The 139,634-nt window shown below is 50.4% G+C and overlaps 19 protein-coding genes across 19 annotated transcripts; 10 read left to right on the plus strand and 9 right to left on the minus strand.

The window, feature by feature from the left end:
• Window positions 1-20,096: 20,096 nt before the first annotated feature.
• Window positions 20,097-20,506, minus strand: LOC128469054 (histone H2A type 2-B-like). Its single transcript, XM_053450849.1, has one exon. It carries the CDS (start codon window positions 20,498-20,500, stop codon window positions 20,108-20,110), a length of 393 nt encoding a protein of 130 aa, XP_053306824.1. The 5' UTR covers window positions 20,501-20,506; the 3' UTR covers window positions 20,097-20,107.
• A 157-nt stretch (window positions 20,507-20,663) lies between these two features.
• Window positions 20,664-21,267, plus strand: LOC128468986 (histone H2B 1.1). The gene has a single exon (XM_053450790.1). It carries the CDS (start codon window positions 20,853-20,855, stop codon window positions 21,231-21,233), a length of 381 nt encoding a protein of 126 aa, XP_053306765.1. The 5' UTR covers window positions 20,664-20,852; the 3' UTR covers window positions 21,234-21,267.
• Window positions 21,268-22,756: 1,489 nt separating this feature from the next.
• Window positions 22,757-23,517, plus strand: LOC128468866 (histone H1B-like). Its single transcript, XM_053450686.1, has one exon. The coding sequence runs from the start codon at window positions 22,800-22,802 to the stop codon at window positions 23,436-23,438; it is 639 nt and encodes a 212-aa protein (XP_053306661.1). The 5' UTR covers window positions 22,757-22,799; the 3' UTR covers window positions 23,439-23,517.
• A 353-nt stretch (window positions 23,518-23,870) lies between these two features.
• On the minus strand, window positions 23,871-24,339 carry LOC128468879 (histone H3). Its single transcript, XM_053450697.1, has one exon. It carries the CDS (start codon window positions 24,330-24,332, stop codon window positions 23,922-23,924), a length of 411 nt encoding a protein of 136 aa, XP_053306672.1. The 5' UTR covers window positions 24,333-24,339; the 3' UTR covers window positions 23,871-23,921.
• A 642-nt stretch (window positions 24,340-24,981) lies between these two features.
• LOC128469030 (histone H4) lies at window positions 24,982-25,321 on the plus strand. The gene has a single exon (XM_053450828.1). The coding sequence runs from the start codon at window positions 25,010-25,012 to the stop codon at window positions 25,319-25,321; it is 312 nt and encodes a 103-aa protein (XP_053306803.1). The 5' UTR covers window positions 24,982-25,009.
• Window positions 25,322-26,018: 697 nt separating this feature from the next.
• On the minus strand, window positions 26,019-26,524 carry LOC128468955 (histone H2B 1.1-like). The gene has a single exon (XM_053450763.1). The coding sequence runs from the start codon at window positions 26,448-26,450 to the stop codon at window positions 26,070-26,072; it is 381 nt and encodes a 126-aa protein (XP_053306738.1). The 5' UTR covers window positions 26,451-26,524; the 3' UTR covers window positions 26,019-26,069.
• A 268-nt stretch (window positions 26,525-26,792) lies between these two features.
• On the plus strand, window positions 26,793-27,208 carry LOC128468912 (histone H2A type 2-B-like). The gene has a single exon (XM_053450727.1). The coding sequence runs from the start codon at window positions 26,803-26,805 to the stop codon at window positions 27,193-27,195; it is 393 nt and encodes a 130-aa protein (XP_053306702.1). The 5' UTR covers window positions 26,793-26,802; the 3' UTR covers window positions 27,196-27,208.
• Window positions 27,209-49,075: 21,867 nt separating this feature from the next.
• On the minus strand, window positions 49,076-49,553 carry LOC128468902 (histone H3). The gene has a single exon (XM_053450718.1). It carries the CDS (start codon window positions 49,551-49,553, stop codon window positions 49,143-49,145), a length of 411 nt encoding a protein of 136 aa, XP_053306693.1. The 3' UTR covers window positions 49,076-49,142.
• Window positions 49,554-50,215: 662 nt separating this feature from the next.
• Window positions 50,216-50,562, plus strand: LOC128469026 (histone H4). The gene has a single exon (XM_053450825.1). It carries the CDS (start codon window positions 50,242-50,244, stop codon window positions 50,551-50,553), a length of 312 nt encoding a protein of 103 aa, XP_053306800.1. The 5' UTR covers window positions 50,216-50,241; the 3' UTR covers window positions 50,554-50,562.
• An 840-nt stretch (window positions 50,563-51,402) lies between these two features.
• On the minus strand, window positions 51,403-51,919 carry LOC128468985 (histone H2B 1.1-like). The gene has a single exon (XM_053450789.1). It carries the CDS (start codon window positions 51,832-51,834, stop codon window positions 51,454-51,456), a length of 381 nt encoding a protein of 126 aa, XP_053306764.1. The 5' UTR covers window positions 51,835-51,919; the 3' UTR covers window positions 51,403-51,453.
• Window positions 51,920-52,170: 251 nt separating this feature from the next.
• LOC128468937 (histone H2A type 2-B-like) lies at window positions 52,171-52,591 on the plus strand. Its single transcript, XM_053450748.1, has one exon. The coding sequence runs from the start codon at window positions 52,187-52,189 to the stop codon at window positions 52,577-52,579; it is 393 nt and encodes a 130-aa protein (XP_053306723.1). The 5' UTR covers window positions 52,171-52,186; the 3' UTR covers window positions 52,580-52,591.
• A 24,538-nt stretch (window positions 52,592-77,129) lies between these two features.
• LOC128468857 (histone H1B-like) lies at window positions 77,130-77,855 on the plus strand. Its single transcript, XM_053450678.1, has one exon. The coding sequence runs from the start codon at window positions 77,163-77,165 to the stop codon at window positions 77,853-77,855; it is 693 nt and encodes a 230-aa protein (XP_053306653.1). The 5' UTR covers window positions 77,130-77,162.
• A 425-nt stretch (window positions 77,856-78,280) lies between these two features.
• LOC128468891 (histone H3) lies at window positions 78,281-78,763 on the minus strand. The gene has a single exon (XM_053450707.1). The coding sequence runs from the start codon at window positions 78,757-78,759 to the stop codon at window positions 78,349-78,351; it is 411 nt and encodes a 136-aa protein (XP_053306682.1). The 5' UTR covers window positions 78,760-78,763; the 3' UTR covers window positions 78,281-78,348.
• Window positions 78,764-79,416: 653 nt separating this feature from the next.
• LOC128469012 (histone H4) lies at window positions 79,417-79,761 on the plus strand. The gene has a single exon (XM_053450813.1). The coding sequence runs from the start codon at window positions 79,441-79,443 to the stop codon at window positions 79,750-79,752; it is 312 nt and encodes a 103-aa protein (XP_053306788.1). The 5' UTR covers window positions 79,417-79,440; the 3' UTR covers window positions 79,753-79,761.
• A 736-nt stretch (window positions 79,762-80,497) lies between these two features.
• Window positions 80,498-80,927, minus strand: LOC128468994 (histone H2B 1.1-like). Its single transcript, XM_053450797.1, has one exon. It carries the CDS (start codon window positions 80,876-80,878, stop codon window positions 80,498-80,500), a length of 381 nt encoding a protein of 126 aa, XP_053306772.1. The 5' UTR covers window positions 80,879-80,927.
• A 307-nt stretch (window positions 80,928-81,234) lies between these two features.
• On the plus strand, window positions 81,235-81,683 carry LOC128468920 (histone H2A type 2-B-like). Its single transcript, XM_053450734.1, has one exon. The coding sequence runs from the start codon at window positions 81,235-81,237 to the stop codon at window positions 81,625-81,627; it is 393 nt and encodes a 130-aa protein (XP_053306709.1). The 3' UTR covers window positions 81,628-81,683.
• Window positions 81,684-136,701: 55,018 nt separating this feature from the next.
• On the minus strand, window positions 136,702-137,114 carry LOC128468917 (histone H2A type 2-B-like). Its single transcript, XM_053450731.1, has one exon. It carries the CDS (start codon window positions 137,092-137,094, stop codon window positions 136,702-136,704), a length of 393 nt encoding a protein of 130 aa, XP_053306706.1. The 5' UTR covers window positions 137,095-137,114.
• Window positions 137,115-137,246: 132 nt separating this feature from the next.
• On the plus strand, window positions 137,247-137,827 carry LOC128468991 (histone H2B 1.1-like). Its single transcript, XM_053450794.1, has one exon. The coding sequence runs from the start codon at window positions 137,447-137,449 to the stop codon at window positions 137,825-137,827; it is 381 nt and encodes a 126-aa protein (XP_053306769.1). The 5' UTR covers window positions 137,247-137,446.
• Window positions 137,828-138,838: 1,011 nt separating this feature from the next.
• Window positions 138,839-139,187, minus strand: LOC128469014 (histone H4). The gene has a single exon (XM_053450814.1). It carries the CDS (start codon window positions 139,157-139,159, stop codon window positions 138,848-138,850), a length of 312 nt encoding a protein of 103 aa, XP_053306789.1. The 5' UTR covers window positions 139,160-139,187; the 3' UTR covers window positions 138,839-138,847.
• Between the last annotated feature and the right edge of the window lie 447 nt (window positions 139,188-139,634).

Here is a 139,634-nt window from a genome sequence, read left to right on the forward strand (position 1 = left end):
CTACAACCGACGCTTACCCCATGCCCCGAGTAGACGAACTCTTGGACCGCATTGCTAGGGGAAATTTTCTCACTACCCTAGACCTGTGTAAGGGTTACTGGCAGATCCCCCTGGCCCCAGAAGCCATTCCGAAGTCGGCCTTCATCACCCCTTTCGGTTTATACCAGTTTAAGGTTATGCCGTTTGGGATGAAGAGCGCCCCAGCGACTTTCCAACGGATGATTGACCGGCTGCTCGATGGCCTCCAGGACTTTGCGTGTGCATACCTGGACGACATCGCGATATATAGCGACAACTGGGACGAACACCTCGTTCACCTGGGAGTTGTATTAGATCGCATCAGGTCTGCGGGTCTCACCTTGAAACCAGACAAGTGTACGATAGGGGTTTCCGAGGTATCTTATCTAGGCCACCGGGTGGGCAGCGGGCGACAACGACCTGAACCTGCGAAGATAGAGGCAGTGGCTAACTGGCCCACCCCTACAACCAAGACACAGGTCTTAGCCTTTTTGGGTACAGCGGGTTACTACCGACGGTTCGTCCCCAACTACAGCGCCATTGCCAAACCCCTGACGGACCTAACCAAAAAAAAGTTACCCCGACAGGTCCTGTGGTCTCCAGAGTGCGAAGCCGCCTTCCAGCAGTTAAAGAGTGCCTTGACCTCCGCCCCAGTACTAGCCGAGCCTGACCCGTCCAAGCGTTTTTCTGTCCACACAGATGCCTCCACATTCGGGCTGGGAGCAGTTCTAAGCCAAGTAGGAACTGACGGCAGTGAGCACCCCGTAGCCTACATCAGCCGAAAGCTGCTACCCAGGGAAGTCGGGTACGCCGCCGTGGAAAAAGAGTGCCTAGCGCTGGTGTGGGCTCTAAAGAAACTCCAACCCTACCTGTACGGGCAATCTTTTACAGTGCTTACCGACCACAATCCCCTCATTTGGCTGAACCGTGTCTCCGGGGACAATGGACGCCTGCTGCGATGAAGCCTAGCCCTACAACCCTACAACTTCACGGTTCAGTATCGTCCAGGCAAACAAAACGGGAACGCTGATGGACTCTCACGGCAAACCGATCTCGTGCCCACCTAACTTCCCCGGACAGCCACACTCCAAAGACTGGGGAGCAGAGACAACCTAATGCCCACCTATCTTTCCCGGACAGCCCCAAGCCGACCCGTTAGGGGTCTAGTCGGGTCTGCCGGACTATGGGGGGGAGATGTGACGGCCCCGGGTTAATCGGTGCCGTCTGTGATAGTTCTTGTTTGTGATACCTGCATTTCCCAGTATATGTTGTGATTATGGTGTGTGCTTTTGTTCCCCTTGTTTGCTACCCTGTCCAGGTGCCACATGTCCTGCCCCCTCCCTCCTTACACAGACTACAGTAGAGACCCCCTACTGGGCTGAGTGCTAATACTCAGTCATATGCAAAGGAGGGCAGGATGTAATTCCCTTGTGTCTATTGGACGCAATTCCCTTGTGTCTATTGGACGCAATTCCCTTGTGTGTCGATTGGACGTAACTCAATCCTTTGTACTGTTTAAATACCCCTGTGTTCCCAAATAAAGGGAGTTCCTGTTTTCACCTCAACATGAGTGTTGCCTGATGCTTGGGGTGGGCTGATATGATCCTGTATTGTCCTTTTCAGGACAATAACCACGCTGTGTAGCTAAGCTTCGGCTAGCCACAGTGCCAAGGTAGCTCCGGTGCAGCGAAGCCCCCCTTCTATCTACCACGCTGGTTCTGCCTGGCGCTGAAGGGGCTAATTGTTGGTGTCCCGGCAGGAGGAAGCAACGTTAGGCGGGAGTACCCAGTGGGGGTACAGGTCGGTCCCGTCACACCAAATGAACCCCCAAATCCTGCCTTTATCCCCTCAGGTAGTCTGCCACCACTCACGATTTTGATACCGGATTTGTGAGAAATCCGAACTAGAACATTTATCTCTCTATGTATATAACAACCCACCATGTATTTGCCCGAATATAGGCCGCACTCCCCCCCCCACTTTAAGTCTTTAAAGTGGGGGTGCGGCCTATATTCGGGGTCTAGCGCCCGACACCCGGGACATGCGTCCCTTTATGATACAGATCCCCCGCAGCGGTGCAGGGGACTGCATCCTACTCTCTGATGCGCTCAGACAGCCTCCCCTGCCGGAGGTTGTTTATGCTCACGTCGCCGCAGCCGGTGAACATCTGCGTGATGTACTTTAACAATCTTCCTTTCCGGTACTTCCCACGGCGGAGGGGGTAGAGTGGCAGCAAATCTCGGGAAGGGGGGGATAGAGTGGCAGCATATCTCGGGGGTGGCAGAATTTTTTCCTTTAAAAAAGCACCTAATTTTTAGGGTGCGACCTATATTCGGGTGCGGCCTATATTCACGCCAATACGGTATATATCCTCTAGAACTTAATAACAATACGGTAACGTGTTATCCTCTCTTAGGGTTTGTGGATATCTATAGTAGAGCCAGAGCCGGCTTAGGTGTTCTGGCGCCCTGTGCGGACTACTCCACTGACCCCCCCAACCCCCAAAAAGAAAGGAAAAAAAATCTTGTCACGAATCTCCCCTTTCTCACTATCTATCCCCTCTCCCCCTTTATCACTGTCTACCACCTCTGCCCCATCACACTATCAACCACCTCTGCCCCTTCTCACTATCTACCACCTCTGCCCCTTCTCACGGCCTCCCCCCCGCCCCATCTCACTGCCTTCCCCTCCCCCCCATCTCACTACTTCTCATTATCCTTACTTACCTTGTTGAGTCCTGCGGTGGGAGCGGGAGGCGTCCATCTGCCGCGGTGCATGTTCACAGCTGAGCGCTGGAATATGACATCATATTTTGGTGCTCAGCATGAAACGCCGGCACCGGACGGAGTCACGGAGAGTGAGGGGCACCGAGCGGTTGCTGAAAACTTCACAAGCGACGCTCGGCGCCCCTGCCCAGGACTAAAATTAAAACATTGGGGGTTTTTTTTGTTGTTAAATATGTTAAATAAAGTTAAAAAGTGTATTTAACATGTAGGATGTTAAATAAAGTTAAAAAAAAAAAAAAAAACTAAAAAAACAATGGTTTAATTTAAGTCCCGGCCACACAGGTCGCACACCCCTAAGGCTGGCCCTGACTAGAGCCCAAAGACAGACTTGGATTATGAATATTTTAATAACAAAAAGACAAAGATTACACAGTGCCACAATTACAAAAAAACAAGAAGTACAAAAGAAAACCAAAATGGCAAACAGTTCTTAAAACGATGGGACTTAAACACAGAACCCTCACTCACGAGTTTCTTCAATAAGCCGGCCTGTGGGAACTCCTTAAATCCAGACGTTTTTTTATGATGTTGCTTTGAGGTCGGTGCATTGCCCCTAAATCAGATTCTGTTTCAAGAAAACATCCCTCTGACCACATGGCCAATTATATGACACCTTTTCCAAGAATTGGTTCCCATCTTTGATGTGCCAATAAATTATGGTGGGGTAAAGGTGATGGAAAACCCCTCCACTTAAGATAGGAATGGAATTCCTACAACTAAGGATCCTTATCGGTTAGGCCATGAATCACCACAGGGGTCCTGGGAAGATGACACCTCTTGCCAGATCAGATATGGAGGGCATGTACAAAGAAACTGATTTAGATGAACATTGCTAACACAAAAGAATTAACCACCTCTGCTGGATTATCCTTCCATGTATCCACTACATTATATGAGTTAATCATGACAACTACACTTCCGTATACTACAGTGCTGACGAGGCTGTATTTCCTGTTAATCCAAGTCTTGTATGTCCGGTGACTATGGGCAGAGGGAAGCAACGTCTGGCAGGTGTACCTAACCTGTTTATAAGCCCGTGTGTTTCCCAAATAAAGAGTCCCCATTTTGCCTCACTACGAGTCTCGTCTTGCTATTTAGTTAAGCCTTGGTGCTGCCCTTATCAGGGCCTCCGAGCCCCGCAATGGCCGTACCACATTAAACTGGTGTTTTCGGGGGTGATCCTGAAGGAGCCGCGGCGATCCCCGGGTGCCGATAGCTTGGGGTCCTGAGTACCGTATTTGCTCGATTATAAGACGACCCCGATTATAAGACGACCCCCCAAAATCAAAATATTAATTTAGGAAAAAAACAAAAAGCCTGAATATAAGACTACCCTATAGGGAAAAAGTTTTACCAGTAAATATTAATTAATGTAAATTATTTTCATGTTTAATAAAAGCTATGATTGAGAAAAATATATTTTTTAAATTTCCTTTTATTTGCCAACCTGCCCCCCCAGTTATGCCACTCTGCCCCCAGAAATGCTTTATACCCCCCTATTTGCCACTCTGCCCCATGATATGCCTTATACCCCTGTATGCCACTCTGGCATATAGGGGGTTAAAAGGCATGAGTGGCATATAGGGGGGTATAAAGCATTTCTGGAGGTATATAGGCATATCATGGGGCTGAGTGCCACTCAGCCCCATGATATGCCTTTTAACCCAGCATGTACTGGCTGCCTTGGCTTGATAGGAGTGTGATTGCTGTTAGCAGTTTGATATATATATATATATCAAACTGCTAACAGCAATCACACTCCTATCAAGCCAAGGCAGCCAGTACATGCTGGAACCTGGGGATGATAGCAGTGGGATTACAGCCTCCATATGCCATGCTACAACCCCCACCCCCCTTACACATCCATGCTATCACACACACACTCACACTCATTCACAAACATTTAAATACTCATTCATTCCCTTAATCACACACACTTCACACATACTCAAAAACCCTCCCCCACCCCCTCACCTGAACTGCAGATCTCCCACTCGCAGACTTCTGCAGGGGACCGGCTGTAGCAACTTCTCTGGCCCCGCCCTCAGAGGAGGGAGGGGGAGATAGAGCTCTGTGAGGACGCTGCAAGCTTCCTGCCCTGCTTCTAACAGAAGAGACGCTGCTCGCGACCGGTAAGCAGCATGGCGCCAGCATTTTTTTGGGGTCTGATTAGAAGACGACCCCGATTATAAGACGAGGGGTATTTTTCAGAGCATTTGCTCTGGAAAAAACCTCGTCTTATAATCGAGCAAATACGGTATATCCTGTCCAAAAGGTTAGGCGATCGGTCGAAGGGACCCCGAGCGGCAGCAGTTCAAAGTTTCCCCGTGACGGACCGTGAGATACCCCACGGGTGGTGGGTGCACGGACCAGGGGTGGTTCGGGGAAGAGGCCTCCTATAGATTACCGGCTGCTGGGGCTGCTAGGAGAGCAGAGATCAGCCGGCGTCGTAACCGAGGTTGGTAACTTGTTTCTGGCTCTTCATCAAGGTATCAGCTGCATCTTTAGAGAGACCTTGTGACGGATCGTCCTGTGCCCCAGACTGGACACATCCGCCAGCCAGCTCCTTCCCTCTCCCAGTCAGCGGACACGCTGTGGCTGTCCGAAGAAAGCAGTCACAGACCAGCACTTCCCTCAATCATGAGACAGGACTTCATGCTTTGAGGTTAAAACAGAACTCTCCTTTTATTACACACAGAATTTATATACAATCTCAATTCAATGAGCACCGAACCCAACCCCCAATCCCATCAGCCATATCCCATCACAAATCCCATCAGCCACATCCCATCACAAATCCCATCAGTTTCCAGGGGATGTATCGGGTGAGGAGATTAAGAGATACAATGGGTTTCCCCCACCTGTGTTATCCCCCCTGTAGTGCGGGTGCCGCCTGGGCAGACAGGGCTGTGCTGGCTGATTAAGAGCCCCAGCCGGATTACAGGATTGTCTCTGAAGGTTGGAGCTGCAGCTAAATTCAAACAGGTTACAAACAAATATAATAATAATAACAGTGAAGATGAGACATGGTTCTTCACAGACCTGCCTGAATTAAAGTCTCCCTTTCAGGAGCCAAACTGAAAGACTGAAACAGGCGGGATTTGGGTGGAGGACAGGCCCCTGCTGGAGCAGGTCTGGTTTGATCTCCAACCTTAGAGGGCTCTCTGTGGACAGACGAATCAACTCCGGGTACCAAATCCTTTTGGGCCAGTCGGGAGCTATCAGAATCACCCGACATATGTCCCAGGCGTTGAGAGGAAGAGGGGGCAAGATATCACCCAGGTCGAAGGCCCAAACCTGAGAAAAGGCATCCAGAGCTAAGGGATGGCCTGCTGCTGACAGAGAATAAAACAGAGGGAGTTTCTTGTTGGCTGTAGTAGCCATGAGGTCAATCTCTGGAACTCCCCAGATCTTCGTGATCTGATGAAACGTTGCATAGCTCAGGCTCCACTCTCCTTGAAGAACAGAAATTCTGCTTAGGAAATCTGCAGTGACGTTCTCCTTTCCATGGATGAAGACGACCGAAAGGTGAGAAAGATGAAATTTGGCCCACTTCCCGATCTTCTGACGAAGACTTCCTAACTGAAGACTTCTCGTGCCACCTTGTTTGTTCAGGAAAGCCACTACCGTGCGATTGTCCGACAGAATTCTTACCGCTTTCCCTCGTAGCCTGGACTGCCATGAGAGGAGAGCTTTCCAAACTACCCGAAGTTCCAGCATATTGATTTGAAGATGGCGCTCGTGGTTGGACCAAAAACCTTGACGGAATTCTTTGTCCATCGTAGCTCCAGAACCGGATAAACTGGCGTCCGTGGAAACGACTGTCCAAGAGGGCTCGGTCCAGACCAGACCTGAACCCAGCCTTTTCACCTGAAGCCACCATCTGAGGGAAGAACGGACGCTGGGAGGAAGAGAGACCTTCCTTGAAAGTGCCGGAACGGATCGATTCCATGACTTCAGGATGAGACATTGTAGAGGACGGATATGCAGAAGCGCCTATGCCACGGCAGGCCTTGTAGAAACCATCAGTCCAAGAAGTCACATGAGAAGCCGTAGACTGGAAAGACATCTGGAAAGAATCAAGCTGGTAAGGCTGATAATGTTCTGAATTTTGTTCTCCGGCAGAAAAATCTTTTGACACGTAGTGTCCAGGATAAACCCCAGGAAGGGAATTATTCTGTTGGGAAGCAGGTGGGATTTTCGAAAATTGACAATCCATCCCAAATCCTGAAGCATGGAAACAGTCCTGTGAATCTGTTGAGACTCAGCTGATAGAAGCCAGTCGTCTAGGTATGGGACTACCTTGATTATTTCCTGAGGAAAGCCACGATCCCTTATAGTAGTTTCGTAAAAATTCTCGGTGCTGAAGCGAGACCGAAAGGAAGGGTCTGGAACTGGAAATGACGAATCCCTGATGTAGACGGAATGGCCACCCGAAGGAACCTCTGAGAATCTTGCTTGTTGGGAACATGAAGATAGGCGTCTTGAAGATCGAAAGTAGCCAGGAAAAGAAGATCCACGGTGGATTTGAGAGATTCCATCCTGAACTTCCTGGAACTCACTAATTGATTTAGAAACTTGAGGTCTATGATAAGCCTGAAGTCTCCTGATGGTTTGGGAACCACGAAGATGTGGGAATAAACACCTCTTCCTCTTTGGGCAGCAGGCACTGGGATAAGTACTCGTTTCTTGACAAAATCCTGCACCAGATCCAAAAGCGCCTTTCTCCTGGAAGGATCCGCGGGAGGTGTAGACATCATAAAACGCTCTGGGGGAGTGCTGACAAGCTCCAGACCGTACCCTCTGGAAATGATCCCCAGGGTCCAAAGGTCTGGACAAACAAGAGCCCAAAGGTGGAAAAAAAATTCTCAGCCTGCCCCCTACCGCACAACTCCTGGCGTCAAGGTCTCTTAGCGGCTCCATCTTCATGTTTAGATGTGAAGGGTCTGCCCCTACCACGAAACCGAGCCTGGGGTCGGAATCTTGACCTCTGGAGGACCTGAACGAACAATTTGGACGAAAACGAGGTAAGGGTTTACGTTTAGGCAAGAAGTACTTATCCCCAGTAGCCTTTTCCAATAAAGTTTCCAGCTCTTTCCCAAACAGATCTTTGCCAGAAAAAGGAATCCCGCACAAATGTTGCTTGGAAGCGGAGTCTGCTGACCAGGCTTTGAGCCATAGAGCCCTTCTAGACACAACCGACAATGCAGAGGCCCTAGCAGCCATGCGTACGGATTCCATAGCTGAGTCACATAAAAAAATCAGCAGCGCTCTTCACATCTGAGATGCCACGGAGGATATCCTCTTCTCCTGCACCGCTTAGGATATCATCTTCAGTTTGTTGAAGCCATAAGCGCATAGCCCTAGCTACTGAGGCTGCTGCAATGCCTGGTTTAAAGATAGCTGCTGAGGCTTCAAAAGATCTCTTAGCTGCCCCTTCTGCCTTCCTATCCATGGGATCCGAAAAATGAGAGGAATCTTCTAAAGGTATAGCAGATCTTCCGGTGGCTCTGGCCACTGGAGCATCAACTTTGGGAGTTGAACAGAGCTCAGAGAAATCGTCTGGAAAAGGAAAGAGTCTGGACACCCTTTTACAGGTAAGGTAAGGTTACTGACCAGAGGGCCGGAACCCAGGCCGAGGTAATCTACAGATCTAGGCTGAGGTAAAGAATCCATAACAGAGGTTTTAATCTGCTGAAAAGTGGACTGAAGCTCAGCCTTCATCCATTCCTTGAATTCTGAAATGGACTCCTCTCTGGCTTTGAGGCAGGATGAGCAAAATTTCCTAGAGGCGTCAGACATTGTAGCCTTGCGGTTTTTACAGGCAAAATGTTTCGTCTTGGATGCAGCCTTCCTAGGAGCTGGTGACTCTTCAGGGAAGTCTGGCTTATCTAGCGACATCCTAATAATAAAGGATAGGAGACGGTTAAAACAAAAAGAAAAAACAAACGCAGACAAATTCCCATAGACTCATAACCTACTTGGTTTAAGAGGCAGAAAACACCAGAACAGAAAATCTCAGGAAGCTAGTACTCTTCATCAGAAGAAAACTGCAAACTAAAAGCAGTACAAGCTAATAAAAAACCTTACCAAACCGAGGGAAAAAGTTCCAGAAAACCGCCAAAAAGCCTTCTCGGACCTGAGAGCTGCTTACAGATCTGCCCCCTTCCTGATCTCAGATGCCTCCTGGCAGACTGAGATGAAACCGGAAGCACGCCACCGCAAAGATCAGACCCTTCCTGGCTGAAATCGTCGGCAGACTGAAGCAGAGTCCCGATGTTCTGCTTACAGCTAGCCCGCCCAAGGGCTGCTAAAGGTAAGTAGGCTAGAGTCCTTCAGAGGACCCTGCGTGAAGGAGCCTTTCCCTGCTCCGGTAAACAGGTTCCTACCGAGGACCGGACCGGAGAGGGTTAAAACGGGCAAAAAACCCTTGCCCACTACCCAAAGCGGGACTGCAGCGCTGGACAGGAGAGCTCTCCCACAAGCTCTGAAAACAACAAACGGGGGATGTACCTACCCGGATAGGGCAGGAAAGAACTGTGGGTAAAGGGTTCTGGGGGTTTAAATCTTTCCTACCTTATTCGGATAGGCGGCGCTATCTCCTATGCTACCGGGAGTAACAAGGGAAATATATCCTCACTGTCGTGGACTATGCCACCCGTTACCCCCTAGATTTGCTTAGAGAGCACTGGCAGGGACCAAAGGGCCGACCATAGTAGAGTACGTGTTGGCCTTCTGGTATAGATTGAAGGACCACACGGACATGGTCCGGGAAAACCTTCAAGTGGCGCAAGGTTGGCAGAAACGGTGGTACGAGCGGACCGCCCCGGAGCCGCTCCTTTGAAGTAGGGCAGAAGGTCCTAGCGCTTAAACCATCCCGTCAGGATAAGCTGCAGGCGGTGTGGCAGGGACCGTATCGGGTGGTGAAGCAACTGTGCAACACCACCTACATGGTAGCTAAATGTGCAGACGGAAGGATCCAGCGAACCTTCCGTGTGAACATGTTGAAAGCCTACCAGGAGCGTCCCGAGGAAGTAGCAGTTATTTGCGCCCCGGCGATAGATGACCCTGAGGGATTACGCTGCTAGAATTGCCCAGGTAGCGTCAGGGACGAGGGAACTTGGCGCGATACAGTTAGCGGCGCAGTTAGGGAAATCCCAGAAGGCCCAAGTTCGCCAGCTGTTAGACCAGAGAGTCGGCTTACTCTCTGCCCTCCCGGGATGCACCACCGCGTGGAGACTCCAGGGCAGACCCCGTTACGCCAAGCTGCGTACCGAGTTCCTGAGTCTGTCCGAGAAGGCATGTTAAGGGAGTTTAGGGAGATGCTCGATCTGGGAGTGATTGAGCCGTCCGAGAGCCCCTTGGCTTTTCCGGTAGTCCTAGTGCCTAAGAGAGACTACCGCAGGCTCAATGACCGGACTGTGACTGACACGTACCCCATGTCCCGAGTAGATGATTTGTTACACTGCATCTCTCGTGGTAAGTTCCTATCCACCCTCGACCTATGCAAGGGGTACTGGCAGATTCCTCTTGTGACGGGCCTCGGGTACCCCGGCTGGGTACACCCGTCAATTCTTAGCTGCTTACTCCCGGAACCACAAGGGTTAACCACTTCCAGCTGTAGCCTATACTAGCAGGGAAGGGAGTAGGAATGCGGCTTGGATTCTTGGGTGAAGGAGCACCGTAGCTCGCCGAAGCGTAGCTGAATCCGGTGCTGTAAATGTCCTGAGAAGGACAGTGAGTGATCCAGCAAGCCCCTGAAGCATTAGACAAGACTAATGTCCAGGGAAGTGACACACTTTATTGGGAAACACACAGGCTTATATACAGGTTAGGTGATAAAAAGGTCATAAATCAGGACACATCTTCCCGCCCTGCCCAGACAGTCCGGCGCCGTGCTTAGGCTACCGAGCCCCGCAATGTCCGTATACATTTGTTCATCGTTCTCGGGGTGATCCCGATGGCGCAGCGGCGATCTTAGGGGTGCCGAGGGGGCGGTCGGGGACCAGGAAGATCTGGTCCAAAAAGCGACGTGATCGGTCAACGGGGTCCCGAGCGAAACAACAGTTTCCCCGGGACGGACCGCGAGATAGCCGGCACGCGTTCGGCAGCCGCGCCGGCCGTTTTCCGCTCCTCCGGAAGTCCCGGCGACCAGGCATCCAGGGGAGGCTTTTCCCCACGAATTGGTCTTGCTCCGTACCCCACCCCGGTAGGTTAATAGCAAGGTAAATGGTGCGGTAGGTGAGGGCTGATGGCGTCCGGGATACGAGGGCTTAACGTATGGGGGCAGGGCATGTGGGACATGGACAGGGGCAGCACGGGAGGGAGAACAAAGGCACAGAAGACAGACACACAGATAGATATACATAACTATCACAACAATGATATTAAACTGCATTTTTCAACCTAGGTTTGTGACACCTCTGGCGGCGGAGGCAATTCCGAAGTCGGCCTTCTTCACCCCATTCGGACTATACCAATTTAGGATTATGCCTTTTGGGATGAAGAACGCTCCGGCGACGTTCCAGAGGATGGTAGATCGACTCCTCGATGGCCTCCAGGCAGGCCCGGACTGGGACAAAAAATAGGCCCGGGCAGCCCATATTTATTTATTTATTTATTGTTAAAGCCCACCCGTACCATCTTTGCATTTAATCATTCACACAAATCATTAACACATTCATTAATGCAATCTCATACGCATTCACACTACCCCCTCTCTTCATCTTATCTGCCCCTTCTCACTATGTTCCCCCTTTTTACTATGTAACTCCCTTCCCACTTCTCAATATGTACCGCCTCTATCTATCCCCTCTCCCCCTTTCTCACTATCTAACCCCCCTCTGCCCCTTTTCACTGCACCCCCCTCCCTCACCCTACTTACCTTGTTGCCGGAGCAAGCAGCAACTGCGACCGCGCCTGTGGCAGGGCAGGATTGACTTAGGGGCTGATGGAGCTGCAGCTCCAGGCCCCCACCTTAAAAAAGGTCCAGTCAGGACTGGACTGACTGGTCCTATATGGCCGCATTAACGCAGAGCCCCTTAAGCCCGCCGCAACTACCCCCTCCTAACTATCTACCCTCTCCCTCTTTGAAGTTCACTTACCTTTCAGGAGTCCTGTGGTGGGGGTGCAAGGCCTCTGCCTCTGTATGGAACAGTATAGAGTGATGGGAGTTATGATGTACTTTTAGAGCATAATTAGATCATGAAAAAGACATTGGAAATGGTACAGCATAACACCCATCACTCTCACACATTTACCAATCCACACACATACCAATCCACACATATACACCAATCCACACACATATACCAATCCACACATATACTAATCCACACATATACCAATCCACACGTATATACACCAATCCACACGTACACCAATCCACACATACACCAATCCACACATACACCAATCCACACATATATACTGTGACGGATCGTCCTGTGCCCCAGACTGGACACATCCGCCCGTCAGCTCCTTCCCTCTACCAGTCAGCGGACACGCTGTGGCTGTCCGAAGAAAGCAGTCACAGACCAGCACTTCCCTCAATCATGAGACAGAACTTCATGCTTTGAGGTTAAAACAGAACTCCCTTTATTACAAACACACAGAACTTATATACAATCTCCATTCACTGTGCACCAAACCCAACCCCCAATCCTATCAGCCACATCCCATCACAAATCCCATCAGCCACATCCCATCACAAATCCCATCGGTATACAGTGGATGTATCAGGTGAGGGGATTAAGGGATACAATGGGTTCCCCCACCTGTGTTATCCCCCCCTGTAGTGCGGGTGCCGTCTGGGCAGATAGGGCTGTGCTGGCTTATTAAGAGCCCCAGCCGGATTATAGGATCGTCTCTTTGAAGGCTGGAGCTGCAGCCACATTCAAACCGGGTACACATAAATATAATAATAATAACAGTGAAGATCAGACAGGGTTCGTCACATTACTCCCCTCTTGTGCAAACGTCCGGCAGACACAGCCAGATCCCTAACGGATCGGCTTGGGGATGACCGGGCCTCTACTGTCTCTAGTCCTGCGGGGTAGGGAGAGTGGGCGTGCGGCCTCTGGGGCACCCTGGCAGCCCCATGTCAGTCACCCAGGCTCCTAGGCCTGGCCCGTAGTCAAAGGGTAAGAGGCCAGCCCAGAAGCCTCTCCAATGGGCAGCCCTCTTTAGTCTCCTCTGCAGGCATGGGAGACCTTTCTCTAGGGCTTCCTTTCCCCTCTGGGCCCTCAGCCCAGACTCGGCTCCCTCCCAACCTGATGGAACCCTCCCATGGTTACCCTGACTACGGGCTAAGTCCGCTCCACATTCCCCCACCCAAACAACAAGAGCCCACTCCAAAGCAGCAGCAGTTTCACTTACCCTTACCTGGCTCTCCGAGCTAGGGCTCGTTTTGCCCACTGGACCATGCCGCTGGGGAGGAGTGCCGGTTGCCCTTCCTCCCATAATTGGTGACGGCCGCTGGGGAGGGTCGCCGCCTGCGCCCCCTCCCGGATGCTCGTGTTGGGGAGAGCCAGATAATGGGGGTGTAAGCAGTGCAGGGCAGAGGTCAGCGACTCTCTGCCCGGTTGCCAGTGCTTCTGCTGGTGCAGGGAATGGTGCTGGGCAGAGAACAGCGTCACTCTGCCCTGTGGCTAGCTCTTCCGCTGGTGGTTCCCTGCTAGCAGGTGGGGACCCTTCGCTGTGGGGCGGGCAGAGACCAGCAGCACTCTGCCCTGTTGCCGGCGTTTCAGTCAGCGCGAGGATTGCTGGTGCAGGACAGATGTCAGCGACTCTCTCTCCGGGTGTCAGCACTGCTGGTTGGTCCTCGTTAGCCGGCAGGAACACTGTGCTGGGGGATGAGCAGAGGCCAGCAGCACTCTGCCCCGTGGCCGGCTCTTCTGTCGGTCTGGCATTTTGCGGTGCTGGGCAGAGGATCGCGTCGCCCTGCCCTGGTGGGTCCCTGCTAGCAGGCAGGGACCTTTCCTTTTCGTGAGGGCAGAGGCCAGCGGCACTCTGCCCCGGTGCCGGCGCTTCAGCCGGAGTAGGAGGGGCGCATGGTGCTGGGCAGAGAACAGCGTCCCTCTGCCCTGTTGCCGGCGTTTCAGCCAGCGCGAGGATTGCTGGTGCAGGACAGAGGTCAGCGACTCTCTCTCCGGGTGCCAGCACTTCTGGTTGGTCCTCGTTAGCCGGCGGGAACACTGTGCTGGGGGATGAGCAGAGGCCAGCAGCACTCTGCCCCGTGGCCGGCTCTTCTGCCAGTCTGGCATTTTGCAGTGCTGGGCAGAGGATCGCGTCGCACTGCCCTGGTGGGTCCCTGCTAGCAGGCAGGGACCTTTCACTGTGGGGCGGGCAGAGGCCAGCGGCACTCTGCCCCGGTGCCGGCGCTTCAGCCGGAGTAGGAGGGGCGCATGGTGCTGGGCAGAGAACAGCGTCTCTCTGCCCTGTTGTTGGCGCTTCTGCCGCCTCTAGTGGGAACCCATAGACCGCTGCCTCAAATTCCGGCGACTGCATGCGGTCCATAATCACCCGGAAGACTTCCTCCCAAAAGTGATTGCCCACTTTCACCTCTTCGGGCTCTGGCTGCAATACCAGGGGCAGAGTGGCTGAACCTTCAAGTCCGGAGGCTTGCCAATTATAGTGAGCGGCCTCCGGAGCTCGCTCTGTGACATCTGTCGGCTCACACTGCAGGGCGTAGCTCCCCTCGAACAGCGCCAAGTATTCTGCCTCGAGGCACCATTCTCTGTCTACTAGTCTCTCAAGGTCTTGGCTGAGTTCACTTGTTGCAGTGGGCGGCAGGGCTCTCCGGCGCTTGTCACTAATGTCCCACCATCGGTCCATGTTGCCATTGCCAAAGACACCCCTTTCCTCGAATGCCTCCCACAACAGGCCAGGCCCGCCAACATCCATCCCTTCCGGAGAATGGGGCTTTCTGGATTTTCGCTGCGGGCCTCGGGCTTCCCAGTATATGGCTCGGTACTCCTCTTCGAGCCCAATCTCCTGTCGGACCAGCCTCTCTAGCTCTGCAACCTCACCTGGAGATGCAGGTCCCCCGAACAAGTAGAGCCTCCCATTCACCTGGTCCCTGATTCGTTGTTCTAGGGTGGGCAGATGTGTACCTTGGTGGGCGCTCCACTTTTCTAGGGCCGCTCTCCATCTCACGAGCCGGGCTCCGGTCCGTCTCTCAAACTCCCATACTGGAGTCTCCGATTCGAGGGTCTCAACTCCCCTCCAAGTCACCCCGCATCCCGGTGACTGTTCAATCCACTCCATCTGTGGATCCGTTTGGCTCTTCCTCGCCAGGGTATAACTTATAACTGGCTCTCCGAAGAAAGCAGTCACAGACCAGCACTTCCCTCAATCATGAGACAGAACTTCATGCTTTGAGGTTAAAACAGAACTCCCTTTATTACAAACACAGAACTTATATACAATCTCCATTCACTGTGCACCAAACCCAACCCCCAATCCTATCAGCCACATCCCATCACAAATCCCATCAGTATACAGGGGATGTATCAGGTGAGGGGATTAAGGGATACAATGGGTTTCCCCCACCTGTGTTATCCCCCCTGTAGTGCGGGTGCCGTCTGGGCAGATAGGGCTGTGCTGGCTGATTAAGAGCCCCAGCCGGATTATAGGATCGTCTCTTTGAAGGCCGGAGCTGCAGCCACATTCAAACCGGGTACACATAAATATAATAATAATAATAACAGTGAGGATCAGACAGGGTTCGTCACATATACCAATCCACACATATATACCAATCCACACATATACACCAATCCACACATATACACCAATCCACACATACACCAATCCACACACATACACACCAATCCACACATGGGCGTAGGAACCCCTAAAAATCTGGGGGGGATAGCATTTTTACTGGTAGGGTATACCTGACCATTTCACCAACAGGGATTTTTATGACATTGCATTATAAATACATAGACATTAATATGTAGTTGGTCCCTCTTTGCAGCTATATCAGCTTCAACTCTTCTGGGAACGATTTCCACAAGATTTTGGAGAGTTTCTGTGGGGAATTTTTGCAACCATGCCTTTATGGACCTTGTTTTGTACACTGGGGCGCAGTCATGATAGAATAGAAAAGGACCGTCCCCAAAACTGTTCCCACAAAGTTAGAAGCATAGTGTTGTCCAAAATGTCTTGGTTTATCACCTTCAGCTCATAAAACGTTCTACTGGATGAATGGGAGAAAATTCCCACAGAAACTCACAAAAAAAGACAAATCTTACAACCACAGATGGACCCCACTGGACACGGCCACAGAGACTACTATGATGTATTGAAGGAACCATCTAAGACTCCTAACACGTCATACACACAGGATCATATCCACACACTTAAACACTTGAATAACATGCACACGCATGCACACACTTACGTACACAAACACAATGGGTTAAACGTGTGTTACAGGGAATCATAATCTTCCCTTTAAATACGACATGCCTGCTCATACACACATATGCACTGCTCTTACGCATGCCTGCCCACAAAAACACACGTATACGCTGCAATTGCCTGCACATACACACTTGCCAGTACTCACACATATGCACTACCCTTATACACGCCTGCCCAAACATACGTAAACTGCTCACACACACACACACGCCTCCCCATAAATATACACTGCCCTTGCGCATACTTACAAAGACGTATACACTATAAGACAAATACACTCCTTATATACACACATATACACTGCCTATACACACGTACACATATACACTGCCCATACAGACGTACACATATACACTGCCTATACACACGTACACATATACATATACACTGCCCATACACACACATATACACTGCCCATACAGACGTACACATATACACTGCCCATACAGACGCACACATATACACTGCCCATACAGACGTACACATACATGCACATATACACAGCTGCTCCATACACAAACACATATGCCTGCCCAAGTACCCATACACATGCCTCACCATATGTATATGCACACACAAATCTACCATCAGACCCCCCACCTTCGTTCTCCACATCAGACCCCCCCAAACCTTTGTTCTCCACATCAGAACCCCCCTCCACAACCTTTGTTCTCCACATCAGACCCCCCTTCACAACCTTTGTTCTCCATATCAGACCCCCCTCCACATCAACCCCCACCTTCGTTCTCCACATCAGACCCCCCCACCCACCTACCTTCGTTTTCCACATCTCTTACCTTTCTCTTCCTCCTTTCTGAATTCTCTTCCAACTTTCCATTTTGCCGGCCGCTCACAGTCTGTGCAGTGCGGCTGCGCACAGCTGTTTATGCTGAGCGCCGGGGCTGGATATAATCATCATATCCCGTCGCCCCGGCGCTCAGTTACAGACAGCACGCTGGTGAGTGTGACCTTAATGAAGCTGCAGCCTGCAGGACTGGTTGGGGAGATCACGGATTTCCCTAACCAGTCCTGCAGGCTGCAGCTGCCGATCGGTTGAACCCGGCTTAAAATCGCTCAGGGGGACCGGAGGTCTGTTAAAGACCTCCGATACCGCTCCCTTGCGAGCCTGCTCCTCCAGCGGCGGACATTACTGTCCGTCTCTGGAGGGGTGCCGGGTGCCGCAAGTTGGCACCCCCTGATGAGCGGCACCCGGTGCGGACCGCCCCCCCTGGAGTGTGGCGCCCTGCTCTAAGAGGCCGGGAAGCCCCCACCAGGGCCGGCCTTAGGGGTCTGCGGCCGCACAGGGTTTAAATTAAAACATCGGGGGTTTTTTTTCAACTTTATTTAACATCCTCCATGTTAAATAAAGTTAAAAAAACTTTATTTAACATGGAGGATGTTAAATAAAGTTAATAAAAAAACCCCGATGTTTTAATTTAAACCCTGTGCGGCCGCAGACCCGTAAGGCCGGCCTTGGTGGGGACTTCCCGGCCCCTTAGAGTGGCGGACCCGGTCGCACTTGCGGCGGGCTTAAGGGGCAGGTGCCCCTTATGCCCCGCGTTAATGCGGCCGTAGGTAGGGTAGGGGCCTGGAGCTGCAGCTCCATCAGCCCCTAAGTCAATGCGGCCCTGCCGTGGCCCGGCCCACCGGGCATTTGCCCGGTGTGCCCGATGGCCAGTCCGGGCCTGCCTCCAGGACTATGCTTGCGCGTTGTCTCGGCAATCGGAGTTCGCCATCTAACCAAAGAAACAGCCCTAAGCCGACCCCGTTGGGGTCTAGCCGGGTCTGTCACTGGAAACAAAGGGGGGAGTAATGTGATGGTTCCTAGAGTCACCCTACCCCTCAGATAATGTTATTCAGTGACATGAAACTCTTTAATGTGTTATTAATAAAAATGTATATTATTGCCTTATTTTGTAAAAGTTTGCACACGGCACACTAAGGTCTGAGAGATAATCTAATAAAGATAATGTGTGCTCTTTATCTCCCAGACTTAGTGGTGCCGGTGTCCTGTTGTATTGCTCCTCCCCCCCTCGTGGTGTCCCTACCTATAAAAGGCGACACCTGTCCCATAATAAACAGTTATTCCTTTTGTTGTACCTAAAGACTAGTCTTGCCTGGTTATTTGGGTACCGGATAGCGATATCCCTTTACTTTGCTTGGGGATATTGCCTACAGATTGAGGGGAATTATTGTCCTGAAGGGAGAAGTCGCTCTTGATGGAGAGGGAGAACCTGAGGTCCCTGGTCGGTCCGTCACTCCGACACTAGCGGAGCAGGGCTCACGAGCTGGTCCGGTGACCCTAGCTTCACGGCACCGCAGCCCGCCGAGGCGTAGCTGAGTACAGTGCCGTAAATGTCCTGAAAAGGACAATTAGTGATCCAGCGGGTCCCTGAAGCATTAGACGAAACGAATGTTCCAGGGAAGTAACAGACTTTATTGGGGAAACACACAGGCTTATATACAGGTTAGGTGATAAAAAGGTCATAAATCAGGCACACATCTTCCCTCCCTGTCCAGACGGTCCGACGCCACGCTTAGGCAACCGAGCCCCGCAATATCCGTAGGGACCCCAGGCGGCAGCAAATCGAAGTTTCCCCGGGACAGCCGGCGTTTGTACGATAGCCGCACCGCCTGATCGCCACCTCTCTAGCGGCTCCAGTGACAAGGGATCCCCAGTCTCTGCGAGGGTGTCTGGGCTACGAGAGCCGAAGTCCATGGGTAGAGCAGGTGATACATGGATGAGGTAGGACGGGAAGGGGAGCCAAGTGGCAGTAGGTTGAAGCTTCCCCCGAGATGGACCGCGAGAGCCGGCATGGGTCCGATAGCCGCGCCGGGGCAGTTATGGTTAATGGGGGTCTTTAGGGTTAATTTAGGGGCAGTAATGGTTAATGGGGTGTTTAGGGTTAATTTAATGCTGAGGACTGAGGGTTAATTTAACAAAGTTAACTAAAGGTGCAGTTAGAGGTAAAGCAATCTAAAAGCAATCTTAAGGTGGGTAATCTAAGAGGAATCTAAATCCTGGGGGCAGTGAAGATTATTAATGTATTTATTTATAAAAGTGTGGTGTCAGTGATATTCTCTGAATGGTTCGAATCTCTGAACGATTCTCTGCCTTCAGTGACATCGCTAGAGTAGGCAGGCAGGAGGGTTCATTGACGCTAATGAAAGGGGCGGGGCCAAACGTTAGTTTGACTGCAGGGAGGGACTGGGGAAACAGTAACTCCTATGAGTCACACTGAGTGATCCGAAGATTCGGATCATGAATCGGATCATTTCAATGACCGACTCGAAATGATCCGATTCACTTTACTGATCCGAACTTCGCATCACTACTTTGGGGTATATGAAGGGTTAATCCCTTCTTAGCAATTAAGCTTTCAGAGGCAAGGGAGATGTCTACAGTGGAGCTACTCACGGGTCTCTCTCAGAATGATTATCAAATTCATTAATGCGCTCCCCAGACCATTGCCAGCTACACGATCATCACACAGCTGAGGGATTCCCGGCTTCTGCCACATTAATTTGCGGTAAACCACAATTTCCTATGCAATGCTGCCACCGTGTGGTAGCACTTAACCACCCACCTTTCTTGAGAACCATATTTATCCGTGTAAGTGCTGGCAGCTTTGCCTCGAATTTTAGCCCTGAAACGGGGTATGGTGTATAATGTAGTTTGTATGAATGGTGTTTAGCCACCGTGAAGCTCAGCAACTAAACATCGGGCTGAAAAACTGTAGCGGAAAGCAGTTGCCTTTAGGGAAGCTTGCAGCAAGTTTATAGCAGGACAGATATAGCTTGTTCCAGAGATTATGGGTGGCTCTGAAAAGAGCCTTTGGTGGTGTTGGCCAATTGCCCTGCGGTTACCGCACTCACTTGCTCTTGGCAGGCTTGTGGCTCTCGGTCTTCTTGGGCAAGAGCACCGCCTGGATGTTGGGTAGAACACCTCCCTGAGCAATGGTGACCCCTCCGAGCAGTTTATTGAGCTCCTCGTCGTTACGAACGGCAAGTTGCAGGTGGCGAGGAATGATACGGGTCTTTTTGTTGTCGCGTGCAGCGTTACCAGCCAACTCCAATATCTCAGCAGTCAGATACTCCAACACCGCTGCCAGATACACGGGTGCGCCGGCCCCTACTCTCTCGGCATAATTACCCTTGCGAAGAAGCCTATGCACACGGCCGACAGGGAACTGCAGACCAGCTCGGGAAGAACGTGTCTTCGCCTTAGCACGAACTTTTCCGCCTTGTTTTCCTCTGCCAGACATGACTTCTCTCGACAAACCACCAACCTTATAACCGACTAAGAAGCACGTTAAAATGAAACGCCGCACACTTACCCAGCTATTTGTAGCTTCCCCCCGTGACGCTATTCGTCACTGATTGGTTCCTTTTCAAAACATCCAATCGGGTGGACATAATCTGAGACACCAATCGGTGTAGGCACTGCGGTTCATGGGCGGCCGCATCTGCACACGTGACAACCTCATCGAATCGGACGCGAGACAGCAGAACGGCCTTATTTGCATGCGGTGCCTATAAAGGGAAGGGCCCAGCGCAGTTACGCTTCAGTGTTCATCACTTTCTCCTGCCTTGCGTGTTGAAAGGAAAACAAACGCGATGCCTGATCCAGCGAAATCTGCGCCTGCTCCGAAGAAAGGCTCTAAGAAAGCTGTTACGAAGACCCAGAAAAAAGACGGGAAAAAGCGCAGGAAGAGCAGAAAGGAAAGCTACGCGATCTATGTCTACAAGGTACTAAAGCAGGTGCATCCAGACACTGGCATTTCTTCCAAGGCCATGGGCATCATGAACTCGTTTGTCAACGATATCTTTGAGCGCATTGCCGGGGAAGCTTCACGCCTAGCCCATTACAACAAGCGCTCCACTATCACTTCCCGGGAGATTCAGACTGCTGTACGCCTCCTCCTTCCTGGAGAGCTGGCCAAGCACGCTGTGTCAGAGGGCACCAAGGCTGTTACCAAGTACACCAGCGCCAAGTAAAGTTCTTTGTTCTCTCTCTTTAAACAAAGGCTCTTTTGAGAGCCACCCACACGGTCTGTCTCAGAGCTATGTGAATGATCTAGCCCTTTTGTCGGACTGCTAGCTCTCCAGGTTAGCTGGGGTATTGTGCCCATCGACCACACTGCCTGGGAAGAGAAGCCCAAGGTGAAGGGGCTCCTGTGATGGCAACGACCTGTATCCCGACTGGGTATTCCAGCTAATCGCTGATTTCTCCTGCTGGGACCCAAGGGATTAACCCCTTCACCGCCAGACAGAACTAGCCTTGCAGAGAGAAGGGGCTGCTTTACCACTGCGGCTAGCCGAAGCTGAGCTACACAGTGGGTCTATTGTCCTGAAAAGGAAAATGCGTGATCCTAGCAGAGGACACAGCTCTTCAGAAACCTCGGTGGCGCTGTAGTATACGGAAGTATAGCAATGCAGCGCTCTACCACCCTGAAAAGGACAGCGCCGAGTCTTACCCCACTAAGACATGACTCGGTAGTGCGGACATGTGGCACACGGACAGGATAAGACATGAGGGGACGAAAAAGGCATAATAAAAATCACACACATACTGAGACATACAGAATAAGAGAACTACACCACAGACGGAATCTAATAACCCTGGGCCGGCCCCCCTTCAAGCCAGCCATGGACCAGCCTTTCTAGTTCTATACACTCGCACTCATGTTAAAGAAATAGTATATACATCATTAATACACAGTGGTGCATGCACACAAACACATTCTCACGCTTAACCCTTTCCTCACTAACGTATGCTCACGCGCTAATACACACAAACACACTCTCGCACATAAAACGTCCTGATAAGACAAAACCTAATCTTAATAATTACTTTTATTATTTTGAATAATAAATAAATAATATAATACGTTAATAATAAATAACCCCTAAGTAAACTCTTGTCAGCTACGAGTCCTAAGACAATCATCAGACCGGCAGGCAGCCAGGCACTAGCAGTAGAAATACAATTTATTTTAAATTATTTAATTGATTATTATTAGTTAAAAATATCCATCATTTTTAATGTTATTCTTTAATGTATAAATATTAGGCTATTCTTAAATAATAATAAATGATTGGGTTATATAAATTTATAGATTAAGTTTAAGGGTAAATTAATCTTTAATAGGTGATACCGTATTAAAGAATTTATTTTATTATCTGTATTCATTATTTTATTTATTTATTATTTCACACCTCTTGGGTGCTGTTCCCTGGCATTTTTTCTTTTCTTTCTTTTTTTTTGGGGGGGGGGCTGCACGGTGTAGGACATCCAACTGCTTTGGAGTTGGGATCTTACCGCAAACGGTAAATATATTTTCCTTTCAAACCCCCCTTCAGGGGGAATGTAAATCCAGCGATGCCCCGGCGATCGGCAGCATGGGGAGGTTTCAGAAACGGCGTCCAATCATAGGCTCGCAGGCTACTGCTCATGAACCAATGAATGTGCGGCAGCTCGTCTATAAAAGCCAAACTTCTGGCGGTTTAACCCTGTGTTTATGTGCGATTACAACTGTTGTGTGGTGTGATCCAGGCATTGAGATGGCCGAGACAGCTCCTTCCCCTGCGCCTCCGCCGGCAGAAACCTCTTCCAAGAAGAAACAGCCGAAAAAGCCGGCAGCTGCAAAAAGCCGTCCTGTGAAGTCCGGTCCCAGTGTCTCCGAGCTGATTGTGAAAGCGGTCTCTGCGTCCAAGGAGCGCAGCGGAGTGTCTCTCGCAGCTCTTAAAAAAGCACTCGCTGCTGGCGGCTACGACGTAGAAAAGAATAACAGCCGCCTGAAGCTCGCTCTCAAGGGTCTGGTGTCTAAAGAGACCCTGATCCAGCTGAAAGGAAGCGGTGCCTCTGGCTCTTTCAAGCTGAACAAGAAGCAGCTGGGGAGCAGAGAGAAGACATCAAAGAAGAAGGAAACCCCGGTAAAGCCTAAAAAAGTAGCCCCTAAGAAGGTTGTGAAGTCGCCCAAGAAAGCCCCTGCAGGAGTGAAGAAAAGCCCGAAAAAGATCAAGAAACCGTCGGCCGCTGCCAAGAGTCCCAAGAAGCCTAAGGTTGTTAAAGCGAAGAAAGCTGGCAAGAGCCCAGCTAAGAAGGCCACAAAGCCCAAGGCAGTCAAAAGCTCCGCAAAGCCCAAGGCAGCCAAAAGCCCCGCTAAGCCCAAGGCTAAAAAGGCAGCCCCCAAAAAGTGAGAAGGGGTTTTGCAGCGCCTCTGGTGTGTGCCTTCCCACTTAATCCTTCACACAAAAGGTTCTTTTCAGAACCATCATATCCTCCGAAAAAAGAAAAAGCGTTTAATCACCGGCCGCGGCTATGTGGGCCACCCGCTGTAAGCCTAGCCCCATTCTTGTGTGTTGTGCATGGATTCACATATTCGGCCAGCGCTCTCGCTCAGAGCCCTGTCCGTAACATAATAGAGATAAGGGGCGGGCTTAAAGATTGTGCTTTGCCGTTACTCGTTATGCCCAGCCGGGGACTCGGCTGCTTAACGGCTCGCTCGGTAGTGGGATAACGGTGTGAGATGTTTCAAGCTTGGCCGCGAAGAACAGGGTTAATTTCATGCATGCGAAGGGAAACACAAAACACAAGCTCGTTTGAGTGACAATGTGGTGGCTCTTAAAAGAGCCTTTGTGAGAGGTGAGGGGGAAAATCGCGTTCGCCAACACCACGTTTATTTAAGCACGTTCTCCTCTGATCCTGCGAGCCAGCTGAATGTCTTTTGGCATGATAGTAACCCGCTTAGCGTGAATAGCGCACAAATTGGTGTCTTCGAAAAGCCCCACGAGGTAAGCCTCGCTGGCTTCCTGGAGAGCCATAACAGCAGAACTCTGGAAACGTAGATCGGTCTTGAAGTCTTGAGCAATCTCACGGACCAGCCGCTGGAAAGGCAGCTTTCGGATAAGCAACTCCGTGGACTTCTGGTAACGGCGGATTTCCCTAAGAGCTACGGTGCCCGGGCGGTAGCGATGTGGCTTCTTCACGCCGCCGGTAGCTGGAGCGCTTTTCCTCGCAGCTTTGGTCGCCAGCTGCTTCCGAGGAGCTTTTCCTCCGGTGGACTTACGGGCTGTCTGCTTGGTGCGAGCCATGCTGGTGCGTGCCGATCTGATCCAACAACGAATTCAACGTAATTGTAACGATTCTGTGGCCAACTCAAGCCCTTTATAGAGTAACGGTGAATGTGATTGGATACGCTTGATCACGCCCCTCTTTTTCATAGGCTAGGACGATGGTTTGAAAAAGCCAGCCTTTGATCAAGAGACTTCGGTGTGGAGAGTTATCTTTTTTATTTTTTTAAATTAAACGCTCGAATCGGTCATTTATTCGTTAGCTGCGGTTCTTTTTTTATTTAGTTCTTCTCCTCTCTTTTGGTCAGCCTCCTACCTAGTGAACCTGTGTACTGGCTGACCGTTAACAACGATACGGCGAAAGCTAAAAGCCCGCCTTTATCTTGGTCTCCGTTTAGCGTTTATTTACAGCGAAATGCTGCCACCTAGTGGTAAATGAGGGATCGTCGAAAGCGATCACGTGGCGGTGAGGGAGGCAAAAGCATTAAGGTTTTTGATATTCCTAAATAGCCAATCGGTGGCTGAGGCACGTTTGGAAGCTTCTCCAGCCAACCAACGATAAGCATATATTCAAAAAGCAACACCCCCTTGAGGCAGCATGGTGCGGTTCCCCATCAGGTCCGTCCAGTACGCATAAAAGGAAGCGGGCTGGCCGAAAACGAGTATTGTGCTGTGGAGCTCGCGGAGTAAACGTTATCATGTCTGGCCGTGGCAAAGGAGGTAAGGGACTCGGGAAAGGTGGCGCAAAGCGGCACAGGAAGGTGCTTCGGGATAATATTCAGGGGATCACCAAGCCTGCTATCCGCCGTTTGGCTCGCAGAGGAGGTGTGAAGCGTATCTCTGGGCTGATCTACGAGGAGACCCGTGGTGTGCTCAAAGTGTTTTTGGAGAATGTGATTCGTGACGCAGTCACTTATACTGAGCATGCCAAGAGGAAAACCGTTACCGCTATGGACGTGGTGTATGCCTTGAAACGCCAAGGCCGTACTCTGTACGGTTTCGGAGGATAAGCTTGTTCACTCGTCACCCGGAAACATCCAACGGCTCTTTTCAGAGCCACCCACACACTCTCTTAGGCTATGATCATGTTGTCCCAGAGTCTGCCCGCGCTTTTCTATGCACACCTTGAAATAACTAGCTTAACAGTGGATGTGTCTGGCTATAGCTTGAGCTACTGGCAGAACATGGGGTGAGATCGGCAGCTGGTGTCCTCCAAAGGCTGGCCTCGCTTGAATGGGGGCTGACACGTCCCAGGGTTAATAGGCGCCGTCTGTGGTAGTTATCTGAATTCTGTATGTCCCAGTATGTGTGTGATTGTTATTATGACTTTGTCGTCCCCTCATGTCTCATCCTGTTTTCAGGACAATAGACCCACGATGTAGCTCAGCTTGGGCTAGCCGCAGTGGTAAAGCAGCCCCTTCTCTCTGCAACGCTGGTTCTTTTTGACGGCGAAGGAGTTAATCTCTTGGGTCCCAGCAGGAGAAATCAGCCATTAGTTGGAATACCCAATCAGAGTACAGATCGTTGCCATTACAGGAGCCCCTTCACCTTGGGCTTCTCGTGCCAGGCAGTCTGGTCGACGGGCACAACACCCCAGCTGATCTGGAGGAGTGAGGAGCACATTTCAATGCTCACAAATGCTCTTCCCAGAGGTAGCAGTCCAACAAAAGGGGCTACATAATTCACATAGCTCTGAGACAGAACGTGTGGGTGGCTCTCAAAAGAGCCTTTGTTTAAAGAGAGAGAACAAAGAGAACTTTACTTGGCGCTGGTGTACTTGGTAACAGCCTTGGTGCCCTCTGACACAGCGTGCTTGGCCAGCTCTCCAGGAAGGAGGAGGCGTACAGCAGTCTGAATCTCCCGGGAAGTGATAGTGGAGCGCTTGTTGTAATGGGCTAGGCGTGAAGCTTCCCCGGCAATGCGCTCAAAGATATCGTTGACAAACGAGTTCATGATGCCCATGGCCTTGGACGAAATGCCAGTGTCGGGATGCACCTGCTTCAGTACCTTGTAGACATAAATCGCGTAGCTTTCCTTTCTGCTCTTCTTGCGCTTCTTCCCGTCTTTTTTCTGAGTCTTCGTAACAGCTTTCTTAGAGCCTTTCTTCGGAGCAGGCGCAGATTTCGCTGGATCAGGCATCGCGTCTGCTTTCCTTTCAACACGCAAGGCAGAAGAACGTGATGAACACTGAAGCGTAACTGCGCTGGGCCCTTCCCTTTATAGGCACCGCATGCAAATAAGGCCGTTCTGCTGTCTCGCGTCCGATTCGATGAGGTTGTCACGTGTGCAGATGCGGCCGCCCATGAACCGCAGTGCCTACACCGATTGGTGTCTCAGACTATGTCCACCCGATTGGATGTTTTGAAAAGAAACCAATCAGTGACGAATAGCGTCACGGGGGGAAGCTACAAATAGCTGGGTAAGTGTGCTGCGATTCTTTGTAACGTATTATTTCGTCAGTAGTCTGCGTGAGTGTTTGCCGAGCGATAGCATGTCTGGCAGAGGAAAACAAGGTGGAAAGGTTCGTGCTAAGGCGAAGACACGTTCTTCCCGAGCTGGTCTGCAGTTCCCTGTCGGCCGTGTGCATAGGCTTCTTCGCAAGGGTAATTATGCCGAGAGAGTAGGAGCCGGCGCACCCGTGTATCTGGCAGCGGTGTTGGAGTATCTGACTGCTGAGATATTGGAGTTGGCTGGTAACGCTGCACGCGACAACAAAAAGACCCGTATCATTCCTCGCCACCTGCAACTTGCCGTTCGTAACGACGAGGAGCTCAATAAGCTGCTCGGAGGGGTCACCATTGCTCAGGGAGGTGTTCTACCCAACATCCAGGCGGTGCTCTTGCCCAAGAAGACAGAGAGCCACAAGCCTGCCAAGAGCAAGTGAGTGCGGTAATCGGTAACGGCAGGGCAATTAACCAACACCACCAAAGGCTCTTTTCAGAGCCACCCATAATCTCTGGAACAAGCTATATCTGTCTTGCTATAAATCTGACTTCTTTATAGGCAACTGCTTTCCACTGCAGTTTTTCAGCCCGATGTTTAGTTGCTGAGCTTAACGGTGGCTAAACACTATTCATACAAACTACATCATACACCCTAAAGCCCCCCTCCCCCTCCGTCCGTTTCAGGGTTACAATTCGAGGCAAAGCTTAAATCTTTTAAATGGATGAATATGGTTCTCAAGAAAGGTGGGTGGTTAAGTGCTACCACACGGTGGCAGCATTGCATAAGAAATTGTGGTTTACCGCAAATTAATGTGGCAGAAGCCGGGGAATCCCTCAGCTGTGTGATGATCGTGTAGCTGGCAATGGTCTGGGGAGCGTATTAATGAATTTGATAATCATTCTGAGAGAGAGCCGTGAGTAGCTCCACTGTAGACATCTCCCTTGCCTCTGAAAGCTTAATTGCTAAGAAGGAATTAACCCTTCATATACCCCAAAGCAATGATGCGAAGTTCGGATCAGTAAAGTAAATCGGATCATTTCGAGTCGGTCATTGAAATGATCCGATTCATGATCCGAATCTTTTGCCCAGTCCCTCCCTGCAGTCAAACTAACGATTGGCCCCGCCCCTTTCATTAGTGTCAATGAACCCTCCTGCCTGCCTACTCTAGCGATGTCACTGAAGGCAGAGAATCGTTCAGAGATTCAAACCATTCAGAGAATATCACTGACACCACACTTTTATAAATAAATACATTAATAATCTTCACTGCCCCCAGGATTTAGATTCCCCTTAGATTGTCCACCTTTAGATTGCTTTACCTCTAACTGCACCTTTAGTTAACTTTATTAAATTAACCCTCAGTCATGGGCGTAGGAACCCCTAAAAATCTGGGGGGGATAGCAGTTTTACTGGTAGGGTATATTCTTGTTCAGTAAACTGGGAATTGTTCATGGCAAATTTTATATAAATGTATGTGTGTGTGTATGTACAATTTCCGCACAAAAAAGTATCATGTTCAGTTTTCACAGAGAAGCTCTTTATTAAACAAACAGGTCAAAGAAAATTAACCAAAAGTTTGGCCTATATTTCAGTTATTTCACTTAGAACAACTGGTAATAATACTTTAAGTAATGCACGATTGCCAACATTGTAACAAAAGATCCTACAGAAATACAATGATGCAATTAACCCTTTCCGCATTTGTGGTCTGGGAGCAGACAACACTTAAATACTCTTATAGAAATATTTTATTAACTGCAGGCAGAGTAAGACCCTACAACCAACGCACTGTAGTGGTTATGGTGCAAAGTAGCTGTTTTGCACACTGGGGCGCAGTCATGATCCCCAAAACTGTTCCCACAAAGTTAGAAGCATAGTGTTGTCCAAAATGTCTTGGTTTATCACCTTCAGCTCATAAAACGTTCTACTGGATGAATGGGAGAAAATTCCCACCGAAACTCACAAAAAAAGACAAATCTTACAACCACAGATGGACCCCACTGGACACGGCCACAGAGACTACTATGATGTATTGAAGGAACCATCTAAGACTCCTAACATGTCATACACACAGGATCATATCCACACACTTAAACACTTGAATAACATGCACACGCATGCACACACTTACGTACACACACAATGGGTTAAACATGTGTTACAGGGAATCATAATCTTCCCTTTAAGAACGACATGCCTGCTCATACACACATATGCACTGCTCTTACGCATGCCTGCCCACAAAAACACACGTATACGCTGCAATTGCCTGCACATACACACTTGCCAGTACTCACACATATGCACTACCCTTCTACACGCCTGCCCAAACATACATAATCTGCTCACACACACACACACACGCCTCCCCATAAATATACACTGCCCTTGCACATACTTACAAAGACGTATACACTATAAGACAAATACACTCCTTATATACACACATATACACTGCCCATACAGACGTACACATATACACTGCCCATCCAGATACACACATATACACTGCCTATACACACGTACACATATACACTGCCCATACACACATACACATATACACTGCCCATACACACATACACATATACACTGCCCATACAGACGTACACATATACACTGCCTATACACACGTACACACATATACACTCCCTATACACACATACACATATACACTGCCCATACAGACGTACACATATACACTGCCCATACAGACATACACATATACACTGCCCATACACACGTACACATATACACTGCCCATACAGACATATGCACATACACGCACATATACACAGCTGCCCTATACACATATGCCTGCCCAAGTGCCCATACACATGCCTTACCATATGTATATGCACACACAAATCTACCATCAGACCCCCCCCACCTTCGTTCTCCACATCAGACCCCCCCCACCTTCGTTCTCCACATCAGACCCCCTCCCACCCACCTTCATTCTCCACATCAGATCCCCCTAACCCACCCACCTTTGTGTTCCACATCAGACCCCCCCACAACCTTCGTTCTCTACATCAGACCCCCCCCCACAACCTTTGTTCTCCACATCAGACCCCCCAATAATCAACCACCCACCCACCTTGGTTCTCCACAAATCTTACCTTTTCTTCCTTCTTCCTCCTTTCTGCTTTCTCTTCCTCCGTCCTGCTTCCTGCTTTCTGCTTCCTCCTTTCTGATTTCTGTTCTAACTTTCCTTCTGTTTGCCGCTCGCAGTCTGTGCAGCTGGTGAGTGTGACCTGAATACAGCTGTAAGACTGGTTGGGGAGATCACGGATTTCCCTAACCAGTCCTGCAGGCTGCAGCTGCCGATCGGGCAGCTGTGAGCACCCTCACAGCTGCACCAGAGTGCACTCACCCTGGGGGGGATTTCTATATTATCGGTCCCCCCCGCATGATTTCCTGGGGGGGATCCGTCCCCCCCGGTTCCTACGCCCGTGTCCTCAGTCCTCAGCATTAAATTAACCCTAAACACCCCATTAACCATTACTGCCCCTAAATTAACCCTAAAGACCCTCATTAACCATAACTGCCCCAGGGCGGCTATCGGACCCACGCCGGCTGTCCCGCGGTCCATCCCGGGGGAAGCTTCAACCTACTGCCGCTTGGCTCCCCTTCCCGTCCTACCTCATCCATGTATCACCTGCCCTACCCATGGACTTCGGCTCTCGTAGCCCAGACACCCCCGCAGAGACTGGGGATCCCTTGTCACTGGAGCCGCTAGAGAGGTGGCGATCAGGCGGTGCGGCTATCGTACAAACGCCGGCTGTCCCGGGGAAACTTCGATTTGCTGCCGCTCGGGGTCCCTACGGATATTGCGGGGCTCGGTTGCCTAAGCGTGGCGCCGGACCGTCTGGGCAGGGAGGGAAGATGTGTGCCTGATTTATGACCTTTTTATCACCTAACCTGTATATAAGCCTGTGTGTTTCCCCAATAAAGTCTGTTACTTCCCTGGAACATTCGTTTCGTCTAATGCTTCAGGGACCCGCTGGATCACTAATTGTCATTTTCAGGACATTTACGGCACTGTACTCAGCTATGCCTCGGCGGGCTACGGTGCCGTGAAGCTAGGGTCACCGGACCAGCTCGTGAGCCCTGCTCCGCTAGTGTCGGTGTGACGGACCGACCAGGGACCTCAGGTTCTCCCTCTCCACCAAGAGCGACTTCTCCCTTCAGGACAATAATTCCCCGCAATCTGTAGGCAATATCCCCAAGCAAAGTAAAGGGATATCGCTATCCGGTACCCAAATAACCAGGCAAGACTAGTCTTTAGGTACAACAAAAGGAATAACTGTTTATTATGGGACAGGTGTCGCCTTTTATAGGTAGGGACACCACGAGGGGGGGGGGGAGCAATACAACAGGACACCGGCACCACTAAGTCTGGGAGATAAAGAGCACACATTATCTTTATTAGATTATCTCTCAGACCTTAGTGTGCCGTGTGCAAACTTTTACAAAATAAGGCATTAATATACATTTTTATTGATAACACATTAAAGAGTTTCATGTCACTGGATAACATTAACTGAGGGGTAGGGTGACTCTTGGAACCATCACATTACTCCCCCCTTTGTTTCCAGTGACAGACCCGGCTAGACCCCAACGGGTCGGCTTAGGGCTGTTTCTTTGGTTAGGTGGCTAACTCCGATTGCAACGTGCAAGCATATTCCTGGAGGCCATCGACGAGTCGATCTACCATCCTTTGGAACGTCGCCGGAGCGTTCTTCATCCCAAACTGCATTACCCTAAATTGGTATAGTCCCAATGGGGTGATGAAGGCCGATCTCTCTTACCACGAGAGATGCGGTGTAACAAATCATCTACACGGGGCATGGGGTACGTGTCAGTCACAGTCCGGTCATTGAGCCTGCGGTAGACTACACAGAACCGTGTCGTCCCATCTCTCTTAGCCACTAGGACTACCAGAAAACCCAAGGGGCTCTCGGACGGCTCAATCACTCTCAGATCGAGCATCTCCCTAATCTCCATTAACATCCCTTCTCGTACAGACTCAGGAACTCAGTGCGCCGCTTGGCATAACGGGGTCTGCCCTGGAGTCTCCACGCGGTGGTGCATCCGGGGAGGGCAGAGAGTAAGCCGCCTCTCTGGTCTAACAGCTGGCGAACTTGGGCCTTCTGGGATTCCCCTAACTGCACTGCTAACTATATCGCGCCAAGTTCCCTCGTCCCTGACGCTACCTGGGGCAACGGTAATCCCTCAGGGTCATCTATCGCCGGGGTGCAAATAACTGCTACTTCCTCGGGACGCTCCTGGTAGGCTTTCAACATGTTCACACGGAAGGTTCGCTGGATCCTTCCGTCTGCACATTTAGCTACCATGTAGGTGGTGTTGCACAGTTGCTTCACCACCCGATACGATCCCTGCCACACCACCTGCAGCTTATCCTGACGGGATGGTTTAAGCGCTAGGACCTTCTGCCCTACTTCAAAGGCGCGGCTCCGGGGCGGTCCGGTCGTACCACCGTTTCTGCCAACCTTGCGCCACTTGAAGGTTTTCCCAGACCATGTCCGTGTGGTCCTTCAATCTATCCCAGAAGGCCAACACGTACTCTACTATGGTCGGCCCTTCGGTCCCTGCCAGTGCTCTCTAAGCAAATCTAGGGGGTAACGGGTGGCATAGTCCACGACAGTGAGGATATATTTCCCTTGTTACTCCCGGTAGCATAGGAGATAGCGCCGCCTATCCGAATAGGGCAGGGAAGATTTAAACCCCCAGAACCTCCCCTTTACCCACAGTTCTTTCCTGCCCTATCCGGGTAGGTACATCCCCCATTTGTTGTTTTCATAGCTCGTGGCAGAGCTCTCCTGTCCAGCGCTGCAGTCCTGCTTTGGGTAGCGGGCAAGCGTTTTTCGGCCGTTTTAGCCCTCTCCGATCCGGTCCTCGGTAGGAACCTGTTTACCTGAGCAGGAAAAGGCTCCTTCACTCAGGACTCTAGCCTACTTACGTTTAGCAGCCCTTGGGCGGGCTAACTAGAAGCAGAACGCCGGGACGTTGATTCAGTCTGCCGACGATTTCAGCCAAGAAGCGTCTGATCTTTGCGGTGGCGTGCTTCCAGTTTCATCTCAGTCTGCCAGGAGGCATCTGAGGTCAGGAAGGGGGCAGATCTGTAAGCAGCTCTCAGGTCAGAGAAGGTTTTTTGGCGGTTTTCTGGACCTTTTTCCCTCGGTTTGGTAAGGTTTTTTATTAGCTTGTACTGCTTTTAGTTTGCAGTTTTCTTCTGATGAAGAGTCCTGGCTTCTTGAGATTTTCTGTTCTGGTATTTTCTGCCTCTTAACCCAAGTAGGTTATGAGTCTATGGGAATTTGTCTGCGTTTGCTTTTTCTTTTTGTTTTAACCATCTCCTATCCTTTATTATTAGGATGTCACTAGATAAGCCAGACCTCCCTGAAGAATCACCAAGCTCCTAGGAAGGCTGCATCCAAGACGAAACATTTTGCCTGTAAAAACTGCAAGGCAACAATGTCTGACGCCTCTAGGAAATTTTGCTCATCCTGCCTCAAAGCCAGAGAGGAGTCCATTTCAGAATTCAAGGAATGGATGAAGGCTGAGCTTCAGTCCACTTTTCAGCAGATTAAAACCTCTGTTATGGATTCTTTACCTCAGCCTAGATCTGTGGGCCCCGACCCTCGGCCTGGGTTCCGGCCCTGTGGTCAGGATCCTTACACTTTAGATACTGAAAAGGAATGGCAGATGTAAGATCCCGAATCCCTAGAGGATGGGGAAATATAGGAAGAATCTGTTAGGATCCACTCTCTGCTGCCTGAAACCTGGCTGTATCATACAGGTGGTTGTTCCATCTGCTTCCTCTAGTGGCCACCCTCCTCCCTCTGGAGTGCTCTGGAGCTCATTAACCGGTACAGCTGCGCCTCATTGACTGAGTATAGCCCTGTCTTTGTAAGACCTGTCCTGCCCTTCCGTCAGGGCCTTGGCATTAACGTTGAAGGACTGCTTTGCCCTGAGCCTGAACCCGTGCCTGTGCCCGTTTGTGCCTGTGCCTGTGCCCGTGCCTGAGCCGGTACTCGTGCATGATCCACTACCTGAGCTTAAGCCTGTACCCGTGCACGAACCTGTACACGTGTCTGGCCCGGTACTACTCCGTTCCCGTCCGCCCTGCTAGTGGGCCTCCGTTCTCGTCCGCCCCCTGCCAGTGGGCCTCCGTTCTCGTCCGCCCCCTGCCAGTGGGCCTCCGTTCTCGTCCGCCCCCTGCCAGTGGGCCTCCGTTCTCGTCCGCCCCCTGCCAGTGGGCCTCCGTTCTCGTCCGCCCCCTGCCAGTGGGCCTCGCCTGTGCCTGAACCTGTGCCTGAACCTGAGCCTGTATCTGTACCTACCTGTACCTGCCTCAGCTCCCGAGCCTGTACCTGCCTCAGCTCCCGTTTCTCTGCCTCAACTCCCGAGCCTGTACCTGCCTCAGCTCCTGTCTCTCTGCCTTTCCAGTCCTGCTATTCTGTCTGTACCTATCGGTCACCATGCATAAAGGGGTACAGACAGAGTTCCCCGTATCCCCTGCACATGGACTCCTACCAGACCTGCTCGCCCGGGTCCTGACACAATGCCAAGGCCATGCCAAGGAGTCCGCGGGGATAACCGCAGTTCTGGAAGTACTGGCGGGGAGTGTCTTCTCCAGATCTGTAATTCTGTACGGACTGTGTTGGAATGTGATGGCACCAAACCGAAGCCAAAGACTGTGACCGCAAGTAAGAAAGCTCCAAAGAAGAGCTTCAAGCGTGAACCACTCACCAAGGAGGAAAAACAGAAAAGACGAGAGGACAACCTATGCTATTATTGTGGAGAGGCTGGTCATAGGATAACATATTGTCCGTGGAAACCTGTTAAGCCACCTGCAACCCACACTGACAATCCTCGTGCCCAGGAACCTGTATATGACACCAGCAACCTGTCACAGCTGGAGCACACCCCGTCTCCTCAGCCCGGTGAACCAGAGACTTCTTATGTCACAGCACCAGAGGAACCCACGACATCTGAAGCCATGTCAGAGGATCTCCAGGCCATGTCGGGCGACCCTGATCTGGTCAGGCATGGATTACGCTTCATCTGAGGCTGATATGGCTTACACACCCGAGATTAAAAACACGGCTGTTTTTGCGGTTGGGACTACCACTCCCATCAATCACAGGAGTAAGAACAGTAAACCCAAAACTGCAAGACACCCCCTTGGGGCTCCCGATGACGTCATGGCGTCCGATGGGATGATCGTGCACAGGAGAAACCTCAAGCGGTACGAGCAACTGCTGCACGATCAGAGGACCTTTGCACCTTTCCCCATTCCTGCCTCCATCCAGTCCTGTCCTGGTAATAGTCCACACTTGTCAGAGGGACTATGGGTACAGGGGGAATTCCTAGCCCCTGACGAATTCAGAATTCAGTGCCTGAGCCGGTACTCGTGCATGATCCACTACCTGAGCTTAAGCCTGTACCTGTGCACGAACCGGTACACGTGCCTGGCCCGGTACTACTCCGTTCCCGTCCGCCCTGCCAGTGGGCCTCCGTTCTCGTCCGCCCTGCCAGTGGGCCTCCGTTCTCCTCCGCCCTGCCAGTGGGCCTCGCCTGTGCCTGAACCTGAGCCTGTATCTGTACCTACCTGTACCTGCCTCAGCTCCCGAGCCTGTACCTGCCTCAGCTCCCGTCTCACTGCCTCAGCTCCCGTTTCTCTGCCTCAACTCCCGAGCCTGTACCTGCCTTAGCTCCTGTCTCTCTGCCTTTCCAGTCCTGCTATTCTGTCTGTACCTATCTCTCGGTCACCATGCATAAAGGGGTACAGACAGAGTTCCCCGTATCCCCTGCACATGGACTCCTACCAGACCTGCTCGCCCGGGTCCTGACAGAATCCTTCTTCTTTCCAGCAGAAGAAGTAAACAAGCTGGTTACTAGACTTGCGCATTCGTCTTCGGGCGAACATGAAACGAGCACGAAGAGGCCGTTTTTTTGTTCGTTCCGAAGACACGCCGAAGAGAATACAGTGCCGGCAAAACGTAGGAGAAGACGAAGACTCACAACATCTTCGATTCTTCGTGATCGTCTTCGTTTTTGCCGCGCAGCCGCTAAAATATCAAACAGGAGTGAGCTGATCTCGTCTGTCCAATCAGCTCACTCTTGTGATGTCACGCTAAGGGTCTCGTCCAATGCCTGTGCTGCTGTTTTTTGAATTCTGAAGGCACCTTTATAAGACCAGAGCTTGCCTGAGAGATCCATTCATTTTTCGCTGTGACTGCTTTGGCAACATTGCTGTGCTGCATCCGAGCGTTACAGAGAGATTGTTCTGTTCTGTGTGAGACTGGTAAGCCTTAGCCTGCCATTTCTCACAGTGTACTTCATCCTCACTTCAGTGCTACTTAATATAATTAATAATAATAATTTGATTTAATTTTTTTTTGTTTAATTTGTCATCAACTGTAGTGTAAGTGCTGTTGAGTTGACAGTGCACCCAGTGCACAGTACAGCACAGTGCAGTAGTGCATAGTTTTACTTTTTAAGCAGTAGCACTGAAGAGAACTTCCTCTAATTTTTTTGTCTTTAATTCGTTTTTCCTTTTTTTTTTTTTTTATTTATTTATTTATTTTTTTTATACTTTTTTAAACACTACACTACACTACACACACAACACAAAATTTGAAATGGATCCTCCTTTTGGGACTAAGGAGGGACAAGCTCCATCTACCAGCACCACCAGCACCACCACCAGTTCTAAGATGCAGCCTTTGCGTCAGTCTAGTCGGCCAAGTAGGCCAAGCTCTCGCTTATCATTTGGGGAAGCATTGCTTGAAGGATCATCAAGTAAAGGAAAGGCACCAAAAGCAGGCAGTAGTAGTGCGGCTAGGCCCACAAGCTCTATGGTTTTTTACGGAAAGCCTAAAGCACCAGAAGCACGTTCAAAGTTAAAGGGTAGCACAAGTAGTACCAGCCCAGTGACTAAAAAGAAGTGCCTTTTGCCCCAAGCAGCATCTTCCCCATCCACAAGCAGCATGCAAGGTACCAAGCAGAGCCAAATTAGCAGCAAGACTCAGAGGGGTCCCAAACCAAAGCGATCTCATTCCTTTGTAGGGAAAACCACCCCCACCCCCACCTCTACCACCACTAGTGCTGCGCCTACTGTTCCCACTGGTACCGCCACACCATGTCCTCCTAGTACCTCTAGCAAGCCACCAAGTCCTTACAAAATTTTTGTAAAGACAGTTAGAGAGAGGGCTTCACATAGTGGAACTCCACCTAGCGAGGTAGCAGAGGAGCCTGAGACTGAGAGGCAAAGTGCAGAGTCTATTCTTCCTGCTCGCACTACTACTAGTCACGAGTCTCACGACGATATCAGTCTTAGCTCCAGCCTAGCAGGAATTCCATTCGATCTGGCTAATGAAGAACTAGACTATGAGCCAGAGGAAGTAGAGGAGATGAGTGGTCAGGAATCCGATTCCTCAGGGAGCAGTGTCCAAATGACTAGTGCACAATTTTCCCCTGAGCCTCCACCTTCTCTGCTACGATCATCACCACCACCAGCAGCAGCAGCAGCAGCAAAACCTAGCAAATCTAAAGCTAAAGCAATTATGGCCAGTACTGTTACCACCAGTCCCACCACCACTGGTTCTGCCTCTGTTCATCCACCCCGAGCAGTAGGAGCAGCACCCAAGGCACACTCCAAGGCTATGCGCGCCCCAATTTGGGAGCACTTTGAAAATGTTGAAGAAGGGCGCTATGGAAAGTGCAAACATTGTGGGAAGCTAATAAGCAGAGGGAAAGTGTCTGGCCATTTTACCAGTGCTAGCATGAAGCATCACCTCAGCACTCAACACAACGCTGTGCTATTGGGGAAAGATGCAGAAGCAAAACTTAGTGCAGGAAGCATAGCTGGTGGCCGTGGAAAAACCCCAACAGCTTCTTCTTCTGAGCCAATAGCAGCAGCAGCAGCAGCAGCTAGTGCTGGCAGCCAGAGACCAAGGCAGGTTGGAGCACTGCATGTCCAGCCCACCCTGGAACATTTTGTGGCATTCCAATCCAAAAGGTCAATGCCCAAACAGCAGGCCAATAAAGTAACGCGACTGATTGGTCAGTTCATTGCTGTTGGAGGGGCATCCTTCTCTATGATCGAAGGGAAGCCTTTCAAACAATTGATGGCGGCTGTGGCTCCACAATATACAGTTCCGTCACGTTCCACTTTCAGCAGGAACATTGTCCCCTCATTGTATCGGTCCTGTGTTGCAGCAGTGAAAGAGGAGCTTTCCAAGGCTGCTGGTCAGTCTGTTCATTTCACTACAGATTTGTGGAGTGCACCTAGTGGGCAGCATGCCTTTCTTTCTTTGACAGCACACTGGTGGCAGCCCGGTGTGTCTAAGGAAGCTGCTGCAGCAGGCTACCGATCTTTCCTTCTCCATGCAGAAGTGATGGATGAAAAGCACACTTCCCAAAATATTCTGCATGCAATGAGGAAAATGTTTGGGTGGGAGCAGAGGTGGGCACCAATGTTGAAGTTGGTTTTGTGGTAACTGACGGAGGTGCCAATATGGTGAAAGCGCTGCGAGATGGTCATATTGTTGGTGTGCGCTGTGCAGCCCACATCATCCATCTTGTAGTGAAGGCAGCAATGTCAGAAGGAACTAATGTGGCAGCAGTAGTTCTGTCCCGCTGCAGAAAGATCGCTGGGCACTTTCACCATAGTGTTAAGGCTAGCCAACTTTTGAGGGAAGAGCAAGAGAGGTCAGGTCTTCCCGTACACTGCCTACGTCAGGATGTCAGTACACGGTGGAACTCCACGTTAGACATGCTGGAGAGGATTTTGGAGCAGCAGAGGGCAATCCATAATCTTGCCTCAGAGCACAATATTGGGATTACCTCTCCATTGAATAGGGAGGATTGGACAGTGATCGCCCAGCTAGTGGCAGTCCTTAAACCATTCAGGGATGCCACCGAAAATTTAAGCTCAAACACTGCCAGTCTGGCCCAGGTAATCCCAGTGTTCTCCCATCTAGGCAGCAAGATGGATGTGTTCCTTGGAAACCGTGAGGCTGTTCAAGGTGGCACTCTACATCCTGACGTAGCAGCCATAGTCAGGAAGCTGAAGGATCTGCTAAAAGTACACCTTCGCAAACGAATGGAAGAGAGTCCCGAAATGATGTTTGCGTGCCTTTGCGATCCAAGAATTAAGGGAAAGCTAGCTTTGAAATTTAATGTTCTCAGTAGCTACCGGGAGCAATTGGTCAACAAGGTGCGTGACTGGCAGCGTAAAATGGGAATGCTGTCCGAGGAGGGAGAGGTGCAGGAGGAGGAAGAGATGATGTGGTCTGCTACTCCTAGCAGCAGCATCAGCAGCAGTGCCACAAGCAGCACAATACAGCTGAGTGGAGCAGCTGCGTTTTGGGAAGAGGCACTTGGGAGTATAGTTGGACCATCTGACAGAGCTAGCAGCAGAAAGGAGAGTAGTGCTGCTGAAATGGTCAAACTTTACCTCTGTGAAGTTCCTTCTGCGCCTAATGTTGATCCTCTTAGCTACTGGGATGAAAAGAAGAGTGTGTGGCCTGCACTCTCATGGGTTGCGCAGCAGCTACTATCATGTCCGCCAACCACTGTTCAAAGTGAGCGCGTTTTCTATGACTGGAAACATACTGAGTCCACAGCGCTCACGCATGGCACCTCATCTGATGGAGCAGATTGCCTTCCTTAAATTCAATCTGCCCAAGTTGGGTTACCCAGCTCTTAGCTTGGAAAGTTAATTTTTTTCTCTGTAATGTTTAAGGTAGTTTCTCCCCCTGGTTGCACGTGTTTGTGGTGTGGCAACGTCTGCTACCTCCGCCGGTGTAGCCAATTTACGCTAGGGTCTAGTGTCTGAGTTCTGGAAGTCCGCTCCCAAACGCCATGGACTGACAGACTTTCATGCTTTGCCCTGGGGTGAAACAGGTGAGCGGGTCGTCAATTGCCCACTCATTCACCTTTTTCCTTTTCCAACGCTGCTGCTGGTGGTGGTGCCAGCATCTTTTGCCAGATCGCTTCCTTGCTGAAATCATTCCTCAAATGTCCCTAATGGAGAGGGTAGTTTCTCCCCCTGGTTGCACTTGCTGCGGTGTGGCAATGCCTGCTACCTCCGCCGGTGTAGCCAATTTACGCTAGGGCCTTGTGTCTGAGTTCTGGAAGTCTGCTCCCAAACGCCAAGGACTGACAGTCTTTGGATGCTTTGCCCTGGGGTGAAACAGGTGAGCGGGTCGCCAATTGCCCACTCATTCGCCTTTCCCAATGCTGCTGCTGGTGGTGGTGCCAGCGTCTCTTCTCTGCCAGTTCGCTTCCTGGCTAGTGTCATGCCTCAAATGTCCCTTATGGTAAGGGCAGTTTCTCCCCCATGGTTGCACTTGCTGCGGTGTGGCAACGCCTGCTACCTCCGCCAATGTAGCCAGCTTACGCTAGGGCCTTGTGTCTGAGCTCTGGAAGTCTGCTGCCAAACGTCTAAGACTGACAGTGTTTGGGTGCTTTGCCCTGGGGTGAAACAGGTGAGTGGGTCGCCAATTGCCCACTCATTCGCCTTTCCCATTTTTCAATGCTGCTGCTGGTGGTGGTGGTGCCAGCATCTCTTCTGTGCCAGTTCGCTTCCTGGCTAGAGTCATGCCCAAAATGTCCCTAGTGGTAAGGGGAGTTTCTCCCCCCTGGCTGCGTCTATTTGCGGTGTGGCAACGCCTGCTACCTCCGCCGGTGTAGCCAATTTACGCTAGGGCCTAGTGTCTGAGTTCTGGAAGTCCGCTCCCAAACGACTTGGACTGACAGACTTTCATGCTTTGCCCTGGGGTGAAACAGGTGAGCGGGTCGTCAATTGCCCACTCATTCACCTTTTTCCGTTTCCAACGCTGCTGCTGGTGGTGGTGCCAGTATCTTTTGCCAGTTCGCTTCCTGGCTGAAATCATGCCTCAAATGTCCCTAATGGAGCGGGTAGTTTCTCCCCCTGGTTGCACTTGCTGCGGTGTGGCAATGCCTGCTACCTCCGCCGGTGTAGCCAATTTACGCTAGGGCCTAGTGTCTGAGCTCTGGAAGTCCGCTCCCAAACGCCAAGGACTGACAGTGTTTGGGTGGTTTGCCCTGGGGTGAAACAGGTGAGCGGGTCGCCAATTGCCCTCTCATTCGCCTTTCCAATTTTTCAATGCTGCTGGTGGTGGTGGTGGTGGTGCCAGCATCTCTTCTCTGCCAGTTCGCTTCCTGGCTAGAGTCATGCCTCAAATGTCCCTAATGGTAAGGGCAGTTTCTCCCCCCTGGCTGCCTCTGTCTGCGGTGTGGCAACGCCTGCTACCTCCGCCGGAGTGGCCAGCTTACGCTAGGGCCTTGTGTCTGAGCTCTGGAAGTCCGCTGCCAAACGTCTAAGACTGACAGTGTTTGGGTGCTTTGCCCTGGGGTGAAACAGGTGAGTGGGTCGCCAATTGCCCACTCATTCGCCTTTTCCATTTCCTTTTCCATTTCCATTTCATTATTTTCCTTCTGATACACAACCAACCAACCAAACATAACACACACAATAACACAAATAACACAGTGACATAACACATAACACACATAACACATATAACACAGTGACAACACACATAACACACATAACACACACACGTACAATGCACAAATCACAAGGACCTTTCCTCTTGTTATTTGTCCTGGCCTTCATTTCTACACTCACTAGCATTAACGCTATAACTCACACTTCATACTATAACATTTTTCCATCCACATACCTGCCAACAGACCCAACTTTTTCAGGGACAGTCCTGCTTTTGTCCAGTCCTGTCCCATCTAATTTAGCTAAACTAGGTATGCAAATACACGTTGGTAGTTATAGCTCGGTAGGTAGCACTAGTATAAACATTAAATAAATATAATAAAGTACTAAATAATAAATCTAACTTTAAAATACATTTAAAGAAACCCCTATTTTTTTTTTAAAACCCATTAAAATTAAAATTAAATTATTATTTAGACATAATACATCTTTAACCAAAGCAGTGCACTGCTACTAATCTTAAACATAACCGTACATTAACCCTAAGCTATTTTTTAGTTCTTGTCCAACATTTTTCCATCCGCATACCTGCCAACACACCCAAGATTTTGGTGGACAGTCCTGCTTTTTTCCAGTCCTGTCCAGTAAAAGTTGGGTTGTTGCAAAGTATGCCATTATAAATAGGTAGCAAATGTTAGGCATGTATTACAAGTGGTCCAAAATCAATTTAAAAATGTAAAATAATCCCTATTCTTTTATTAAACATCTATGGATGTGTGATTGTGTATGATAAACGGAGGCCAAGTTCCTTGGAGCATTTGTCTCTAGGTCATTTTGTGTACAGTACACCTCGGTACGGGTGTGCAACTCTATTGGTCGTTTCGGCAGGGGGCTGGCCTGCCATCAACGAATGAAGTGCGTTCTGCAATTCACTCGTTGATGCCAGACCAGCCCCCTGCCGAAACGACCAATAGAGTTGCACACACGTTCCTTCACGGCAGCTGCTGCTGCTCCGATGTGTTGTTAACCCCGTATTAACCCCTGCTAGGCAACCGGGAAGGAAACGAAGATTAAACGAGCACGAAGAATGTCCGCGAATATTCGCCCGAAGAGAAGACAGGAACGGGCGAATATTCGCGGAATACGAAGGTTTTTTTCCCCCTGAAGACGAGCACGAAGACGAACACGAAGAGCCCCCTGGTGCCCAAGTCTACATTTTACCACCGCTCCCATCCTCATTCAACCCAAGGTGGCTGAACCTTTCCATTTGGAGGTGGATGCTTCGGATCTAGCGGTAGGAGCAGTCCTGTCCCAGAGACATGGGGAGAAACAAAGATTGCATCCGGTGGCTTACTACTCGCGTAAACTCACTCCAGCTGAGATGAACTATAGCGTGGGGGACAGAGAATTACTGGCCATAAAACAGGCTCTGGACACCTGGCGTCATCTGCTGGAAGGGATTCAACATCCAGTAACGGTATATACCGACCACCGGAATCTTGAATATCTTCGCTCCGCACGGCGACTCTGTCCTAGACAAGCTCGGTGGGCTCTCTTCTTCACAAGATTCAATCTACATATCACGTACCGCCCTGGGTCTAGCAATACCAAAGCAGATGCATTGTCTCGGTTACCTCCTGTATCGAGTTGTCCAGAGACCCAACCGGACACTATTCTTCCCTCCAGCCTCTTCCTTACCCTTCAACCATCTCTTATGGACTTTATTCGCTCTTTACCCCGCAGAGCCATAGTCCCAAGAACAAACCCCCCTATTCGTCGTACCCAAAACCTATTATACTACCGTGATAAGATATTCGTTCTGACTCCGGCTCGTTTAAAAGTTCTACAAACCTGCCATGATTCTCTCCGGACATGGGGGCATTAAGAAGACCACAGACCTTGTTCGTCGCCAATTCTGGTGGCCTTTGCTGGATCAAGATGTGACCTCGTTTGTCCGTTCATGTACCACCTGCGCTCGTACCAAGACCTTACGCAGAAGGCCAATGGGCCATCTCCGCCCATTACCCACTCCTTCGGTTCCCTGGTCTGAAATCTCTATGGACTTTATTGTAGATTTACCACCCTCAAAGAAACACGACACAATCATGGTGGTGATTGATAGACCTTGTTCCTGGATACTGTGTTCCGGCTTCATGGATTACCACACACCATCACTTCAGACCGTGGAGTACAATTCACGTCTCGTTTCTGGAAGGTGTTCTGACGCAATCTACACATTCGTCCCACCTTGTCCACAGCGTTTCATCCACAAACCAACGGTCAGACTGAACGTCTAAATCAAATATTAGAACATTATCTAAGATGTTACACCACGCACCTTCAGAATGATTGGCTCCAGTTCCTCCCTTCCGCAGAATTTACCTACAACAATCAAAAACAACGATCTATAAAGATGTCACCATTCTATGCGAACTATGGGTACCACCCCATTATGATTCCAGGTCTGCCAACCGCACCCACGATTTCCGGAATTTCAGATCGAGTCACCACTTTAACAAGGCAATTTCGAGTCCTGAAGCAAAATTTAATCAAAGCCCGTAAAGCCTACAAATTATATGCGGATCGCCATCGTTCCAGTCCCCCTACTTACCACTGCGGCGATAAAGTCTGGCTATCCACAAGTCATTTGCGCTTGCAGATCCCCTCCAAGAAACTGGGACCTAAGTTCATTGGCCCATACAGCATCACAAAGATCATCAACCCAGTGACAGTGCAGCTGAAACTCCCCTCTACCTGTCGGGTCCATCCAGTATTCCATGTGTCACTGATCAAACCTTGGGTAGCCAATCCTTTTCCTAACCGGATACCTCCTCCTCCGGCTTCAGTTGTCATCGATGGAGTTGAAGAATACGTGGTACAAAGAATTGTCGATTCCAGGATCCATCGAGGACATCTCGAATACCTGATACAATGGAAGGGGTATAGCCCGGAAGAGAATACCTGGGAACCTGCGAGTCAGGTCCACGCTCCGATGTGTGTTCAAAGATTTCACAAATTACATCCCCTCAAGCCAGGTCATCCACGCACCCGGAGGTTGCGTCTCGCGGGGGAATCCTGTAAGGCACCTACCTTAAGTGGCTCCCGGACGTCCTCTTCTCCCTCCCGGCTGAAACGCCGGCACCGTTCGCTGGAGTATGAAGCAGCCGCTCGCACGTGCGGCCGCTTCATGCATATTTATGAGGCTTACCGCCAACTGGATTCCGCTGCGCCGCTATGGCGACGCAGGACGCGATCACGTCCCAGACGTCGGGGAACGCCCCCCCGGGCTATTTAAACTTCTCTCTCAGTGTGTCCAGTGCTCAGTTATACTGATCCCTTCTGTATATCGTGAGCTCCTCCAGTGTGTATATTTACTTCTCTCGTTATCCCGGTATCCGACCCTGGTCTGCTAAACGGCTCTCGTGTTATCTCTGGCTTCCTGACTCTGGCTCTCCCTGCAACGTTGTGTACCTCTGGCATCCTGACCCTGGCTATCCATACCGACTACGTGTACCTCTGGCTTCCTGACCCTGGCTATCTAAACGGTTCCTGTGTATCTCTGACGTCCCGACCCTGGTCTGCTAAATGGCTTCTCTCTGACCACTCGTGCTTACAGTTCACTGCCAAGTGCCCTGTTAACCTCACCAGGCCCCTTGTGTGTGTTCTGTTTCTGAGCAAGTGTGTTCCAGTCCTGCATTTCGGATTCCTCCTGGTAAGACGAACCTCACACCCAGCCATCGGGACCATATCGAGGAAGGCCCCGGCGCAAAGTGGTTCAAGGTGTTGGTCAGGAAGAAGACTGGGGAATTTTACACGAGGCTGACATCGTACAAGCCATTGCGGGGGTCAACCGCCATCATCACTGCCAGCCTGTGTTACTCAATGGAAAAGCGGCCAGGGGGCTCCGTGATTCCGGAGCCACCTTAACCATGGTGGATCCCCAGAGGGTACCAGTACCCGGTAACAACTGGAAAATTTGTGGCAGTTGTGACGGATCGTCCTGTGCCCCAGACTGGACACATCCGCCCGTCAGCCCCTTCCCTCTCCCAGTAAGCGGACACGCTGTGGCTGTCCGAAGAAAGCAGTCACAGACCAGCACTTCCCTCAATCATGAGACAGAACTTCATGCTTTGAGGTTAAAACAGAACTCTCTTTATTACAAACACACAGAACTTATATACAATCTCCATTCACTGTGCACCAAACCCAACCCCCAATCCTATCAGCCACATCCCATCACAAATCCCATCAGCCACATCCCCTCACAAATCCCATCGGTATACAGGGGATGTATCAGGTGAGGGGATTAAGGGATACAATGGGTTCCCCCACCTGTGTTATCCCCCCTGTAGTGCGGGTGCCGTCTGGGCAGACAGGGCTGTGCTGGCTGATTAAGAGCCCCAGCCAGATTATAGGATCGTCTCTTTGAAGGCTGGAGCTGCAGCCACATTCAAACCGGGTACACATAAATATAATAATAATAATAATAACAGTGAAGATCAGACAGGGTTCGTCACAGCAGTACAAGTCGCAGGGGGCAAAGTATATCGAATCCCCACGGCTCAGGTGCATCTGGACTCATGACTGGGCTTCCAGAGGAAATTCTACTGGGCAACGACTTAGGCCATCTCACCTCCACATTTGGCCCCTCCAAGCCTGCGGAAGCACACCCTGTAACCACCCGGCTACAAGCCCAACAAACCAAGCCACCTCCCTCCGAAGAGACCCAGGTAAGACCCACTGACCTTGACTCTGGCCCCGACCTCCTCACCTGGGACTCCCCGACAGACTCCAGTAAGGAAGTACAACAGGACGACACCCTAGCAGTGTACCGACAGAAGGCTCTCAGTAAGCCTGGGGGGATGGACGACTACTGGTTCCATTGGGAAGGGGACAGACCATTGGGGGGAAACAGACTGGTAAAGCGCCCAGGCCGCAGCTAGTGATACCCCAGAAATATAGGGCAGACATACTACGCATCGGACATGTCATTCCCTTGGCCGGACATTTAGGACAGAGAAAAACGAGGTATAGAATCACCCAGAACTTTTTTTGGCCTGGTATCTCCGGAGACATTAGGGACTACTGGCGGACTTGCGAGATCTGCCAGCGGGTAGGCAAGAGAGGGGATCATCTGAAAGCTAAATTAAGACCCCTGCCCATAGTGCAAGAACCCTTCAGCCGGGTTGCAGTCGATCTTATTGGCCCGTTAGCTAAGCCAAGCCCCGCGGGGAAGAAATATATACTTACCGTGGTGGACTATGCCACCCGGTACCCTGAGGCTGTAGCATTAAGCAACATCCAAGCCAAAACCATAGCGGAGGCGCTGTTGCAAATATTCTCCCGGGTGGGGTTTCCCCAGGAGCTGCTGTCCGATCAAGGGACACAGTTCACCGCAGAGGTAACCCAACAGCTCTGGAAGTTGTGCGGCATTAAACCCCTTTATTGCTCCGCAAACCAATGGGTTATGCGAGAGATTTAATGGCACTCTGAAGCAGATGCTTCGGACCTTTGCCTGCAGAGCACAAGAACTGGGAGCGCCACCTGCCCCATCTCTTGTTTGCCTACCGGGAAGTCCCACAGGAATCCACAGGGTTCTCCCCCTTTGAGCTGTTATACGGCCGGAGGGTTCGAGGCCCCTTAGACCTCCTACGGGAACACTGGGAAGGCACGGTACCAACATTGGGGCTCCGAGATAGGCTCCAGAGATACACGACCCCAGTGAAGGACAATCTCCAGAGAGCTCAGGGCAGACAGAAGAGGTGGTATGACAGGACGGCTAGGGATCGCACCTTCCAGATAGGGCAAAAAGTATTGGCTCTCCGTCCGGTCAAGCAAAACAAACTGCAGGCAGCCTGGCAGGGTGAAGGAAGCAACGTTCGGCGGGCGTACCCAGCCTGGGTACAGGTCGGTCCCGTCACATTGCTGGTAGCGGTGGGATGCTTCCTCAGTACCGAGACAGCCCAACCACTACCGGGACTAACAGGCTTGGGGAGGGAGACGTCCCCGGCACGGAAAGAGTGCGTTGTCCCAGCCTAAGGGAGCACAAGTCAGCGGAGGTAGTCGGTCGGACTAGCCAGATCCGTGACACATATGCATCTACTTTTTCATTTCCTACTTCTTTACAAATCTTGCTTATTCCTAATCTTTCTTCTTTTTGCCTTATGGTTCTTTTTTGTTTCAAATTTGTACCGTATTGGCTCGGATATAGGCCGCCCCCGTATATAGGCCGCACCCTAAAAGTTTGGTGCTTTTTTAAAGAAAAAGTTTTTTTTCTTTAAAAAAGCACCAAAAAAAACTGCCACTGTCCTCCCCCCCCGAGATATGCTGCCACTGTCCTCCCTCCCCGAGATACGCTGCCGCTGTCCTCCCTCCCCGCGATACGCTACCACTGTCCTCCCCCCCGAGATACGCTGCCGCTGTCCTCCCTCCCCGAGATATGCTGCCGCTGTCCTCCCTCCCCGCGATCCGCTGCCGCTGTCCTCCCTCCCCGCGATACGCTGCCGCTGTCCTCCCTCCCCGCGATCCGCTGCCGCTGTCCTCCCTCCCCGCGATACGCTGCCGCTGTCCTCCCTCCCCGCGATCCGCTGCGCTCCCTCCCTGCGATCCGCTGCCCTCCCTCCCCGCGATCCGCTGCCCTCCCTCCCCGCGATCCGCTGCCCTCCCTCCCCGAGATCCGCTGCCCTCCCTCCCCGAGATCCGCTGCCGCTGTCCTCCTCTGCCCCCCCTCCTCGACTTACCGGAGCAGACTCCCGGGTGTCTTCAGGGCCGGCGAGGGACATCTACGCAATACGCGTATGCAACTTCCGGTACCGTTACCGGAAGTTGCATTTGCGTATTGCGTAAATGTCTCCCGCCGGCCCCGCAAGACACCCGGGAGTCTGCTCCGGTAAGTCGGGGGTGGGCAGAGGTAAAACGCTTAGATAACCTCCCGTGCCGGCACCCCCCCCCCCCGTGGGAAGTGCTGGCAGGGGAGGCTGTCTGAGCGTATCGGGGAGAAGGATGCAGGTCCCCTGCACCGCTGCGGGGGATCTGTATCTTAACCCCGCTGCCTGCCCGGCGCCCGGGACTGCATGTCCCGGGCGTCGGGCGCTAGACCCCGAATATAGGCCGCACCCCCACTTTAAAAACTTAAAGTGGGGAAAAAAAGTGCGGCCTATATTCGAGCCAATACGGTATGTTCTTCTTTATGATTCTCTTTTTCCTTTTGATTCTTTTTCCTTGCTCCTTCCTATTCTTTCTTTTTTCCCCTTATGATTCAATCAACCAACCCAACAAAACACACAAACACACACACAAACAATTCACAAGGATCTTTCCTGTTATTTTCCCTTTCTAGTTCTATACACTCAAGGCTAAAAAGGCAGCCCCCAAAAAGCGAGAAGGGGGGAGGGGTGGTTTTTGGAGCGCCTCTGGTGTGTGCCTTCCCACTTAATTCTTCACACAAAAGGTTCTTTTCAGAACCATCATATCCTCCGAAAAAGAGAAAATAGGCGTTGAATCACCCGGCCCCGGCTATGTGGGCCACCCGCTGAAAGCCTAACCCCATACTTGTGTGTTATGCATGGATTCACATATTCGGCCAGCGCTCTCGCTCGCAGCTCTGTCGGTAACAAAATAGAGATAAGGGGCGGTCTTAAAGATTGTGCTTTGCCATTACTCGTTATGCCCAGCCGGGGACTCGGCCGCTCAACGGCTCGCTCGGTAGTGGGATAACGGTGTAGAGATTTCAAGCTTGGGCGCGAGCAACAGGGTTAATTTCGTGCATGGGAAGGGAGACACAAAACACAAGCTCGTTTGAGTGACAACGTGGTGGCTCTTAAAAGAGCCTTTGTGAGGGGTGAGGGGGAAACAGCGTTTGCCCACACCACGTTTACTTAAGCACGTTCTCCTCTGATTCTACGAGCCAGCTGAATGTCTTTTGGCATGATAGTAACCCGCTTAGCGTGAATAGCGCACAAATTGGTGTCTTCGAAAAGCCCCACGAGGTAAGCCTCGCTGGCTTCCTGGAGGGCCATAACAGCAGAACTTTGGAAACGTAGATCGGTCTTGAAATCTTGAGCAATCTCACGGACCAGCCGCTGGAAAGGCAGCTTTCGGATAAGCAACTCTGTAGACTTCTGGTAACGGCGGATTTCCCTTAGCGCTACGGTGCCCGGGCGGTAGCGATGTGGCTTCTTCACGCCACCGGTAGCTGGAGCGCTTTTCCTCGCAGCTTTGGTAGCCAGCTGCTTCCGAGGAGCTTTTCCTCCGGTGGACTTACGGGCTGTCTGCTTGGTGCGAGCCATGCTGCTGTATGCCGATCTGATTGACCGACGGATACAAAAGAACTGTAACGATTCTGTGGCCAACTCAACCCCTTTATAGAGTAGCGGTAAATGTGATTGGATACGCTTAATCACGCCCCTCTTTTTCATAGGCTAGGACGATGGTTTGAAAAAGCCAGCCTTTGATCAAGAGACTTCGGTGTGGAGCGTTATCTTTTTATTTATTTATTTTAATTAAATGCTCGAATCGTTCATTTATTCGTTAGCTGCGGTTCTTTTTTTATTTATTTCTTCTCCTCTCTTTTGGTCAGCCTCCTACCTAGTGAACCTGTGTACTGGCTGACCGTTAACAGCGATACGGCGAAAGCTAAAAGCCCGCCTTTATCTTGGTCTCCGTTTGGCGTTTATTTACAGCGATATGCTGCCACCTAGTGGTAAATGAGGGATCGTCGAAAGCGATCACGTGGCGGTGAGGGAGGCAAAAGCATTAAGGTTTCCCGCGGGCGGGCTTTTGATATTCCTAAATCGGTGTCTGAGGCACGCTTGGAAGCTTCTCCAGCCAACCAACGAGAAGCATATATTAAAAAAGCAACGCCCCCTTGAGGTTGAAAGGTGCAGTTCCCCATCAGGTCCGTCCAGTACGCATAAAAGAAAGCGGGCCGGCCGTTGGCGAGTATTGTGCTGGGGAACTCGTGGAGTAAGTGTGAGCATGTCTGGCCGTGGCAAAGGAGGTAAGGGGCTCGGGAAAGGTGGCGCAAAGAGGCACAGGAAGGTGCTTCGGGATAACATCCAGGGTATCACCAAGCCTGCTATCCGCCGTTTGGCTCGCCGAGGAGGTGTAAAGCGTATCTCTGGGCTCATCTATGAGGAGACCCGTGGTGTGCTCAAAGTGTTTTTGGAGAATGTGATTCGTGACGCAGTCACTTATACTGAGCATGCCAAGAGGAAAACCGTTACCGCTATGGACGTGGTGTATGCCTTGAAACGCCAAGGCCGTACTCTGTACGGTTTCGGAGGTTAAGCTTGTTGACTCGTGACCTTAAAACACCCAACGGCTCTTTTCAGAGCCACCCACACACTCTCTTAGGCTATGATCATGTTTTCCCCGTGTCTGCCCGCGTTTTTCTATGCATGCCTTGAAATAACCAGCTTAACATTGTCTGGGTCTGGCTATAGATTGAGCTACTGGCAGGATCGGAGTGCTGAGAGTTGGGCCCGTTTGCAGAACATGTGCTGGGATCAGCAGCTGGTGTCCTCCAAAGGCTGGTCCACGGCTGGCTTGAAGGGGGGCCGGCCCAGGGTTAGTAAGTTCCGTCTGTGGTGTAGTTCTCTTATTCTGTATGTCTCAGTATGTGTGTGATTTTTATTATGCCTTTTTCGTCCCCTCATGTCTTATCCTGTCCGTGTGCCACATGTCCGCACTACCGAGTCATGTCTTAGTGGGTTAAGACTCGGCGCTGTCCTTTTCAGGGCGGTAGAGCGCTGTATTGCTATACTTCCGTATACTACAGCGCCACCGGGGTTTCTGAAGAGCTGTGTCCTCTGCTAGGATCACGGATTGTCCTTTTCAGGACAATAGCCCCACTGTGTAGCTCAGCTTCGGCTAGCCGCAGTGGTAAAGCAGCCCCTTCTCTCTGCAAAGCTAGTTCTGTCTGGCGGTGAAGGGGTCCCTTTGGTCCCAGCAGAAGAAACCAGCGATTAGCTGGAATACCCAGTCGGGGTACAGGTCGTTCCCATCACAGGAGCCCCTTCACCTTGGGCTTCTCTTCCCAGGCAGTCTGGTCGATGGGCACGATACCCCAGCTAACCTGGAGCGCTAACAGTCCGACAAAAGGGCTAGATCATTCACATAGCTCTGAGACAGACCATGTGGGTGGCTCTCAAAAGAGCCTTTGTTTAAAGAGAGAGAACAAAGAGAACTTTACTTGGCGCTGGTGTACTTGGTAACAGCCTTGGTGCCCTCTGACACAGCGTGCTTGGCCAGTTCTCCAGGAAGGAGAAGGCGTACAGCAGTCTGAATCTCCCGAGAAGTGATAGTGGAGCGCTTGTTGTAATGGGCTAGGCGTGAAGCTTCCCCGGCAATGCGCTCAAAGATATCACTGACAAACGAGTTCATGATGCCCATGGCCTTGGAGGAAATGCCAGTGTCTGGATGCACCTGCTTCAGTACCTTATAGACATAAATCGCGTAGCTTTCCTTTCTGCTCTTCCTGCGCTTCTTCCCGTCTTTTTTCTGAGTCTTCGTAACAGCTTTCTTAGAGCCTTTCTTCGGCGCAGGCGCAGATTTCGCTGGATCAGGCATCGCGTCTGCTTTCTTTTCAACACGCAACGCAGGAGAAGGTGATGAACACTGAAGCGTTGCTGCGCTAGGCCCTTCCCTTTATAGGAACCGCATGCAAATAAGGCCGTTCTGCTGTCTCGCGTCCGATTCGATGAGGTTGTCACGTGTGCAGATGCGGCCGCCCATGAACCGCAGTGCCTACACCGATTGGTGTCTCAGACTATGTCCACCCGATTGGATGTTTTGAAAAGGAACCAATCAGTGACGAATAGCGTCACGGGGGGAAGCTACAAATAGCTGGGTAAGTGTGCGGTGTTTCATTTTAACTTGCTTCTTAGTCGGTTAACAGGTTGGTGGTTTGTCGAGAGCTATCATGTCTGGCAGAGGAAAACAAGGTGGAAAAGTTCGTGCTAAGGCGAAGACACGTTCTTCCCGAGCTGGTCTGCAGTTTCCTGTCGGCCGTGTGCATAGGCTTCTTCGCAAGGGTAATTATGCCGAGAGAGTAGGAGCAGGCGCACCCGTGTATCTGGCAGCGGTGTTGGAGTATCTGACTGCTGAGATATTGGAGTTGGCTGGTAATGCTGCACGCGACAACAAAAAGACCCGTATCATTCCACGCCACCTGCAACTCGCCGTTCGTAACGACGAGGAGCTCAATAAGCTGCTCGGAGGGGTCACCATTGCTCAGGGAGGTGTTCTACCCAACATCCAGGCGGTGCTCTTGCCCAAGAAGACAGAGAGCCACAAGCCTGCCAAGAGCAAGTGAGTGCGGTAATCGGTAACCTCAGGGCAACTAGCCAACACCATCAAAGGCTCTTTTCAGAGCCACTCATAATCTCTGGAACAAGCTATATCTGTCTTGCTATAAACTTGCTGCAAACTTCCCTAAAGGCAACTGCTTTCCGCTACAGTTTCTCAGCCCGATGTTTAGTTGCTGAGCTTCACGGTGGCTAAACACCATTCATACAAACTACATTATACACCATACCCCGTTTCAGGGCTAAAATTCGAGGCAAAGCTGCCAGCACTTACACGGATAAATATGGTTCTCAAGAAAGGTGGGTGGGCAAGCGCTACCACACGGTGGCAGCATTGCATAGGAAATTGTGGTTTACCGCAAATTAATGTGGCAGACGCCGGGGAGTCCCTCAGCTGTGTGATGAACGTGTAGCTGGCAATGGTCTGGGGAGCGTATTAATGAATTTGATAATCATTCTGAGAGAGAGCCGTGAGTAGCTCCACTGTAGACATCTCCCTTGCCTCTGAAAGCTTCATTGCTAAGAAGGGATTAACCCTTCCTATACCCCAAAGTAGTGATGCAAAGTTCGGATCAGTAAAGTGAATCGGATCATTTCGAGTCGGTCATTGAAATGATCCGATTCATGATCCGAATCTTCGGATCACTCAGTGTGACTCATAGAAGTTACTGTTTCCCCAGTCCCTCCCTGCAGTCAAACTAACGATTGGCCCCGCCCCTTTCATTAGCGTCAATGAACCCTCCTGCCTGCCTGCCTACTCTAGCAATGTCACTGAAGGCAGAGAATCGTTCAGAGATTCGAACCATTCAGAGAATATCACTGACACCACACTTTTATAAATAAATACATTAATAATCTTCGCTGCCCCCAGGATTTAGATTCCTCTTAGATTACCCACTTTAAGATTGCTTTTAGATTGCTTTACCTCTAACTGCACCTTTAGTTAACTTTATAAAATTAACCCTCAGTCCTCAGCATTAAACACCCCATTAACCATTACTGCCCCTAAATTAACCCTAAAGACCCCATTAACCATAACTGCCCTGGCGCGGCTATCGGACCCACGCTCTCGCGGTCCATCCCGGGGGAAGCTTCAACCTACTGCCGCTTGGCTCCCCTTCCCGTCCTACCTCATCCATGTATCACCTGCTCTACCCATGGACTTCGGCTCTTGTAGCCCAGACACCCTCGCAGAGACTGGGGATCCCTTGTCACTGGAGAGATGGCAATCAGGCGGTGCGGCTATCGTACAAACGCTGGCTGTCCCGGGGAAACTTCGATTTGCTGCCGCCTGTTGTCCCTACGGATATTGCGGGGCTCGGTTGCCTAAGCGTGGCGCCGGACCGTCTGGGTAGGGAGGGAAGATGTGTGCCTGATTTATGACCTTTTTATCACCTAACCTGTACAAAAGCCTGTGTGTTTCCCCAATAAAGTCTGTTACTCTCCTGGAACGTTAGTTTCGTCTAATGCTTCAGGGACCCGCTGGATCATTTTCAGGACATTTACGGCACTGTACTCAGCTACGCCTCGGCGGGCTGCGGTGCCGTGAAGCTAGGGTCACTGGACCAGCTCGTGAGCCCTGCTCCGCTAGTGTCGGTGTGACGGACCGACCAGGGACCTCAGGTTCTCCCTCTCCGCCAAGAGCGACTTCTCCCTTCAGGACAATAATTCCCCGCAATCTGTAGGCAATATCCCCAAGCAAAGTAAAGGGATATCACTATCCAGTACCCAAATAACCAGGCAAGACTAGTCTTTAGGTACAACAAAAGGAATAACTGTTTATTATGGGACAGGTGTCGCCTTTTATAGGTAGGGACACCACGAGGGGAGGAGGAGCAATACAACAGGACACCGGCACCACTAAGTCTGGGAGATAAAGAGCACACATTATCTTTATTAGATTATCTCTCAGACCTTAGTGTGCCGTGTGCAAACTTTTACAAAATAAGGTAATAATATACATTTTTATTAATAACACATTAAAGAGTTTCATGTCACTGGATAACATTAACTGAGGGGTAGGGTGACTCTAGGAACCATCACATTACTCCCCCCTTTGTTTCCAGTGACAGACCCGGCTAGACCACAACGGGGTCGGCTTAGGGCTGTTTCTTTGGTTAGGTGGCGAACTCCAATTGCCGAGACAACGCGCAAGCATAGTCCTGGAGGCAGGCCCGGACTGGCCATCGGGCACACCGGGCAAATGCCCGGTGGGCCGGGCCACGGCAGGGCCGCATTGACTTAGGGGCTGATGGAGCTGCAGCTCCAGGCCCCTACCCTACCTACGGCCGCATTAACGCGGTGCATAAGGGGCACCTGCCCCTTAAGCCCGCCGCAAGTGCGACCGGGTCCGCCACTCTAAGGGGCCGGGAAGTCCCCACCAAGGCCGGCCTTACGGGTCTGCGGCCGCACAGGGTTTAAATTAAAACATCGGGGTTTTTTTATTAACTTTATTTAACATCCTCCATGTTAAATAAAGTTTTTTAACTTTATTTAACATGGAGGATGTTAAATAAAGTTGAAAAAAAAACCCTGATGTTTTAATTTAAACCCTGTGCGGCCGCAGACCCCTAAGGCCGGCCCTGGTGGGGGCTTCCCGGCCTCTTAGAGCAGGGCGCCACACTCCAGGGGGGGCGGTCCGCACCGGGTGCCGCTCATCAGGGGGTGCCAACTTGCGGCACCCGGCACTCCTCCAGAGACGGACAGTAATGTCCACCGCTGGAGGAGCAGGCTCGCAAGGGAGCGGTATCGGAGGTCTTTAACAGACCTCCGGTCCCCCTGAGCGATTTTAAGCCGGGTTCAACCGATCGGCAGCTGCAGCCTGCAGGACTGGTTAGGGAAATCCGTGATCTCCCCAACCAGTCCTGCAGGCTGCAGCTTCATTAAGGTCACACTCACCAGCGTGCTGTCTGTAACTGAGCGCCGGGGCGACGGGATATGACGTTTATATCCAGCCCCGGCGCTCAGCATAAACAGCTGTGCGCAGCCGCACTGCACAGACTGTGAGCGGCCGGCAAAATGGAAAGTTGGAAGAGAATTCAGAAAGGAGGAAGAGAAAGGTAAGAGATGTGGAAAACGAAGGTAGGTGGGTGGGTATGATGTGGAAAACGAAGGTAGGGGTTGATGTGGAGGGGGGTCTGATGTGGAGAACAAAGGTTGTGGAGGGGGGTTCTGATGTGGAGAACAAAGGTTTGGGGGGGTCTGATGTGGAGAACGAAGGTGGGGGGTCTGATGGTAGATTTGTGTGTGCATATACATATGGTGAGGCATGTGTATGGGTACTTGGGCAGGCATATGTGTTTGTGTATGGAGCAGCTGTGTATATGTGCATGTATGTGTACGTCTGTATGGGCAGTGTATATGTGTATGTCTGTATGGGCAGTGTATATGTGTGTGTATAGGCAGTGTATATGTGTACGTCTGTATGGGCAGTGTATATGTGTACGTGTGTATGGGCAGTGTATATGTGTATGTGTGTATGGGCAGTGTATATGTGTATGTGTGTATGGGCAGTGTATATGTGTGTGTATGGGCAGTGTATATGTGTGTGTATAGGCAGTGTATATGTGTACGTCTGTATGGGCAGTGTATACGTGTACGTCTGTATGGGCAGTGTATATGTGTGTATATAAGGAGTGTATTTGTCTTATAGTGTATACGTCTGTGTAAGTATGCGCAAGGGCAGTGTATATTTATGGGGAGGCGTGTGTGTGTGTGTGTGTGTGTGTGAGCAGTTTATGTATGTTTGGGCAGGCGTGTATAAGGGTAGTGCATATGTGTGAGTACTGGCAAGTGTGTATCTGCAGGCAATTGCAGCGTATACGTGTGTTTTTGTGGGCAGGCACGCGTAAGAGCAGTGCATATGTGTGTATGAGCAGGCATGTCGTACTTAAAGGGAAGATTATGATTCCCTGTAACACATGTTTAACCCATTGTGTGTGTGTACGTAAGTGTGTGCATGCGTGTGCATGTTATTCAAGTGTTTAAGTGTGTGGATATGTTCTTGTGTGTATGACGTGTTAGGAGTCTTAGATGGTTCCTTCAATACATCATAGTAGTCTCTGTGGCCGTGTCCAGTGGGGTCCATCTGTGGTTGTAAGATTTGTCTTTTTTTGTGAGTTTCTGTGGGAATTTTCTCCCATTCACCCAGTAGAACGTTTTATGAGCTGAAGGTGATAAACCAAGACATTTTGGACAACACTATGCTTCTAACTTTGTGGGAACAGTTTTGGGGACGGTCCTTTTCTATTCTATCATGACTGCGCCCCAGTGTACAAAACAAGGTCCATAAAGGCATGGTTGCAAAAATTCCCCACAGAAACTCTCCAAAATCTTGTGGAAATCGTTCCCAGAAGAGTGGAAGCCGTTATAGCTGCAAAGAGGGACCAACTACATATTAATGTCTATGTATTTATAATGCAATGTCATAAAAATCCCTGTTGGTGAAATGGTCAGGTATACCCTACCAGTAAAAATGCTATCCCCCCCAGATTTTTAGGGGTTCCTACGCCCATGTGTGGATTGGTGTGTATGTGTGGATTGGTGTATGTGTGTGGATTGGTATATATGTGTGGATTGGTATATATGTGTGGATTGGTGTATGTGTGGATTGGTGTATGTGTGGATTGGTATACGTGTGGATTGGTATATGTGTGGATTGGTGTATATGTGTGGATTGGTGTATATGTGTGGATTGGTGTATATGTGTGGATTGGTGTATATGTGAGGATTGGTGTATATGTGTGGATTGGTGTATATGTGTGGATTGGTGTATATGTGTGGATTGGTGTATATGTGTGGATTAGTATATGTGTGGATTGGTATATATGTGAGGATTGGTGTATATGTGTGGATTGGTGTATATGTGTGGATTGGTGTATGTGTGTGGATTGGTGTATGTGTGTGGATTGGTGTATGTGTGAGGATTGGTGTATATGTGTGGATTGGTGTATATGTGTGGATTGGTGTATGTGTGTGGATTGGTGTATGTGTGTGGATTGGTATATATGTGTGGATTGGTGTATGTGTGTGGATTGGTATGTGTGTGGATTGGTATACGTGTGGATTGGTATATACGTGTGGATTGGTATACGTGTGGATTGGTATACGTGTGGATTGGTATACGTGTGGATTGGTAAGTGCGTGAGAGTGATGGGTGTTATGCTGTACCATTTCCAATGTCTTTTTCATGATCTAATTATGCTCTAAAAGTACATCATAACTCCCATCACTCTATACTGTTCCATACAGAGGCAGAGGCCTTGCACCCCCACCACAGGACTCCTGAAAGGTAAGTGAACTTCAAAGAGGGAGAGGGTAGATAGTTAGGAGGGGGTAGTTGCGGCGGGCTTAAGGGGCTCTGCGTTAATGCGGCCATATAGGACCAGTCAGTCCAGTCCTGACTGGACCTATTTTAAGGTGGGGGCCTGGAGCTGCAGCTCCATCAGCCCCTAAGTCAATCCTGCCCTGCCACAGGCGCGGTCGCAGTTGCTGCTTGCTCCGGCAACAAGGTAAGTAGGGTGAGGGAGGGGGGTGCAGTGAAAAGGGGCAGAGGGGGGTTAGATAGTGAGAAAGGGGGAGAGGGGATAGATAGAGGCGGTACATATTGAGAAGTGGGAAGGGGGTTACATAGTAAAAAGGGGGAACATAGTGAGAAGGGGCAGATAAGATGAAGAGAGGGGGTAGTGTGAATGCGTATGAGATTGCATTAATGAATGTGTTAATGATTTGTGTGAATGATTAAATGCAAAGATGGTACGGGTGGGCTTTAACAATAAATAAATAAATAAATATGGGCTGCTCAGGCTTAAATGCCCGGGCCTATTTTTTGTCCCAGTCCGGGCCTGCCTGGAGGCCATTGAGGAGTCGATCTACCATCCTCTGGAACGTCGCCGGAGCGTTCTTCATCCCAAAAGGCATAATCCTAAATTGGTATAGTCCGAATGGGGTGAAGAAGGCCGACTTCGGAATTGCCTCCGCCGCCAGAGGTGTCACAAACCTGGGTTGAAAAATGCAGTTTAATATCATTGTTGTGATAGTTATGTATATCTATCTGTGTGTCTGTCTTCTGTGCCTTTGTTCTCCCTCCCGTGCTGCCCCTGTCCATGTCCCACATTCCCTGCCCCCATACGTTAACCCCTCGTATCCCGGACGCCATCAGCCCTCACCTACCGCACTATTTACCTTGCTATTAACCTACCGGGGTGGGGTACGGAGCAAGACCAATTCGTGGGGAAAGCCTCCCCTGGATGCCTGGTCGCCGGGACTTCCGGAGGAGTGGAAAACGGCCGGCGCGGCTGCCGAACGCGTGCCGGCTATCTCGCGGTCGGTCCCGGGGAAACTGTTGTTTCGCTCGGGACCCCGTTGACCGATCACGTCGCTTTTTGGACCAGATCTTCCTGGTCCCCGACCGCCCCCTCGGCACCCCTAAGATCGCCGCTGCGCCATCATGATCACCCCGAGAACGATGAACAAATGTATACGGACATTGCGGGGCTCGGTAGCCTAAGCACGGCGCCGGACTGTCTGGGCAGGGCGGGAAGATGTGTCCTGATTTATGACCTTTTTATCACCTAACCTGTATATAAGCCTGTGTGTTTCCCAATAAAGTGTGTCACTTCCCTGGACATTAGTCTTGTCTAATGCTTCAGGGGCTTGCTGGATCACTCACTGTCCTTCTCAGGACAGTTACAGCACCGGATCCGGCTACGCTTCGGCGAGCTACGGTGCTCCTTCACCCAAGAATCCAAGCCGCATTCCTACTCCCTTCCCTGCTAGTATAGGCTACAGCTGGAAGTGGTTAACCCTTGTGGTTCCGGGAGGAAGCAACTAAGAATTGAAGGGTGTACCCAGCCGGGGTACCCGAGGCCCGTCACAAGAGGAATCTGCCAGTACCCCTTGCATAGGTCGAGGGTGGATAGGAACTTACCACGAGAGATGCGGTGTAACAAATCATCTACTCGGGACATGGGGTACGTGTCAGTCACAGTCCGGTCATTGAGCCTGCGGTAGTCTCTCTTAGGCACTAGGACTACCGGAAAAGCCAAGGGGCTCTCGGACGGCTCAATCACTCCCAGATCGAGCATCTCCCTAAACTCCCTTAACATGCCTTCTCGGACAGACTCAGGAACTCGGTACGCCGCTTGGCGTAACGGGGTCTGCCCTGGAGTCTCCACGCGGTGGTGCATCCCGGGAGGGCAGAGAGTAAGCCGACTCTCTGGTCTAACAGCTGGCGAACTTGGGCCTTCTGGGATTTCCCTAACTGCGCCGCTAACTGTATCGCGCCAAGTTCCCTCGTCCCTGACACTACCTGGGCAATTCTAGCAGCGTAATCCCTCAGGGTCATCTATCGCCGGGGCACAAATAACTGCTACTTCCTCGGGACGCTCCTGGTAGGCTTTCAACATGTTCACACGGAAGGTTCGCTGGATCCTTCCGTCTGCACATTTAGCTACCATGTAGGTGGTGTTGCACAGTTGCTTCACCACCCGATACGGTCCCTGCCACACCGCCTGCAGCTTATCCTGACGGGATGGTTTAAGCGCTAGGACCTTTTGCCCTACTTCAAAGGAGCGGCTCCGGGGCGGTCCGCTCGTACCACCGTTTCTGCCAACCTTGCGCCACTTGAAGGTTTTCCCGGACCATGTCCGTGTGGTCCTTCAATCTATACCAGAAGGCCAACACGTACTCTACTATGGTCGGCCCTTTGGTCCCTGCCAGTGCTCTCTAAGCAAATCTAGGGGGTAACGGGTGGCATAGTCCACGACAGTGAGGATATATTTCCCTTGTTACTCCCGGTAGCATAGGAGATAGCGCCGCCTATCCGAATAGGGTAGGAAAGATTTAAACCCCCAGAACCCTTTACCCACAGTTCTTTCCTGCCCTATCCGGGTAGGTACATCCCCCGTTTGTTGTTTTCAGAGCTTGTGGGAGAGCTCTCCTGTCCAGCGCTGCAGTCCCGCTTTGGGTAGTGGGCAAGGGTTTTTTGCCCGTTTTAACCCTCTCCGGTCCGGTCCTCGGTAGGAACCTGTTTACCGGAGCAGGGAAAGGCTCCTTCACGCAGGGTCCTCTGAAGGACTCTAGCCTACTTACCTTTAGCAGCCCTTGGGCGGGCTAGCTGTAAGCAGAACATCGGGACTCTGCTTCAGTCTGCCGACGATTTCAGCCAGGAAGCGTCTGATCTTTGCGGTGGCGTGCTTCCGGTTTCATCTCAGTCTGCCAGGAGGCATCTGAGATCAGGAAGGGGGCAGATCTGTAAGCAGCTCTCAGGTCCGAGAAGGCTTTTTGGCGGTTTTCTGGACCTTTTTCCCTCGGTTTGGTAAGGTTTTTTATTAGCTTGTACTGCTTTTAGTTTGCAGTTTTCTTCTGATGAAGAGTCCTGGCTTCCTGAGATTTTCTGTTCTGGTGTTTTCTGCCTCTTAAACCAAGTAGGTTATGAGTCTATGGGAATTTGTCTGCGTTTGTTTTTTCTTTTTGTTTAACCGTCTCCTATCCTTTATTATTAGGATGTCGCTAGATAAGCCAGACTTCCCTGAAGAGTCACCAGCTCCTAGGAAGGCTGCATCCAAGACAAAACATTTTGCCTGTAAAAACCGCAAGGCTACAATGTCTGACGCCTCTAGGAAATTTTGCTCATCCTGCCTCAAAGCCAGAGAGGAGTCCATTTCAGAATTCAAGGAATGGATGAAGGCTGAGCTTCAGTCCACTTTTCAGCAGATTAAAACCTCTGTTATGGATTCTTTACCTCAGCCTAGATCTGTGGGCCCCGACCCTCGGCCTGGGTTCCGGCCCTCTGGTCAGTAACCTTACCTTACCTGTAAAAGGGTGTCCAGACTCTTTCCTTTTCTAGACGATTTCTCTGAGCTCTGTTCAACTCCCAAAGTTGATGCTCCAGTGGCCAGAGCCACCGGAAGATCTGCTATACCTTTAGAAGATTCCTCTCATTTTTCGGATCCCATGGATAGGAAGGCAGAAGGGGCAGCTAAGAGATCTTTTGAAGCCTCAGCAGCTATCTTTAAGCCGGGCATTGCAGCAGCCTCAGTAGCTAGGGCTATGCGCTTATGGCTTCAACAAATTGAAGATGATATCCTAAGCGGTGCAGGAGAAGAGGATATCCTCCGTGGCATCTCAGATGTGAAGAGCGCTGCTGATTTTTTTATGTGACTCAGCTATGGAATCCGTACGCATGGCTGCTAGGGCCTCTGCATTGTCGGTTGTGTCTAGAAGGGCTCTATGGCTCAAAGCCTGGTCAGCAGACTCCGCTTCCAAGCAACATTTGTGCGGGATTCCTTTTTCTGGCAAAGATCTGTTTGGGAAAGAGCTGGAAACTTTATTGGAAAAGGCTACTGGGGATAAGTACTTCTTGCCTAAACGTAAACCCTTACCTCGTTTTCGTCCAAATTGTTCGTTCAGGTCCTCCAGAGGTCAAGATTCCGACCCCAGGCTCGGTTTCGTGGTAGGGGCAGACCCTTCACATCTAAACATGAAGATGGAGCCGCTAAGAGACCTTGACGCCAGGAGTTGTGCGGTAGGGGGCAGGCTGAGAATTTTTTTTCCACCTTTGGGCTCTTGTTTGTCCAGACCTTTGGACCCTGGGGATCATTTCCAGAGGGTACGGTCTGGAGCTTGTCAGCACTCCCCCAGAGCGTTTTATGATGTCTACACCTCCCGCGGATCCTTCCAGGAGAAAGGCGCTTTTGGATCTGGTGCAGGATTTTGTCAAGAAACAAGTACTTATCCCAGTGCCTGCTGCCCAAAGAGGAAGAGGTGTTTATTCCCACATCTTCGTGGTTCCCAAACCATCAGGAGACTTCAGGCTTATCATAGACCTCAAGTTTCTAAATCAATTAGTGAGTTCCAGGAAGTTCAGGATGGAATCTATCAAATCCACCGTGGATCTTCTTTTCCTGGCTACTTTCGATCTTCAAGACGCCTATCTTCATGTTCCCAACAAGCAAGATTCTCAGAGGTTCCTTCGGGTGGCCATTCCGTCTACATCAGGGATTCGTCATTTCCAGTTCCAGACCCTTCCTTTCGGTCTCGCTTCAGCACCGAGAATTTTTACGAAACTACTATCAGGGATCGTGGCTTTCCTCAGGAAATAATCAAGGTAGTCCCATACCTAGACGACTGGCTTCTATCAGCTGAGTCTCAACAGATTCACAGGACTGTTTCCATGCTTCAGGATTTGGGATGGATTGTCAATTTTCGAAAATCCCACCTGCTTCCCAACAGAATAATTCCCTTCCTGGGGTTTATCCTGGACACTACGTGTCAAAAGATTTTTCTGCCGGAGAACAAAATTCAGAACATTATCAGCCTTACCAGCTTGATTCTTTCCAGATGTCTTTCCAGTCTACGGCTTCTCATGTGACTTCTTGGACTGATGGTTTCTACAAGGCCTGCCGTGGCATAGGCGCTTCTGCATATCCGTCCTCTACAATGTCTCATCCTGAAGTCATGGAATCGATCCTGTGACGGCCCCGGGTTAATCGGTGCCGTCTGTGATAGTTCTTGTTTGTGATACCTGCATTTCCCAGTATATGTTGTAATTATGGTGTGTGCTTTTGTTCCCCTTGTTTGTTACCCTGTCCAGGTGCCACATGCCCTGCCCCCTCCCTCCTTACACAGACTACAGTAGAGACCCCCTACTGGGCTGAGTGCTAATACTCAGTCATATGCAAAGGAGGGCAGGATGTAATTCCCTTGTGTCTATTGGACGCAATTCCCTTGTGCCTATTGGACGCAATTCCCTTGTGTGTCTATTGGACGTAACTCAATCCTTTGTACTGTTTAAATACCCCTGTGTTCCCAAATAAAGAGAGTTCCTGTTTTCACCTCAACATGAGTGTTGCCTGATGCTTGGGGTGGGCTGATATGATCCTGTATTGTCCTTTTCAGGACAATAACCACGCTGTGTAGCTAAGCTTCGGCTAGCCACAGTGCCAAGGTAGCTCCGGTGCAGCGAAGCCCCCCCTTCTATCTACAACGCTGGTTCTGCCTGGCGCTGAAGGGGCTAATTGTTGGTGTCCCGGCAGGAGGAAGCAACGTTAGGCGGGAGTACCCAGTCGGGGTACAGGTCGGTCCCGTCACATTGGTGGCAGCGGTGGGATGCTTCCTCAGAACCGGGAGATCCAAACCACCACCGGGACTACACTCCAGTGAATGGAGCATCGTTACGAGGGCTTGAAGAGGCAGACGCTGAAAGACTTATTGGAAGCCCGTGGGCAGACGGCCAGCAACAAGTCAAAGGCTACCTTGATCGCGGAGCTAATGGAGGGAGACCGGAACAGCCTCGCCTCATCGGAGGGCACTGAAACTTCAGAGCTCCAGCGAGAAATCCGGTGGCGTATCAGCCTCCTGGGATCAGAACCGCCACAGGCGCTCATCGCCCAGATAGTCAGCGAGGCCACCCAGCTTCGCATCACAGAGCTCCAGAGAGATAAAGAACGGGCGCCCACGACAGATCGGAGTGGCCCCTCGAACAAAGCTAAACTACCCTACGACGCCATTCCCCGATTTCAAGATGGCGTAGATGAGATAGATAGATACCTTCAGATCTTTGAGCGACAATGCGATTTGCAGGGCGTGGAAGCGGCAGACTGGGTGAGTCGGCTGTCGGGACGAGCCTTGGAGGCTTATGAGGCCACCCCAGATGCGGACAGTACCAATTACTATCGGGTAAAGGAACGCTTACTAGCTCGATATGGTATCACCCCCGAGGCCCACAGGCTGAAATTTCGGAGCCTCCGACGCGCAGATGGGCAGCCCTTCACCGAGTGGGTGCATCGCATGACGGGGGCAGCCGAAGGGTGGATCCACGGGTGCCAAGCCTCCTCCGTCACAGATGTCCTCCAGCTGATCATACTGGAGCAATTCTATGACTTGACCCCCCCTGCAGTAAGAGACTGGGTACGTGACCGACGACCCCACACAGTAGACCAGGCCGCAGTTCTAGCTGACCAGTATATTGACTCCCGGAGGTCTACCCCACTGGAGCACCGATCAGGGGCCCGCTATGTACCACCCCCACTTCGGCCACCTCAGGCTCACCGCACCGCACCTCGACCCCCGGCACAACAGCGGCCCACTACCTTCCGGGACAGTCGACCTTCGGGTGTCCGGTGCTTCGGATGCAATCGAGTCGGGCACATGCATAGGGAATGCCCCGCTAACCACGCTGCTAGACCGGGAGGGCGCCCACCAGCTGGGCCCATCCGGGCAGCTGCTAATTGCCTGGAGGCTCCATCATCCTCCCCACACCACGACTGGGTCGAAGAGGATTTCGGGGTACTATACGAGGCCGACCCGGTGCAGGCCGCCGCCTCGGACAATCGACATCATCACCGACAAGTCGTATGGCTTAACGGTCGCCCTGCTCAAGGATTACGGGACAGTGGGGCTACCATTACCTTGGTACAGCCACAGATGGTCGCCGCGACCGTGCAGACCAGCCACTCGGTCGCTGTACGGGTGGCGGGAGGAAAGGTGCTCCGAATCCCAACCGCCCGGGTGCATTTGGATTGGGGAGCTGGCGCTCGCGAAGTAGTAGTAGGTGTCATGAAGAACCTACCCGCGGAAGTTCTACTGGGCAACGATCTGGGTCACCTAACTACCGCGTTTCACCCGGATGACACAGCCGAGCAGTGTGGAGCCATCACTCGCCAGCAGGCACGGAAGGCGGACCACGCCCTCGAGGACGAGACCCGGGTGAGTACTGCTAACCCTGACATCCCTCCCGACTATTCCCCGACGGCCCCTACTTTGCCCTGGGCCTCCCCCGCTGACTTTGCCCAGGAGACCTTACATGACCCGACCTTACAGGGCTATAGGGACCGGGCAGGGGCGGGTGGGGACAAGGAAGACAGAATTGAATGGAGCCAGGGGCTATTATACCGACTTACGGATGGGCAGGGAGAGACCCATGTGCCCAAACGCCAGCTGGTCGTGCCGCAAAAGTATCGGCAAGAGATCATGCGTATTGGACACGACATTCCCCTGGCAGGCCATTTGGGGAGGCGACGGACCCATCACCGAGTCACCCGGTCCTTTTTCTGGCCAGGGCTGTCCAAGGATATCCAGCAGTACTGTAGCACCTGCGACACCTGCCAGCGAATAGGGAAGGGGCGTGGCCAGACGAAAGCCACATTACGCCCGCTACCCATCATAGATGAACCCTTCAGCCGGATAGCGGTGGATATAGTAGGGCCCCTACCCCGGCCTAGCCCTTCGGGGAAAAGGTACATACTGACCGTGGTAGATTATGCTACCCGGTATCCCGAGGCCGTCCCCCTGTCCAATATACATGCGGAGACTGTAGCCGATGCCCTACTTCGGGTCTTTGCCAGGGTAGGCTTTCCACAGGAGATAGTTTCCGACCAGGGGACCCAATTTACCGCGGAGATTACCCAGCAGCTGTGGAGGTTGTGCGGGATTAAGCCTGTGTATAGCGCCCCTTACCACCCCCAGACGAACGGGTTATGCGAGAGGTTCAATGGAACACTGAAGCAACTGCTTCGGACGTTCGCTACCTCTCACCGGGACTGGGAAAAGTACCTACCACACCTCCTGTTCGCGTACCGGGAGGTGCCCCAAGAGTCCACCGGGTATTCTCCTTTCGAGTTGGTGTACGGGAGGCAGGTACGGGGCCCCTTAGAGTTGATCCGGAGCCATTGGGACGGGGGAGTAACCACCGAGGGGACCCCGGTTATACAGTATGTCTTAAAGTTCCGGGAGCGGCTGAAGGCACTCGCCGGAATGGTTCGGGAGAACCTTCAAGCCGCGCAGGGGCGGCAAAAACGGTGGTACGATCGCACCGCCCGAGACCGCACTCTGCAAGTTGGGCAAAAAGTTCTTGTCCTCAAGCCGGCTAAGTCCGATAAATTACAAGCTGCCTGGCAGGGTCCCTACCAGGTAGTGAAACAACTGTGTGACACTACCTACCTGGTAACCAAATGCTCCGATCGGAGGATTCAACGAGCCTTCCATGTAAACATGCTTAAGGCTTACCAGGAACGGCCCGACGAGGTGGCCGCTATCTGTGCCCCTGCCGCAGAGGATTCAGAGGATCTTCCGCTACCAGAGTTACCCCAACGGGGCGCAGGGCAAGCGGGCATAGAGGCTATCCGAATTGCGGATCAATTAGGGGCGACCCAGCGGGAACAGGCCCGGCATGTACTGTCTAAGCGCCATCAAATGTTCTCCACTGCCCCTGGGTACACTACTGTAGCAGTGCACCAGGTGGAGACCCCGGGGCAGCCTCCCATGCGGCAAGCAGCTTACCGGGTACCCGAGACTGTACGGGAAGGTATGCGGTCCGAAATACGAGAAATGTTAGATCTAGGAGTTATTGAGCCCTCCAGCAGCCCTTGGGCTTCCCCGGTAGTGCTAGTGCCGAAGCGGGACGGCACGACCCGCTTCTGTGTGGACTACCGTAAGTTAAACGACCGGACTACAACCGACGCTTACCCCATGCCCCGAGTAGACGAACTCTTGGACCGCATTGCTAGGGGAAATTTTCTCACTACCCTAGACCTGTGTAAGGGTTACTGGCAGATCCCCCTGGCCCCAGAAGCCATTCCGAAGTCGGCCTTCATCACCCCTTTCGGTTTATACCAGTTTAAGGTTATGCCGTTTGGGATGAAGAACGCCCCAGCGACTTTCCAACGGATGATTGACCGGCTGCTCGATGGCCTCCAGGACTTTGCGTGTGCATACCTGGACGACATCGCGATATATAGCGACAACTGGGACGAACACCTCGTTCACCTGGGAGTTGTATTAGATCGCATCAGGTCTGCGGGTCTCACCTTGAAACCAGACAAGTGTACGATAGGGGTTTCCGAGGTATCTTATCTAGGCCACCGGGTGGGCAGCGGGCGACAACGACCTGAACCTGCGAAGATAGAGGCAGTGGCTAACTGGCCCACCCCTACAACCAAGACACAGGTCTTAGCCTTTTTGGGTACAGCGGGTTACTACCGACGGTTCGTCCCCAACTACAGCGCCATTGCCAAACCCCTGACGGACCTAACCAAAAAAAAGTTACCCCGACAGGTCCTGTGGTCTCCAGAGTGCGAAGCCGCCTTCCAGCAGTTAAAGAGTGCCTTGACCTCCGCCCCAGTACTAGCCGCGCCTGACCCGTCCAAGCGTTTTTCTGTCCACACAGATGCCTCCACATTCGGGCTGGGAGCAGTTCTAAGCCAAGTAGGAACTGACGGCAGTGAGCACCCCGTAGCCTACATCAGCCGAAAGCTGCTACCCAGGGAAGTCGGGTACGCCGCCGTTGAAAAAGAGTGCCTAGCGCTGGTGTGGGCTCTAAAGAAACTCCAACCCTACCTGTACGGGCAATCTTTTACAGTGCTTACCGACCACAATCCCCTCATTTGGCTGAACCGTGTCTCCGGGGACAATGGACGCCTGCTGCGATGGAGCCTAGCCCTACAACCCTACAACTTCACGGTTCAGTATCGTCCAGGCAAACAAAACGGGAACGCTGATGGACTCTCACGGCAAACCGATCTCGTGCCCACCTAACTTCCCCGGACAGCCACACTCCAAAGACTGGGAGCAGAGACGACCTAATGCCCACCTATCTTTCCCGGACAGCCCCAAGCCAACCCGTTAAGGGTCTAGCCGGGTCTGCCGGACTATGGGTCGGGGGGGGAGATGTGACGGCCCCGGGTTAATCGGTGCCGTCTGTGATAGTTCTTGTTTGTGATACCTGCATTTCCCAGTATATGTTGTAATTATGGTGTGTGCTTTTGTTCCCCTTGTTTGCTACCCTGTCCAGGTGCCACATGCCCTGCCCCCTCCCTCCTTACACAGACTACAGTAGAGACCCCCTACTGGGCTGAGTGCTAATACTCAGTCATATGCAAAGGAGGGCAGGATGTAATTCCCTTGTGTCTATTGGACGCAATTCCCTTGTGCCTATTGGACGCAATTCCCTTGTGTGTCTATTGGACGTAACTCAATCCTTTGTACTGTTTAAATACCCCTGTGTTCCCAAATAAAGAGAGTTCCTGTTTTCACCTCAACATGAGTGTTGCCTGATGCTTGGGGTGGGCTGATATGATCCTGTATTGTCCTTTTCAGGACAATAACCACGCTGTGTAGCTAAGCTTCGGCTAGCCACAGTGCCAAGGTAGCTCCGGTGCAGCGAAGCCCCCCCTTCTATCTACAACGCTGGTTCTGCCTGGCGCTGAAGGGGCTAATTGTTGGTGTCCCGGCAGGAGGAAGCAACGTTAGGCGGGAGTACCCAGTCGGGGTACAGGTCGGTCCCGTCACAGATCCGTTCCGGCACTTTCAAGGAAGGTCTCTCTTCCTCCCAGCGTCCGTTCTTCCCTCAGATGGTGGCTTCAGGTGAAAAGGCTGGGTTCAGGTCTGGTCTGGACCGAGCCCTCTTGGACAGTCGTTTCCACGGACGCCAGTTTATCCGGTTCTGGAGCTACGATGGACAAAGAATTCCGTCAAGGTTTTTGGTCCAACCACGAGCGCCATCTTCAAATCAATATGCTGGAACTTCGGGTAGTTTGGAAAGCTCTCCTCTCATGGCAGTCCAGGCTACGAGGGAAAGCGGTAAGAATTCTGTCGGACAATCGCACGGTAGTGGCTTTCCTGAACAAACAAGGTGGCACGAGAAGTCTTCAGTTAGGAAGTCTTCGTCAGAAGATCGGGAAGTGGGCCAAATTTCATCTTTCTCACCTTTCGGTCGTCTTCATCCATGGAAAGGAGAACGTCACTGCAGATTTCCTAAGCAGAATTTCTGTTCTTCAAGGAGAGTGGAGCCTGAGCTATGCAACGTTTCATCAGATCACGAAGATCTGGGGAGTTCCAGAGATTGACCTCATGGCTATTACAGCCAACAAGAAACTCCCTCTGTTTTATTCTCTGTCAGCAGCAGGCCATCCCTTAGCTCTGGATGCCTTTTCTCAGGTTTGGGCCTTCGACCTGGGTGATATCTTGCCCCCTCTTCCTCTCATCGCCTGGGACATATGTCGGGTGATTCTGATAGCTCCCGACTGGCCCAAAAGGATTTGGTACCCGGAGTTGATTCGTCTGTCCATAGAGAGCCCTCTAAGGTTGGAGATCAAACCAGACCTGCTCCAGCAGGGGGCTGTCCTCCACCCAAATCCCGCCTGTTTCAGTCTTTCAGTTTGGCTCCTGAAAGGGAGACTTTAATTCAGGCAGGTCTGTGAAGAACCATGTCTCATCTTCACTGTTATTATTATTATATTTGTTTGTAACCTGTTTGAATGTAGCTGCAGCTCCAACCTTCAGAGACAATCCTGTAATCCGGCTGGGGCTCTTAATCAGCCAGCACAGCCCTGTCTGCCCAGGCGGCACCCGCACTACAGGGGGGATAACACAGGTGGGGGAAACCCATTGTATCTCTTAATCTCCTCACCCGATACATCCCCTGGAAACTGATGGGATTTGTGATGGGATGTGGCTGATGGGATTTGTGATGGGATGTGGCTGATGGGATTGGGGGTTGGGTTCGGTGCTCATTGAATTGAGATTGTATATAAATTCTGTGTGTAATAAAAGGAGAGTTCTGTTTTAACCTCAAAGCATGAAGTCCTGTCTCATGATTGAGGGAAGTGCTGGTCTGTGACTGCTTTCTTCGGACAGCCACAGCGTGTCCGCTGACTGGGAGAGGGAAGGAGCTGGCTGGCGGATGTGTCCAGTCTGGGGCACAGGACGATCCGTCACAAGGTCTCTCTAAAGATGCAGCTGATACCTTGATGAAGAGCCAGAAACAAGTTACCAACCTCGGTTACGACGCCGGCTGATCTCTGCTCTCCTAGCAGCCCCAGCAGCCGGTAATCTATAGGAGGCCTCTTCCCCGAACCACCCCTGGTCCGTGCACCCACCACCCGTGGGGTATCTCACGGTCCGTCACGGGGAAACTTTGAACTGCTGCCGCTCGGGGTCCCTTCGACCGATCGCCTAACCTTTTGGACAGGATATACTCAGGACCCCAAGCTATCGGCACCCGGGGATCGCCGCCGCTCCTTCAGGATCACCCCCGAAAACACCGGTTTAATGTGGTACGGCCATTGCGGGGCTCGGAGGCCCTGATAAGGGCAGCACCGAGGCTTAACTAAATAGCAAGACGAGACTCGTAGTGAGGCAAAATGGGGACTCTTTATTTGGGAAACACACGGGCTTATAAACAGGTTAGGTACACCTGCCAGACGTTGCTTCCCTCTGCCCATAGTCACCGGACATACAAGACTTGGATTAACAGGAAATACAGCCTCGTCAGCACTGTAGTATACGGAAGTGTAGTTGTCATGATTAACTCATATAATGTAGTGGATACATGGAAGGATAATCCAGCAGAGGTGGTTAATTCTTTTGTGTTAGCAATGTTCATCTAAATCAGTTTCTTTGTACATGCCCTTCATATCTGATCTGGCAAGAGGTGTCATCTTCCCAGGACCCCTGTGGTGATTCATGGCCTAACAGATAAGGATCCTTAGTTGTAGGAATTCCATTCCTATCTTAAGTGGAGGGGTTTTCCATCACCTTTACCCCACCATAATTTATTGGCACATCAAAGATGGGAACCAATTCTTGGAAAAGGTGTCATATAATTGGCCATGTGGTCAAAGGGATGTTTTCTTGAAACAGAATCTGATTTAGGGGCAATGCAGCGACCTCAAAGCAGAACTTCACGACATACTCTAATCGGAACAACATCATAAAAAAAACGTCTGGACTTAAGGAGTACCCACAGGCCGGCTTATTGAAGAAACTCGTGAGTGAGGGTTCTGTGTTTAAGGCCCATCGTTTTAAGAACTGTTTGCCATTTTGGTTTTCTTTTGTACTTCTTGTTTTTTTGTAATTGTGGCACTGTGTAATCTTTGTCTTTTTGTTATTAAAATATTCATAATCCAAGTCTGTCTTTGGGCTCTAGTCAGGGCCGGCCTTAGGGGTGTGCGACCTGTGTGGCCGGGACTTAAATTAAACCATTGTTTTTTTAGTTTGTTTGTTTTTTTTTTTAACTTTATTTAACATCCTCCATGTTAAATACACTTTTTAACTTTATTTAACATATTTAACAACAAAAAAAAACCCCAATGTTTTAATTTAAGTCCTGGGCAGGGGCGCCGAGCGACTCTTGTGAAGTTTTCAGCAACCGCTCGGTGCCCCTCACTCTCCGTGACTCCGTCCGGTGCCGGCGTTTCATGCTGAGCACCAAAATATGATGTCATATTCCAGCGCTCAGCTGTGAACATGCACCGCGGCAGATGGACGCCTCCCGCTCCCACCGCAGGACTCAACAAGGTAAGTAAGGATAATGAGAAGTAGTGAGATGGGGGGAGGGGAAGGCAGTGAGATGGGGCGGGGGGGAGGCCGTGAGAAGGGGCAGAGGTGGTAGATAGTGAGAAGGGGCAGAGGTGGTAGATAGTGATAAAGGGGGAGAGGGGATAGATAGTGAGAAAGGGGAGATTCGTGACAAGATTTTTTTTCCTTTCTTTTTGGGGGTTGGGGGGGGTCAGTGGAGTAGTCCGCACAGGGCGCCAGAACACCTAAGCCGGCTCTGGCTCTACTATAGATATCCACAAACCCTAAGAGAGGATAACACGTTACCGTATTGTTATTAAGTTCTAGAGGATATATACCGTATTGGCGTGAATATAGGCCGCACCCGAATATAGGTCGCACCCTAAAAATTAGGTGCTTTTTTAAAGGAAAAAATTCTGCCACCCCCGAGATATGCTGCCACTCTATCCCCCCCTTCCCGAGATTTGCTGCCACTCTACCCCCTCCGCCGTGGGAAGTACCAGAAAGGAAGATTGTTAAAGTACATCACGCAGATGTTCACCGGCTGCGGCGACGTGAGCATAAACAACCTCCGGCAGGGGAGGCTGTCTGAGCGCATCAGAGAGTAGGATGCAGGTCCCCTGCACCGCTGCGGGGGATCTGTATCATAAAGGGACGCATGTCCCGGGTGTCGGGCGCTAGACCCCGAATATAGGCCGCACCCCCACTTTAAAGACTTAAAGTGGGGGGGGGAGTGCGGCCTATATTCGGGCAAATACATGGTGGGTTGTTATATACATAGAGAGATAAATGTTCTAGTTCGGATTTCTCACAAATCCGGTATCAAAATCGTGAGTGGTGGCAGACTACCTGAGGGGATAAAGGCAGGATTTGGGGGTTCATTTGGTATAACTGATGCCTTGTTAAGTGGTGAAGATAGTAAATACAGAGGCCTGGTGCTATTAACCACTTCATGCCCAGGGCCGGCCTTTGGGGTGTGCGACTGCACAGGGCGCCACACTCCAGGGGGCGCCACACTCCAGGGGGCGCCGCTGCGGGGTCCGCCGCCGCCGCGGAGTCCTCCTCCGCCGCCGCGGGGTCCTCCTCCGCCGCCGCCGCGGGGTCCGCTGCCGCCCCCTCTGCACCTAAATGAAAACGTTGTTTTTTTTTGTTCTATGTTAAATTAAGTTTTTTCTTACTTTATTTAACATGGAGGATGTTAAATAAAGTAAAAAAAAACAACAACAAAAAAAACCAACAATGTTTTCATTTATGTCCCGGGCAGGGGCGCCAAGCAGTTGCTCGGGAAGTTCTCAGCAACGGCTCGACGCCCCTTACTCTCCGTCACGGTGCCGGCATCTCATGTTGAGCGCCGGACTATTCCGGCGCTCAACATGAAATGCCGGCAGGACTCCTCAAGGTAAGTTAGGATAAGGAGAAGTAGGGAGAGGGGGGGTAGCTTGAAGGAAGGGGCAGGGGGGTTAGTTTGAAGGGGCGGGGGGGTAGTTTGAATGGGCAAGGGGGGTAGTTTGAAGGGGCAGAGGGGGGTAGTTTATGAAGAGGCAGAGGGGGGTAGTTTGAAGGGGCAGAGGGGGGTAGTTTGAAGGGGCAGAGGGGGGGTAGTTTGAAGGGGCAGAGGGGGGGTAGTTTGAAGGGGCAGAGGGGGGTAGTTTGAAGGGGCAGAGGGGGGTAGTTTGAAGGGATGGGGGGGTAGTTTGAAGGGGCAGAGGGGGTAGTTTGAAGGGGCAGAGGGGGGTAGTTTGAAGGCACAGGGGGGGTAGTTTGAAGGGGCAGAGGGGGGGTAGTGAGGGGGGGCGCCAGAGGAGTAGTTTGCACAGGGCGCCGGAACACCTAAGGCCGGCTCTGTTCATGCCCACACCCTCCACACCGTCACAGCTTGGCAAGTAGTCCTGACCGTGACAAATGTGGTGTCAGTGGTGGGATAACTAAAAGATTTTCCATCTTTTTCTGTACCAGATTTCAGTGTTGCCCGATTTGCTAGTTAATCCAGGCACTAAAAAGAAATTGTTTCTCAATTTCCAAAGGCTGAACTCAGTGCATACTTAGTATATTTACACCTCAACAGTGTGATGGAGTGCTACCCACAGATTATGGACCCTGCCTTCCTGCCCTGGCGAGTGGGACTGTTGTCCTCGTCTGGGGGGTTAAAAGGCCACATTTGAGAGGTGTGCATTTTTCAAATTGGAAATGTGACGTGTGGTCACTGCCCCCCGTGTTATCTGGGACATTGTTGAACCCGGCCAATTCAATTTACCCATCGAATCATATGTTTAAAAAAAAAACACTAGACAACCCATGGACATTTAACATGCTAGCATTTTAACTCTTTCCACGCAAGAATTGTCTGACACCGGCCAAACCATTGTTTTCCCTGGAAATGTTGGCCAGTAATATATAGTGGAGGTGGGGACCCCATTGTATTATTAATCACTTTAATGGCCCTATTGCCCCTGGGAGTCCAAATTACCCAGATTAAGGGGGCGGTTCTGTAGCCGTTGTAATCCAATACCTGACTGTTTATGTTAATGTTTGCTTTGCTGGCTATATCTAGCCATGTGTGTAAAAAATAAAGTGTTCTTCATTTTTATATACCCTACACTGCTAGTGACTGGGGAATCTGGGAAGGGCGTGTTGTCCAAGGCTAAGGGAGCACAAGTCAGCGGAGGTAGTCGGTCGTACTAGCCAGCTCTGTGACATTACTGACATGGAACGACAAAATATTTTCACAGGAATGCAGGGGTAACTGGGGCCTGATCAGAGAATTAAAGAATAGTCTGGGCATCTGTCTGCCTTTACTAACTATGGCATAACTTTTACAGTAAATCAAAGAAATACCATTGGGAAGCGACAATGAATATATATATGACAAATATGCCACAATTATATAATACTGTAACAGAATACATTAACATACTCTGCAGTACTGTATATAGTATGTCAGTGTTATTTATTATCCATTATTTAGTTGTCGAACAATACTACTACTCTGAGCCATCACATATAAATGGAACTAACTTTATTTATATATATATATATATAATACATTGCTGGTATAAATACACATTATGAGGCCAGGAAGCGGTGGGAAGGGGCCCCCTGAGTGGAAGTCCGGATGCTTTGGGAGGGGGGGCCCCCTGAGTGGAAGTCTGGATGCTTTGGGAGGGGGGGCCCTAGTGGCAGTCCGGAATCCTTGGGTGGGGGGCCCCCGAGGGACAGTCTGGAGTCCTTGTGAGGGGGGGACCCCAAGTGGCAGTCTGGAATCCTTGGGAGGGGGGCCCCTGAGAGGCAGTCTGGAAGGTTTCGGAGGGGGGACCCCAAGTGGCAGTCCGGAATCCTTGGGAGGGGGCCTCCCGAGTGGCAGTCTGGAAGCTGTGGGAGGGGGGCCCCCAAGTGGCAGTCTGGAATTCTTGGGAGGGGGGCCCCGAGTGGCAGTCCGGAAGCAGTTTGAGGGGGACCCCCATTGGCCGTTTGGAGGGGGCCCCCGGGTGGCCCCCTGGAATCCTTGGGATGTGGGCCCCCAAATGGCAGTCTGGAAGCTGTGGGTGGGGGCCCCGAGTGGCCTTCTGGAGGGGGGGGGCAGTGGCCGTCAGGAAGCTGTGGGAGAGTGGCCCCCGCGTGGCAGTCAATCATCCGAGTCGCAGTCAGGGAGCTGTGTGAGCTTTCTCAATCCGCACGGAGAAGCATCCCCTCCTGTTACTGACAATTAAAGGAACGTTCGGCACCCTCTCCTCGCCGGCATTCATTTATCACAACACCAAGTCAATGAACGCCTGGACAGCTGCCAAACCGCAACCAATCAATACACCGGGACTGCTGCCAAACCGCAACAAGAACACCGGGACTGCTGCCAAACCGCAACAAGAACACTGGGACTGCTGCCAAAGCCATCAAAGTACTCAACAAGAACAACAAGAAACTCAATACCTAAGGAGCGGGACTCGGCTCCCTATTCAAGGCAGGAATCCATTTAAAATGTTATTTAAAAAATATATTAAAAATGTAACTTCACGTCCATCCGCTCTCTCCCTCCTCCAACTTTTTCTTGCCTTGAGCAGATCTGAGATCTCCAGAAGACACAAGAAACGAAGGGGTTGATCCAAACAGACACTCGGGGGAGGGGCTAGGAGAATGAGAGAGGTAGTAGACGGCTAGATAGTCCCTCCCCTGTCTCTGTATTGGTGTCGGCTGCTGAAGAGGAAGCCCCGCCCTCTTAAGTAAGTCTGGTGCCGGCTCCCTGTCACAAAAATACAGGCTTCGAAGGGCTGATTACAGGGCAGGGGGAGGGGGGCACGCTAGTCCTTGTCAACTCTGCTGCTCTGGGCCCCCAATATTAACGTATAGTCATAAGTCAGTCTGTGTGTTACTATACAGAGGTCATGGTGTGTGGTTTTATACAGAGGTCAGGGGGGTTTGTACAGAAGTCAGGCTGTGTGTTATTATACAGAGGTCAGTCTATATGATCATAGATGTAAAGCTGTGTTTTACAGAGTTCACACACACACACAATTCACAAGGATCTTTCCTGTTATTTCCCCTTTCTAGTTCTATTCACTCGCACTCACGTTAAAGAAATAGTATATACATCATTAATACACAGTGGTGCATGCACACAAACACATTCTCACGCTTAACCCTTTCCTCACTAACCACTAACGTATGCTCACGCGCAGGGCCGGCCCAAGGCAAAATGCCGCCCCCCCCTTATCTACCCTTCCTCTCCCTCCGTCCCTGCCGCCCCCCCCTTGTACTTACCTTTCGGCAGTCCTGTATAAATATTTGGCTATTCTTAAATAATAATTAATGATTGGGTTATTTAAATTTATAGATTAAGTTTAAGGGTAAATTAATCTTTAATAGGTGATACCGTATTAAAGAATTTATTGTATTAATTATCTGTATTCATTATTTTATTTATTTATTATTTCACACCTCTTGGGTGCTGTTCCCTGGCAGTTTTTTTTCTATCTTTTTTTTGGGGGGGGGCTGCACGGTGTAGGAAATTCAACTGCTTTGGAGTTAGATTCTATAATTAGAAGTGTGATGAGACGTTTACGCGCAAACGGTAAATATATTTTCCTTTCAAACCCCCCTCCCCCTGACTACAAATCCAGCGATGCCCCGGCGATCGGCAGCATGGGGAGGTTTCAGAAACGGCGTCCAATCATAGACTCGCAGACTGCCGCTCATGAACCAATGAATGTGCGGCAGCTCGTCTATAAAAGCCAAACTTCTGGCGGGTTAACCCCGTGTTTACGTGCGATTTGAACTGTTTTGTGGCGGGATCCAGGCATTGAGATGGCCGAGACAGCTCCTTCCCCTGCGCCTCCCCCGGCAGAAACCTCTTCCAAGAAGAAACAGCCGAAGAAGCCGGCAGCTGCAAAAAGCCGTCCTGTGAAGTCCGGTCCCAGTGTCTCCGAGCTGATTGTGAAAGCGGTCTCTGCGTCCAAGGAGCGCAGCGGAGTGTCTCTCGCAGCTCTTAAAAAAGCACTCGCTGCTGGCGGCTACGACGTAGAAAAGAATAACAGCCGCCTGAAGCTCGCTCTCAAGGGTCTGGTGTCTAAAGAGACCCTGATCCAGCTGAAAGGAAGCGGTGCTTCTGGCTCTTTCAAGCTGAACAAGAAGCAGCTGGAGAGCAGAGAGAAGACACCAAAGAAGAAGGAAACTTCCGTAAAGCCTAAAAAAGTAGCCCCTAAGAAGGTTGTGAAGTCGCCCAAGAAAGCCCCTGCAGGAGTGAAGAAAAGCCCGAAAAAGATCAAGAAACCGTCGGCCGCTGCCAAGAGTCCCAAGAAGCCTAAGGTTGTTAAAGCGAAGAAAGCTGGCAAGAGCCCAGCTAAGAAGGCCACAAAGCCAAAGGCTACCAAAAGCCCCGCTAAGCCCAAGGCAGCCAAAAGCCCCGCTAAGCCCAAGGCTGCCAAAAGCCCCGCTAAACCCAAGGCTGCCAAAAGCCCCGCTAAGCCCAAGGCTAAAAAGGCAGCCTCCAAAAAGTGAGAAGGGGGGGGGCGTGGGTTTTGCAGCGCCTCTGGTGTGTGCTTTCCCACTTAATTCTTCACACAAAAGGTTCTTTTCAGGACCATCATATCCTCCGAAAAAAAAAAAAGCGTTTAATCACCGGCCGCTGCTATGTGGGCCACCCGCTGAAAGCCTAGCCCCATACTTGTGTGTTGTGCATGGATTGACATATTCGGCCAGCGCTCTCGCTCTGAGCCCTGTCCGTAACATAATAGAGATAGGGGCGGGCTTAAAGATTGTGCTTTGCCGTTACTCGCTATGCCCAGCCGGGGACTCGGCCGCTTAACGGCTCGCTCGGTAGTGGGATAACGGTGTGAGATGTTTCAAGCTTGGGCGCGAGCAACAGGGTTAACTTCATGCATGCGAAGGGAAACACAAAACACAAGCTCGTTTGAGTGACAATGTGGTGGCTCTTAAAAGAGCCTTTGTGGGAGGGTGAGGGGAAAATCGCGTTCGCCAACACCACGTTTATTTAAGCACGTTCTCCTCTGATCCTGCGAGCCAGCTGAATGTCTTTTGGCATGATAGTAACCCGCTTAGCGTGAATAGCGCACAAATTGGTGTCTTCGAAAAGCCCCACGAGGTAAGCCTCGCTGGCTTCCTGGAGAGCCATAACAGCAGAACTCTGGAAACGTAGATCGGTCTTGAAGTCTTGAGCAATCTCACGGACCAGCCGCTGGAAAGGCAGCTTTCGGATAAGCAACTCCGTAGACTTCTGGTAACGGCGGATTTCCCTAAGAGCTACGGTGCCCGGGCGGTAGCGATGTGGCTTCTTCACGCCGCCGGTAGCTGGAGCGCTTTTCCTCGCAGCTTTGGTCGCCAGCTGCTTCCGAGGAGCTTTTCCTCCGGTGGACTTACGGGCTGTCTGCTTGGTGCGAGCCATGCTGGTGCGTGCAGATCTGATTCACTGACGAATACAGCAGAACTGTAACGATTCTGTGGCCAACTCAAGCCCTTTATAGAGTAGCGGTGAATGTGATTGGATACGCTTAATCACGCCCCTCTTTTTCATAGGCTAGGAAGATGATTTGAAAAAGCCAGCCTTTGATCAAGAGACTTCGGTGTGGAGAGTTATCTTTTTTTTTTATTTATTTAAATTAAATGCTCGAATCGGTCATTTATTCGTTAGCTGCGGTTCTTTTTTTATTTAGTTCTTCTCCTCTCTTTTGGTCAGCCTCCTACCTAGTGAACCTGTGTACTGGCTGACCGTTAACAGTGATACGGCGAAAGCTAAAAGCCCGCCTTTATCTTGGTCTCCGTTTGGCGTTTATTTACAGCGATATACTGCCACCTAGTGGTAAATGAGGGATCGTCGAAAGCGATCACGTGGCGGTGAGGGAGGCAAAAGCATTAAGGTTTTTGATATTCCTAAATAGCCAATCGGTGGCTGAGGCACGTTTGGAAGCTTCTCCAGCCAACCAACGATAAGCATATATTCAAAAAGCAACACCCCCTTGAGGCAGCATGGTGCGGTTCCCCATCAGGTCCGTCCAGTACGCATAAAAGAAAGCGGGCCGGCCGTTGGCGAGTATTGTGCTGTGGAACTCGTGGAGTAAACTTGATCATGTCTGGCCGTGGCAAAGGAGGTAAGGGACTCGGGAAAGGTGGCGCAAAGAGGCACAGGAAGGTGCTTCGGGATAACATCCAGGGTATCACCAAGCCTGCTATCCGCCGTTTGGCTCGCAGAGGAGGTGTGAAGCGTATCTCTGGGTTGATCTATGAGGAGACCCGTGGTGTGCTCAAAGTGTTTTTGGAGAATGTGATTCGTGACGCAGTCACTTATACGGAGCATGCCAAGAGGAAAACCGTTACCGCTATGGACGTGGTGTATGCCTTGAAACGCCAAGGCCGTACTCTGTACGGTTTCGGAGGTTAAGCTTGTTGACTCGTCACCCGGAAACACCCAACGGCTCTTTTCAGAGCCACCCACACCTTCTCTTAGGCTATGATCATGTTGTCCCAGAGTCTGCTCGCGCTTTTCTATGCACACCTTGAAATAACCAGCTTAACAGTGGCTGGGTCTGGCTATAGATTGAGCTACTGGCAGAACATGTGCTGAGATCGGCAGCTGGTGTCCTCCAAAGGCTGGCCTCGCTTGAATGGGGGCTGACACGTCCCAGGGTTAATAGGCGCCGTCTGTGGTAGTTATCTGAATTCTGTATGTCCCAGTATGTGTGTGATTTTTATTATGACTTTGTCGTCCCCTCATGTCTCATCCTGTTTTCAGGACAATAGACCCACGATGTAGCTCAGCTTGGGCTAGCCGCAGTGGTAAAGCAGCCCCTTCTCTCTGCAACGCTGGTTCTTTTTGACGGCGAAGGGGTTAATCGCTTGGGTCCCAGCAGGAGAAATCAGCGATTAGCTGGAATACCCAATCAGAGTACAGATCGTTGCCATTACAGGAGCCCCTTCACCTTGGGCTTCTCGAGCCAGGCAGTCTGGTCGACGGGCACAATACCCCAGCTGATCTGGAGGAGTGAGGAGCACATTTCAATGCTCACAAATGCTCCTCCCAGAGATAGAAGTCCAACAAAAAGGGGCTACATAATTCACATAGCTCTGAGACAGACCGTGTGGGTGGCTCTCAAAAGAGCCTTTGTTTAAAGAGAGAACAAAGAACTTTACTTGGCGCTGGTGTACTTGGTAACAGCCTTGGTGCCCTCTGACACAGCGTGCTTGGCCAGCTCCCCAGGAAGGAGGAGGCGTACAGCAGTCTGAATCTCCCGAGAAGTGATGGTGGAGCGCTTGTTGTAATGGGCTAGGCGTGAAGCTTCCCCGGCAATGCGCTCAAAGATATCATTGACAAACGAGTTCATGATGCCCATGGCCTTGGAGGAAATGCCAGTGTCTGGATGCACCTGCTTCAGTACCTTGTAGACATAGATCGCGTAGCTTTCCTTTCTACTCTTCTTGCGCTTCTTCCCATCTTTTTTCTGGGTCTTCGTAACAGCTTTCTTAGAGCCTTTCTTCGGAGCAGGGGCAGATTTCGCTGGATCAGGCATCGCGTCCGCTTTGCTTTCCTTTCAACACGGAACACAAGAACACGCGACGAATACTGAAGTATAACTGCGCCGGGCCCTTCCTTTTATAGGCATCGCATGCAAATAAGGCCGTTCTGCTGTCTCGCTTCCGATTCGATGAGGTTGTCACGTGTGATGATGCGGCCGCCCATAAACCGCAGTGCCTACACCGATTGGTGTCTCAGACTATTTCCACCCGATTGGCTGTTTTGAAAAGGAACCAATCAGTGACGAATAACGTCACGGGGGAAGCTACAAATAGCTGGGTAAGTGAGCGGCGTTTCTTTGTAACGTACTGTTTAGTCAAGTATCTGCGCGGTCATTTGTTGAGTCAAGGTATGTCTGGCAGAGGAAAACAAGGCGGAAAGGTTCGTGCTAAGGCGAAGACACGTTCTTCCCGAGCTGGTCTTCAGTTCCCTGTCGGCCGTGTGCATAGGCTTCTTCGCAAGGGTAATTATGCCGAGAGAGTAGGAGCCGGCGCACCCGTGTATCTGGCAGCGGTGTTGGAGTATCTGACTGCTGAGATATTGGAGTTGGCTGGTAACGCTGCACGCGACAACAAAAAGACCCGTATCATTCCTCGCCACCTGCAACTTGCCGTTCGTAACGACGAGGAGCTCAATAAGTTGCTCGGAGGGGTCACCATTGCTCAGGGAGGTGTTCTACCCAACATCCAGGTGGTGCTCTTGCCCAAGAAGACAGAGAGCCACAAACCTGCCAAGAGCAAGTGAGTGCGGTAATCGGTAACCGCAGGGCAATTAGCCAACACCACCAAAGGCTCTTTTCAGAGCCACCCATAATCTCTGGAACAAGCTATATCTGACTTGCTGTAAATTTGCGGCAAACTTCTTTATAGGCAACTGCTTTCCACTGCAGTTTTTCAGCCCGATGTTTAGTTGCTGAGCTTCACGGTGGCTAAACACCATTCATACAAACTACATCATACACCCTACCGCCCCCCCTCCCCCTCCGTCCGTTTCAGGGTTACAATCACACATATACACTGCCCATACAGACATACACATATACACTGCCCATACAGACATACACATATACACTGCCTATACACACACATATACACTGCCCATACAGACATACACATATACACTGCCTATACACACACATATACACTGCCTATACACACACATATACACTGCCCATACACACGTACACATATACACTGCCCATACACACACATATACACTGCCCATACAGACATACACATATACACTGTCTATACAGACATACACATATACAATGCCCATACAGACATACACATATACACTGCCCATGCAGACGAATGCACATACACGCACATATACACAGCTGCCCTATACACATATGCCTGCCCAAGTGCCCATACACATGCCTTACCATATGTATATGCACACACAAATCTACCATCAGACCCCCCCCACCTTCGTTCTCCACATCAGACCCCCCCAACCCACCTTTGTTCTCCACATCAGACCCCCACAACCTTTGTTCTTCACATCAGACCCCCCCACCTTTGTTCTCCACATCAGACCCCCCACCTTTGTTCTCCACATCAGACCCCCCCCACCTTTGTTCTCCACATCAGACCCCCTCCCACCCACCTTCATTCTCCACATCGGACCCTCCTAACCCACCTTTGTGTTCCACATCAGACCCCCCCACAAATTTTTCGTTCTCTACATCAGACCCCCCCAACAACCTTTGTTCTCCACATCAGACCCCTCAATAATCAACCAACCACCCACCTTGGTTCTCCACAAATCTTACCTTTTCTTCCTTCTTCCTCCTTTCTGCTTTCTCTTCCTCCGTCCTGCTTCCTGCTTTCTGCTTCCTCCTTTCTGATTTCTGTTCTAACTTTCCTTCTGTTTGCCGCTCGCAGTCTGTGCAGTGCGGCTGCGCACAGCTGTTTCTGCTGAGCGCCGGGGCTGGATATAATCATCATATCCCGTCGCCCGGCGCTCAGTTACAGACAGCTGGTGAGTGTGACCTTAATACAGCTGTAGGACTGGTTGGGGAGATCACGGATTTCCCTAACCAGTCCTGCAGGCTGCAGCTGCCGATCGGGCAGCTGTGAGCACCGTCACAGCTGCACCCGAGTGCACTCACCCTGGGGGGGATTTCTATATTATCGGTCCCCCCGCATGATTTCCTGGGGGGGGATCCGTCCCCCCCGGTTCCTACGCCCGTGCCCTCAGTCCTCAGCATTAAATTAACCCTAAACACCCCAGTAACCATTACTGCCCCTAAATTAACCCTAAAGACCCCATTAACCATAACTGCCCCAGCGCGGCTATCGGACTCACGCCGGCTGTCCCGAGGTCCATCCAGGGGGAAGCTTCAACCTACTGCCGCTTGGCTCCCCTTCCCGTCCTACCTCATCCCTGTATCACCTGCCCTACCCATGGACTTCGGCTCTCGTAGCCCAGACACCCTCGCAGAGAGTGGGGATCCCTTGTCACTGGAGCCGCTAGAGAGGTGGCGATCAGGTCGTGCGGCTATCGTACAAACGCCGGCTGTCCCGGGGAAACTTCGATTTGCTGCCGCTCGGGGTCCCTACGGATATTGCGGGGCTCGGTTGCCTAAGCGTGGCGCCGAACCGTCTGGGCAGGGAGGGAAGATGTGTGCCTGATTTATGACCTTTTTATCACCTAACCTGTATATAAGCCTGTGTGTTTCCCCAATAAAGTCTGTTACTTCCCTGGAACGTTAGTTTCGTCTAATGCTTCAGGGACCCGCTGGATCACTAATTGTCATTTTCAGGACAATTACGGCACTGTACTCAGCTACACCTCGGCGGGCTGCGGTGCCGTGAAGCTAGGGTCACCGGACCAGCTCGTGAGCCCTGCTCCGCTAGTGTCGGTGTGACGGACCGACCAGGGACCTCAGGTTCTCCCTTTCCATCAAGAGCGACTTCTCCCTTCAGGACAATAATTCCCCGCAATCTGTAGGCAATATCCCCAAGCAAAGTAAAGGGATATCGCTATCCGGTACCCAAATAACCAGGCAAGACTAGTCTTTAGGTACAACAAAAGGATTAACTGTTTATTATGGGACAGGTGTCGCCTTTTATAGGTAGGGACACCACAAGGGGGGGAGGAGCAATACAACAGGACACCGGGACCACTAAGTCTGGGAGATAAAGAGCACACATTATCTTTATTAGATTATCTCTCAGACCTTAGTGTGCCGTGTGCAAACTTTTACAAAATAAGGCATTAATATACATTTTTATTGATAACACATTAAAGAGTTTCATGTCACTGGATAACATTATCTGAGGGGTAGAGTGACTCTAGGAACCATCACATTACTCCCCCCTTTGTTTCCAGTGACAGACCCGGCTAGACCCCAACGGGTCGGCTTAGGGCTGTTTCTTTGGTTAGGTGGCTAACTCCGATTGCAACGCGCAAGCATAGTCCTGGAGGCCATCGACGAGTCGATCTACCATCCTTTGGAACGTCGCCGGAGCGTTCTTCATGCCAAACTGCATTACCCTAAATTGGTATAGTCCCAATGGGGTGATGAAGGCCGATCTCTCTTACCACGAGAGATGCGGTGTAACAAATCATCTACTCGGGGCATAGGGTACGTGTCAGTCACAGTCCGGTCATTGAGCCTGCGGTAGACTACACAGAACCGGGTCGTCCCATCTCTCTTAGGCACTAGGACTACCGGAAAAGCCAAGGGGCTCTCGGACGGCTCAATCACTCTCCGATCGAGCATCTCCCTAATCTCCATTAACATCCCTTCTCGGACAGACTCAGGAACTCGGTACGCCGCTTGGCGTAACGGGGTCTGCCCTGGAGTCTCCACGCGGTGGTGCATCCGGGGAGGGCAGAGAGAAAGCCGCCTCTCTGATCTAACAGCTGGAGAACCTGGGCCTTCTGGGATTCCCCTAACTGCACCGCTAACTATATCGCGCCAAGTTCCCTCGTCCCTGAAGCTACCTGGGGCAACGGTAATCCCTCAGGGTCATCTATCGCCGGGGTGCAAATAACTGCTACTTCCTCGGGATGCTCCTGGTAGGCTTTCAACATGTTCACACGGAAGGTTCGCTGGATCCTTCCGTCTGCACATTTAGCTACCATGTAGGTGGTGTAGCACAGTTGCTTCACCACCCGATACGGTCCCTGCCACACCGCCTGCAGCTTATCCTGACGGGATGGTTTAAGCGCTAGGACCTTCTGCCCTACTTCAAAGGCACGGCTCCGGGGCGGTCCGGTCGTACCACCGTTTCTGCCAACCTTGCGCCACTTGAAGGTTTTCCCGGACCATGTCCGTGTGGTTCTTCAATCTATCCCAGAAGGCCAACACGTACTCTACTATTGTCGGCCCTTCGGTCCCTGCCAGTGCTCTCTAAGCAAATCTAGGGGGGTAACGGGTGGCATGGTCCACGAGAGTGAGGATAAATTTCCCTTCTTACTCCCGGTAGCATATGAGATAGGTCCGCCTATCCGAATAGGGCAGGGAAGATTTAAACCCCCAGAACCTCCCCTTTACCCACAGTTCTTTACTGCCCTATCCGGGTAGGTACATCCCCCATTTGTTGTTTTCAGAGCTCGTGGCAGAGCTCTCCTGTCCAGCGCTGCAGTCCCGCTTTGGGTAGCGGGCAAGCGTTTCTCTGCCATTTTAACCCTCTCCGGTCCGGTCCTCGGTAGGAACCTGTTTCCCGGAGCAGGGAAAGGCTCCTTCACTCAGGGTCCTTGGTAGGACTGTAGCCTACTTACCTTTAGCAGCCCTTGGGCGGGCTAACTGGAAGCAGAACGCCGGGACTCTGCTTCAGTCTGCCGACGATTTCAGCCAGGAAGCGTCTGATCTTTGCGGTGGCGTGCTTCCGGTTTCATCTCAGTCTGCCAGGAGGCATCTGAGGTCAGGAAGGGGGCAGATCTGTAAGCAGCTCTCAGGTCAGAGAAGGTTTTTTGGCGGTTTTCTGGATCTTTTTCCCTCGGTTTGGTAAGGTTTTTTTTATTAGCTTGTACTGCTTTTAGTTTGCAGTTTTCTTCTGATGAAGAGTCCTGGCTTCCTGAGATTTTCTGTTCTGGTGTTTTCTGCCTCTTAACCCATGTAGGTTATGAGTCTATGGGAATTTGTCTGCGTTTGTTTTTTCTTTTTGTTTTAACCGTCTCCTATCCCTTATTATTAGGATGTCGCTAGATAAGCCAGACTTCCCTGAAGAATCACCAGCTCCTAGGAAGGCTGCATCCAAGACGAAACATTTTGCCTGTAAAAACTGCAAGGCTACAATGTCTGACGCCTCTAGGAAATTTTGCTCATCCTGCCTCAAAGCCAGAGAGGAGTCCATTTCAGAATTCAAGGAATGGATGAAGGCTGAGCTTCAGTCCACTTTTCAGCAGATTAAAACCTCTGTTATGTTTTCTTTACCTCAGCCTAGATCTGTGGGCCCCGACCCTCGGCCTGGGTTCCGGCCCTCTGGTCAGGATCCTTACACTTCAGATTCTGAAAAGGATTGGCAGATGTAAGTGTGACGGGACCGACCTGTACCCCGACTGGGTACTCCCGCCTAACGTTGCTTCCTCCTGCCGGGACACCAACAATTAGCCCCTTCAGGCGAACATGAAAACGAGCACGAAGAGGCCATTTTTTTGTTCGTTCAGAAGACACACCGAAGAGAATACAGTGCCGGCAAAACGTAGGCGAAGACGAAGACTCACAACCACGAAGAATCGAAGATTCTTCGTGATCGTCTTCGTTTTTGCCGCGCAGCCGCCAAAATTTCAAACAGGAGTGAGCTGATCTCGTCTGTCCAATCAGCTCACTCTTGTGACGTCACGCTAAGGGTCTCGTCCAATGCCTGTGCTGCTGTTTTTTGAATTCTGAAGGCGCCTTTATAAGACCAGAGCTTGCCTGAGAGATCCATTCATTTTTCGCTGTGACTGCTTTGGCAACACTGCTGTGCTGCATCCGAGCGTTACAGAGAGATTGTTCTGTTCTGTGTGAGACTGGTAAGCCTTAGCCTGCCATTTCTCACAGTGTACTTCATCCTCACTTCAGTGCTACTTAATATAATTAATAATAATAATTTGATTTTTTTTTTTTTTTATTTAATTTGTCATCAACAGTAGTGTAAGTGCTGTTGAGTTGCCCTGGGCTGGCACTAGTGCCTATTGCCTGTCCTGCTTAAATAAATTAAATAGAATTTATAAATAATAATTTAATAGAATCTATAATTTAATAGTTCATTATTATATATATATATATTTGTCAGTCATATATATATATATATATATAGATACTATATATACTATAGCAGACCTGGGCAAAGCACGGCCCGCGGGCCACATCCGGCCCGCTGAATAGCTCGGACCGGCCCGCAAAGAGTGTCCTGGTGACTCACCAATGAGTCCGGTGTCCCCCCCCGCCCCGGTCACTTACCTTAAACTCCTGTGTTGGAAGCGTTTGTCTTGGGTGCCGGCGCTTTACGCTGGGCGCCGGCATATGACGTCAGACGCCGGCGATCAGCAGTGAAGCGCCGGCACCCGAGACAAACGCCTCACGCTTCCAACACAGGAGTTTAAGGTAAGTGACCGGGGCGGGGGGGGGAGATCCTGAGAAGGGGGGGTTAGGGAGTTAGAGGGGAGATACTGAGAAGGGGGGGTTAGGGAGTTAGAGGGGAGATACTGAGAAGGGGGGTTAGGGAGGGAGGTCTTACTGTGTGTGTGTGTCTTACTGTGTTTGTGTGTGTGTCTTACTGTGTGTGTGTGTATCTTACTGTGTCTGTGTGTGTCTCACTGTGTCTGTGTGTGTCTTACTGTGTCTGTGTGTGTCTCACTGTGTCTGTGTGTGTCTTACTGTGTCTGTGTGTGTCTCACTGTGTCTGTGTGTGTCTCACTGTGTCTGTGTGTGTCTCACTGTGTCTGTGTGTGTCTTACTGTGTCTGTGTGTGTCTTACTGTGTCTGTGTGTGTCTCACTGTGTCTGTGTGTATCTTACTGTGTCTGTGTGTGTCTCACTGTGTCTGTGTGTGTCTTACTGTGTCTGTGTGTGTCTCACTGTGTCTGTGTGTGTCTCACTGTGTCTGTGTGTGTCTTACTGTGTCTGTGTGTGTCTTACTGTGTCTGTGTGTGTCTTACTGCGTGTGTCTTACTGTGTTCATAGCTTATTCAGTTATTGTAATAAATATTTTAGCCCATTTTTTAGCTCAAAATATTTTTTCCTTTTTTTTCTCCTCTAAAATCTAGGTGCGTCTTATCAGCAGGTGCGTCTTATAGAGCGAAAAATACGGTATGCACTCCGAAGCCTTGTTCATTTTGTTCACTTCTGTGCTGTGCTAATAGTTATTCAGGATACTGAGAAGGGGGGTTAGGGAGGGAGGTCTTACTGTGTGTGTGTGTCTTACTGTGTTTGTGTGTGTGTGTCTTACTGTGTGTGTGTGTATCTTACTGTGTCTGTGTGTGTCTCACTGTGTCTGTGTGTGTCTTACTGTGTCTGTGTGTGTCTTACTGTGTCTGTGTGTGTCTCACTGTGTCTGTGTGTGTCTTACTGTGTCTGTGTGTGTCTTACTGTGTCTGTGTGTGTCTCACTGTGTCTGTGTGTGTCTGTGTGTGTCTGTGTGTGTCTTACTGTGTCTGTGTGTGTCTTACTGTGTCTGTGTGTGTCTTACTGTGTCTGTGTGTGTCTCACTGTGTCTGTGTGTGTCTTACTGTGTCTGTGTGTGTCTTACTGTGTCTGTGTGTGTCTTACTGCGTGTGTCTTACTGTGTTCATAGCTTATTCAGTTATTGTAATAAATATTTTAGCCCATTTTTTAGCTCAAAATATTTTTTCCTTTTTTTTCTCCTCTAAAATCTAGGTGCGTCTTATCAGCAGGTGCGTCTTATAGAGCGAAAAATACGGTATGCACTCCGAAGCCTTGTTCATTTTGTTCACTTCTGTGCTGTGCTAATAGTTATTCAGGCCTTACTTATTCAAGCACCTCTACCAATGACGTAGGCTTGAATAACTTTATTAAACAGCACATAAGTTAACAAAATGGACAAGGCTTCGGAGTTTGTAGTTTGTAGAGGTCTGGCCCTCTAAAACCATTCCAATTTCTCATGTGGCCCCATGGGAAAATTAATTGCCCACCCCTGTACTATAGTATACTAGTGTAGAGTGTACTGTAGACATTTATCTACTAGTGTCTAATTTAAAATCAGTAATATTAATTAATATAATTAATAATTGAATTCATTATAAAATTATATATATCTTTGTCAGTTATAGTTAGTAATAGTATACTAGTGTAGAGTGTACTGTAGACATTCAAGACATCTACTAGTGTCTAATTTAAAATCAGTAATATTAATTAATATAATTAATAATTGAATTCATTATAAAATTATATATATCTTTGTCAGTTATAGTTAGTAATAGTATACTAGTGTAGAGTGTACTGTAGACATTCATCTACTAGTGTCTAATTTAAAATCAGTAATATTAATTAATATAATTAATAATTGAATTCATTATAAAATTATATATATATTTGTCAGTTATAGTTAGTAATAGTATACTAGTGTAGAGTGTACTGTAGACATTCAAGACATCTACTAGTGTCTAATCTAAAATCATTAATATCAATAATTCTATAATTCTTTCTTGTCTTAATAGTTAATTAAATTAGCTATAAATAAAAGTAATAATATTAATTAATTACTACTAGCGTATAGTTCAGCTAATCTTATTAGTACTGGTGCTGCAGCTCTATAGTTTGTGCTTTGTTTTAGCAACAGGAAGAGACCAAGTCAATTTTTCTTAATTAATCTTTCATTTTATTTCATTTGTTTTGCTCACCTCAGTCCATCAGTGAAGTGAACTTGTTGGGCTAGTGAGTGCAGCCGCATAAGTGCTGTGTTTTTTTTTGATCAGCAAGCAGTGACGTTAACTGTTTTGCAAAGATTTTCTCATTTATTTTACATTTTATTTCAATTTTATTAAAAGTACCCTTAGTGTTTTGCTCACCTCAGTCCATCAGTGAAGTGAACTTGTTGGGCTAGTGAGTGCAGCAAGCAGTGAAGCTAACGGTTTTGCTGTGACATTTTATTTTATTTCTAATTCTTTTCAAGAAAAACTGACTGTGACGAGCTGTACTAAACAAAGCTTCAAGCTACTAGCTGTAGTACTAAAATAATTCTAATCTTCTTTAATCTTAATCTATAATATATTATAAATAATAATATTCTAATTCATAATCTATAATATACCGTATTTTTCGCTCCATAAGACGCAGTTTTTTTCCTCCCAAAGTAGGATGAAAAATCAGCCGCGTCTTATGGAGCGAAGATGCAGGCAGGGAGGGGGGGGGGGGCAACGATATACCGTATTTATCGGCGTATAACACGCACTTTTTTAACTAAAATCCGGAGCTTAAACCCTACCTGCGTGTTATACGCCGATAAATCCGGGGTCGCAACTGAGGCAGGCGGCGGCGGCGGCCGCCAGCAGAGGAGTCCTGGATTTCTGCCAGCCAGGGGGGCCCAAGGGGTGCCGAGCGGTTGCTGAAGACAACCGCTCGGCAACTCTCGGGCCCCCCTGCCTGACAGATATACAGGAATCCTTTTGCTGGCCTACCTCAGCACTTCAACTCCTGTGTTGGAAGCGTTTGTCTCGGGTGCCGGCGCTTTACGCTGGGCGCCGGCATATGACGTCAGACGCCGGCGCTCAGCAGTGAAGCGCCGGCACCCGAGACAAACGCCTCACGCTTCCAACACAGGAGTTTAAGGTAAGTGACCGGGGCGGGGGGGAGGGGAGATCCTGAGAAGGGGGGGTTAGGGAGTTAGAGGGGAGATCCTGAGAAGGGGGGGTTAGGGAGTTAGAGGGGAGATCCTGAGAAGGGGGGGTTAGGGAGTTAGAGGGGAGATCCTGAGAAGGGGGGTTAGGGAGGGAGGTCTTACTGTGTGTGTGTGTGTCTTACTGTGTTTGTGTGTGTGTGTGTCTTACTGTGTGTGTGTGTGTCTTACTGTGTGTGTGTGTGTCTTACTGTGTGTGTGTGTATCTTACTGTGTCTGTGTGTGTCTTACTGTGTCTGTGTGTGTCTTACTGTGTGTGTCTTACTGTGTTCATAGCTTATTCAGTTATTGTAATAAATATTTTAGCCCATTTTTTAGCTCAAAATATTTTTTCCTTTTTTTTCTCCTCTAAAATCTAGGTGCGTCTTATCAGCAGGTGCGTCTTATAGAGCGAAAAATACGGTAAGTAATTCTAATTCTAAATTCTAATTCATAATCTATATTCTTCTATCTATAATACATAATATATAAGTAAATTAGTTCTAATCTATTAATATTATATAACTTAATATTAATTAATAAATCATATACTGAATCTGATTTAACCTCACTTTAGCTTAGTGGGTTTGAGAGCGTCTGCCTAGAGGTAGACTTATAGTAAGGAAATATAGCTTTAGGCTAGCATAGTAGTAGGCTAAGCTCTTAGGCCCGTGTAAATTAAAATTAAAAATAAAATACTGCTAGTTCTTAAATAGTTAATCTTGAGTTAATAATTTAAATAACTTTAGCACTTTGGCAGATTGCACAAAGCACAGTGCAGTAGTGCATAGTTTTACTTTTTAAGCAGTAGCACTGAAGAGAACTTCCTCTAATTTTTTTGTCTTTAATTTGTTTTTCCTTTTTTTTATTTATTTATTTTTTTTTTTTTTATAGTTTTTTAAACACTACACTACACTACACTACACTACACTACACACACAACACAAAATTTGAAATGGATCCTCCTTTTGGGACTAAGGAGGGACAAGCTCCATCTACCACCACCACCACCACCACCACCACCACCACCACCAGCACCACCACCACCACCACCACCAGCACCACCAGCACCACCACCACCACCAGTTCTAAGATGCAGCCTTTGCGTCAGTCTAGTCGGCCAAGTAGGCCAAGCTCTCGCTTATCATTTGGGGAAGCATTGCTTGAAGGATCATCAAGTAAAGGAAAGGCACCAAAAGCAGGCAGTAGTAGTGCGGCTAGGCCCACAAGCTCTATGGTTTTTTACGGAAAGCCTAAAGCACCAGAAGCACGTTCAAAGTTAAAGGGTAGCACAAGTAGTACCAGCCCAGTGACTAAAAAGAAGTGTCTTTTGCCCCAAGCAGCATCTTCCCCATCCACCAGCAGCATGCAAGGTACCAAGCAGAGCCAAATTAGCAGCAAGACTCAGAGGGGTCCCAAACCAAAGCGATCTCATTCCTTTGTAGGGAAAACCACTACCACCACCCCCACCTCTACCGCCTCTACCACCACTAGTGCTGCGCCTATTGTTCCCACTGGTACCGCCACGCCATGTCCTCCTAGTACCTCTAGCAAGCCACCAAGTCCTTACAAAATTTTTGTAAAGACAGTTAGAGAGAGGGCTACACATAGTGGAACTCCACCTAGCGAGGTAGCAGAGGAGCCTGAGACTGAGAGGCCAAGTGCAGAGTCTATTCTTCCTGCTCGCACTACTACTAGTCACGAGTCTCACGACGATATCAGTCTTAGCTCCAGCCTAGCAGGAATTCCATTCGATCTGGCTAATGAAGAGCTAGACTATGAGCCAGAGGAAGTAGAGGAGATGAGTGGTCAGGAATCAGATTCCTCAGGGAGCAGTGTCCAAATGACTAGTGCACAATTTTCCCCTGAGCCTCCACCTTCTCCGCTACGATCATCACCATCACCACCAGCAGCAGCAAAACCTAGCAAATCTAAAGCAATTAGCAGTCCCACTATGGCCAGTACTGTTACCACCAGTCCCACCACCACTAGTTCTGCCTCTGTTCATCCACCCCGAGCAGTAAGAGCAGCACCCAAGGCACACTCCAAGGCTATGCGCGCCCCAATTTGGGAGCACTTTGAAAATGTTGAAGAAGGGCGCTATGGAAAGTGCAAACATTGTGGGAAGCTAAGAAGCAGAGGGAAAGTGTCTGGCCATTTTACCAGTGCTAGCATGAAGCATCACCTCAGCACTCAACACAATGCTGTGCTATTGGGGAAAGATGCAGAAGCAAAACTTAGTGCAGGAAGCATAGCTGGTGGCCGTGGAAAAACCCCAACAGCTTCTTCTTCTGAGCCAATAGCAGCAGCAGCAACTAGTGCTGGCAGCCAGAGACCAAGGCAGGTTGGAGCACTGCATGTCCAGCCCACCCTGGAACAATTTGTGGCATTCCAATCCAAAAGGTCAATGCCCAAACAGCAGGCCAATAAAGTAACGCGACTGATTGGTCAGTTCATTGCTGTTGGAGGGGCATCCTTCTCTATGATCGAAGGGGAGCCTTTCAAACAATTGATGGCGGCTGTGGCTCCACAATATACAGTTCCGTCACGTTCCACTTTCAGCAGGAACATTGTCCGCTCGCTGTATCGGTCCTGTGTTGCAGCAGTGAAAGAGGAGCTTTCCAAGGCTGCTGGTCAGTGTGTTCATTTCACTAAAGGTTTGTGGAGTGCACCTAGCGGCCAGCATGCCTTTCTTTCTTTGACAGCACACTGGTGGCAGCCCGGTGTGTCTAAGGAAGCTGCTGCAGCAGGCTACCGATCTTTCCTTCTCCATGCAGAAGTGATGGATGAAAAGCACACTTCCCAAAACATTCTGCATGCGATGAGGAAAATGTTTAGCCTTTGGGTGGGAGCAGAGGTGGGCACCAATGTTGAAGTTGGTTTTGTGGTAACTGACGGAGGTGCCAATATGGTGAAAGCGCTGCGAGATGGTCATATTGTTGGTGTGCGCTGTGCAGCCCACATCATCCATCTTGTAGTGAAGGCAGCGATGTCAGAAGGAACTAATGTGGCAGCAGTAGTTCTGTCCCGCTGCAGAAAGATCGCTGGGCACTTTCACCATAGTGTTAAGGCTAGCCAACTTTTGAGGGAAGAGCAAGAGAGGTCAGGTCTTCCCGTACACTGCCTACGTCAGGATGTCAGTACACGGTGGAACTCCATGTTAGACATGCTCGAGAGGATTTTGGAGCAGCAGAGGGCAATCCATAATCTTGCCTCAGAGCATAATATTGGGATTACCTCTCCATTGAATAGGGAGGATTGGACAGTGATCGCCCAGCCAGTGGCAGTCTTTAAACCATTCAGGGATGCCACCGAAAATTTAAGCTCAAACACTGCCAGTCTGGCCCAGGTAATCCCAGTGTTCTCCCATCTAGGCAGCAAGATGGATGTGTTCCTTGGAAACCGTGAGGCTGTTCAAGGTGGCACTCTACATCCTGACGTAGCAGCCATAGTCAGGAAGCTGAAGGATCTGCTAAAAGTAAACCTTCGCAAACGAATGGAAGAGAGATGCTAGCGTTTGCGATCCAAGAATTAAGGGAAAGCTAGCTTTGAAATTTAATGTTCTCAGTAGCTACCGGGAGCAATTGGTCAACAAGGTGCGTGACTGGCAGCGTAAAATGGGAATGCTGTCCGAGGAGGGAGAGGTGCAGGAGGAGGAAGAGATGATGTGGTCTGCTACTCCTAGCAGCAGCATCAGCAGCAGTGCCACAAGCAGCACAATACAACTGAGTGGAGCAGCTGCGTTTTGGGAAGAGGCACTTGGGAGTATAGTTGGACCATCTGACAGAGCTAGCAGCAGAAAGGAGAGTAGTGCTGCTGAAATGGTCAAACTTTACCTCTGTGAAGTTCCTTCTGCGCCTAATGTTGATCCTCTTAGCTACTGGGATGAAAAGAAGAGTGTGTGGCCTGCACTCTCATGGGTTGCGCAGCAGCTACTATCATGTCCGCCAACCACTGTTCAAAGTGAGCGTGTGTTTTCTATGACTGGAAACATACTGAGTCCACAGCGCTCACGCATGGCACCTCATCTGATGGAGCAGATTGCCTTCCTTAAATTCAATCTGCCCAAGTTGGGTTACCCAGCTCTTAGCTTGGAAAGTTAATTTTTTTCTCTGTAATGTTTAAGGTAGTTTCTCCCCCTGGTTGCACGTGTTTGTGGTGTGGCAACGTCTGCTACCTCCGCCGGTGTAGCCAATTTACGCTAGGGTCTAGTGTCTGAGTTCTGGAAGTCCGCTCCCAAACGCCATGGACTGACAGACTTTCATGCTTTGCCCTGGGGTGAAACAGGTGAGCGGGTCGTCAATTGCCCACTCATTCACCTTTTTCTTTTTCCAACGCTGCTGCTGGTGGTGGTGCCAGCATCTTTTGCCAGTTCGCTTCCTGGCTGAAATCATGCCTCAAATGTCCCTAATGGAGAGGGTAGTTTCTCCCCCTGGTTGCACTTGCTGCGGTGTGGCAATGCCTGCTACCTCCGCCGGTGTAGCCAATTTACGCTAGGGCCTAGTGTCTGAGTTCTGGAAGTCCGCTCCCAAACGCCAAGGACTGACAGTCTTTGGATGCTTTGCCCTGGGGTGAAACAGGTGAGCGGGTCGTCAGTTGCCCACTCATTCGCCTTTTCCAATGCTGCTGCTGCTGCTGGTGGTGGTGGTGCCAGCGTCTCTTCTCTGCCAGTTCGCTTCCTGGCTAGTGTCATGCCTGAAATGTCCCTAATGGAGAGGGTAGTTTCTCCCCCCTGGTTGCACTTGCTGCGGTGTGGCAACGCCTGCTACCTCCGCCAATGTAGCCAGCTTACGCTAGGGCCTTGTGTCTGAGTTCTGGAAGTCCGCTCCCAAACGCCAAGGACTGACAGTTTTTGGATGCTTTGCTCTGGGGTGAAACAGGTGAGCGGGTCACCAATTGCCCACTCATTCGCCTTTCCCAATGCTGCTGCTGGTGGTGGTGCCAGCGTCTCTTCTCTGCCAGTTCGCTTCCTGGCTAGTGTCATGCCTCAAATGTCCCTTATGGTAAGGGCAGTTTCTCCCCCCTGACTGCCTCTGTCTGCGGTGTGGCAACGCCTGCTACCTCCGCCAATGTAGCCAGCTTACGCTAGGGCCTTGTGTCTGAGCTCTGGAAGTCTGCTGCCAAAAGTCTAAGACTGACAGTGTTTGGGTGCTTTGCCCTGGGGTGAAACAGGTGAGTGGGTCGCCAATTGCCCACTCATTCGCCTTTCCCATTTTTCAATGCTGCTGCTGGTGGTGGTGGTGCCAGCATCTCTTCTGTGCCAGTTCGCTTCCTGGCTAGAGTCATGCCCAAAATGTCCCTAGTGGTAAGGGCAGTTTCTCCCCCCTGGCTGCATCTGTTTGCGGTGTGGCAACGCCTGCTACCTCCGCCGGAGTGGCCAGCTTACGCTAGGGCCTTGTGTCTGAGCTCTGGAAGTCTGCTGCCAAACGTCTAAGACTGACAGTGTTTGGGTGCTTTGCCCTGGGGTGAAACAGGTGAGTGGGTCGCCAATTGCCCACTCATTCGCCTTTCCCATTTTTCAATGCTGCTGCTGGTGGTGGTGGTGCCAGCATCTCTTCTGTGCCAGTTCGCTTCCTGGCTAGAGTCATGCCCAAAATGTCCCTAGTGGTAAGGGCAGTTTCTCCCCCCTGGTTGCACTTGCTGCGGTGTGGCAACGCCTGCTACCTCCGCCGGTGTAGCCAGCTTACGCTAGGGCCTAGTGTCTGAGTTCTGGAAGTCCGCTCCCAAACGCCAAGGACTGACAGTCTTTGGATGCTTTGCCCTGGGGTGAAACAGGTGAGTGGGTCGCCAATTGCCCACTCATTCGCCTTTCCCAATTCTGCTGCTGCTGCTGGTGGTGGTGCCAGTGTCTCTTCTCTGCCAGTTCGCTTCCTGGCTAGTGTCATGCCTCAAATGTCCCTAGTGGTAAGGGCAGTTTCTCCCCCCTGGCTGCCTCTGTCTGTGGTGTGGCAACGCCTGCTACCTCCGCCAATGTAGCCAGCTTACGCTAGGGCCTAGTGTCTGAGCTCTGGAAGTCTGCTGCCAAACGTCTAAGACTGACAGTGTTTGGGTGCTTTGCCCTGGGGTGAAACAGGTGAGTGGGTCGCCAATTGCCCACTCATTCGCCTTTTCCATTTCCTTTTCCATTTCCATTTCATTATTTTCCTTCTGATACACAACCAACCAAACATAACACACACAATAACACAAATAACACAGTGACATAACACATAACACACATAACACATATAACACAGTGACAACACACATAACACACATAACACATACACGTACAATGCACAAATCACAAGGACCTTTCCTCTTGTTATTTGTCCTGGCCTTCATTTCTACACTCACTAGCATTAACGCTATAACTCACACTTCATACTATAACATTTTTCCATCCACATACCTGCCAACAGACCCAACTTTTTCAGGGACAGTCCTGCTTTTTTCCAGTCCTGTCCCATCTAATTTAGCTAAACTAGGTATGCAAATACACGTTGGTAGTTATAGCTCGGTAGGTAGCACTAGTATAAACATTAAATAAATATAATAAAGTACTAAATAATAAATCTAACTTTAAAATACATTTAAAGAAACCCCTAATTTTTTTTTTAAAACCCATTAAAATTAAAAATAAATTATTATTTAGACATAATACATCTTTAACCAAAGCAGTGCACTGCTACTAATCTTAAACATAACCGTACATTAACCCTAAGCTATTTTTTAGTTCTTGTCCAACATTTTTCCATCCGCATACCTGCCAACACACCCAAGATTTTGGTGGACAGTCCTGCTTTTTTCCAGTCCTGTCCAGTAAAAGTTGGGTTGTTGCAAAGTATGCCATTGTAAATAGGTAGCAAATGTTAGGCATGTATTCCAAGTGGTCCAAAATCAATTTAAAAATGTAAAATAATCCCTATTCTTTTATTAAACATCTATGGATGTGTGATTGTGTATGATAAACGGAGGCCAAGTTCCTTGGAGCATTTGTCTCTAGGTCATTTTGTGTACAGTACACCGCAGTACGTGTGTGCAACTCTATTGGTCGTTTCGGCAGGGGGCTCACCTGCCATCAACGAATGAAGTGCGTTCTGCAATTCACTCGTTGATGCCAGACCAGCCCCCTGCCGAAACGACCAATAGAGTCGCACACACGTTCCTTCACGGCAGCTGCTGCTGCTCCGATGTGTTGTTAACCCCGTATTAACCCCTGCTAGGCAACCGGGAAGGAAACGAAGATTAAACGAGCACGAAGAATGTCCGCGAATATTCGCCCGAAGAGAAGACAGGAACGGGCGAATATTCGTGGAATACGAAGGTTTTTTCCCCCCCGAAGACGAGCACGAAGACGAACACGAAGAGCCCCCTGGTGCCCAAGTCTACATTTTACCACCGCTCCCATCCTCATTCAACCCAAGGTGGCTGAACCTTTCCATTTGGAGGTGGATGCTTCGGATCTAGCGGTAGGAGCAGTCCTGTCCCAGAGACATGGGGAGAAACAAAGATTGCATCCGGTGGCTTACTACTCGCGTAAACTCACTCCAGCTGAGATGAACTATAGCGTGGGGGACAGAGAATTACTGGCCATAAAACAGGCTCTGGACACCTGGCGTCATCTGCTAGAAGGGACTCAACATCCAGTAACGGTATATACCGACCACCGGAATCTTGAATATCTTCGCTCCGCACGGCGACTCTGTCCTAGACAAGCTCGGTGGGCTCTCTTCTTCACAAGATTCAATCTACATATCACGTACCGCCCTGGGTCTCGCAATACCAAAGCAGATGCATTGTCTCGGTTACCTCCTGTATCGAGTTGTCCAGAGACCCAACCGGACACTATTCTTCCCTCCAGCCTCTTCCTCACCCTTCAACCATCTCTTATGGACTTTATTCGCTCTTTACCCCGCAGAGCCATAGTCCCAAGAACAAACCCCCCTATTCGTCGTACCCAAAACCTATTATACTACCGTGATAAGATATTCGTTCTGACTCCGGCTCGTTTAAAAGTTCTACAAACCTGCCATGATTCTCTCCGGACATGGGGGCATTAAGAAGACCACAGACCTTGTTCGTCGCCAATTCTGGTGGCCTTTGCTGGATCAAAATGTGACCTCGTTTGTCCGTTCATGTACCACCTGCGCCTAGACCTTACGCAGAAGGCCAATGGGCCTTCTCCGCCCATTACCCACTCCTTCGGTTCCCTGGTCTGAAATCTCTATGGACTTTATTGTAGATTTACCACCCTCAAAGAAACACGACACAATCATGGTGGTGATTGATAGACCTTGTTCCTGGATACTGTGTTCCGGCTTCATGGATTACCACACACCATCACTTCAGACCGTGGAGTACAATTCACGTCTCGTTTCTGGAAGGTGTTCTGACGCAATCTACACATTCGTCCCACCTTGTCCACAGCGTTTCATCCACAAACCAACGGTCAGACTGAACGTCTCAATCAAATATTAGAACATTATCTAAGATGTTACACCACGCACCTTCAGAATGATTGGCTCCAGTTCCTCCCTTCCGCAGAATTTACCTACAACAATCAAAAACAACGATCTATAAAGATGTCACCATTCTATGCGAACTATGGGTACCACCCCATTATGATTCCAGGTCTGCCAACCGCACCCACAATTTCCGGAATTTCAGATCGAGTCACCACTTTAACAAGGCAATTTTGAGTCCTGAAGCAAAATTTAATCAAAGCCCGTAAAGCCTACAAATTATATGTGGATCACCATCGTTCCAGTCCCCCTACTTACCACTGCGGCGATAAAGTCTGGCTATCCACAAGTCATTTGCGCTTGCAGATCCCCTCCAAGAAACTGGGACCTAAGTTCATTAGCCCATACAGCATCACAAAGATCATCAACCCAGTGACAGTGCAGCTGAAACTCCCCTCTACCTGTCGGGTCCATCCGGTATTCCATGTGTCACTGATCAAACCTTGGGTAGCCAATCCTTTTCCTAACCGGATACCTCCTCCTCCGGCTCCAGTTGTCATCGATGGAGTTGAAGAATACGTGGTACAAAGAATTGTCGATTCCAGGATCCATCGAGGACATCTCGAATACCTGATACAATGGAAGGGGTAGAGCCCGGAAGAGAATACCTGGGAACCTGCGAGTCAGGTCCACGCTCCGATGTGTGTTCAAAGATTTCACAAATTACATCCCCTCAAGCCAGGTCATCCACGCACCCGGAGGTCGCGTCTCGCGGGGGAATCCTGTAAGGCACCTACCTTAAGTGGCTCCCGGACGTCCTCTTCTCCCTCCCGGCTGAAACGCCGGCACCGTTCGCTGGAGTATGAAGCAGCCGCTCGCGCGTGCGGCCGCTTCATGCATATTTATGAGGCTGACCGCCGACTGGATTCCGCTGCGTCGCTATGGCGACGCAGGACGCGATCACGTCACAGACGTCGGGGAACGCCCCCCCGGGCTATTTAAACTTCTCTCTCAGTGTGTCCAGTGCTCAGTTATACTGATCCCTTCTGTATATCGTGAGCTCCTCCAGTGTGTATATTTACTTCTCTCGTTATCCCGGTATCCGACCCTGGTCTGCTAAACGGCTCTCGTGTTATCTCTGGCTTCCTGACTCTGGCTCTCCCTGCAACGTTGTGTACCTCTGGCATCCTGACCCTGGCTATCCATACCGACTACGTGTACCTCTGGCTTCCTGATCCTGGCTATCTAAACGGTTCCTGTGTATCTCTGACGTCCCGACCCTGGTCTGCTAAACGGCTTCTCTCTGACCACTCGTGCTTACAGTTCACTGCCAAGTGCCCTGTTAACCTCACCAGGCCCCTTGTGTGTGTTCTGTTTCTGAGCAAGTGTGTTCCAGTCCTGCATTTCGGATTCCTCCTGGTAAGACGAACCTCACACCCAGCCATCGGGACCATATCGAGGAAGGCCCTGGCGCAAAGTGGTTCAAGGTGTTGGTCAGGAAGAAGACTGGGGAATTTTACACAAGGCTGACATCGTACAAGCCATTGCGGGGATCAACCGCCATCATCACTGCCAGCCTGTGTTACTCAATGGAAAAGCGGCCAGGGGGCTCCGTGATTCCGGAGCCACCTGAACCATGGTGGATCCCCAGAGGGTACCAGTACCCGGTAACAACTGGAAAATTTGTGGCAGTACAAGTCGCAGGGGGCAAAGTACATCGAATACCCACGGCTCAGGTGCATCTGGACTCATGACTGGGCTTCCAGAGGAAATTCTACTGGGCAACGACTTAGGCCATCTCACCTCCACATTTGGCCCCTCCAAGCCTGCAGAAGCACACCCTGTAACCACCCGGCTACAAGCCCAACAAACCAAGCCACCTCCCTCCGAAGAGACCCAGGTAAGACCCACTGACCTTGACTCTGGCCCCGACCTCCTCACCTGGGACTCCCCGACAGACTCCAGTAAGGAAGTACAACAGGACGACACCCTAGCAGTGTACCGACAGAAGGCTCTCAGTAAGCCTGGGGGGATGGACGACTACTGGTTCCATTGGGAAGGGGACAGACTCTATTGTAGTGCCGCGGATGGGGGGAAACAGACTGGTAAAGCGCCCAGGCCGCAGCTAGTGATACCCCAGAAATATAGGGCAGACATACTACGCATCGGACATGTCATTCCCTTGGCCGGACATTTAGGACAGAGAAAAATGAGGTATAGAATCACCCAGAACTTTTTTTGGCCTGGTATCTCCGGGGACATTAGGGACTACTGGCGGACTTGCGAGATCTGCCAGCGGGTAGGCAAGAGAGGGGATCATCTGAAAGCTAAATTAAGACCCCTGCCCATAGTGCAAGAACCCTTCAGCCGGGTTGCAGTCGATCTTATTGGCCCGTTAACTAAGCCAAGCCCCGCGGGGAAGAAATATATACTTACCGTGGTGGACTATGCCACCCGGTACCCTGAGGCTGTAGCATTAAGCAACATCCAAGCCAAAACCATAGCGGAGGCGCTGTTGCAAATATTCTCCCGGGTGGGGTTTCCCCAGGAGCTGCTGTCCGATCAAGGGACACAGTTCACCGCAGAGGTAACCCAACGGCTCTGGAAGTTGTGCGGCATTAAACCCCTTTATTGCTCCGCAAACCAATGGGTTATGCGAGAGATTTAATGGCACTCTGAAGCAGATGCTTCGGACCTTTGCCTGCAGAGCACAAGAACTGGGAGCACCACCTGCCCCATCTCTTGTTTGCCTACCGGGAAGTCCCACAGGAATCCACAGGGTTCTCCCCCTTTGAGCTGTTATACGGCCGGAGGGTTCGAGGCCCCTTAGACCTCCTACGGGAACACTGGGAAGGCACGGTACCAACAGACGACCCGTCCGTAGTTACCTATGTATTGGGGCTCCGAGATAGGCTCCAGAGATACACGACCCCAGTGAAGGACAATCTCCAGAGAGCTCAGGGCAGACAGAAGAGGTGGTATGACAGGACGGCTAGGGATCGCACCTTCCAGATAGGGCAAAAAGTATTGGCTCTCCGTCCGGTCAAGCAAAACAAACTGCAGGCAGCCTGGCAGGGTCCTTACAAGATAACGCAACGACTCTGTGACACCACCTATATTGTGGCCAGATGTTCAGATGAGCGGGTCGAGCGGACCTTCCACGTGAACATGCTGAAGCCGTACTTGGAAAGGGAGGAGGCTGTGGTCGCCATATGCGGCCCCGCTGTAGGGGAATGGGAGGGTCTGCCCCTGCCCGGCTTACCAGGGGATATTGAAACCCAGAAAAGTTAGAAAGTGTTAGGCTAGGAGAAGGGCTGCCCCCCTCAGAAAAGGGCCAGGTCACCCAGATCTTAGAGGAACGACGAGCCATGTTTTCATCTCTACCTGGCTACACCCAGCGGTTCATAAAGTGGAGACCACAGACCCCCATCCCTTAAGGCAACCCGCTTACCGCGTCCCTGATGCTGTCCGAGAAAGCATGCGTCAGGAGATCAGGGAGATGCTAAATCTCGGGGTCATCGAACCCTCCGTAAGCCCCTGGGCTTCCCCAGTCGTTCTCGTCCCTAAGAAGGATGGCACCACCAGATTCTGTGTTGACTATAGGCGACTGAATGACCGCACCGTGACTGATGCGTACCCGACGCCCCGGGTAGACGACTTATTAGACCGGATCGTAGGGGGAAGGTTCCTCACCACTATAGACCTATGCAAGGGCTATTGGCAGATACCTCTGGACGCAGAGGCTAGGCCGAAGTCTGCATTCATCACCCCATACGGCTTGTACCAGTTTAAAGTCATGCCGTTTGGGATGAAGAATGCACCGGCTACCTTCCAGCGGATGATAGACCGCCTGCTGGATGGGTTGCAGGAGTATGCCTGCGCCTATCTAGATGACATAGCCATCCATAGTGCAACCTGGGGGGAACATCTCGAACATCTACGGACAGTGCTAGACAGAATCCGCGATGCAGGGCTGACAATTAAGCCAGACAAGTGCCACATTGGTGTGTCTGAAGTCCAATATCTAGGACACCGGGTGGGGTGTGGGAGACAGAGACCAGAGCCCGCTAAAGTAGAGGCGGTTGCCAACTGGCCAGTACCACGTACTAAAACACAGGTCCTAGCGTTCCTAGGGACTGCGGGTTATTACCGTAAGTTTGTCCCCAACTATAGCACTATTGCAAAACCCCTGACCTGACCAAAAAGAGTTTGCCCCGACAAGTCCTGTGGTCTCCGGAGTGCGAGGCGGCGTTCAGACAACTCAAACAGGCTTTAGTGCAAGCTCCTGTACTAGCTGCACCAGACGCATCCAAAGGCTTTGTCGTCCATACAGACGCTTCTACGTTCGGGTTGGGAGCACTACTAAACCAGGTCAGAGACGATGGCGACGAACATCCAGTGGCATACATCAGCCGCAAACTACTTCCCCGGGAGGTGAGCTACGCCGCCATTGAAAAAGAATGCCTGGCTTTGGTTTGGGCTCTCCGCAAGTTTCAACCCTATTTGTACGGGCGATCCTTCACCGTCCTTACGGATCATAACCCCTTAGTATGGCTGAACAGGGTAGCCGGGGACAATGGCAGGTTATTACGGTGGAGCCTAGCCCTACAGCTCTTCAACTTCACCATTCAGTATCGTCCAGGGAGGCTCAACGGGAATGCGGATGGGCTGTCCAGACAAACGGAGCTAACGGGGTGATTGTGTTTGGGAGGCGATGGGTGCCAGGGCTTCGAACGATCCCAAGCGGACCCGATTGGGGGCGCGCTGGGTAGGACGAGGTGTTCCACAAGGGGGAGCATTGTGACGGACTCGTCCCTTCAGGCACACCGCTGTGGATATTATACAGCCCAACCACCCATTCCCCTGGAACCCAGTTTCTATGTTTACCCCTTTTTCCTATTGCCCAGAAGCTGCCCTCTGCCGCCCACACCGCCAGGCCCAGTACCAGGACATACAGGTTTTACTTTTGGAACTGCTGGGCGGCTAGAATAGCCACCTGCCCCACTATGTGTACCAGACAGGATTATCTCCACAGGGTGCCCAGCCAGGGCTCCAGCCTGACTATCGGTGGAAGATATCAGAGGCTAATCCCGTTATCTCCCCTATTGTTCCTGGGAGACCTTGTTCCATCTTAAGGGGGCGGTTATGTTACTCAGACGTCTCATTCTGTGTGTTGATGTGATTATATGGATATATATACCTGTGTCTGTGTCCAATAAAGTGTTCTTAATGTTATACCCTACACTGAGTCTCGGCTAGTGACTGGGGAACCGGGGAAAGTGTGTGGTGTCCCAGGTTAAGGGAGCACAAGACACCGGAGATAGTCGGTCGGACTAGCCAGCTCCATGACAATCTATACCGGCAATTCTGTGTTTCCATTTTTTTGTTGGTATGATCTATACATGAGCTACATTAGGACAGAAAAAACGTGTGGCACAGTGAAAAAGGGGACAAAGGGACATTAGGGGTGATTAATGGGGGGACGGGGGGACGACAAACTCTTATTTTGATTAAAGAAATGTATCTCCATGGTCTCTAATTTCTGTTTTTGTCTATAGCACAGGCAGGCTGTTTGGGGAGAAGATTGGCCATTCATATACATCCAATCTGGGTTCTGGGCATGTCCTGTGGATGTATTCTCCGTGCCAGAGCTGGCCTTTGAGGTGAGTGACCTGTGATCTATGTCTGCAATTTGGGTTACCATGCATTATAGATTTGCCCTAAACCTTCAATGCTGAGTTTGCTTGTGATTTTTCAGTTGATCTATACCTGCATCATACCTGTTTCATGTGTTACTTATTAATACCTTCAAACACATTGTAACGGGTTCACCAAGAGATCTGTAGTAACTCCCAGAGATCACCCACATGTATCCTCCTGTTGTCCCCGGAATCACTTCCAGCACCAGTCAGCATGCGCACCTTGGAACCCTGCTATGTGTACCCAATAAGTAGACACAACTACCTTGAATTGAGTACAGCAGGAATGAACCATTTATTGTAGTAAAACATAGACTCATATAGCCACAGAACTTCATTAACATAAATTAACAGATACATGCATACAACCCAACCTTTAATCCCCAATCAGCAATCCTATTGATGGGATTAATTAAACAATGGAGTTCCTGCCTGTTTGGCAGCCAGGCTGGAGCCATCTCTGAGTACCTTGGGCCCCTGTATGACAGCTCATTCTGTCACATATCTCCCCTTTTAAAAGTAAGACTGAACTGGGGCCAGACCCAAACCGGGTCTGCATCCAGTTCAGTCCGACAGCACAGCTCCGTCGCTCCTGGAGTTGTGGATGCAGGGGGCTGGCAAAAGGCAGGGAGACAGGGTCCATAATCTGCGGGTAGCAGGCTTGCTTTCAGTCCTCTCCAGGGGCCCCAGTGATGGACGGTTCCGTCACACACTCCATCACATATCTACTTTTTCTGGGGGAGACTGACGTCTGATAAGACCCCACACTGTTTGACTCTGAAGTCAGTCTGTATATCTGGACCATCACTGACAGCCACAAATTGGTACTCCTCAAAACAATTTAACAAAAGAGCAGTACTCACCCGCCTGCCCTCTGCCTCTCCCGAAAAATATAACCGCCGCTGGAGAGAATTGCCAACTGCACCTTCTCTCTGGAGTCTTCTCAGCCGCTGGGGAGATGACAGGGTGGCGGGGGCCCCTTCAATCAAGGGTTGGGGATCCAAGCCAGCTGCCCAGCAATTCTGGGGACCACAGGTGGCAACCACAGTCTCATCCACCTGTATGGGATACGTGTCCCCCAGTGCTGGTTTTGTACCATCCTCTAGTGTAGGGACGTCTGATGTGGGAGGGCAGAGGCCAGCTGCACTCTGACCTGGAGAAATCTCTTTTATAGGGTTTGCGGGCACCTCCAGTGCTGGTAGAGAGGGGCCGTCCTGCCTCTTTCCTGTTGCCAGTATTTCGGCTGGGGTGGTCTGAGCGAGCACTGCAGGAGCGTCATGGTCAGACTCAGGAACAAGGGGGAGGGGTGGGCAGAGAACAGCAGCACTCTGCCCTGTTGCCAACGCTTCTGCTGGGGAGCGGGGATCTGGGCCAACTGCCAAACATTCCGGGGACCCAGGTGTGGAGACCGCAGTCCCATCAACTACCACAGTCTCTGGGGCTGCCTGACTGGACCCTACAAGGTTGCTGTGGTCAGGCTCGGGAAACAGGGAAAGGAGCAGGCAGAGCCCAGCGGCACTCTGCCCCGATGGCAGCTCTTCTGCTGGGTGGGTGCTTGTGGAGACCGCAGTGCCAGCTACTACACCCACAAAACCTTCTTCCTTTTGCTGGGAAGGGAAGCCAATTGCAAGCCCTCCCGGACCAACATCCTCAGATGTAAAATCAATTAAATCCACAGTCTCTGGATCTGGTTGTGGTGTACAATCACACAGTTCCGCTATCGGATCTGGGTTAGCTGTCCAGTAACCCTGTGACTCAGTCCCATCCACCCCTCCTGAGTCAACATCCTCAGGTGACCACGCAGTAAAATCAATGAAATCCATGGTCACTGGGGCATACTGTTGCACATGGTCAAACAACTCTTGATATGCCTGTTCCAGTTCCCATTCTTGTGTGACCAAATAATCCAGGTCAGCCCACAGTTTAGGCACGTATGGGATATCCTCCTCCCTTCGCTCCTGGACGTCTTCCCCTCGACACTCCGATGCACTACCGAAGTCGGGATCCTCTTCTATAATTTCCAATAATAATCCCGGGCCGCCGAAGCCATATCCCTCTGTGGGACCTTTATCCTCCAGCCCCAGGCACATCTGTGCTGCGTACCACCGCAGAGCCCGATATCCATCATCCAACCTCAGCTCTGTCTGGACCAGCACCTCCAGCTCAGCCACCCATTCCTCTTTGGGCTGCTTCCCCAAGAACGGCATCCGCAACTTCCGCTGGAGCGAAAACCTTTCCTCAAAGGTTGGGAGGCTTTTCCCCTTGTACTTAATTTCCAAGTGGAGAACCTCCCTCCAGAGCTTCAGGCGGGTACAATTCCTCTGGATCAGCTCTGCGTAGCTGACTTCCATTCTCTTTCCTGGAGATAGATCCCGGTGCAAATGAAGTGTCCCTCAGACTAGGAGGCAATCCCGCCACTTCACCACGGGTTCACCAAGAGAGCTGTAGTAACTCCCAGAGATCACCCACATGTATCCTCCTCTTGTCCCCGGAATCACTTCCAGCACCAGTCAGCATGCGCACCTTGGAACCCTGCTATGTGTACCCAATAAGTAGACACAACTACCTTGAACTGAGTACAGCAGGAATGAACAGTTTATTGTAGTAAAACATAGACTGACATAGCCACAGAACTTCATTAACATAAATTAACAGATACATGTATTCCACCCAACCTTTAATCCCCAGTCAGCAATCCTATTGATGGGATTAATTAAACAATGGAGTTCCTGCCTGTTTGGCAGCCAGGCTGGAGCCATCTCTGAGTACCTTGGGCCCCTGTATGACAGGTCATTCTGTCACAACGACCCCCGACTTTTGAGAAGATTTTCACGGGTTAAAAAGTCGCCGCCAGAAAATACGGTATGCTAATGGCTGCACCATGGCTTTCTGTTTCAGTTTGGGGTATAAATATGAGCTATAGCTCAGCTCTGAGGGGGCTTTCTGTGCCGTAGGATTGGGTCAGACACAAGACTTTGTATGTCTCACTCTGCTGTATGTTCTTATGTCTGAGCAAATCCTACTGTACAGAGACTTGTGAGACTTAAGCTACAGCTCCAGTGTTATCTCCCTAGCCGAATCATATTGATATCCACACTGTGATCAGTTACTGGGACCATTTTGCAGAAACAGGGCCCAGTTATTCCAGGGGGGTCCATAACAGCTGCCCTTTGAGCCAGCAGAAACTACGACCAGGCCTGCCACTTTAGAAGACCCGGACGACCCCTGCAATTACTTCTGCACTGGCTGGCACCTTACCTCTGTGTTGCTGTCTTGTACCACACAGAGGAAGTAGAAACGCAGTAGGGTCATGTTAAGTTATGTCACGTCACGTGACCCTGCTGGGTTCCTGGTTCCCCAGGTGGTAAAAGAGAACTTGTTCTCGGAGTGGGAGAGCAACGCAAAGATGGCACATAGAGGCTGTTTGGGGTAAAGATGACACAGGGAAGCTGTTTAGGGCAAAGATAACACAGGGAGGCTGTTTGTCGTAAAGATGGCACAGGGAGGCTGTTTAGGCCAAAGATTGCACAGGGAGGCTGTTTGGGGAGGAAGATGGCAAGCCCTATGCGTCCAATCTGGGTCCTGGGTAGGTCCTGTGAATGTAATCTGGGTGCCAGCGCTGGCCTTTGGAGTATGTAACCTGTTATCTATGTCTGTAATTTAGGGTTGCCATGCATTATTTATTTGATCTAAACCTTCACTGCTGAGTTTGCTTGTGATTTGTCAGTTGATCTATACCTGCAATGCTGTTTTGTGTGTTATTTATTAATACCTTCAAACACAAGGTTTATATGTCTTATTCATTTGATCTATGTGACAGACTCGTCCCTTCAGGCACACCGCTGTGGATATTATACAGCCCAACCACTCGTTCCCCTGGAACCCAGTTTCTATGTTTACCCCCACACCGCCAGGCCCAGTACCAGGACATACAGGTTTTCCTTTTGGAACTGCTGGGCGGCTAGAATAGCCTCCTGCCCCAATATGTGTACCAGACAGGATTATCTCCACAGGGTGCACAGCCAGGGCTCCAGCCTGACTATCGGTGGAAGATATCAGAGGCTAATCCCGTTATCTCCCCTATTGTTCCTGGGAGACCTGAATCCCCCAGTTTAAGGGGGCGGTTATGTTACTCAGGCGTCTCATTCTGTGTGTTGATGTGATTATATGGATATATATACCTGTGTCTGTGTCCAATAAAGTGTTCTTAATGTTATACCCTACACTGAGTCTCGGCTAGTGACTGGGGAACCGGGGAAAGTGTGTGGTGTCCCAGGCTAAGGGAGCACAAGACAGCGGAGGTAGTCGGTCGGACTAGCCAGCTCCGTGATTTGGGATTTGCTCCTAGCTAAGCAGGACATCCAAACCACTACCAGGACCAAGAAGCCGAGACGGAGAGCACCCTACGAGGGTATGGACCAGCGGTACTAAAACGTAAGCAGAATACTTTGAAAGACCTCCTGGATGCTCGTGGAAAGGTTGCCAGCAACAAATTCAGGGATACCCTCATTGCGGAACTTATGGCGGACAACCAGGCTAAAGCCGGCCCTGTTACCCCAGCAGACCAGGATGAGTTCCAGAGGGATGTTCTGTTCCGCCTGTGCTGCTACGGGCCCCATCCACCCGCAGAGATAGTGAACCGGGTGATAGGGTATCCCCAACAAAGGTATCCCCAACAAACACGTTCTTCAGGGGAAAGTGATGAGATTTCTCACTTTGAGGCGAGTAACCGCCGAATGCTCCCCTATGCAGCTTTCAAATCCTTCATCGAGGCGGAGGGGGACATCGAAGGATATCTCCAAGACTTCGAGCGGCAATGTCTGTTGCAACAAGTGAGAGACGCAGATAAAGTAACCATCCTTCCCAGCAACCCCAGCCATCGGGACCATATCGAGGAAGGCCCCGGCGCAAAGTGGTTCAAGGTGTTGGTCAGGAAGAAGACTGGGGAATTTTACACGAGGTTGACATCGTACAAGCCATTGCGGGGGTCAACCGCCATCATCACTGCCAGCCTGTGTTACTCAATGGAAAAGCGGACAGGGGGCTCCTTGATTCCGGAGCCACCTTAACCATGGTGGATCCCCAGAGGGTACCAGTACCCGGTAACAACTGGAAAATTTGTGGCAGTACAAGTCGCAGGGGGCAAAGTATATCAAATCCCCACGGCTCAGGTGCATCTGGACTCATGACTGGGCTTCCAGAGGAAATTCTACTGGGCAACGACTTAGGCCATCTCACCTCCACATTTGGCCCTTCCAAGCCTGCGGAAGCACACCCTGTAACCACCCGGCTACAAGCCCAACAAACCAAGCCACCTCCCTCCGAACAGACCCAGGTAAGACCCACTGACCTTGACTCTGGCCCCGACCTCCTCACCTGGGACTCCCCGACAGACTCCAGTAAGGAAGTACAACAGGACGACACCCTAGCAGTGTACAGACAGAAGGCTCTCAGTAAGCCTGGGGGGATGGACGACTACTGGTTCCATTTTGAAGGGGACAGACTCTATCGTAGTGCCGCGGATGGGGGGAAACAGACTGGTAAAGCGCCCAGGCCGCAGCTAGTGACACCCCAGAAATATAGGGCAGACATACTACGCATCGGACATGTCATTCCCTTGGCCGGACATTTAGGACAGAGAAAAACGAGGTATAGAATCACCCAGAACTTTTTTTGGCCTGGTATCTCCAGGGACATTAGGGACTACTGGCGCACTTGCGAGATCTGCCAGCTGGTAGGCAAGAGAGGATCATCTGAAAGCTAAATTAAGACCCCTGCCCATAGTGCAAGAACCCTTCAGTCGGGTTGCAGTCGATCTTATTGGCCCGTTAGCTAAGCCAAGCCCCACGGGGAAGAAATATATACTTACCGTGGTGGACTATGCCACCCGGTACCCTGAGGCTGTAGCATTAAGCAACATCCAAGCCAAAACCATTGCGGAGGAGCTGTTGCAAATATTCTCCCGGGTGGGATTTCCCCAGGAGCTGCTGTCCGATCAAGGGACACAGTTCACCGCAGAGGTAACCCAACAGCTCTTCAAGTTGTGCGGCATTAAACCCCTTTATTGCTCCGCAAACCAATGGGTTATGCGAGAGATTTAATGGCACTCCGAAGCGGATGCTTCGGACCTTTGCCTGCAGAGCACAAGAACTGGGAGTGCCACCTGCCCCATCTCTTGTTTGCCTACCGGGAAGTCCCACAGGAATCCACAGGGTTCTCCCCCTTTGAGCTGTTATACGGCCGGAGGGTTCGCTGCCCCTTAGACCTCCTACGGGAACACTGGGAAGGCACGGTACCAACAGACGACTCGTCCGTAGTTACCTATGTATTGGGGCTCCGAGATAGGCTCCAGAGATACACGACCCCAGTGAAGGACAATCTCCAGAGAGCTCAGGGCAGACAGAAGAGGTGGTATGACAGGACGGCTAGGGATCGCACCTTCCAGATAGGGCAAAAAGTATTGGCTCTCCGTCCGGTCAAGCAAAACAAACTGCAGGCAGCCTGGCAGGGTCCTTACAAGATAACGCAACGACTCTGTGACACCACCTATATTGTGGCCAGATGTTCAGATGAGCGGGTCCAGCGGACCTTCCACGTGAACATGCTGAAGCCGTACTTGGAAAGGGAGGAGGCGGTGGTCGCCATATGCGGCCCCGCTGTAGGGGAATGGGAGGGTCTGCCCCTGCCCGGCTTACCAGGGGATATTGAAACCCAGAAAAGTTAGAAAGTGTTAGGCTAGGAGAAGGGCTGCCCCCCTCAGAAAAGGACCAGGTCACCCAGATCTTAGAGGAACGACGAGCCATGTTTTCATCTCTACCTGGCTACACCCAGCGGTTCATAAAGTGGAGACCACAGACCCCCATCCCTTAAGGCAACCCGCTTACCGCGTCCCTGATGCTGTCCGAGAAAGCATGCGTCAGGAGATCAGGGAGATGCTAAATCTCGGGGTCATCGAACCCTCCGTAAGCCCCTGGGCTTCCCCAGTCGTTCTCGTCCCTAAGAAGGATGGCACCACCAGATTCTGTGTTGACTATAGGCGACTGAATGACTGCACCGTGACTGATGCGTACCCGACGCCCCGGGTAGACGACTTATTAGACCGGATCGTAGGGGGAAGGTTCCTCACCACTATAGACCTATGCAAGGGCTATTGGCAGATACCTCTGGACGCGGAGGCTAGGCCGAAGTCTGCATTCATCACCCCATACGGCTTGTACCAGTTTAAAGTCATGCCGTTTGGGATGAAGAATGCACCGGCTACCTTCCAGCGGATGATAGACCGCCTGCTGGATGGGTTGCAGGAGTATGCCTGCGCCTATCTAGATGACATAGCCATCCATAGTGCCACCTGGGGGGAACATCTCGAACATCTACGGACAGTGCTAGACAGAATCCGCGATGCAGGGCTGACAATTAAGCCAGACAAGTGCCACATTGGTCTGTCTGAAGTCCAATATCTAGGACACCGGGTGGGGTGTGGGAGACAGAGACCAGAGCCCGCTAAAGTAGAGGCGGTTGCCAACTGGCCAGTACCACGTACTAAAACACAGGTCCTAGCGTTCCTAGGGACTGCGGGTTATTACCGTAAGTTTGTCCCCAACTATAGCACTATTGCAAAACCCCTGACCTGACCAAAAAGAGTTTGCCCCGACAAGTCCTGTGGTCTCCGGAGTGCGAGGCGGCGTTCAGACAACTCAAACAGGCTTTAGTGCAAGCTCCTGTACTAGCTGCACCAGACGCATCCAAAGGCTTTGTCGTCCATACAGACGCTTCTACGTTCGGGTTGGGAGCACTACTAAACCAGGTCAGAGACGATGGCGACGAACACCCAGTGGCATACATCAGCAGCAAACTACTTCCCCGGGAGGTGAGCTACGCCGCCATTGAAAAAGAATGCCTGGCTTTGGTTTGGGCTCTCCGCAAGTTTCAACCCTATTTGTATGGGCGATCCTTCACCGTCCTTACGGATCATAACCCCTTAGTATGGCTGAACAGGGTAGCCGGGGACAATGGCAGGTTATTACGGTGGAGCCTAGCCCTACAGCTCTTCAACTTCACCATTCAGTATCGTCCAGGGAGGCTCAACGGGAATGCGGATGGGCTGTCCAGACAAACGGAGCTAACGGGGTGATTGTGTTTGGGAGGCGATGGGTGCCAGGGCTTCGAACGATCCCAAGCGGACCCGATTGGGGGCGCGCTGGGTAGGACGAGGTGTTCCACAAGGGGGAGCATTGTGACGGACTCGTCACTTCAGGCACACCGCTGTGGATATTATACAGCCCAACCACCCATTCCCCTGGAACCCAGTTTCTATGTTTACCCCTTTTTCCTATTGCCCAGAAGCTGCCCTCTGCCGCCCACACCGCCAGGCCCAGTACCAGGACATACAGGTTTTACTTTTGGAACTGCTGGGCGGCTAGAATAGCTTCCTGCCCCACTATATGTACCAGACAGGATTATCTCCACAGGGTGCCCAGCCAGGGCTCCAGCCTGACTATCGGTGGAAGATATCAGAGGCTAATCCCGTTATCTCCCCTATTGTTCCTGGGAGACCTTGTTCCATCTTAAGGGGGCGGTTATGTTACTCAGACATCTCATTCTGTGTGTTGATGTGATTATATGGATATATATACCTGTGTCTGTGTCCAATAAAGTGTTCTTAATGTTATACCCTACACTGAGTCTCGGCTAGTGACTGGGGAACCGGGGAAAGTGTGTGGTGTCCCAGGTTAAGGGAGCACAAGACACCGGAGGTAGTCGGTCGGACTAGCCAGCTCCATGACAATCTATACCGGCAATTCTGTGTTTCCATTTTTTTGTTGGTATGATCTATACATGAGCTACATTAGGACAGAAAAAAGTGTGGCACAGTGAAAGAGGGGACAAAGGGACATTAGGGGCGATTAAAGAAATGTATCTCCATGGTCTCTAATTTCTGTTTTTGTCTATAGCACAGGCAGGCTGTTTGGGGAGAAGATTGGCCAATCCTATACATCCAATCTGGGTTCTGGGCATGTCCTGTGGATGTATTCTCCGTGCCAGAGCTGGCCTTTGAGGTGAGCGACCTGTGATCTATGTCTGCAATTTGGGTTACCATGCATTATAGATTTGCCCTAAACCTTCATTGCTGAGTTTGCTTGTGATTTTTCAGTTGATCTATACCTGCATCATACCTGTTTCATGTGTTACTTATTAATACCTTCAAACACAAGGTTTGTATTTCTTTTTCATTTGATCTATACCTGCAATGCTGTGTTTTAATTTGTTGTTTATTTGCTCAATACGTGAATTACATGAGGAAAGAAAAGAGCATTTGGCACAGTGAAGGACGAATCAAAACTGGGGATGATAGGTGGGTGTCGACGAATTGCTATTTTGATTAGAGAAATGTATCTCCGTGGTCTCTGTTTTTAGTTTTATATCAGGCATGGGTTTTTTGTATTTTTGAGTCAGGACCTCAGAGAAGATAAGGACCTGGAGTGTCTGGGATGTCTGAATAGACAGAGGGCGAGTGCCTGGAGCAGGGTATGAAAAGGGACACCTATTGGGTGGTGCGGCAGTTCTGTGAAGCCACCGATGCACTACAAACACACATAACAGAATTTCAAATGCTATTTACAGTTTATTAACAGATATACATAGCAGTGTAAATAGTGGCAGAAAATCCAGAAAAACTGCCATACTTTCTGTGCTTTGGATGGTTCTGGATTACTGAGCGGATGACTGGAACAGCCTCTCAGCAGAATACAACAACCAAAATGAAACATGCACAGGGTAGATATTTTTCATCCGTCTGTTCTCAAAATCCATCTTCCTCTGAACACTCAGAACTGTTTGATGATCCAAATCCAAACAGTGCAGTGCAACAGCAGTAGCACATCGTCGACATGGTGTCCGTCAGACAAAGCAGGAGTCTGGATGTCAGGGACTCACTGATTTGAGAAGACGTTTCGGAAGACGTTTGAGAAGACGTTTTGGAAGACGTTTCAGAAGACGTTTCGGAAGACGTTTGAGAAGATGTTTTCAATGGCTCTGCCTGGGAAGTCTTGCTTGATGATTCCCCTCTGTCTAAGCTCATTAAGCTTTCTCTAGGAAGCTTTTGAAGATGTCCCTCCAGAGGCTCCTGAGATTTAACAGGTTCCTCTCTGGGTAACGCATCCTTATTTTCCTTCCGAAGCCCACTCTGTTGTTTGAGATGCACCCGACTGTCTGTGCTGGTTGAGTGCTCCACAGGGAGATCTCGTAGATGTTTCTTCAGAGGGTTAGGCTGCTGAGATATGGCAGGTTTACCTCTGGATGATTTATGTCTCTCCTGTACACGTTCATCATTGAGGTTGGGAGGAGAAGGAATCTCCGAGCCACTTCGAATCATCTCCCGCATGTGGGTATTAGGAGACGGGGATGTTTTCATCAGTCCTGCCCGTGAAGTCTTGCGTGAAGATTCACCGCTGTCTAAGCTCTTTAAGCTTTCTCCAGGCAGCTTTTGAAGATGTTCCTCCAGAGGGGAAGGCTCCTGAGACATAACAGGTTCCTCTCTGGGTAACGCATCCCTCTTTTTCTTCCCACGCCCACTCTGTTGTTTGAGATGCACCCCACTGTCTGTGCTGGTTGAGGGCTCCACAGGTAGATCTCGTAGATGTTTCTTCAGAGGGTAAGGCTGCTGAGATATAGCAGGTTTACCTCTGGATGATTTATGCCTCAATTTCTTCCCACTCTCCCGTACACGTTCATCACTGGGGTTGGGTTGTTCTCTGCTGATGGAACGTGTTGCTGGAGGGGAAGGTATCTCAGGGGGCACTACAGTTGCATTTATAGAGTTCTGGACCAGAAGTGGCCGATCTGAGCAACTATGAAGCATCTCTCGCATGTGGCTATGAATATATTCCCCCGTCTCGGGATCCAAGAATGGAGTTGGGTGGAACCTCATATGTGTCTTGCGTGAAGATTCACGGCTGTCTAAGCTCTTTAAGCTTTCCCTAGGGAGCTTTTGAAGATGTTCCTCCAGAGGGGAAGGCTCCTGAGACATAACAGGTTCCTCTCTGGGTAACGCATCCCCATTTTTCTTCCCACGCCCACTCTGTTGTTTCAGAAGCACCCCACTGTCTGCGCTGGTTGAGGGCTCCACAGGCAGATCTCGTAGGTGTTTCTTCAGAGGGGTAGGCTGCTGAGATATAGCAGGTTTACCTCTGGATAATTTGTGTCCCAATTTCTCCCCACTCTGGTGCAGTAAACCTAGTCTTCGGTGGAGGATCTGCAGTTTCTCCTGTACATGTTCATCATTGAGGTTGGGAGGAGAAGGAATCTCCGAGCCACTTCGAATCATCTCCCGCATGTGGGTATTAAAACATTCCCTCGTCTCGGGATCCAGCTTTAGCTGTTCTTTAGCTTCAGGAACTTCCTGTGAGAACGCTGGGATTTTCTTGCTTGAAGATTGACGGCTGTCTAATCTCTTTAAGCGTTCCCTAGGGAGCTTTTGAAGATGTTCCTCCAGAGGGGAAGGCTCCTGAGATATAACAGGTTCCTCTCTGGGTAACGCATCCCTATTTTTCTTCCCACGCCCACTCTGTTGTTTGAGAAGCACCCCACTGTCTGTGCTGGGTGAGGGCTCCACAGGGAGATCTCGTAGGTGTTTCTTCACAGGGTAAGGCTGCTGAGATATAGCAGGTTTACCTCTGGATGATTTATGTGTCAATTTCTCCCCACTCTGCTGCTGTAAAGTTGGTCTTCGGGGGAGGGTCTCCAGTCTCTCCTGTATAGCAGGTTTACCTCTGGATGATTTACGTCTCTCCTGTACGCGTTCATCATTGAGGTTGGGAGGAGAAGGAATCACCGAGCCACTTCGAATCATCTCCCGCATGTGGGTAATAAAAAATTCCCGTCTCTCGGGATCCAGCTTTAGCTGTTCAGGAGCTTCAGGAACATCCGGTAAGAACGCTGGGATATTTCCCTCCACGTCTCTGTTTGTCATCTCTGACATAATGTTGTCTTTGGCTTCTACTTCACCAAGGTGAGTAAAATCGTCGCTGACGTTTTGTACGTCGTGTGATACACGGACAACTCTATAAAGAAAGAAACAATGAATTCAGGATGTTGGTTCTCCATAGACAATAATGTTACACAGGGGCACGGCCGATCTAGCAGCTGCTCTATCTATATAGAGGCTCACAAATAATGAAATTCAAATTTCTTGCCCAAAAAGCAGCTGCCTTGGAAGCGAGATTCAGAAGTCAAAATAAAATACAAAATACAAAGAAAGGTGAGGTATGTACAAATAAAAGGTGAGAGGGGCCGGCACATTTTTCACTTGCTCTATGACCTTAAACCTTCATTGACTCCCCAGCCTTACGTTCAGGGTGATGTGACTTACCAGTGAGTATCCGTGTGTCTGGCTTACTCTCAGAATGTTGTGTTCATATAGCCTGTGCCCCATTGTGACATCATAGCTTCACATGTCATTGTGACATAATCACTAGGCACAGCCAGAATCTTCATGTCTTTGTGACATCATCACTAGGCACAGCCAGAATCTTCAAATCTCTGTGACAGTATTACAAAGCACAGCTGAGAGCTTCAAATGTCTTTATGATCATCACTAGACACATCCAGAATCTTCACCACTTTGTGGCATCATCACCTATACCTTAAAAGAGAAGTCTGATGGAATTGTGTTTTCTTTAATCATAATTATAAATGTCACCCCCATTAATGTATTATATTATTACACAAACAAGGGGGTTTCTTTCTCATGGATCCAATAAAGTGTATAAAGGTATCTTGTTTAAATGCTCTTTATTATATCTACAGCTTTCTATCACCAACAAATATATATTTCTATAAGCTTTACATCCACACACATATATACATATATATATATATTTATATATATATATATACACATAGATACGCATATATATATATACACACATAGATATATGTAGTGTTTGTTGCTACCTGCTTGGATGGATGACGCTGGCTTCTGTACCAGCATGATGTCATCACCTGGGCGGGGCTGGCAGGTACATGAAAAGACAGTTGACGGTTGTTTTTCTTTGTAACAGTTAGACAGTATAATAAAAGCATCAGTTACATATTGGAATGGTCATTGCATCATTACGTCATAACACACATACACATATATTATATATATATATATATACACATACTCATAGATACACATACAGATATATATATATATATATATATATATATATATATATACACACACATAATTACACATACAGATATATTATATATATACATAGATACACATACAGATATATTATATATACACATAGATACACATACAGATATATTATATATACACATAGATACACATACAGATATATTATATACACACATAGATACACATACAGATATATTATATATACACATAGATACACATACAGATATATTATATACACACACACATTGATCCACATACAGATATATTATATATGTGCATACTCATAGATCCACATACAGATATATATTATACATACACATAGATACACATACAGGCATATTATATATATACATAGATACACATACAGATATATTATATATACACATAGATACACATACAGATATATTATATATACACACATAGATACACATACAGATATATTATATATATACATAGATACACATACAGATATATTATATATACACATAGATACACATACAGATATATTATATACACAGATACATACACATACAGATATATTATATACACACATAGATACACATACAGATATATTATATATACACACACATTGATCCACATACAGATATATTATATATGTGCATACTCATAGATCCACATACAGATATATATTATACATACACATAGATACACATACAGATATATTATATATACACACAAATAGATACACATACAGATATATTATATACACACATAGATACACATACAGATATATTATATACACAAATAGATACACATACAGATATATTTCATACACAATAGATACACATACAGATATATTTTATACACAAATAGATACACATACAGATATATTTTATACACACACATAGGTACACATACAGATATATTTTATACACACACCAAAGGTGTTTGATGGGGTTGAGGTCAGGGCTCTGTGTAGCCAGTTACGTTACTCCTCACCAAACTCATCCAACCACGTTTGCTTTGTGAGCTGAGAGACAGTCATACTGGAATAGAAAAGGGTCTTTCCCAAACTGTTCCCACAAAGTTGGAATCAAACAATTGTCTAAAATGTCTTTGAATGCTGTATCATTAACATTACCCTTGGCTGGAAAACAGCCCCAGAACATTATCCCTCCCCCATCAAACTTTACAGTAGGCACTTTGCATTTCGGTAGGTAGCGTTCTCCTGACAATCCAACCCAAATCCGTCCATCAAACCTCACCCAGTAATCCTCGGCTAGTGTGGAGCTGCTTGGCCATGGGGACCCATTTCATAAAGCACAGACACACAGCGTTTGTGCTGATGTTCCTTCCAGAGGCAGATTAGAACTCTGAATTGAGCGATGCTACAGAGTACAGGCAATTTGTACAAGCTTCAGCACTCCGCAGCCCCGCTCTGTGAGTGTACGTGATCTACTTGTCCTGTTAACACCAACCCTCCCCTTTCCAGTCCCAAGTAGATCAGAGTTGCCTGCATGGACACTCTGACCAAAACATTCAGCGTGGCCTAGCCCTCTAACCAGGAGAGTCTATCAGCACTTCTGTTTTCCTTGTTAAACCACCTGGCTTCATTGCAAAAGTCTACCATTGTTCCTAGAAATCTAGCCAGACCAGGGCGTTGTTGCCGGTGTGCCAAGCTGCCGGGAAGGTTCATATTCACCATCGGTAAATGTGTAAGGGGAGTAGCCTGGTGCTGATGTTGTCTGCATAATCCCTGGAATTGTGTTATGTGTTAACTATGCGAATCATTTCTAGTTTCCTGTGTTTTGTCAGTATCCCCTATATAAACTCTGCCCAGTCCCAACAAAGTTTCCTCTTGCATCCTGACTGGTGTGCCGTGACTGATGGTATGGTTCTTTATGAGATCCTTCTTCCCCGGTATAGCACATTTACTCTGAGAACCCAGAGTGACTACCAATCTTGTTGCCTGCTTTGGCACAGGGTAGGTGGTAGCGACAGCGCTGGTTACACTGTGGCAGTGGTGGGATCTCGTATTAATGAAATGTAACTAATATCAATCCCCCTCCTCCACACCTTTATATCATGTTATCTGTCCGCCATGTTTCCCATACACCTCTCACTGCATTCACTGGATATAAGAGTGAAAGATCTAGCTTACAGCTGCACCATTCAGCAATGGCTGAGATTCTGGAGACTCTGAGCTGAGCCATGAAAGAGCAGGTAACAGAGCATGGGGTCTCTATTGGCTGGTTTTTGGACTGTAGGGGAACTGTCTGCATGCGTGGCGCTTTAACACTATAATTACCGTATTGTCCGGCGTATAAGACAACCGGGCGTATAAGACGACCCCCAACTTTTCCAGTTAAAATATAGAGTTTGGGCTATACTCGCCGTATAAGACTACCCCTCTTCCAACGCACACCAAATAAAAATTAAAAAACATCAGATTTAATTTCAATATGGTAATTTGAATTCAAACTTATGACATGCAGGAAAACTGTCACTTATAAACATAAGGCTGTTTGTCATCAAACAGTGCAAGTAGAGTAAACGTTTCCTAATTCACTCTAAAGCTGAAAGGAAGGATAAGACAATAAACCCATGGGAGCTGCCATGCTGTCAACCAAACTGGACAACTAAGCTGTCAACCAAACTGGAGCAAAATCCTGCTGTTCGTCATCTGATATCACAAGTACATCAACGACATCTTGTGATACATCTGTAAGGCAGTCATCGTATGGATCGAATTCCGTATCAGATAGTGTGGTCTCAGCTTCGGCTTCCTCTTCATCTTGCCACAAGTAGTCGTCCTCCATACATCTAATGAATTTGATATGCCACACTTCTTGAAAGACTTGATTACTGTTTCTGCACAAAACATCTAACCGTGGAGCACGCATGTTTCCTCCTTTTGTGAATGACTTTTCGCCGCTAACCATCCGTTCATTCCACTGTTCTCGAATGCGATGTTTAAATGGCTTGTTTAGGCACACATCCAGTGGCAATGTCAATCCTGCAGGAATAACTGCCACATCTGTGTTTATTCTTGTAAGCCTTTCCTTGGTGCTGGGAGTTAAATGAGCCCTGAACATATCCCACACCAGTAGACTACGTTTTTGAATAAGTCCACCTGGTCGCCTGCTCCATACATTATCAAGCCATAGCTTTACCCCTTCTTCACCCATCCAGCCTTCTTCATTCACATGTACAAAACAACCAACAGGGAACTTGAGTTTCGCCATTGTTTTTCTTTTAAAAATAATCATTGGTCTCAGTTTGGCGCCATCAGCTGTGCATACTAGTACCACTGTAAAACTGGACTTCTCGTGTCCTGTTGTTTTAATTAAAATTGGTTTCCAATACTACTTCACGCATAGCCATGTTTAGTGCGCTGTTGTATTACGTATCGATGGAAACTATTTATTTTGCTTTCAAGATCTGTAGGTAATTTTTGTGCAATTTTCGTCTTTTGCCTCCGTACCATATTATGCCTTCCCAAGAATCTAGTACACCAGGATACAGTGGCCTTAAATCTGTTGCTGTGATCTGGGTTAGATTTGGCCCACTGAAGTGCAAACATATTTTATTTCGTGTCACTACATAACCGTTTTGGCGATGCTCATTCATCAAGAACAGCCCCGGAGGGAAAGAATTGGACAGAGGGGCCCCATGAATGTAGTGCGGACGAGGTACCCATGGTCAAGCCGGTTTAAGGGGTTAAGGCATGACTAAGCGGAAATTTTAGCACTGAAGGAGTTAAGTTTGGTGGCACGTGCAGGGCCAGAGGGGAGGGGGTAATTACCCTCCCTGGGGGGTATATAAGGAAGGGTCGTGGCCTATAGGGACAATTATTTTCAATGAGATTTTTCACCTTTTGTCTTGAAGGTCCTGATGGCGTCCAGCATGGAATCCCTGCTTCAGGAACTTCATGGGGGAGATGTTGAGTGGCTCCGGGAGCGTCTGTCCGGGGTCCTGTCTTCTTCTCCGGCTCCTGGTCCTTCACCTGCCCCTGGGACGTCGAGGTCAAGCCGTTCCAGGGTCTCCCGCCCTCCCGTCAGGCTGAGCCCAGAGGTGTCTGGCCAGAGAGTGGCTGCTGCGTCTCCGGTCCGCCCCGTGTCCCGTTCCGGGCCTACCAAGCGCCGGAGTTCCCGTCCGGCGCGTTCCGGGAGGGCCGGCAGGCCTCGCCCGGAGGTGCCGCCGCACCGATCATCCCCGCCGCAGTCTAGGTCCAGCTCCGGGGAGGAGCTTGGCGGCGGGGTCGAGGGCTCCGTTGCCGGAGCATCCGGAGCGTCCGGGGCGTCTGGCGCCGCCGGTGCGGGTTCCTTGCGGCCTGGCGGTACAGGCCGCGACCGCGGCCTCGATTTTGGGCGCCCCGGTGCTCGCGCCTGGGTGCGATCGTCGCGGAGGGCCGCTTCCCCGCTGAGGGCTCCAAACCCCACGCAGGCTGCGTCTCGGCCTAGCTTGCGGGCCAGTGCTGGGGCCAGTGGAGCCCTGGGTGCCTGCAGAGACGCTGGGGAGGCTGCTGCTGCCGGCTGTTCCTCAGTTGCTCCACGCACTGAGGCCGCGGACGACCTGCTGGACACTCCCGCTGCCTTCCGTTCCGGTACTGCAGCTGCACATTCTCCGGAGGCTGTGCCTTCTCCATCCACCGCTGGGGGCGCTGCATCTCAGGGTGAGCATTTGTTTCCTTTATTTTCTGATTTTGCTTCACACTCTACACCTGTTGGGGGGTTGGCTGGGGGTAGTGGGAGTGCTTCTGCGGTTTCTGGGGATAGCTCGGCGGTAGCGCTCCAATTGCTTACTGTTTTTCGTGACCTGGTGACGACTTGTGGTTTGGGGGGTCAGAGTGCGTCGCCGGCGCAGGTATGGGGGTCATATGGTGCGCCTGGGGCTGGTGGTCTCAGTGCTTTAGGGAGTGGTGGTGGTGTACCGGCTGTTACTGGGGTGCCGGCTGGGGCCGTGGGGCAGGTTGCGCCGGCGCCTGTTGCTGTGCCTGCTGCTGCGCCTGTTACTGCGCCTGTTGCTGCGCCTGTTGCTGCGCCTGTTACTGCGCCTGTTGCTGCGCCTGTTATTGCGCCTGTTGTTTCGCCTGTTCCTGCGCCTGTTAGCGCTAGCAGCGCTTCTGCTGACCCTGCTGCTGGGGGTTCGCGCGCTGACGTGGATCCTGTTCGTCTAGCGGACGCTGCCCGTGGGGAGATATATGTTTGTTTTGAGGCTCCTTTGGGTACGCATTTGAAGCAGGACGTGAGGGAAAAGATTTGGAAGGGGGAATATGTGGAAATATTTTCGCTCCTCCCTCTGGAGAAGTTTAATCTTGACAGGCCATCAAAAAATGAGGCCACTAAAAAGGAGGATGAGGAGAAGCGTAGATACCGTTTGATTCCTCGCACCTTTTCTAATTGGCTGCAGGCTTTCGCCATTTTGGCCAGTGTCATTGGTCAGAAGGCGCCTGAGCATTGTTCGGGGTTATTTTGCTACCTTGACTCGATTGGGGAAGCGTATCGGGTTTATGGTGGGCAGGCGTGGCTGCGGTATGATGAGCAGTTCCGGCAGCGCATGGCGGTGCGCCCTGGGGTCCGTTGGGACCATAAAGATATAGCACTGTGCCTGCGCGTTATGACGCCGGGTCGTCCTGGGTCTCAGCCTTTTCAGACGGGAGCCGGCACTTCCGGATCAGGGGTGTCGGCTGGGCAACAGAAAGGATACTGCTGGAAGTTTAATGAGGGACAGTGCAAGTGGGGCACGTTGTGTCGCTTTAAGCATGAGTGCTCCGGCTGTAGTGGCGCACACCCGCTTACTAAGTGCCTCAAGCGGCAGAAAGGGGGTAGGGCCGGTGCTGGCAAAAGGGGAGACTCCGGTGCGGCTGGAGATGATGCTGCGGTGGCTGATTAAATACCCCGACCGGGATGCTGCCCGGTTGCTGGAGGAGGGTTTTCGGGAGGGTTTTCGCATTCCGTCTAAGGTTGAGGGTTTATCTGCTCGGTCGCGTAACCTTAAATCGGCACTTGCCAATCCGTCTGTTGTTTCTGACAAGTTGCTAAAAGAGGTGCGTTTGGGCAGGATGGCGGGTCCGTTTCCTTCCCCCCCTATCCCTGATTTGCGGGTGTCCCCGTTGGGCCTGGTCCCCAAAAAAGAACCAAACAAGTTCCGGTTGATCCATCACTTGTCGTATCCGAAAGGGCAGTCGGTGAATGATGGTATTGACCCGGCTCTGTGTACAGTGTCGTATGCGTCTTTTGATAGGGCGGCACATTGGGTGAGGGTGTCTGGTAGGGGGGCGTTGTTGGCTAAGGTTGATATTGAGGCTGCCTTCCGTCTCCTTCCTGTTCATCCGGAAAGTTTTCGTTTGTTGGGGTGTTTTTGGGGTGATGGGTTTTTTGTTGACAGGTGCCTCCCGATGGGTTGCTCCATTTCTTGCTCGTACTTTGAGACGTTTAGTACGTTCTTGGAGTGGGTGGTTCGGGAAGTTGCGGGTCTCCCTTCTATTATTCATTATTTGGACGATTTTTTGTGTGTTGGTCCGGCGGGTTCGTCTCAGTGTGCGGTTTTGTTGGCCACGATGCAACAGGTGGCGCGTCTTTTTGGTGTCCCGTTGGCACCTGATAAGACTGAGGGGCCGTGTAGTTCCTTGTGTTTCTTGGGTATTGAAATTGATTCGGGGGACATGTCTTATCGGCTCCCTGAGGCGAAAGTGGTTGAGCTTCGTTTTTTGGTTGCGAGTTTTCGGCGGCTGCACAAGGTCACTTTGAGGCAATTGCAGTCCTTGTTGGGGAAATTGAATTTTGCGTCTCGGGTTATGCCGATGGGCAGGGTTTTTTCGAGGCGTTTGTCTTTAGCGATTGCTGGTGTATCGGCCCCTCATCATTTTGTGCGGCTTACGAGATCCCTGAAGGAGGACCTTGAGGTGTGGGATTTGTTTCTGCGTGATTATAATGGTCGGACGTTGTGGATGGAGGAGCCGGTCACTAATGTGGACCTGGAGTTGTGGACGGATGCCGCGGGTGCGGTGGGGTTCGGTGCTTATTTTGGGGGTAGTTGGTGTGTGGGGAGCTGGCCGGCCGGCTGGGCTCGTGCGGGTTTGACTAAGAATTTAACTTTCCTGGAGTTGTTTCCCATTTTGGTGGCGGTGGAGGTGTGGGGTGATCGTCTCGCTAATCGCCAGGTTCGTTTTTGGTGTGACAACCTTGCCGTGGTTCAGGCGATTTCTAATCTCACCTCCTCTTCGGTTCCCGTGTTGCGCTTGTTGCGGCGCTTGGTGTTGCGTTGTCTTCAGCTTAATATGTGCCTTAGGGCTTCTCATGTTCCTGGTGTTGACAATTGTATAGCTGACTCCCTTTCTCGTTTGCAGTGGGACCGATTCTTCGCTTTGGCGCCCGGGGCGGACAAGGTGGGCACGGATTTTCCGGCTTGGATGTGGAGTCTGGGCGAGCTGGAGTAGAGGTCCTTCTGCAACGTTCTCTGGTCCCTGCTACTCGTGGTTTTTACGATCAGGTTTGGGGTGAATGGACTGCTTTTTGGGCCGAGGCGTCCGCTTTGGAACAGGGTCTTAGTAGGGCGGAGTGCCTGTTGTGGCTGGTGGGTTATTGGTTTAGTAGTGGGGTGTCTGTTGCGGGTTTGGGTCGCCGGATGGCTGCACTTGCTTTTCATTTTAAGACCTTTATGGTCCGTCAGGCTCTGCGGGGGTATCGGCGGGGTGCTGCTAGGCGTGATTCTAGGAGGCCGGTTTCTTACCCTCTGCTGTTGGATTTGGTGGCGTTTCTAGACGGGGCTTGTGTGTCGCGGGAGGAGTTCTTGTTGTTTCGGCTGGCGTTTGTCCTCGCCTTTTTTGGTGCCTTCCGTATTGGTGAGCTTGTGAGTCCCAGCAAGTCTGTCCCTGGTGGCCTGCTGTTCGATGATGTTTTGCTGTCCGGTGGGGGGGTCCGGTTGGGTCTTCGGAGGTCCAAGACGGATCAGGAGGGCAGGGGTCGTTTTATTGTTTTGCAGTCTCTTCCCGGTTCTTCGGTTTGCCCGCATGACTGTATGGCGGCTTATCTTGCAGTTCGGCCTCAGGTTGGGGGGCCTTTGCTGGTGCATATGGACGGTTCCCATCTGTCCCGGTTTCAGTTCATTGCCTTGTTTAAGCGGGCCCTGGCTAACCTCGGTTTGTCGGCTGATGAGTATGGGTCCCATTCCTTCCGGATTGGGGCGGCTACGGAAGCTGCGCGGTGGGGGTTGCGTCAGGAGGTGATTATGCGGTTGGGCAGGTGGGAGTCTAGCCGTTTTCTGTCGTATGTTCGTCCTCATTTGCTGTGAAGGTTGTTTTCTTGACGTTTGTTTTTCTTTGTTTGTTTTTTAGGAGCAGTTTGGATCCTGGGGCACTCCTATGTCTTCTGGGCGGCGCGTCGGGCTGCTGTGCGGCCGAATGGGAGGCAGCTGGGTCTTGATCCCGCGCAGTTGACGGTCCGCTGGCTCGGTTTCCGAGGTATGCGTTGGGATCGTGTGTCCCGAGAGGTGTCTCGCCACGTTCAGATCCATGGGGTTCCTCGGATCCTGCTCCTGCATGTCGGTGGGAATGATTTGTGTTCGGTTCCTATCCGGGCGCTGATAGCTGATATTAAGGCAGACCTGCTTCAGCTTTGGGCCGCTTACCCGGAGACGGTGTTCGTTTGGTTTGAGATAGTGCGCCGTTTGCGTTGGCGTGGTGCCAACTCGTTGGCCGGTATTGAACGGGCACGCAAGCAGGTTAATAGGTCGGTTTCGCGTTTTGTGGCTTTTCGGGGTGGCATAGTGGTTAGGCATAGGGACTTGGAGGGTGACGTTACGGGGTTGTTCCGTGATGACGGTGTTCATTTGTCCGACATTGGTCTGGACATTTGGCTGCTGGACGTTCGGTCCGGTTTAGAGAGGGCCGAGGCTGTGTTGGGGAGCCGGTGAAGCGCAAGGGGTCGCGTTCTCCGGCCTTGGCCGGGTACTCTGGTTTTGTTAAGCTGGTACGGTGCAGGAGTTAACCATCTAGGTATGGTTACTTGTGGTGCACAGAGGTGTAAGTGCAGAACACTCCAGGGGCATGCGCCTCTGTGAATCGTAAGGTCATGTGACTGCCGCGCTAGGGGACGCCGGCAGTTCCAGCAGAGATACAGGTGGGCACGCCCATACCAGCAGGTTATTAATTTGGTTATTGATGGTTACAATTGGTTATGTTGTCTTTCGTTTTGACAATAATTATTGATATATGTTGTGTCAAATTTGTTGTGTTTATAATATTTGACACTTTATGACATATTAATAAAGGTTGAGTGTCGCGGTGCTGAAGTGTTTAAGTCCGCACCGCGGACAAATAATTCCATTCTGACGTTAATAAAATTTTGAAATAAAGAAGTGTCTCTTGTTTTATTTGTGAAAGAGGTACCGAAACTGGACGCTACTTCATTCATGGATTATGAATATTTTAATAACAAAAAGACAAAGATTACACAGTGCCACAATTACAAAAAAACAAGACGTACAAAAGAAAACCAAAATGGCAAACAGTTCTTAAAACGATGGGACTTAAACACAGGACCCTCACTCACGAGTTTCTTCAATAAGCCGGCCTGTGGGAACTCCTTAAGTCCAGACGGTTTTTTTATGATGTTGTTCCGATTAGAGTATGTCGTGAAGTTCTGCATTGAGGTCGCTGCTTTGCCCCTAAATCAGATTCTGTTTCAAGAAAACATCCCTTTGACCACATGGCCATTTATATGACACCTTTTCCAAGAATTGGTTCCCATCTTTGATGTGCCAATAAATTATGGTGGGGTAAAGGTGATGGAAAACCCCTCCACTTAAGATAGGAATGGAATTCCTACAACTAAGGATCCTTATCGGTTAGGCCATGAATCACCACAGGGGTCCTGGGAAGATGACACCTCTTGCCAGATCAGATATGGAGGGCATGTACAAAGAAACTGATTTAGATGAACATTGCTAACACAAAAGAATTAACCACCTCTGCTGGATTATCCTTCCATGTATCCACTACATTATATGAGTTAATCATGACAACTACACTTCCGTATACTACAGTGCTGACGAGGCTGTATTTCCTGTTAATCCAAGTCTTGTATGTCCGGTGACTATGGGCAGAGGGAAGCAACGTCTGGCGGGTGAACCTAACCTGTTTATAAGCCCGTGTGTTTCCCAAATAAAGAGTCCCCATTTTGCCTCACTACGAGTCTCGTCTTGCTATTTAGTTAAGCCTCGGTGCTGCCCTTATCAGGGCCTCCGAGCCCCGCAATGGCCGTACCACATTAAACCGGTGTTTTCGGGGGTGATCCTGAAGGAGCCGCGGCGATCCCCGGGTGCCGATAACTTGGGGTCCTGAGTATATCCTGTCCAAAAGGTTAGGCGATCGGTCAAAGGGACCCCGAGCGGCAGCAGTTTAAAGTTTCCCCGTGACGGACCGTGAGATACCCCACGGGTGGTGGGTGCACGGACCAGGGGTGGTTCGGGGAAGAGGCCTCCTATAGATTACCGGCTGCTGGGGCTGCTAGGAGAGCAGAGATCAGCCGGCGTCGTAACCGAGGTTGGTAACTTGTTTCTGGCTCTTCATCAAGGTATCAGCTGCATCTTTAGAGAGACCTTGTGACGGATCGTCCTGTGCCCCAGACTGGACACATCCGCCAGCCAGCTCCTAACCTCTCCCAGTCAGCGGACACGCTGTGGCTGTCCGAAGAAAGCAGTCACAGACCAGCACTTCCCTCAATCATGAGACAGGACTTCATGCTTTGAGGTTAAAACAGAACTCTCCTTTTATTACACACAGAATTTATATACAATCTCAATTCAATGAGCACCGAACCCAACCCCCAATCCCATCAGCCATATCCCATCACAAATCCCATCAGCCACATCCCATCACAAATCCCATCAGTTTCCAGGGGATGTATCGGGTGAGGAGATTAAGAGATACAATGGGTTTCCCCCACCTGTGTTATCCCCCCTGTAGTGCGGGTGCCGCCTGGGCAGACAGGGCTGTGCTGGCTGATTAAGAGCCCCAGCCGGATTACAGGATTGTCTCTGAAGGTTGGAGCTGCAGCTACATTCAAACAGGTTACAAACAAATATAATAATAATAACAGTGAAGATGAGACATGGTTCTTCACAGACCTGCCTGAATTAAAGTCTCCCTTTCAGGAGCCAAACTGAAAGACTGAAACAGGCGGGATTTGGGTGGAGGACAGGCCCCTGCTGGAGCAGGTCTGGTTTGATCTCCAACCTTAGAAGGCTCTCTATGGACAGACGAATCAACTCCGGGTACCAAATCCTTTTGGGCCAGTCGGGAGCTATCAGAATCACCCGACATATGTCCCAGGCGATGAGAGGAAGAGGGGGCAAGATATCACCCAGGTCGAAGGCCCAAACCTGAGAAAAGGCATCCAGAGCTAAGGGATGGCCTGCTGCTGACAGAGAATAAAACAGAGGGAGTTTCTTGTTGGCTGTAGTAGCCATGAGGTCAATCTCTGGAACTCCCCAGATCTTCGTGATCTGATGAAACGTTGCATAGCTCAGGCTCCACTCTCCTTGAAGAACAGAAATTCTGCTTAGGAAATCTGCAGTGACGTTCTCCTTTCCATGGATGAAGACGACCGAAAGGTGAGAAAGATGAAATTTGGCCCACTTCCCGATCTTCTGACGAAGACTTCCTAACTGAAGACTTCTCGTGCCACCTTGTTTGTTCAGGAAAGCCACTACCGTGCGATTGTCCGACAGAATTCTTACCGCTTTCCCTCGTAGCCTGGACTGCCATGAGAGGAGAGCTTTCCAAACTACCCGAAGTTCCAGCATATTGATTTGAAGATGGCGCTCGTGGTTGGACCAAAAACCTTGACGGAATTCTTTGTCCATCGTAGCTCCAGAACCGGATAAACTGGCGTCCGTGGAAACGACTGTCCAAGAGGGCTCGGTCCAGACCAGACCTGAACCCAGCCTTTTCACCTGAAGCCACCATCTGAGGGAAGAACGGACGCTGGGAGGAAGAGAGACCTTCCTTGAAAGTGCCGGAACGGATCGATTCCATGACTTCAGGATGAGACATTGTAGAGGACGGATATGCAGAAGCGCCTATGCCACGGCAGGCCTTGTAGAAACCATCAGTCCAAGAAGTCACATGAGAAGCCGTAGACTGGAAAGACATCTGGAAAGAATCAAGCTGGTAAGGCTGATAATATTCTTTTGACACGTAGTGTCCAGGATAAACCCCAGGAAGGGAATTATTCTGTTGGGAAGCAGGTGGGATTTTCGAAAATTGACAATCCATCCCAAATCCTGAAGCATGGAAACAGTCCTGTGAATCTGTTGAGACTCAGCTGATAGAAGCCAGTCGTCTAGGTATGGGACTACCTTGATTATTTCCTGAGGAAAGCCACGATCCCTGATAGTAGTTTCGTAAAAATTCCCGGTGCTGAAGCGAGAACGAAAGGAAGGGTCTGGAACTGGAAATGACGAATCCCTGATGTAGACGGAATGGCCACCCGAAGGAACCTCTGAGAATCTTGCTTGTTGGGAACATGAAGATAGGCGTCTTGAAGATCGAAAGTAGCCAGGAAAAGAAGATCCACGGTGGATTTGAGAGATTCCATCCTGAACTTCCTGGAACTCACTAATTGATTTAGAAACTTGAGGTCTATGATAAGCCTGAAGTCTCCTGATGGTTTGGGAACCACGAAGATGTGGGAGTAAACACCTCTTCCTCTTTGGGCAGCAGGCACTGGGATAAGTACTTGTTTCTTGACAAAATCCTGCACCAGATCCAAAAGCGCCTTTCTCCTGGAAGGATCCGCGGGAGGTGTAGACATCATAAAACGCTCTGGAGTGCTGACAAGCTCCAGACCGTACCCTCTGGAAATGATCCCCAGGGTCCAAAGGTCTGGACAAACAAGAGCCCAAAGGTGGAAAAAAAATTCTCAGCCTGCCCCCTACCGCACAACTCCTGGCGTCAAGGTCTCTTAGCGGCTCCATCTTCATGTTTAGATGTGAAGGGTCTGCCCCTACCACGAAACCGAGCCTGGGGTCGGAATCTTGACCTCTGGAGGACCTGAACGAACAATTTGGACGAAAACGAGGTAAGGGTTTACGTTTAGGCAAGAAGTACTTATCCCCAGTAGCCTTTTCCAATAAAGTTTCCAGCTCTTTCCCAAACAGATCTTTGCCAGAAAAAGGAATCCCGCACAAATGTTGCTTGGAAGCGGAGTCTGCTGACCAGGCTTTGAGCCATAGAGCCCTTCTAGACACAACCGACAATGCAGAGGCCCTAGCAGCCATGCGTACGGATTCCATAGCTGAGTCACATAAAAAAATCAGCAGCGCTCTTCACATCTGAGATGCCACGGAGGATATCCTCTTCTCCTGCACCGCTTAGGATATCATCTTCAATTTGTTGAAGCCATAAGCGCATAGCCCTAGCTACTGAGGCTGCTGCAATGCCTGGCTTAAAGATAGCTGCTGAGGCTTCAAAAGATCTCTTAGCTGCCCCTTCTGCCTTCCTATCCATGGGATCCGAAAAATGAGAGGAATCTTCTAAAGGTATAGCAGATCTTCCGGTGGCTCTGGCCACTGGAGCATCAACTTTGGGAGTTGAACAGAGCTCAGAGAAATCGTCTGGAAAAGGAAAGAGTCTGGACACCCTTTTACAGGTAAGGTAAGGTTACTGACCAGAGGGCCGGAACCCAGGCCGAGGGTCGGGGCCCACAGATCTAGGCTGAGGTAAAGAATCCATAACAGAGGTTTTAATCTGCTGAAAAGTGGACTGAAGCTCAGCCTTCATCCATTCCTTGAATTCTGAAATGGACTCCTCTCTGGCTTTGAGGCAGGATGAGCAAAATTTCCTAGAGGCGTCAGACATTGTAGCCTTGCGGTTTTTACAGGCAAAATGTTTCGTCTTGGATGCAGCCTTCCTAGGAGCTGGTGACTCTTCAGGGAAGTCTGGCTTATCTAGCGACATCCTAATAATAAAGGATAGGAGACGGTTAAAACAAAAAGAAAAAACAAACGCAGACAAATTCCCATAGACTCATAACCTACTTGGTTTAAGAGGCAGAAAACACCAGAACAGAAAATCTCAGGAAGCCAGGACTCTTCATCAGAAGAAAACTGCAAACTAAAAGCAGTACAAGCTAATAAAAAAAACCTTACCAAACCGAGGGAAAAAGGTCCAGAAAACCGCCAAAAAGCCTTCTCGGACCTGAGAGCTGCTTACAGATCTGCCCCCTTCCTGATCTCAGATGCCTCCTGGCAGACTGAGATGAAACCGGAAGCACGCCACCGCAAAGATCAGACGCTTCCTGGCTGAAATCGTCGGCAGACTGAAGCAGAGTCCCGATGTTCTGCTTACAGCTAGCCCGCCCAAGGGCTGCTAAAGGTAAGTAGGCTAGAGTCCTTCAGAGGACCCTGCGTGAAGGAGCCTTTCCCTGCTCCGGTAAACAGGTTCCTACCGAGGACCGGAGAGGGTTAAAACGGGCAAAAAACCCTTGCCCACTACCCAAAGCGGGACTGCAGCGCTGGACAGGAGAGCTCTCCCACAAGCTCTGAAAACAACAAACGGGGGATGTACCTACCCGGATAGGGCAGGAAAGAACTGTGGGTAAAGGGTTCTGGGGGTTTAAATCTTTCCTACCTTATTCGGATAGGCGGCGCTATCTCCTATGCTACCGGGAGTAACAAGGGAAATATATCCTCACTGTCGTGGACCATGCCACCCGTTACCCCCTAGATTTGCTTAGAGAGCACTGGCAGGGACCAAAGGGCCGACCATAGTAGAGTACGTGTTGGCCTTCTGGTATAGATTGAAGGACCACACGGACATGGTCCGGGAAAACCTTCAAGTGGCGCAAGGTTGGCAGAAACGGTGGTACGAGCGGACCGCCCCGGAGCCGCTCCTTTGAAGTAGGGCAGAAGGTCCTAGCGCTTAAACCATCCCGTCAGGATAAGCTGCAGGTGGTGTGGCAGGGACCGTATCGGGTGGTGAAGCAACTGTGCAACACCACCTACATGGTAGCTAAATGTGCAGACGGAAGGATCCAGCGAACCTTCCGTGTGAACATGTTGAAAGCCTACCAGGAGCGTCCCGAGGAAGTAGCAGTTATTTGCGCCCCGGCGATAGATGACCCTGAGGGATTACGCTGCTAGAATTGCCCAGGTAGTGTCAGGGACGAGGGAACTTGGCGCGATACAGTTAGCGGCGCAGTTAGGGAAATCCCAGAAGGCCCAAGTTCTCCAGCTGTTAGACCAGAGAGTCGGCTTACTCTCTGCCCTCCCGGGATGCACCACCGCGTGGAGACTCCAGGGCAGACCCCGTTACGCCAAGCTGCGTACCGAGTTCCTGAGTCTGTCCGAGAAGGCATGTTAAGGGAGTTTAGGGAGATGCTCGATCTGGGAGTGATTGAGCCGTCCGAGAGCCCCTTGGCTTTTCCGGTAGTCCTAGTGCCTAAGAGAGACTACCGCAGGCTCAATGACCGGACTGTGACTGACACGTACCCCATGTCCCGAGTAGATGATTTGTTACACCGCATCTCTCGTGGTAAGTTCCTATCCACCCTCGACCTATGCAAGGGGTACTGGCAGATTCCTCTTGTGACGGGCCTCGGGTACCCCGGCTGGGTACACCCGTCAATTCTTAGTTGCTTCCTCCCGGAACCACAAGGGTTAACCACTTCCAGCTGTAGCCTATACTAGCAGGGAAGGGAGTAGGAATGCGGCTTGGATTCTTGGGTGAAGGAGCACCGTAGCTCGCCGAAGCGTAGCTGAATCTGGTGCTGTAACTGTCCTGAGAAGGAAAGTGAGTGATCCAGCAAGCCCCTGAAGCATTAGACAAGACTAATGTCCAGGGAAGTGACACACTTTATTGGGAAACACACAGGCTTATATACAGGTTAGGTGATAAAAAGGTCATAAATCAGGACACATCTTCCCGCCCTGCCCAGACAGTCCGGCGCCGTGCTTAGGCTACCGAGCCCCGCAATGTCCGTATACATTTGTTCATCGTTCTCGGGGTGATCCCGATGGCGCAGCGGCGATCTTATTGGTGCCTAGGGGGCGGTCGGGGACCAGGAAGATCTGGTCCAAAAAGCGACGTGATCGTTCAACGGGGTCCCGAGCGAAACAACCGTTTAAAGTTTCCCCGGGACGGACCGCGAGATAGCCGGCACGGGTTCGGCAGCCGCGCCGGCCATTTTCCGCTCCTCCGGAAGTCCCGGCGACCAGGCATGCAGGGGAGGCTTTTCCCCACGAATTGGTCTTGCTCCGTACCCCACCCCCGGTGGGTTAATAGCAAGGTAAATAGTGCGGTAGGTGAGGGCTGATGGCGTCCGGGATACGAGGGGTTAATGTATGGGGGCAGGGCATGTGGGACATGGACAGGGGCAGCACGGGAGGGAGAACAAAGGCACAGAAGACAGACACACAGATAGATATACATAACTATCACAACAATGATATTAAACTGCATAAGTCGGACTATACCAATTTAGGATTATGCCTTTTGGGATGAAGAACGCTCCGGCGACGTTCCAGAGGATGGTAGATCGACTCCTCGATGACCTCCAGGACTATGCTTGCGCGTTGTCTCGGCAATCGGAGTTCGTCACCTAACCAAAGAAACAGCCCTAAGCCGACCCGTTGGGGTCTAGCCGGGTCTGTCACTGCAAACAAAGGGGGGAGTAATGTGATGGTTCCTACAGTCACCCTACCCCTCAGTTAATGTTATCCAGTGACATGAAACTCTTTAATGTGTTATTAATAAAAATGTATATTATTGCCTTATTTTGTAAAAGTTTGCACACGGCACACTAAGGTCTGAGAGATAATCTAATAAAGATAATGTGTGCTCTTTATCTCCCAGACTTAGTGGTGCCGGTGTCCTGTTGTATTGCTCCTCCTCCCCCCTCGTGGTGTCCCTACCTATAAAAGGCGACACCTGTCCCATAATAAACAGTTATTCCTTTTCTTGTACCTAAAGACTAGTCTTGCCTGGTTATTTGGGTACCGGATAGCGATATCCCTTTACTTTGCTTGGGGATATTGCCTACAGATTGCGGGGAATTATTGTCCTGAAGGGAGAAGTCGCTCTTGGCGGAGAGGGAGAACCTGAGGTCCCTGGTCGGTCCGTCACACCGACACTAGCGGAGCAGGGCTCACGAGCTGGTCCGGTGACCCTAGCTTCACGGCACCGCAGCCCGCCGAGGCGTAGCTGAGTACAGTGCCGTAAATGTCCTGAAAATGACAATTAGTGATCCAGCGGGTCCCTGAAGCATTAGACAAAACTAACGTTCCAGGGAAGTAACAGACTTTATTGGGGAAACACACAGGCTTATATACAGGTTAGGTGATAAAAAGGTCATAAATCAGGCACACATCTTCCCTCCCTGCCCAGACAGTCCGGCGCCACGCTTAGGCAACCGAGCCCCGCAATATCCGTAGGGACCCCAGGCGGCAGCAAATCGAAGTTTCCCCGGGACAGCAGGCGTTTGTACGATAGCCGCACCGCCTGATTGCCACCTCTCTAGCGGCTCCAGTGACAAGGGATCCCCAGTCTCTGCGAGGGTGTCTGGGCTACGAGAGCCGAAGTCCATGGGTAGGGCAGGTGATGGTGATACATGGATGAGGTAGGACGGGAAGGGGAGCCAAGCGGCAGTAGGTTGAAGCTTCCCCCGAGATGGACCGCGGGACAGCCGGCGTGGGTCCGATAGCCGCGCCGGGGCAGTTATGGTTAATGGGGTCTTTAGGGTTAATTTAGGGGCAGTAATGGTTAATGGGGTGTTTAGGGTTAATTTAATGCTGAGGACTGAGGGTTAATTTAACAAAGTTAACTAAAGGTGCAGTTAGAGGTAAAGCAATCTAAAAGCAATCTTAAGGTGGGTAATCTAAGAGGAATCTAAATCCTGGGGGCAGTGAAGATTATTAATGTATTTATTTATAAAAGTGTGGTGTCAGTGATATTCTCTGAATGGTTCGAATCTCTGAACGATTCTCTGCCTTCAGTGACATCGCTAGAGTAGGCAGGCAGGAGGGTTCATTGACCCTAATGAAAGGGGCGGGGCCAATCGTTAGTTTGACTGCAGGGAGGGACTGGGGAAACAGTAACTTCTATGAGTCACACTGAGTGATCCGAAGATTCGGATCATGAATCGGATCATTTCAATGACCGACTCGAAATGATCCGATTCACTTTACTGATCCGAACTTCGCATCACTACTTTGGGGTATAGGAAGGGTTAATCCCTTCTTATCAATTAAGCTTTCAGAGGCAAGGGAGATGTCTACAGTGGAGCTACTCACGGCTCTCTCTCAGAATGATTATCAAATTCATTAATACGCTCCCCAGACCATTGCCAGCTACACGATCATCACACAGCTGAGGGATTCCCCGGCTTCTGCCACATTAATTTGCGGTAAACCACAATTTCCTATGCAATGCTGCCACCGTGTGGTAGCACTTAACCACCCACCTTTCTTGAGAACCATATTTATCCGTGTAAGTGCTGGCAGCTTTGCCTCGAATTTTAGCCCTGAAACGGGGTATGGTGTATAATGTAGTTTGTATGAATGGTGTTTAGCCACCGTGAAGCTCAGCAACTAAACATCGGGCTGAAAAACTGCAGTGGAAAGCAGTTGCCTTTAGGGAAGTTTGCAGCAAATTTATAGCAAGACAGATATAGCTTGTTCCAGAGATTATGGGTGGCTCTGAAAAGAGCCTTTGGTGGTGTTGGCCAATTGCCCTGCGGTTACCGATTACCGCACTCACTTGCTCTTGGCAGGCTTGTGGCTCTCGGTCTTCTTGGGCAAGAGCACCGCCTGGATGTTGGGTAGAACACCTCCCTGAGCAATGGTGACCCCTCCGAGCAGCTTATTGAGCTCCTCGTCGTTACGAACGGCAAGTTGCAGGTGGCGAGGAATGATACGGGTCTTTTTGTTGTCGCGTGCAGCGTTACCAGCCAACTCCAATATCTCAGCAGTCAGATACTCCAACACCGCTGCCAGATACACGGGTGCGCCGGCTCCTACTCTCTCGGCATAATTACCCTTGCGAAGAAGCCTATGCACACGGCCGACAGGGAACTGCAAACCGGCACGGGAAGAACGTGTCTTCGCCTTAGCACGAACTTTTCCGCCTTGTTTGCCTCTGCCAGACATGCTATCTCTCGAGAAAAACCTACCCTGATAACCGACTAAGAAGCACGTTAAAATGAAACGCCGCACGCTTACCCAGCTATTTGTAGCTTCCCCCCGTGACGCTATTCGTCACTGATTGGTTCCTTTTCAAAACATCCAATCGGGTGGACATAGTCTGAGACACCAATCGGTGTAGGCACTGCGGTTCATGGGCGGCCGCATCTGCACACGTGACAACCTCATCGAATCGGACGCGAGACAGCAGAACGGCCTTATTTGCATGCGGTGCCTATAAAGGGAAGGGCCCAGCGAAGCAACGCTTCAGTGTTCATCTCCTTCTCCTGCGTTGCGTGTTGAAAAGACAGCAGACGCGATGCCTGATCCAGCGAAATCTGCGCCTGCGCCGAAGAAAGGCTCTAAGAAAGCTGTTACGAAAACGCAGAAAAAAGACGGGAAGAAGCGCAAGAAGAGCAGAAAGGAAAGCTACGCGATTTATGTCTACAAGGTACTAAAGCAGGTGCATCCAGACACTGGCATTTCCTCCAAGGCCATGGGCATCATGAACTCGTTTGTCAACGATATCTTTGAGCGCATTGCCGGGGAAGCTTCACGCCTAGCCCATTACAACAAGCGCTCCACTATCACTTCTCGGGAGATTCAGACTGCTGTACGCCTCCTCCTTCCTGGAGAGCTGGCCAAGCACGCTGTGTCAGAGGGCACCAAGGCTGTTACTAAGTACACCAGCGCCAAGTAAAGTTCTCTTTGTTCTCTCTCTTTAAACAAAGGCTCTTTTGAGAGCCACCTACATGGTCTGTCTCAGAGCTATGTGAATGATCTAGCCCTTTTGTCGGACTGTTAGCTCTCCAGGTTAGCTGGGGTGTTGTGCCCATCGACCAGACTGCCTGGGAAGAGAAGCCCAAGGTGAAGGGGCTCCTGTGATGGCAACGACCTGTATCCCGACTGGGTATTCCAGCTAATTGCTGATTTCTCTTGCTGGGATCTAAGGGATTAACCCCTTCACCGCCAGACAGAACTAGCTTTGCAGAGAGAAGGGGCTGCTTTACCACTGCGGCTAGCCGAAGCTGAGCTACACAGTGGGGCTATTGTCCTGAAAAGGACAATGCGTGATCCTAGCAGAGGATACAGCTCTTCAGAAACCTCGGTGGCGCTGTAGTATACGGAAGTATAGCAATACAGCGCTCTACTGCCCTGAAAAGGGCAGCGCCGAGTCTTACCCTACTAAGACATGACTCGGTAGTGCGGACATGTGGCACACGGACAGGATAAGACATGAGAGGACGACAAAGGCATAATAAAAATCACACACATACTGAGACATACAGAGTAAGAGAACTACACCACAGACGGAACCTACTAACCCTGGGCCGGCCCCCCTTCAAGCCAGCCATGGGCCGGCCCCCCTTCAAGCCAGCCATGGGCCGGCCCCCCTTCCAGCCAGCCAGCCAGCCATGGGCCAGCCCCACTTCAAGCCAGCCATGGGCCAGCCCCACTTCAAGCCAGCCATGGGCCAGCCTTTGGAGGACACCAGCTGCTGATCCCAGCACATGTTCTGCAAACGGGCCCAACTCCCAGCACTCCGATCCTGCCAGCAGCTCAATCTATAGCCAGACCCAGCCACTGTTAAGCTGGTTATTTCAAGGCATGCATAGAAAAACGCGGGCAGACACGGGGACAACATGATCATAGCCTAAGAGAGTGTGTGGGTGGCTCTGAAAAGAGCCGTTGGATGTTTCAGGGTCACGAGTCAACAAGCTTAACCTCCGAAACCGTACAGAGTACGGCCTTGGCGTTTCAAGGCATACACCACGTCCATAGCGGTAACGGTTTTCCTCTTGGCATGCTCCGTATAAGTGACTGCGTCACGAATCACGTTCTCCAAAAACACTTTGAGCACACCACGGGTCTCCTCATAGATCAGCCCAGAGATTCGCTTTACACCTCCTCTGCGAGCCAAACGGCGGATAGCAGGCTTAGTGATACCCTGGATGTTATCCCGAAGCACCTTCCTGTGCCTCTTTGCGCCACCTTTCCCGAGTCCCTTACCTCCTTTGCCACGGCCAGACATGCTCGCGTTTACTCCACGAGCTCCACAGCACAATACTTGCCTACGGCCGGCCCGCTTTCTTTTATGCGTCCTGGACGGACCTGATGGGGAACTGCACCATTCTGCCTCAAGGGGGCGTTGCTTTTTTAATATATGCTTCTCGTTGGTTGGCTGGAGAAGCTTCCAAGCATGCCTCAGCCACCGATTGGCTATTTAGGAATATCAAAAACCTTAATGCTTTTGCCTCCCTCACCTCCACGTGATCGCTTTCGACGATCCCTCATTTACCACTAGGTGGCAGCATATCGCTGTAAATAAACGCCAAACGGAGACCAAGATAAAGGCGGGCTTTTAGCTTTTGCCGTATCGCTGTTAACGGTCAGCCAGTACACAGGTTCACTAGGTAGGAGGCTGACCAAAAGAGAGGAGAAGAAATAAATAAAAAAAGAACCGCAGCTAACGAATAAATGAACGATTCGAGCATGTAATTAAAATA

This window comes from Spea bombifrons, chromosome 11 (genome assembly GCF_027358695.1).
Source record: "Spea bombifrons isolate aSpeBom1 chromosome 11, aSpeBom1.2.pri, whole genome shotgun sequence".
In the NCBI taxonomy this organism is placed as follows: Eukaryota; Metazoa; Chordata; class Amphibia; order Anura; family Pelobatidae; genus Spea; species Spea bombifrons.

Coding starts and splice junctions, on each gene's coding strand:
- LOC128468879 (XM_053450697.1), bottom strand. CDS start 24,332: ATGGCTCGCACCAAGCAGACAGCCCGTAAGTCCACCGGAGGAAAAGCT.
- LOC128468866 (XM_053450686.1), top strand. CDS start 22,800: ATGGCCGAGACAGCTCCTTCCCCTGCGCCTCCGCCGGCAGAAACCTCT.
- LOC128468985 (XM_053450789.1), bottom strand. CDS start 51,834: ATGCCTGATCCAGCGAAATCTGCGCCTGCGCCGAAGAAAGGCTCTAAG.
- LOC128468912 (XM_053450727.1), top strand. CDS start 26,803: ATGTCTGGCAGAGGAAAACAAGGTGGAAAGGTTCGTGCTAAGGCGAAG.
- LOC128468955 (XM_053450763.1), bottom strand. CDS start 26,450: ATGCCTGATCCAGCGAAATCTGCGCCTGCTCCGAAGAAAGGCTCTAAG.
- LOC128469054 (XM_053450849.1), bottom strand. CDS start 20,500: ATGTCTGGCAGAGGAAAACAAGGCGGAAAAGTTCGTGCTAAGGCGAAG.
- LOC128468991 (XM_053450794.1), top strand. CDS start 137,447: ATGCCTGATCCAGCGAAATCTGCGCCTGCGCCGAAGAAAGGCTCTAAG.
- LOC128468994 (XM_053450797.1), bottom strand. CDS start 80,878: ATGCCTGATCCAGCGAAATCTGCCCCTGCTCCGAAGAAAGGCTCTAAG.
- LOC128469014 (XM_053450814.1), bottom strand. CDS start 139,159: ATGTCTGGCCGTGGCAAAGGAGGTAAGGGACTCGGGAAAGGTGGCGCA.
- LOC128469026 (XM_053450825.1), top strand. CDS start 50,242: ATGTCTGGCCGTGGCAAAGGAGGTAAGGGGCTCGGGAAAGGTGGCGCA.
- LOC128469012 (XM_053450813.1), top strand. CDS start 79,441: ATGTCTGGCCGTGGCAAAGGAGGTAAGGGACTCGGGAAAGGTGGCGCA.
- LOC128468857 (XM_053450678.1), top strand. CDS start 77,163: ATGGCCGAGACAGCTCCTTCCCCTGCGCCTCCCCCGGCAGAAACCTCT.
- LOC128468937 (XM_053450748.1), top strand. CDS start 52,187: ATGTCTGGCAGAGGAAAACAAGGTGGAAAAGTTCGTGCTAAGGCGAAG.
- LOC128468917 (XM_053450731.1), bottom strand. CDS start 137,094: ATGTCTGGCAGAGGCAAACAAGGCGGAAAAGTTCGTGCTAAGGCGAAG.
- LOC128469030 (XM_053450828.1), top strand. CDS start 25,010: ATGTCTGGCCGTGGCAAAGGAGGTAAGGGACTCGGGAAAGGTGGCGCA.
- LOC128468902 (XM_053450718.1), bottom strand. CDS start 49,553: ATGGCTCGCACCAAGCAGACAGCCCGTAAGTCCACCGGAGGAAAAGCT.
- LOC128468891 (XM_053450707.1), bottom strand. CDS start 78,759: ATGGCTCGCACCAAGCAGACAGCCCGTAAGTCCACCGGAGGAAAAGCT.
- LOC128468920 (XM_053450734.1), top strand. CDS start 81,235: ATGTCTGGCAGAGGAAAACAAGGCGGAAAGGTTCGTGCTAAGGCGAAG.
- LOC128468986 (XM_053450790.1), top strand. CDS start 20,853: ATGCCTGATCCAGCGAAATCTGCGCCTGCTCCGAAGAAAGGCTCTAAG.